We start from the raw sequence: 144179 nt of genomic DNA, 5'->3' as shown, positions 1-144179 counted from the left end.
CCAGGGGTCTAGCGCATTGTAACGGGGACAGACTCCCGCGTGTTACCGGCTGATACCGACAATAAGCCACTCCCGACCTACTTAGTGTCCAAAAATGTGTTTGAAAAAATCGGCCTGATGGTGGCGCTATTTTAGAGCATGTCAGAGGGACAACCCATAGAACCACAGTGTCAGGCGTGACAGACAGACATAGATATACACATACGGACAAGTTGTGACTGTTCACATACTAATTAATATTGATGTTTTCAGGGCCGGGTAGGGCGTAAAATGTATGCCAATTAGTAAGGCCAGACGGGGCCTCGGGCCGGCCCAGTTAGGGTCAGGCCTTAATTTCCGGGCCCGTTAAGAACGCTGAGCTGGTCGAGTCATCATTGTGATGTCAGAACAGGTCAGCTATATCCTTCTGCTGAGCTGGTCAAGTCATCATTGTGATGTCAGAACAGATCAGTGCAAATTAATTCTGTCTTGGCCATTCATTTGCAGGGTTAGCAGCATTGTGACGTCAGAAGAGCATGAGATGTGACACAGACTGACTGACTGACAGACATGAGCTGGAGGTTTTCATACTAAATAGCGACCTACGGTCGCAACAATCTGACATTGTGCATTTCCTTTTATTGACCATGGTGATCAAACCAGCACTCATCCAGTTACAGTACTAACCTATAGACTTGCGATTCTTGAAGAAAGTAAGTGTGCCATGCCAGGTGTCTAGATGTACTCCAATGATAGAGCCCTGGCCAAACCGTGAGGAAAAGTTGGTCTTGTCTCCTTTATGATGCAACAACCCTGGGGAGGAGGGCACAACTCCTCAGGATATGCAGTGTAAAAGATCAAATCATTAGCATTGGTGAACTTCTCTGAACCAAATCTTCAATGCTTTGCGAAAAACAAACGGTCATAGTTCTTACCAGTATAAGAAAGACCCCAGCTGTCCTCATCCTTTCCCAGCAGGCTGCAGAAAGTATGTCTGTACTTGTCTAGGTTGACGTCAGAAGTGCCAATGCCAACCATCTACATAAAAAAAAAAAAAAAAAAAAAACAGACCAGCCATTTCAAAACCTGGACTAAACATCTGAACAATGTTCGCCGACTATCTTTTTTTCACTGACGAAAACTAAATAAAAACCAAATAAAAACCAAGCTATTATGACTAAAACTAACCAAGCTATCATGACTAAAACTAAGACTAAATATGTTGACAGTTTCGTCAACAAATTAAAAATAGACTAAAACTTTAGGGAGGAACTAGTGGAGAAGAGAAGAGGAAAAAAGAAGACAATTAAGTCATTTTATGTTTGGTTTGCGCTCGTTTATGTTTGGTTGCACTCGGTTGTCTATTCGACTAAAACAAATAGAATAGAATAGAATAGAACAAGATTGCAGGTGACTAAAGTACAGTATGAGAAAAATGAAATTACATTGATTTTATTCAAAAGGCTATGACTTAAGCCTCGATCAGAGTCGGGTCCGCGGTGGAAGGCTATCCACCGCGGTGTAGTCTTTTTGAGCGTTAACGTTGTAGTTTTATGACTCAAAAAGACTACACCGCGGGACTCTGATCGAGGCTTAACACTAAATGAAAGTTTGCTGATGTCAAATGAACACTGATGTCAACGACCAGAAGGAGTTGGGGTATACATCCTCACCATGTCTGTCCCATACACCGGGGATGTCATCTTGATCTCCCAGAAGTGCTGTCCCTCGGCCAGCTCCTTGGAGCCACGGATGGCTGCTGTACCACAGCTGTAGTCGGTGTGAAAGTTGACTTTGCGATTCTCGCAGGTTAGAAGTGTTGCGGTGGATCGGCTGTTGACGTCCCAGACCCAGTCAAAGTCTACAACGTCAGAGGCAATGTGTGAGCACACACAATTCAGAAAAATTTACCCTAGCATCCATATTCGCGTTGAGACGCATTGCGAGCTTGTAGATCGGCTATTTTCAAATGGCCGAAATGTATATAGGGTAGGTGGTAAATGTATGTTTTGTAATAATAATCTAAATCTACAAAGTAACTAGAAACTAAAGTTTTCAAATAATTGTAGTGGAGTAAAAAAAAGTACAATATTTGCCATGTAGTGGAATATAAGTTTAAGTACTGAAAACTGGAAATACTGCAGTAAAGTAAAAATCCACTACCTTGATCATCCGCTTCTCCACAGTGGCAGTCTTTAAGCCGGTGGAAGCCACGCAGCCGGGGGTTGTAGGTGCTCTCAGCCTGGGAGTCACAGCTGCAGTAGGACTCCCCTGTAACAGGCACCGCACTGGGGACTGGAGGGACCACTACTGCTGGGTACTCTGCCTCCGAATCAGAGTCACTATACTTGAATAACAAATGAGATAAGCAAAGAATAAAATTAAATAAACAAACAGACAAACAACATTTAAAGACGTGGTGAAATGGCTTTTTCGGTCAGTTTATTTCAAAGTTTCAGTCTGATATGTCGTTTCAATATGCTCTCAACCAATCAAAAGGTCCCCTCCCTTCAGGCTATTTAACGCTGGAAATCTCACTCACTGGGCTCACGTTTGCAGCGGCCCAAAAGAAGTGACTATAGGCAAATGGTAAATGGTGCATTTATTAGGGGTGCAACAATACTTGTATCGATATCGAACCGTTCAATACGAGGGTGTACCGAACCGCATGACCCTGTACCGAACAATACAATACAATACCACTCCACATCCACATTCCCCTGGAACCCCCTCAAGGATCCCTAGGGGTCCGCAGAGCCCACTTAGAGAACCACTACCCTAGAGGTTGGTACCGTATTGTTCAAAGTTAAAACAAAAAAATACGTAGTTATAAAAATACATTTATAAATCAAGGACATTTCTGTTTATTTTTTGTATCGAATAAATATCGAACCGTGACAACAAAATATCGAACCAAATCGAACCGTGAATTTTGTGTATCGTTGCACCCCTAGCATTTATATAGCGCTTTTTTTTATAGGCGCTTTACATAGATTGTGCATTACATTCACCCATTCACACACACATTCATACACCGGTGGCAGAGGAAACCATGCAAGGCACCAACCTACTCACCGGGAGCAACTAGGGGTTCAGAGTCTTGCTCAAGGACTCTTCGACATTAACTTAGGGGGAGCCCGGATTCGAACTAGGAACCCTTCGGGGACCCTTCGTGCTCTAATAACGGTTTCTCTACCCCTGAACTATGCCGCCCCTAGGCGTGTGCGTGCACGCGCGCATAATGCTAATGTCATATCTGGCCCCTGTGCAATGTTTGTTTACAAAGCCTAAAGCCAAATAGAAAGTATTAGGTTTTATTTGTTCCAATGTAAATTTCGAATGTAATCATGAAAACTGTCACAAAATTCAAGGTAAAAAACTAAACAATCAGTAGCCCTAAGGTCTGATACCAGTGTTGCTATATGCGCTTATTATAAGCACATCGCTTGTTTTTCTGTAAGTTGCCAGTCACAAGTAAACCAGTCGTTCTCAAACATTTTCATGTCATCATGGACCCACAAATTAATATGTATTTGTCGCTAACCAGTAACTGCCAGGGATCCCAGCACCAGATTTGTGCACCTAAAATGTTAAATATTCCACATTTTCTTCACGATTCTTTTTGAAAATAGCAGATCTGCAAAAGCGTTGTGAGCTTGTAGAAGTACTGTATATAGCTTTAAAGTTCTCATGTTGCCTAATAATCGGCTAGTCGCTTCTTTTGGGCATGTTCTCATAGACCTTCGAAGGAGTGTAAATCCCGGTCCTTTAAAACCGCTCTGAAAGAACACTTAACAGGTGACTGCAACTCAAAACTGCAACAAAGCCTAGCCCCCCCCACCCCACCCTGTTTGTTGTACATACATTTTTCTGATTTATGACTGTTAAATGTTTGCATAGTATTGTATATGTGTCTGTCATTTAACGTCTCGATGAATTGAGTACAAAGGACTCCAATATAATCAAGCATAGTGTTTTCAAACTTCTAATAAATTCTTCAATCAATCAATCAATTCTTGGGTTTAAATCCTATTAGTAGACCTTGAATCTGAACTGCACTGACCTGTTCCTATGCAAACTGCTAATAAAGTATTCAATCAATCAACAAAACAAAAAAACTGGTTGCTTATTTCTCACGCAAAATCAACACTGGCCCTTACCTGTAAGCGCTCATAACCCCATTCTTCAGTTTGGGAGGCCAAGACCAGTGCCCGGGCATCAGCATCCCGTCTTATTCCACTCCACACATATCGCCACGCTCGGCTATTCCTGCTCCGCCTGGACATGGCATCAGCAGAACTTCACCTGTGGAAGAGCACTGATTGTCAGTCTGAGAACATACTCTCAACTGCCTCTATATGGTGAACACGTTGAGGCAAGGAGGGTCAACTACAGCAGTGGTTTAATATCACAACTCATGTCCCCTGGGGGTCCAAAACCCAGTTTGAGAACCTCTGAACTACAGGGTCTGCCCTAATAATTTGCAGTGATTTTCTGTGATTATTTACTTATTTTTAGGTTTCAAGTTTAAGTAGCAAGGTACTGGAATTTGCTGAGACTATCCTGGTAGCCTCACACAATATAGGCTACCCATTTATCCTGGCAATAAGACAATGTTCAAATTATTACATCTTAAAAATAATAAAAAGGCATCATGATCACTTATATATATATATTTTTTTTAATTATATTATAAACAAAGGCACACTTGTGGTTGGATGATGCATGCACTATTCACCATCTGTTTTTCTGTTCTTAGCATGCTCAAATATATCGACAGAGAAGCCATCACCAAGCTGAAGATAAACACGATCTGTCTTTTTAGGTTGTGTTAACTGGGTTACCTTTCGCTACATTTGAGCTAAAATAAAACTATAGCAGGATTTTAGCTTTGGTGCAGAGCTAGCTGCTAGCCGTTACCTCTAGCAAACTACTCCCAAAGCAAGGTCAGAAACCCCAGCCCGCTATGTAGTAACTGGTTACACCCCGCCATGGTTATGTTAGCCCTGAATAAAACGAGCAGCATGAACACTATTAGGTGACAACAGTGCTATCCCATGCAGTGCATACACAACCCCAGTAATGTTACTGAACATTAGCAGTCGAGTAGCTAGCCAGAACGATAGCTAACCGGAAGTGTTGTCACCACCGTCTTCTTAGGGCTAGTTAGCTGCACAAGCAAACTAACTAGTAGCGTTGCTAATATCTCGGGGTGCTATCGTTGCATTGGCATTATCTTTAGGTTTACGTGCCTGTTGTTCAACCAATCGATGTGGCGTTAGGAAGGTGTGCTCCTTTTCTACCCCGGACTCGGTGTCCAAACTGCTGCAAGTCGACTTGCTGCTGCTAGCTGGCAAGAAAAGTTAGTTAGCTACAGACACGCCAGATAATTCGTTGTACGACGGTGCCGCGCGCTGGAGGAAAAAAAACAAATAGCCGACTAACAAGCTCTCCGCGCAGATCCCGCGAGATGACACTTTGTTTTTCCTGGCTGACCCACATTTCGGGACATTTCAGTCAAACTGTGACGCGGTAAACTCATACTCATGGGTATGATGACTGAAGTGACATTTATTTAATAACAAACAAACCCCTACAACAACAATGAAATGATTATTATTATAAATTATAAAAAAAAAAAAAGGAAAAACAAGACACAGAGTCTGATAATGCCAATGATGTGTCTTCCCTGGCTGTGCATCAGTGATTAATTGGGTAGGCTAATGCACAAGCCCCCAGAAACCACGGTAGAACATTGAAGCAGCCTTCTCCTGGTGGTCAAACCTGGGAGTGCAGTTAAACGCTATTGCACGTGCGTATGCTAATGCTACTGCGTACCCTAGTGTGCCTGCTCGTGCTCAACGCGTGTATCAAAACATCGCCTGGGTTAAGAAAAGGAGCACTTGTTTTCGGTGGAGATGATGGATAGGCACAAAGTCTCAGGCGACTTTGAGCCATAGACACTGCCGAGCGAGCGGTTGCGAAGGTCGCATGAGCCGAGTCGACTCAGCGCCGTTAGAAGTTGTAAACCAGGGGGCCAGAATAGTAAATCTTCGTCCCACTGACTTTCGGCACCTCTGCGCAGTCCAAGTGAACACAGCAGAGCACTCTCTACTTCCGGTTCAGCCAATCACAAGCTTCCGCGGGCGGGTCTTATCTTAACCCAGACTGTGTTTTGATACACGCCCAACACTGGCGCAAAATTGGCCTAAAAATCTTAGGCTATAAATTCTACTACTTTTGGCAGTCTTCCAGGTGCTTCAAACGCCACTGAGCAACTTGCATAGAAATTAATAGCTGGGGCGGGCGGGGCAGTCCACTCTATTATCGCCAAAATAAAAGCCTGGGTTTCCGAGGCTACCTCTATGGTGATGCAACATGTAGCAGCATGGTGAAACACTAGAGGTGTTCAGTGTGGCTAAAGTCACTTTAATGCATTGTAGTAGCTACAACTACATGGTCATTGTACAACTTTGAATAATAGGATATAATAAGTGCATTTATCCACTTGAATTGAATGAGTACTATAACATTCATGATAAAAGGGGAATACATATTTTGGAGTAAGCCTATTAAAAAGGTCACAGATGTCACATTTGTGGGCCGGTCCCAAAAGCCCGGATCAGAGTCTACGGTGGATAGCCTAGCCTTCCACCGCGGACCTGACTATGATCCGGGCTAAAGATGTTGATGGTTTTGGCGGTGTCCTGACGTTGTTGCTTTCTATTTGTCCTCTTTGCTTCGTGATGTTGGGCCAAGGTGGTTTGGTTTCATACTTGAGCAGCCCGCTGCGGAGTACCTGTGCCACTGAAGGCGGTCCTGAGCTGCATCTTCCCAGGTGACGGGGCTGATGTTAAAAGTCTTGGGGCCCTATTATGATCCAGGTCTTATGCCTTATGCCTTAACTTCTTTGCCTTTTTTTTACTATTTTGAAAAACATTTTTAAATACTTCAAATGCTGATCTACATCTGCACGTTGTGAGCTTGCAGATCAGCTATTTGAAATATTTAAAAAAAATATGTATACATAGTAAAAAAAAGGCAAAGAAGTTAAGGCATAAGGCATAAGACCTGGATCATAATAGAGCCCCAGAGGTCTTGGCTTATGTAACGCCCAGGATTCTAACTCGGGTCTCCCGCATGAGAGTCCAACATCTTAACCACTAGACCAACAGGGTATCTCCAGTGGCGTTTTTTGCTATGTTTCACCAGTTTCAATTGAAACTGTTCAACATGCAGCTTGTTCAACATTCAACGTTCCTCTGTTGAACACGGCAAGCTGTTTTGTCACTCACGATCGCACTAATGAAACACTAAACAGGATTATTATTTAAAGTGGGTGGGACACGCCCAAAACAGCTAAATCAGGCTATCCAATTAGCTAATATTTTTGATGATGTCAAGTAAACCTACCTTTGATTACCCAATCAAATTAATGTACCGGTATTGCAGTTACTGTACTGAAAGTAGTACTTTCTGTACAGTAACTGCAAAAAAATAATTTGATTGGCTAATAGGGAGGGAGGGGGCGGAGTTGAGTGTGCATATCATTATATTTTGGCACCAATGTAACGCCAGGGATTCAAACCCAGGTCTCCCACAAGGACCAGCGGAGATACTAGACTTTTGTGGCCTGAGGCAGTGCAATGAGTCACTACTAAACTGCAGACTCATTATCCTTCTATCCTGGTTATAAATTATTCTCCCATTATTTAATTTCTGTATAAAGTCCTACTTGTTTACTTTCTTTTTAGTTTATAATATGTCAATGATAACGTTCTTTTAATATACTGTTAGTACTGTCTGTGGAACATATTACACCAGTATTTCACCGCACATACCTGTATGAGAATGCCCCAAATAAAACCGTTTTTCTTAAACAATTAAATGTTATGAAAGTAGGAACGTTGAAAATTCCAGGGAACAGTTGTTTTAAAAAAAACAATTACTTAACTTCAAAACATCCACCATAAAAAAAGATAAAACAATACATTTCTTTTCAAAGCCAATTTGTGAATTTCAGTTAGGCCACACCAGTTCAAAGTAAATGGCCTCAAAACAAGAAAAAATATGATTTATTGTGTCAGGTGAAAACAAAACTCTAGTGTAATATCATTTAATTTGGTGCTGCTTAGATAGCATGGCCTTGTCAACTTACCATATTTAATTGGTTGACCGAAGTGCAGTGAGAGCCAACAATGGAGACCACTGTTTCAGCACCATGGATAGCAGTCGCATCAGAGTCTGCTCAGAGAGTGCTGGAGCCTACAGGCAACATCAGCCTAGTAGGTACAGTATACTGTAGGCCAGGGGTCTTCAACGTTTTCAGGCCAAGGACCCCTTCGTTGAGAGAGAGATGAAGCAGGGACCCCCACAACCTTTTCATAAATTCAATATAGTTTCATTGTTTGACAGCACAATCATCAGTGTATTTTGGATTCATGTCAATTTGTGTTTTCAGATATTTAACTACTTGAACCGTCAACACTTAATAAACTTGATCTTTCACTCTGTACTTAGTCTGCTCTAAACCAAATCTCTTTGCCGAAAATAGCCGATCTACAAGCTCACAACGCGTTGCGAGCTTGTAGATCTGCTATTTTTGGCTAAAGTTCTCAGAATATGGACGTTAGGGTTCAAGTGGTTAATATAAAAAAGGAGAAAAATGTTTCTATCACACAAAATTTGAAGGATCCCCTGTAGTAACTCTGAGGACCCCCTAGGGGTCCCGCACCCCCTGTTGAAGACCCCTGCTGTAGGCCACTTGCGAGTCGTTATGAGAAAACAAGTTTTGTTGTGGTAACAAGTCAATGTATTCTTTCTTCACATTTAAGTATACTTCTAGGCATTATTGATGTCAGTAAAACAGCAACAGATTTGTAACCGTGAGAGTTATATTTCAAATCAATTAACCAGCAGGAAAAATCTGCAGGTGACAATACAGTACATCAGGGGTCTTCAACGTTTTCAGGCCAGGGACCCCTTAGCTGAGAGAGAGATGAGGCAGGGACCCCCACACTTTGTATAAAATTGTGTTGCAGATGTGTGTTGCATCGATTTCTACAGCCTAGGCTTGTTTGACAGCACTTTATCATCTGTGTAGGTTGGATTCATGTGTATTTTCGTAAATGTAACCACTTGAATTGTCAATACCTACTAGTCTGCTCTTCTTTTCCCCCTACACCAATCTTCTGTGCCAAAAAATAGCCAATCTACAAGCTGTGAGGCGTTGTGAGCTTGAAGATCGGGTATTTTTTGGCTAATGTTCCACTAAGAATCAGAATGCTAGGGTCTCAGTGATTAATGTAAAAAACGTGATCCTATCACACAAAAATTTGGCAGCCCCCCTGTAGTAACTCTAAGGACCCCCTAGGGGTCCCAGACCCACTGATGAAGACCTCTGCAGTACATTGACCTAGGGCTGTCACCATTATGACATTGTACTTGACAATTAATTGTCGTACAAATAATTGCGATTAACAATTTAATTGTGTGGCTTTTAGGCCAGATATGACAGAAAACTTAAATACACAAAGAAATGATTGAACATGACCGATAATCGAATTCAATAATGCGTAATAAAATCAATAATGCCTTGTATTATGGCCAAAATAATATTTTACAAGCTCACTCCGCATCGCCATGCAATGTATCATGAGCAAATCGGTTATAAAATAGTGGAAATAGACGTTCTACAAGCTCACACCCTCGACGAAGTTGTGAGGTTGTAGATCTGCCATTTCTTTTCTGAAAATGTTTAGGAATATACAAACATTGTTCGATATGGAAACAATTATGACGATCATGCAAAATGAATTGCGATCATGTCAAATAATTGCGATTATGTAATAATTGTGACAGACAAACATTGGCCTAATTGTAATTTTACCACAGAAAACATTGAAACCATATCCACACACATTGAAGCTAAAAGTCTGTGTGCTGCATCTGTCTAGGTGCAACACAATACACAAGCATCCGTTGCGTAAATCACACCAACTCACTGTCAGGAATAGTTTTGTTTTCCCCCATGTCAAATAAAAATAAATACTTAAGAACACTGAGATTCTGGAGGAGGTTGAGATTTATTTGGAAATCTGACAGGCATGGCTGAACAGTGAGCTCTCAACTTAAAACGAAATCAAGACGGCAGCACTACAGGTAAACGCTACTAGTGTTTTGGAGAATGTCATATTAAACATGTATTCACTTGCACAAATTGTACACTCTCACTCAGATCACACACACACACACACACACACACACACACACACACACACACATACACATACACACACACACACACACACACACACACACAATTAAACCCAATGTCAACGTCTGGATGTCAGCAACATCCCTCCTGTAAATACCACATGTGACATCCAGAGGAACTCCAAGCACTTTGAACAATAACCCACAGTGCAATTCATCTAACTATACACAGATCATTTATATTATATTTATATATATATATATTTATATTATGTATGTATATAGGGAATTCAGTAAAACCATATTCCATTTAAACAGTTTCAATAACAATTCAAAAAAACGTCATAAACAGTGGAAAAAAAAGAAACAAACAAAAACATTTTTTTATGCCTTAACAGTTCCTCACCATTATGATTTGAAAATGCCCCTCCCCCCACACACACACTTAATAAAATAAATAAATACAAATGTGCATTGTGTCAGTTTCTTACTGACATTGACGGTATTGACCAGAAATGACCAACAAAAACATAGGGATCGGAAAGAGGTGAACAGGAGGGGTTAAATGCTGATATTCACACTCACAGCACAGAGGGGTTACTACATATACAAGGGGAAGGAACTCTGGACCACTGTACAGGTTAAGATCACACAACAATCATGGAGACGGTTCCACACTTCATCCCAAAACAACCCATGTAACACATCTCCACACACCCGCTCCTCTGCATACACAACACCTGACACAAAGGGATGGCTTTAAACAATATGGAAGACCAACATCTGTTGAAAAATCAGGAGCTGACTTAACAACCCATACCCTTATGGCCATCCTATCCTGTCAGAAGTGCAGGTGTCATCGGAATTAGGTGAAAGTCTCCTGTTTTGTTCTTGCTGCTTTTTGAGGTGGAATGGATGAGATGGCGCTGAATCGCGGAGGCGCTTATTTCGTGGACAGGATGAGGGCCACGATGAGGCCGTACAGCCCCAAGACCTCGGCGAAGATGAGGATCAGGATCATACCCACGAACAACCGGGGCTGCTGGGCCGTGCCCCTCACGCCAGCGTCGCCCACGATGCCGATGGCGAATCCAGCTGCCAGGCCGCTGAGGCCCACGCTCAGACCAGCTCCCAGGTGGAGGAAACTCCTGTTGGAAAAAAAAGCAGCTTATTGGTCAACACATGGCAAAAATACTGTCCCACAGTCGGCTGCAGTGGCCCGTCCATCCAATGTTCTGTCTGGGGCTGTCACAACTGAAGTTCTGTCTAGGGCCTAGGCTGTCACCGTTACAAATCATTTTTGGTTTTTACTGGCTTCATGATCAAATTGCACAGGGAAATTAACGTAATATAGAAATAAATGACTGGTATATTTAATATTTTATATTTAATTTTATGCTGAATAAATGTATTTTTAATATGACGTGTTGTAAGCTTGTAAATCAGCTGCCTATTTCTGCTATTTCAACATTATTATTAATTGTGACAGGCCTAGTTCTGTCACCAAAAAGAAAAACTATTCCAACGACTTGTAGATATCGAATACTCAATTAGTAGTTAAAACAAAAAGAAATACAAGGTCTGCTAAGGATTTTTAAACCCAAGAAAGGATATGGCTTGTTTCCATTGGGGTCCTTTGTACTCAATTTATCGAAACATTGTTCCCATGTACATTTCGCTTTACCGAACAGGTTTATATAAATGAGGCTCTATACTGTAACACTCCCCTTCCCTCGATGACCACACATGAAGCTAGATTGCATTTTTAGGTTTTAGAAGTTTTTTTTACTGATTAGGTGCGTGGTCTACCTACCGGTATATATTTTTTTCTAGATTAATATTCCTATGCATTTGTTGTATTGTTGTTAATGTACTGACATATTATCTTGCTTATTAATATTGATGTATTACCTGCATATTGTATTTAGCTTTGGATTAAAAGTGTCTGCTAAATGCTTAAACTGTAACTGTAAACTGTACTGTACTGTACATAACATTGTTGTACTGCACCGGATTATTATTCTGACCTCTTTAGATCAATGAACTAGGGAGGGTTCTTTAATAGCGCATATAACTAACTCATACAAGACTCTCGTTCTCTCTTTCAAAGTAACCATTGGCAGTTCTCAGAATGGATTTAACACATTAACAATTGGTTCATTCATTATAATGTGGAACACACACTTTGAGGTGCCGATGTGCGCTGCTAGTAGTGACGGCTTAACTGTCTTTTCTCTTTTAGAGCAGAGCAGTATATGAACAAACCTGTTTGATTTATCCAAACGTATGTAACCAGTACCCATCACCCAATATCTAATGTTGCTGACCACCACACATTCTTTAAAATCAACATCAAAACAAATAGCATGTTAAGGGGAAATGAACAATCCAGTTCCATTTTTGTTTTTAAACAAAGGGCTTTGAATTTGATCTGAATCCATAGCTGATAAAGAGATGTCTAGAAAACATTTCCAGACAGACAGCATATTACAATTTACCATTTTCTTGGTATAGTTAGGGTCGATTCATACTCCACTTTTAGAGCCTAATTTATTTCGGTTCGGCTCTGTCTAAACTATGATATGGCATCATTCAGAGGATCGGGGGGGCGGGTAACATCATTAATTCGGCTCTGAATGACGCCATATCATAGTTTACACAGAGCCGAACCGAAATAAATGTAATTTAATTGCACTATAATATTCAAGAACGGTGTATGTCACTGCGTTTAAGCAATGGTTGGTCAGTCACTTTCAGTTTAGATGTCATTTTCATACTTTACATTTTAAATGTACTTTCTTTAATCAACAATCTACACACATGCACTCAGTCATCGAGCAAGTGATTTTCAGATCAATAAATAAATAACATGACCTGATTAAAAGGAAAATACCTCTTATAAAAAGCATGTCACATGAGGTGGCACGTGATGTCATCAACATGGACAGCCTACCCAGGTGCGCATCACGTCGCATCGTGACACGTTAAAGTTATACTATGTAACTTTTTTTATAAAACAAATCTTAAAATTGTCCTAACTGTTGAATTGCTAAAGTTTTAGAACCCCCACTCTGTTATTTTCAGCTTCTGAAGCCTTCTCTTTATATGTTTTCTATGAGTTGTGAGGGGGGGAGAATTTCCCGGCAAAATGATGTCATCTCCCACATGATACACTACCGGCCAATCACAGCGCCGATCATACACCACCGGCCAATCACAGCGAATCTTGCTGTCTCTTCAGAAAATAGCTTCCCTTAGCAACTGTGTTTACATTGGTGAAGGAATCTTGCATGCTACTCCCTCAATCCTGGTCTAAAAATGACGGGAGACGGCTCTATGGATTCGTATCGGCGAGGCGGAGGCGGTCGCGGGGGTCGTGGCGGCCGCGGTGGTCCGCGGACCCCTGTTCCGGTGGTCCGCGGCGAAAAACGGCCGAAAAAAGCAATATCGCTACTGACCACTAGTTGAGCAGCTTCCACAGTACAGCTTTAACATGTTAGATTGGCCATTATTGCCCAAGAGATACTAACAATTGAGATATAAGAGATAATCAGCAATTTGCAATTGCCGATTATTCAAGTGGCTATAACAAAGAATAAAGATGTTGACGAGTCTTTTGAAATAAAAACCTAACTTTGAGGCTTGTGTTTGTTGAGCAAAATAGACGTCTATAATCGTCTATATCAGTGGTGCTCAAACTTTGTGTCAAGGACTCCCAAAATTATATGTATTTAGCCGCTGACCCCGTCTCTAAATATTTTGTTCCAGGGACCCCCCAAAGCAAAGATTTGAGTTAAAAATGTTCGCCTTATGAAATATATTCAAAGAATTGCACCAATTTTCACAATAACAATAAATAGCAGATACACAAGCTCACCGCGCCATGAGCTTGTACTGTATATCTGCAGTATATCCAAAGTATAAAATAATGGTTAAAGTGGTTAACAATGACACAGATGCTTTCCCGGCTGCCTTCAAGAGCCTGTACAAGTAGACAAGAAACAAAGCAGTATATCGGAGGTCTTACTTGTACAGGGAGACTCTCTCTGAGATGTTGTTGGCTATGAGCACGGCCACCACCAGCCCATAGATGGCGATGATACCAGCCATGACCACGGGGATGATGGACTTCATGATGAGTTCTGGCCGCATCACAGACATGGCCGCAATACCCGTGCCACTCTTGGCCGTCCCATATGCTGCCCCTAATGCTGGAAACACAAGAATGTGTAGAGAACCTCATTTAAATACAACCAAGTCAAAGAGTTTCAACACTTTAAACATGTGGGCCAACACCTGTGTTGATTTATATCATCTATGGGAAGTTATTGCTTCAGTTATAATAGAGAGAGACGGTAGAGGCAGGAAAATTAGGGCGGAGAGAGGAGGAAGGACATCATGCACCACGTCTCCAGCCAGAATCAAACCAGGCATGTTGCATGTGCTCAACGCAGTGTCTGTGTCCGGTCATCTATCGCAGTGGTTCTAAATTTTCATGTCAAGGACCCCAAATTTATATCGATTTGGTCACAGACCCCCAATTGAAAATATTTTGTGACAATATTTTGTCCCCCTGGAATCCTCATAAGGATCCCTGGGGGTCCTCGGACCCCACTTTGAGAACCACTGTATTTTCCTTTGAGCGGTGCTAACCGCTCCTACGTCTGGCTTTGTTGTGTATGTACGTATGTATGTACAGTATGAGTGTCCGTATGAGCGCAAGAATGACGTACGCAGAGACCACCATCGCCACAGCTGATGTCACGGACAGAACGGCCCATACAAGTAAATGACTCCATCTCTCCTTTCCGACATGTCTCCATTCCGACACTAACCCTATCCCTTACCCTAACCTTAACCTCTATGGAAGTGTTGCCACTGCGACAATAAGAAGTCACTGTCGGAGTGGCGACATGTCCCCCCCCCCCCCCCCCCAAGTAAATATGCATATGTCGTGATTGATACTGCACCGGCTATTTTTTACTAATTAGCATTCTCTGCAATGTGTCCCAACCTGTCACTGACAACTCCTACTGTCTGGGGAGGATATACAGTAGCAAATTCATTTGTTTAAATGTTTCTATTCCACGTTTAGTGCTCAAGTGCCCCCTTGAAAACAAGAGGTTTATGCTCTACTTACATTATACTAGACCTGTGCCCGTTGGGCACCGTTATACTCGTTGGCATAGGCATAGCACCTGTTTTAACTGTCTGTCTGTCTGTCTGTCTGTCTGTCTGTCTGTCTGTCTGTCTGTCTGTCTGTGTCCCTTTTGTGCCCATATTGTTTTTGTCTTTGAATGCGAAAAATACCAAGAAATATTATTGAACTCAAGTCTCCATGACATGAGTAATCAATAGAAAAAAGAAAAGTCATTTTGGGGATGAACTACCTCTTTAAACTCGATTGATTCTCCATTATAACTGAATTTGCCCTTTCCTTTACCGTAACTTACTTTCTGTGTCAATGACTTTCACAGGGGTTGACACTAAGGTCTCAGAGGCACTTTCCAGTCGGGCAAGAACAGGTCATGTTCTACCTGCCCAAAGGTCATGCCCACTTGCCCAAAAAGTAAAACGTCTATTGAATAAGTGTTAAATGTAAGACTAGATTTTGTGCGATAAAGAAAATGTCATATCTCAATTTGTGTGTCAAATACCCTACACATAGCTGTGAATATGACTATGAGTTCACAGTTTACACTTATTTTTTTAAGTGTAGCAACAGTGAGAACGGCACATTATACTGTAGGTCAAGGTCAACAGTGCTCTTATTTTACATTCCACAGACCAGAAGACGGAGCACGCTGGCCACGTTCAGGTGTTTGGACAGATATCTTGTGTTGTGTTTGTAGATGGTAGCGTCCCCTCTCACCTCTCCCGAAAGCAAACTCCACCTGCCCGAAAGTTTCATTTACCTGCCAGGGGTCAGGTGGGCATTCTGGGCAACCCTTAGTGTCAACGCCTGTTTCATCAGCCAACAGTTTCCTTTTTAAGTCAATTTCCACAATAGACAATACTCAAGGTAATGCAGAGAAGAGAGAAAAGCCATTTGTGGTATGCGTTTGCATGTGCATGCATACGTATCACAAATTCCACATAGCATTTATTTGGGAAGAGAAGTGAGCAAGTTCAATGAATCACTAAAGGTCCTACATAAAGGTCCATATCACTGCAGGAGAACAAAGGGATGAAGTCACCATGCTGGTTCTCAAAGCGGGGTCCAGTCAGGGTCCCTAAGGGCTAAGAGGGTTTCCAGGGGGTCCCCAGCTAAATGATTGATAGTTAGGAACCAAAAGGACCCTACAGGTCTCAGTCAGAGAGTTATTTGTACACATGGGGTCCATGGTTTAATTCACACCAAACTGGGGGGGTCCTTGTCCTAAAACGGTTTGAGAACCACTTAAACATCATAAGAAACAGCACGCACTGCGAGCTTGTATATCTGCTATTTTTGAAAAATCGTGAAAATGTGTGCAAGAAACCTATGTCAAGGACCCCCAAGATGATATGTATTTGGCCACGGACCCCGATCTCAAAATATTTAGTTCCAGGGACCCCCAGAAGCAGAATTTGAGTTAGAAAAAAAAATACATAAAGATTTTCACACATTTTCACAACTTTTCAAAAATAGCAGATCTACAAGCTCGCAGCGTGGCACTCGGTGCCACGCTGTATCCACAAGTTTCCGCGGGAGTTTACTGGAGACTATCGGGACCAAACTTCCGGGTTTAACAGCAGACATACAAGCTCACGTCGCGTCGCAGATGCAACCCGTTGTGAGCTTGTAAATCGGCGCCGGAAGCTCGGTACAGACGTCTGCGCAATGCACTATGGGGCGTTGGAAACTCGTGGATATCTGCTATTTTTCAATAGATAAAGTTATTAGGGCCCCTACACCTTGGGCCCCAGTAACTCAGTCCCACTTTCCTACCCCTTGTGACGCCCCTACACACACACACACACACACACACACACACACACACACACACACACACACACACACACACACACACACACACACACACACACACACATCCCAGCTCCTCCCAGCCTGCTGTTACTTCAGGCTTTGCCTTAGTATTAGCAGACGTGTCTAGGGTGGTGTCGCTTGCCAACCAGCAGAGCTGAGACATAGCTTGTATCAGCTCTTTCTCACAAGCGACAGCCTCGTTTGATGGACGTGACGTCAATGGCAGCGTCATCATGCCCCCCCCCCCCCCCCCCCCCGCCTCGCCTCAACACATTTCTCTCTCATCTCCCCTACACATTTTGCCTACAAAATAAATGAAATATTCATTGTGCAATAAGTGCACAGCTTAAACTGGATTAAACTGAGAAAACAGAAATATGATTTTATTGTTATAACCATAATTTCAATTTTCAAGATCCCCCCCCTTCCTTCTGCTTTATCATACATAATAATCAGAAAATCAGCTGCATGGGCCGATCCGCCCAAAATTATTATTTGGCGACCCCTCGGTGGTGTCGCGACCCCCATGTTGGGAGCGACTGCTCTAGGCTCACTGACAGGTGTGTGAGCTGCTTACCTCACAGGCTCACACCATCATCATCACCACCCCCCACCCCCCAAAAAAAATCCTGCTCTCACGAATCACTATTCCTTCTTCAACATATTATTTCTGTCTTTCCTGATACGTACATAACCATACATGCGTATAATATAGATTTACAAATACACGTCATCCATGCAAGCGTGATGATGATCATGAAGGCCAGAAACAACGGGAGAGGAGGAATTAACGGTTTGATGGTAATTACCGCTGAACACCATGGCCGCGGAGGCTCCCATCACGGCGAAGAACGGAGAGTATTCGGGGCTCTCGGTTGAAGACATTCTCTTCTCTGCACGCACGGTTTAGTTTTTTTTTTGCTTTTCTTTACCCTTGAGTCGGCGGGGGAGAAAAGGAAGGGCTCTGGTCTGGTAGATGTTAGTGTTAGATGTGTGCAGGCAGCAGCAGAGCAGATCCACAGAGACAGAGCGGAGCAGAGCAGAGGACGGTCAGACAGACGGTGTAGCGCAACCTCCTCGACACCGCGTTGTTGCCAGATCTATCTGAGAGAAATAAGCATGATGTAACTCAGAGAGTGTACAGAATGGAACCAAATGGACCCGTTCATCTGTACACTCTCTGAGTTACAGACCCATAAGGGTCGATTTAGGTCCATTTGTACACTCTCAGGGTTAAATTAACATTGATTTTACAATATAAATTGGGTTCCATCTGTACACTCTCTCTGAGTTACAGACCCATAAGGGTCTATTTGGTTCCTATTCTAACTATCATTTAGCCTGGAGTGGGTAGCCTGATTTCAGACTCTACGCTGGAGCTTGGGTGGGCGGGTCTATTGGCTGGAGCCAGGCTATGGAGTGGGGGCCCCTGGTGCTGGAACTCCATCAAGGACCCCTGGGGGGGTCCCCGACTCCCCAGACCCCATGGGGAAAACAAGCCATAACACAGTGGTTGGTTCTCAAACCTTTTCATGTCAAGGACCCCCAAATTGACATTTATTAGCCCACGGACCCCCGTTTGAAAAGATATGCCAGGGACCCCCCATAAAAGTAGATTTTTGTTTAATTTTTTGATTTTGTGATTCTCAACCATTTTAATTTCAACGTTAAAGGGGAAGACCACCCATTTTCAATATTGAACTATTGTCATTAATATAACTGTGTGTGGAAATAGAAATAGAAAAAAAGCCCCCCCCCCCCCCCCTTCTGTGTTGCCTAGAACTGGAAGATTGATTTTGGGGTTTGTATTGTTGCGACCGTAGGTCGCATTTACTATCAAAAGCTCCACGGGCTGTCTGTCAGTCCGTCAGTCAGTCACACTTTTGCCCTGCTCATATCTCCACAACCGTTGCCCCGATCCATGCCAAAATTTCCACACAAACTCCTTGCCTGCCAAACTACAACCTCCAAGGACCCCCGGAGTTCCAGGGACCCCCAGGTCCCTGGGGGACCCCCAGGTGTAAAAACATTACCACATACACGTCACACTTTCCCCCTACTCATATCTCGGCCACCGTTGGCCCGATCCATGCCAAAATTTCCACACAAACTCCTTGCCTGCCAAACTACAACCTCCAAGGACCCCCGGAGTTCCAGGGACCCCCAGGTCCCTGGGGGACCCCCAGGTGTAAAAAAAAATACCAAATGTGCAAAAATGACCAAATGACCACCCCCACGGGGCTGCTCACGGGGAATTCCCGGGGACCACCCACTCCTGGTACTCCAGAACGGATGCAAAAGTGGTGGCGCCCCCAGTGGAGGACCCCCTCCACTGCAGCTCACATAAAATGCCCTAACTCGGCCTAGGAGCGTATGGGAGAGCCGGGGCCGGTACCTATTCGTCTGCCAAGGCAACGCGGAGACCCCACCCCTCATTTCTCACATGGCCCTCTCCTAGCGAGACCTACGGTCGCTTATCTCCCGATTAGGGAGTCTTACTGGTAAAATACAACGGTGTGATGTCATCAAGTTGTATTTTACAATACAAACCCCAAAATCAATCCTCCAGTTCTAGGCAACACAGAAGGGGGGGAACTTTTTTTCTATTTCCACACAACTCAAGGTATTTAATGACATAGTTCAATATTGAAAATGGGTGGTCTTCCCCTTTAACATCATATGCATATAGGATTAGGCATTTAATGGCATTTCTATCTCAAAGACCCCAATTTATATTGTAAAATCAATGTAGGCCTACCTGAGAGTGTTTTGGAAGTTGGAACCAAATCGACCCGTCAAGGTCATTTGGAATTTGTAGCACTTATTTGTACACTCTGAGTTACAGATCCCACAAGGGTCCATTTGGTTCCTACTCCTATCATTTAGCTGTGGAGTGTGGAACTCACTTGACCAATGCCCTAAAGAAGCAACGGCTATTTTTGAAATAATCTAAAATCTCGTAGATCTGTTATAAAAAAAAAAGAAAAAAAAATTGATTAATAATTGGAAGCAAGCCTAAATAAGCAACTACACTTTAGAAACAAAAACGCAACCTGCAACTGCCAATAATTACAAGCAACTTTACAGAAAAAGAAGCCCAAAGTCGCTTATAATAAGCAGACATGGCAACACTGCAACCTCCTCGACAAGAACGCCGGTGCAGCAGCAGAGGAAAATGGCGAGATGGAAAAAGTCACGTGACTAATGTCTTGGAAGGGTCCATTCTGTTTCTCCCATGTCCCTTTTTTTATTTATAGCATTCGAATTATCTTATTATCAGTTCTTGTCAGAGAGTAGCCTGAATCTCGCAACATCACATAAATCAGCAGCATTTTAAATAAAGAAGTGTGCACATAATGTGTTGTGCTTTTGGTATGTTCTACTGCAGGTACATCCACTGCCTGCAGTTTCAATGTTTCAGTGTTAATAAATACTTTGTCACAACTACAATATGTGTGTGTGACTGTGGACCTTTATTTTTAACTCTATGGTGTGGACTGAGGTGAGAAAAATATTAAATAAAAAAAGATACGTATAGCCTCTATATAGGCTATACTGTTCTTCTCACAACACCTCACAGCAAGAGGTTTGGTGTAGGGGAAAAATAACCCGGGCCCTATTTTCGCCAAGCAAAACCCTAAACCCCTAAACCCCTTTGCCTTTTTTTATTTTTACTATTTTGAGAAACATTTTTAAATAGTTCAAATAGCTGATCTACAAGCTTACTTACAGCATCGACACGTATTTTAGTATTTTAAAATGTTTATCAAAATAGTAAAAAAAAAAGGCAAAGAACCTTAAGGGTTTAGGGTTTAGCATGGATGAAAATAGGGCCCCCAACTGTAAATACTGGGCATTGATGGAAAGAGTTTCTAATTGTGGTGGAAACAAACATATTCAGCATCATGACTGAAAATGACATTATATTATTGGAGAAATAGCAGTCCAAGTAGGGAATGAAACTTTACCCCAGGTGAAGGAGTTGCAGCAGGAAAATCTTATTGCTGTCACTCAATCGCACTGTTGTGACCAAAAAAAGAGTTGAGCCAGAGGGCAAAGCTCTCTACCGAGCAATCTTTGTTCCTAATCTCACTTATGGTCATGAAGAGTAGGTCGTGTCCGAAACCTATAAGGTTGTGGCCGCGCGTACAAGCGTCTGAAATGAGTTTTCTCAGACAGGTGGCTGGCATCTCCCTTAGGGATAGGGTGAGAAGTTCAGTCACCCAAGAGAGACTTGGAGTAGAACTGCTGCTCCTACACTTGGAAAGGAGTCAGCTTAGGTGGTTCGTGCATCTTGTACGGATGCCTCCCGAGCGTCTCCCTAGGAAGATCCTCTATGCACTTCCCACTGGGAGGAGACCCTGTGGCAAACCAAAGACCATGGGGGAAGTACATCTCCACACTGGCCGAGGAGCGCCTCAGGATTCCCCCGGAGGAAGTGGATAATGTTGCTCAGGAGAGGGAACACTGATAATCTCTGTTGGAACTGTTACCCCCTTGACCTGATTCCGGATAAGCGGTTGAAGACGGATGGATGGATGGAAGGGGAAATAGGTCAAAAGTGAAGCTTATATATCTCTACGGAATTTCATTATGTACTTATTTTATTTGTAAACCAAACTACACATTTGATTTATAAATCAATTGTGGATGTGGTATTATCCTTAACATGTATACCTTATAAAAAGTCAAAGTCCATTTGCATTCACTCAACCTATAGTCCAAGGAGCCCCTCTTAAATTCAAGTATAAAAAATGACTTGAGTAAGTAAAAGTACAAGTGTTGGCATCAAACTATACTTAAAGTACTAAAAGTAAAAGTACTAGTTACGCAGAATGTCCCATTTCACATGTTTTCACAAGCTCACAACGCAGCATTGCAGCGCATTGTGACTCTGAGCTTCTAGAAAGGCTATTTTCAGATAACCGAGTTTATACAGTGCTGAAGTGGTTAATGTATGTTTTGTAATAAAGTAAAAGTAACTAGTAACTAAAGTTGTACAGAGATTGTTGTGGAGTAAAAGTACAATATTTGTCTCTGAGATGTAGTGGCGAAGGAGTAAAAGTCTTTAAAGTTGGAACTAGTACTGTAAAAACACCTCAAAAGTGTACTTACAGTGCATGTATACTTTGTTAGACTTTACACCACTGCGATCATTCATAGAGTGCAAGGCACTTCAGTGTTCAGTTCTATATGCATAGTACATATAAGAGATTTTTTCACATTCTTCGGTCATATGACAGTCATGCACCCCGACTAGCCCCTCACTCACATGCACCAACACACAACTCCCCACTAACCCAGTGGCAGTCCCATGTGTGTCAGAATCCCACAACTATTCGGTCTGAGCTCATTCACATGACTTGTTCCCAGCGGTGGAAAAAGTACTGACATTTTATTTGACTGAAGCAATACTCTGCTTAGGGCATGGTCATGCACACCACGCTTTTATTCTGCCAATGCATTTCAGGATATTCTGCCATTTGTGGATTTCTGCATCAAAAACCTGAGAGTATACTGTATGAACATGCTTTATTAAGCACCACAGCCCCAAATTGCTATGAGCCATGTAGTAGAGCTACTATTTTGAAATAGATTTGAAAATGTTGGCATATGGAGACTTTACTGGTGAGGCCCTTGTTTGGGGGAGGGAGGTTGGGCGGGGAGGGTGATATTGGTCATTGCGTGTACTCCTACCGCTTGGAGCGGCACCTGTCAGCGGGGAGTGTTGGGCTTGGAGGAGTAGAACGAAATGTCCACCCGGTGGGGGCTCCTCACTGCAGGTGAGTCAGTGGGATACAACAGCAGTGACAACACAAAAATGTGTGTGTGGGGAGGAATCAATTGGCATAACAACTAAATTGTGGAGAAAAGGGGGGTAAAAATAATTGGCTACTCTAAATTATGATTTATATCAAACTACTTATTTCATGGGAACATTAGATGCTTTCATTTAATATCTATCTCTTTGATCTATGACCAGGGCATGAATCCTATATATTTTTTTTATATTGGCCATAAAGGATAGGATTATTACAGGAACAATTAACATGGGTTCAACTACAAAATCAAAATGCCAAAGGTCTGCTGATTATTGTTCTATATATAACAAATGCCATTGATACATACTTGAAATACTCAAATCTTAAAGTGCATGGACAACTAACATGATGGAACAATGTTGCACTGGCCTCCACAGCACCATCTGCTGGCTAATTCTATCCTGCCCTCTTTCAAAGGACTCTCATTAATTAAAATACAATAATAGGTATCGAGTGATTAGTGGATAATGGTAACAAAAGGTCTTGCTCAACTGCTAAGCCTTTCACGAAGACAAAGGTTCACTTTAACTAATCAAGCTCGTGGAGAGTTTGTTTTCCTCGCTACAGCAGTGAAAATATGGAAAGTAAAATAGAAAAATAGATAAATAACTTTAAAAGTACAGGTAATATTATGTCATATATATATATATATATATATATATATATATATATATATATATGTGTGTGTGTGTGTGTGTGTGTGTGTATATATATATATATATATAGATATTATATAGATAGTTATAGATATATTTTCTTATATATCAAGAAGCTATTTTCACTATATTAAAATAAAAACAAATGTTCATTAACGTTATCAAGGCAAGTTTAAAATACCTGAGTTATCACCCACCTACACACACCACACAGTGAAATCATTTAACTCTTTAACTTTTACTATGTATTTGTGTTACACTCAGATTCATATAATCAAGAGATTAAATAATTCCAAAAAGACAGACATCTTTACCACATACTGTACTTTAATGAGAGAATTCAGGTTAATACACTTTAATGAAAGACAGACATAAAATTGCCATAAATATGCTACATCATTCATTTATTTATAATATTACATTTGAATCTAACATGATTGAGTACTAAGTGTGTCCACATGGGCTGCTCAATGTAAGGTTATATACATGTTATAAGACCTCAAAGCAATGAAGATAAAAGTGGATATCCCAATTATACAGTGGAAACACCAGATGTGATCCCCAGACACGTCTCTCAACACAGTCTAGCTGGCGACATCTATGCACACACACACTGCATACACACGCACACTCCCATTAAAATATACGCTAAAATGTATACCCACAGGCAGAATGACTCATACTCCATTTTTTTTTTTAAGTATTCTTGCTGAAGAGATTTGCAGTCTTTTACATTAAATCATGAATCACCCTGATTGCCTTTGGACAATAAAAGAAGGACCACTGTTACGGACAATTCCTACTGTGTCGCAAGGCTGTATCGTTCCACGATCAGAAAAAAAGCGTTGACGTAAATTGCAAAAACGAATGTAAATCCAAGCCTTAATCACACAATAAAAAAGTGAACTGTCAAATGTACAATAAAAACATCCCTCTTATTGCACCAAGTATTCCCCATTAACTTGTGTCAGTGACTCACACAAGCCTTAATATTTCACTCTGGGCCAATCAGTGATGCTCTTACATGGATGTACATGTGCATAAAACTCATAAAAGTACACCAAACTGTTTGCATCCGGTTTTGTAGTGAGGTCAGTTCTTTCGAAGTGAAACCACTAGGTGAACTCTCCCGCAAAGTGAAGATGGTTCTGCCGTTGCTGATGGTTTGCTACCACTCAAACAACACAAGTGCGTAGACGGCGTACAACCCCAACATGCAATACCTTCCCGTGTGTCTACTTCTCCTATTCGGTTGGCCCCACACACACACATGCAAACGCACACGCACGCACGCACGCACACACACACACACTCGCAAACCCCATACTCGCTCACTCCCATGCCCCAGCAAAAACTAAAGAATTGGGATATCTCGATGGAAGCAAATGTGCTCTCGTGGTTGTGGGGGGAAAAAACACATTATGGAGAGGATCAAAGGAGGAGGCGTCTCATGCTATTCTTGGCAAAGCTGTATGAAGTGGAAGGGTTGCATAGCTATGGCTCGTATGCGAGATGAGGAGGCTACGCGGGAACCCTCTGAGGCCAACGGGATGGACGTCTGAATAAAAGCTGACGGTTGGCTCTCTCAGTCCCATCCATTGTCCTTTATCATGTGAGACAGCTCAATGATGAACTTCCCTTCCTTGTACTTCTGACTCAGTTCAAAGGCTTGCTCCTTGAGAGAGGAAGAGAGAGAGAGAGAGAGAGAGAGAGAGAGAGAGAGAGAGAGATACTGTGTCAGATACAACCAGTGCTTCTCCAACGTCTTCGTGTCAAGGACCCCAAAACTGACTTAGCCTAGTCGCTTCTTTTGGGCTTGTTGTCATAGACCAGGCTGCTTGTTTATCTTGCAAAATCTGGAAACACTGCTGATTACCTGAATTACACTTGCTACACCTGTAGCCTACTATAGAGCGGAAGCCAAGACGAATATAGAAAGACATGCCATCTCCGGTTAATTTCCCGTATGTGTGTGAAGTGGGCGGAAACCTTTTTAGGAGACCAGAAGCAGGTTGGAGTCTATTATTTCCAATGCAAGAGTGTACATGAAGTGTACACAGCTTCTGAACCATTCTTTAGCTCCATGGTCACTGAACTAAATATTAGACCCGATCGTCACAAGCTGCACAATATTCCCAAGAATTCATACTAAAATGTTTTTTTTCAGAGAGACAAATCAAGAGAAAATCTACTTTCTCTGTCCCAGGAACATACTCTCGCGCGATCCAACACCAGTAAACATTGGACTTTCACAAGATCTGCCGTCAGATTAGGATTTGTGTACCATGTCGTCTCTAGTGGCTCCAATTGGTACGGTGTATCCTCCTAAATGAACAATCTTTGGCGGAAGTGAACCGATACTGAATGCAGCAGCATACTTCAGAGGAAAAACTCAATGGCGAGCACTGTTGTATAGTCTATCCATTTTATAGCAGATCTACAAGCTCAAAATGTATAACTTAAAAGAGAAATCACACTTAAAGTACATGGAGTTACAGTACTATTAAACATACTACAATGAGCAATAATCCTAGTACGTTGTTTACTAGTACAGTACGATGCATGAATTTGTTTCTGTATTTTAAAAGTGGGCTTTGCTGCCATGAAATATTACTAAAAAATGAATTAGCCAGAAGAAGGCCTTGATTTTGATCAAAATATGTTGCTCGTTTCCCCCGAGCAGTGAAAGAAAGACAATTTGTGTGTGTGTGTGTGTGTGTGTGTGTGTGCGTGCGTGCGTGTGCGCTTACATATTTCCAGCCCAGCGTAGTGTGACAGTTTTCGCAGTAGATGTCAGCCACAGCATGGAGTCCGGTGAGCAGCAGCCTCTCCTCTGCGGGACCACAGCCCACATTCACTCTGAAACCAACAAGACACAGCACAATAAGTATGTAACATTCACTCTGAGTCTGAAACCAACAACAACAAGTAAGTAGATCGGAAAGGCTTATTGTCGTTATCAGTCGAGAACGCGCAAGTTCCCCGTTACAATACACTAGACCAGTGGTTCCCAACTTCCCAAACACCAGGTCGGGTCCCTTCATTTTTTTGTTTCCTACATTTTGTTTTTAAATTATTATTTCAAAACATTCTCAAAAAACCTTTCCCAAAAAGCTACGGGTTCATGATTAAAAAAATAATAATAAACAATTAAATAATTTGATTAATAAGTAAAATAAAAAACGAAATTCCATAAATCAGAAAAAAATGAATGTTTAAGAAGAAGTGAAACTAGCCGATCTCACAACGGACGCGGTGCGAAGAGACGCGTTGTGTGCTTGTAGATCGGCTGTTTACACTAGTTTTGGGTCCCGGGGAAATGTCCAATCTCTCTTTTGGGTCTTGAGCTAAAAGGTTTGGGAACCACTGCACTAGACCCCTGGGAGATGGATTTCTGAGGTGGAGTGCCACACCTACCATCTGAAAAGGTTTTGTGCTGAGGGACCACCACAACGTGACGTGTTGTGAGCTTGTAGATCGGCTATTCTTGGCTAATGGCCACCCCGCCCTGAGAATTTGTGGGTTAAACCTTGAATCTCCATCTTTCATCTTTTTACGTTTATCAATTAAATGCTGTTGGTCATCATGTAACCACCAAATCTGATCGTTGCCCAAAAGTAGCACATTTCTGCCCGACAACAAGGATATGTCTCACTTCAAGTATAAATAGCACATTTTAGATTATGTTACATGATACATCACCAGACCATATAATACTGTAATAAATCCATTAATCGTTATACCCTCAAGGACCCTCACGGCACTTAATTTGGCCCTCCAAAACATATCAATGAACACACAGCACTTTTTAATGTGTGGAGCCCTGGATCTGTCCAGATGCCACTTAGCTCGCTGTGGCAAAAAAAAAAGAAGAAGAAAAAAATTAAAATAAAAAGTTTCTATATCTTTGTTCATCCTAAAATAAAATTCATATTAGCAAACATCACTCGCACAAGTGGTGGTAGTGCATTACCCCAAAGTGACCCAGTTAGCTTACAGCTAACAATACACAGCTTGTAATGAAGAATGCCAACATCGCACTTTCTGAGAACCAAGTACCGATATAGAAATGACTTTCCTGCAGTGTCTCAATTGCCTTTGAAGAACAGTCCACAGCACAAGACTAGTTTTTGCAGAGATTCCGCCAGAGCACTTCAGTCTAGGCACCACCACCATTGCAATCTGGGAACCCATCGTCAAAGAAGAAAGGGCGACACCTATCGGTCGGCCTCTCTTCAGTAGCGTAGCGTTCTCTGAGGCTGTTCTTGAGAGACTACCACCATTGAGACTGAAATAGCCAGCACCGCGACTAAACATCAGATTAAATGTTTACAATAAGAGCGGAATTTACCTGCAATGTGCTTTTTTATTTTTGGCTGTTGCTACATATACTGTACATACCGGTATGCAATACTGTAAGTGTGAACCCATAGGTTTATTGCCGTATTTCTCAAACCTTTACATTTCAAGGACGCCCCTTAAAGGAGTAGTTCACCCCCAAAATGTGATTATAGTAAATTTACCCCCATTCCATGATTCCGGATGGGGACCCATTTCGGGTCCCCATCCGGAATCAATGGGGGCAAACCCATTGTCATCAAATTATTGTCTTAGGAATGCGACAAAAAACAAAAAAATATTATTGAACTCAAGTCTCCATGGCGAGAGTAATCAATAGGAAAAAAAAGTCATTTTGGAGGTGAACTACTCCTTTAACTCTGACAGTAAACAAATGGAACCAAATGGACCTGTTACTGTTACAGACTTGTAATGATCAATTTGAACCCCCTCACGGAACCCTGAGAGTCCCTGGACCCCACTTTGAGTGCCGCTGGTTCGCGTGTCTCCTCCTTCCACCGCCTCCCCGGTTCGTCCTCTTTGCACAGCAGAGCCAGTCTGTTGCGCTGGCTTGCCTCTGGTTCAGCCAATCACGAGCCGCGGACGACATCTGATGTCCTATCGACACAAATTTGTTTCCGTAGCTGCTGCCTTTTCAGTCTATGGCGCAATGCTGTGATACTAAATGCAGAACTTCAGCCTGCCCGTCTTTACATATTAATGTCTTCAATGAGTTATGGCCTGCCTACTTTTTGACCGAAAAATCACATTCACCCAACCGTTTCAGGAGAAACTGCGTCACTATAAGGAAGTGGAGTGAGTGGAAAACTTGGTTTCATTTTGTCTTTAAAGAAAATAATTATATTACAGAAGAAAATGAACACAATTGCCACAATATTCTAATTTTATGAGATTGATCTGTATATGGGACATCCAGACAACGTGCTTAATTTGCAGGCTTAGTGGTGTGGGCTGATTTTGACTGAAATGATAATTTTTAAGACTAACTGGTGATGACAGAGGAGATACTATAGTCAACTAATGCTGATCAGACGAGCCATTCTTGTGTAGGGCTGACATGTATTGTTCAGGGATCCTAAGATGCATTCATTGGACTGGGATTCGACCCTATGTTCCAATTCTGAGCTTTCGGCTCAGCTATTAACCTATTAAGACCTGGGGACTCGATTCTACAAATTACTTGGAAGTTAGCTTGTATATCTGCTATTTTTGAATAGCCAAAGTATACAATAATTGTTAAAATGGTCCAAATCTATATCTCTTTGTTGTTAGGCCTTGCTCTGTATCGTTACTTCCAATCGATTGCTAAGGCTGTCACAATCATGACATTTTAGTCGACGATTAACAGTCACACAAATAACGATTGACGATTGAATTGTGTTTTTGACATTGAACATCAAAAGATATTTTTGTTTGTCCTTTAGGCTTTGTAAACAAAAGCTGCACAGGGCAGATATGACAAATAATTTAAATATACATAGACATGACATGACCGACAATGACCAACAATTAAAATAAATATGGCCAAAACATGACTGAGAAGAACGAGAATAAATAAACAATACATCAAGTATAACCATAACGTAACATGACTGCCGTTACTCACACAGAGTTGAAGAGGTAGGCCCGGCCCTGGCTGCCCTGGAAAGACTGCAGGACAAGAAGGAGAGTGGAAATCAATTCAAGTGATCAACACTCACCCAGCTGATAAGCAAGTAGAGCAGGGGTCTTCGAGGTTTCTCAGGCCAAGGACCCCTGCGTGGTACAAACTTTTTCACAGCTTTCATAGATGGCTTAGATGGCTGATCTGTTTGACAGCGCTGTCGTCAGCCTATGTTGGATTCATTATAAATGTGTATTTCTTTCAGACATTTAACCACTTAAACTATTATATATTAGAATACTCAGAGATTTTTCAAAGGTTGATGAAACTCTGAATCGTGGCAGTCAATGAGTAACTGTGCAACATTGTTTTCTCACTCAACAGTAAACAAACAAACATACAGTATAAGTGTACACTGGTTATCTGCATATTTCAAAAATGAAATGACAATTGTCAAACACTGGCCAAATTGTCAAATATTACCTAAGAAAGAGGCAGATTTTACAAGCTACAATCTACACTACAAGCTCGCATTGCGAGGCTTGTGAGCTTGTAGATCAGATTTTCACAATATTCATCTGTGGAACAGAGTCAAACTAAATGTAATGCTTCAACTCCTACAACTCCAAGTGCCTGTCAGGGTGGGGGTTCCCCAGTTCATTTTGAGGGCCGTACTGAACTTCTATGCAACTTCTAGTCAAGTTTCCACCAGCAATCTCTAAACTTTCGAAAAGATTTAATATTTTGTTGATTGACTTTACTAAATCACTTCACAGGCGCCTTTTCTTCCCTTTGCACACGCTGGGCTGTCATTATCGTGACATTTTACTTCGGAACTAAGGATTTAATTGTGTTTCCTTTTTTTTGGGCATTAGACATTGGAACATTAGGCTTTGTATACAAAAGCATTGCACAGGGGCCAGGGCAGATAAGACAAATAACTTGATTATAAAAATAAATGACTGGCAATGGCCCGGTACTATAATAAAGATAACTATAATGTACTATGGCCAAAATAGGCCAGCCGATCTACAAGCTCACACATCGCAACGCGTTGCGAGCTGGTAGATCTGCCATCCGCTATTTTTTTTTTAAACTAGAGGTTCGGCCCTCTAGTTGACAATTAATCGTCAACTTAAATGTGTAATGGTGACCAGAGTCGTGCAGAGAATGTTAGAGAGGCAGGGGCTGACATTTCTAAAAGGGCCTTTTGGTGAAAGTATTGAAAATAGTCGACATCCAAGCTTGGAGGTCGGCTATTTTCGGTGCTTGATACCACACTGAACTAAGCATAAGCAATTCAATACTGGAGATGTGGCGTTCAAGTTCAGGAGAGTTTGGACAAGGCAATTCTCTTGAATGCTGCCTTCAGGTATGGCATGGATAGAGGGGCATTTGCATTTCTTTCACCATGGTAAAATGGCATTCATGGTCTGGAGAGGGCACTTTTTACAGACAGATAAAAGGGCAGGGGCACATGCCTGATGGTGACAGCCCTACTGACCTTGGAGATGAGGTCATCGTGGTTGGCCAGGTGTGCACGGCAGTGGACACAGCTGTAACGGCGGTGACACGAGTCCAGGTAAGCCTGGAACGTTTTGGCCTTGGTCAGCTTCACCATGTCTGAGGAGGAAATATATTGATTGATTCTTTTATTAGACAAAAATGGAGAACAGTACAAGTATAGTCAATACAATTGAAATGTAGTACAGTACAAGTACAGTTAAACACCCTGCCTAAAAGGAACATCCCAAATAAGACCTTTTACGGTCTTTTTTTTTTTTACATTGGAAGCCCTCTGTATTTAATTCATGGACATAATAAATAGCAAGCAAAGAAAACATTAAATAATATCGCAGTTATAAAAACACTATTGTGTACAGGATAGGGGAAACAAGGGGGTGGGGCTAAGGTAAGGGGGGTGCTCACTTCTCGCCTGTCTATGGGAGAAGTGATAAGTACCTCCCTCTCTGGCCTCCTGTTTTCAGGGCAGGAAGTATGCCTTCAAAACTATATCCTTTCACACCAGTGGTTCTCAAACGTTTTCTGTTAAGGAGTGCCCCACATCGATATATATTTCGCCATGTTGCTTCCACAAGCTCACACTGTGGCGTAAAGTGTTTGCTATCTGCTATTTTTCACTAGTTGTTTTGGTCTCAGGCAAACGAATAATTTCTCTTTTGGGTCTTGAGCTTAAAACGTTTGGGAAACACTGGTTTAGAGTTACACCATTAGCTACACACCCTTTATCCCAGAATAGCATATTTTAATGTTATTTACTATATTCTTATTTGAATCTTTCAATGTTGTTACTGTGCGGCAAAAGATGCACAACAGACACTGACATTGCTCCAGCAGCTGCAGATCCAACTCAGACAGAGTCACAGCACAAATATGAGATATTATCACAGGCGGCTTTACTTCCTGCTTTGTGCAATGTGCACTGTACAAAGCTGCACACATTGGCTGTATTGTTACTCAATACTCTGTCTCTTTATTACATATATAATAATAACCACAACTTAAATTCAGGTTGTTTTACTATTTAGTGCTTTGGTAGGCACCTCCTTGGGGGTGTTCCCAGCTACATTATTTACAGTAAGTAGTAGTATTTAGTAATAATAGAATAATAATAATTACTATTATTATTAGGAACAAGTATCAAATGGGGGTCCGCGGCCTTAATTTAGTGCATATCAAATCGGTGGTCCTCGAAATAGGAAAAGGCAGAGAAATCACTGCTGTCACCACACACACACACACACACACACACACACACACACACAGTGTTGATGTTGTAACACTAGTCGCACAGGTCGGATCATGCCATGGTGCAGCATTGCAGGAGGAGGAGGACATGTTGTTGTTGGCCACTCACCGCCTGGCTGGGTGCTGCTGTGGTTCTTCAACACAGTGAGCAGCTTCATGCGACGGTTGGTTCTACAGCTCAGCAGCCTGCAGCAAGGAGCCAGCTAGCTTAGCCTGTTCCCCACAGCACAACACAGCACAACAGGACGGACGGAGGGAGCAGCCAGATGACCATGCAGGCAAACACGCACTCGCACACACATACGCACCACCAAACACACACACAGGATTCTGGCGCAGATCTCTGGTTCTCTTTTCCCCCAGTCAGGAACTGAACAACTCCTGCTTTTCGGTTCAATTTTGACGCAACTCGAGAGGAAGCGTAAATTCACAGCGTCGCCTTTTATTATTAATATTATTATTATTATATATGTGTGTGAGATATCGCAGGATAATATAATGGTCTCACGGACGGACGGACGGCGGCGGCGGCGGGAGAAAAGCTGCAGTTTTGTTTACCAAAACACTGGAGGAAGTGTGACTGTGGAACTGCGTCACCCAGTGCAAAACAAACCCCCGACAGCCAATGGGAGGGCAGGACGAGCCACCCTCCGCCAATAGGAACAGACCTGACAAACCTGCCTCCACCAATGGGAGCGGACCTCACAACGCGCACACCAATGGGAGCCGCCGCCGCCGTCCCACCCCTGTGTGTGTGTATGTGTGTGTGTGTGTGTGTGTGTGTGTGTGTGTGTGTGTGTGTGTGTGTGTGTGTGTGTGTGTGTGTGTGTGTGTGTGTGTGTGTGTGTGTGTGTGTGTGTGTGTGTGTGTGTGCGCGCGCGCGTGCGTGCGTTTCCACGCGCACGCGCAAACCACCTAATATAGGTCAACCAATTAGCTGCGGCTTCATAAGAGTGTCTTTTTATGGTCACACACTCACACAGGTACACAAACAGGAAAAAAGTAGGCCTACTCACATTTTTTTTTTACATAAGTAGGCCTATAGTGTTTTTATAACTGCGATATTATTGAAAGTTTTCTTTGCTTGAATTAAATACAGAGGACTTCCAAATAAAAAAGACCATAAAAGGTCTTATTTGGGATGTTCCTTTTAGGCAGGGTGTTTAACTGTACTTGTACTGTATTTCAATTGTATTTGCTATACTTGTACTGTTCTCCATTTTTGTCTAATTAAATAATCAATCAATCAAAGTAAAAGTGTCAATACTGCAATATAAAAAAAGTAGAAGTCCGGAATAAGTACAAAAGTATTGGTATAAAAATGTAGGCCTACTTAAAATTAATGTTGCTGTTTGGATCTCAATCAGTATAGTTGGATCAATTTAAATTGATGCAGTTACTGTATCGTTTTGTTACATACTACAAATGTATTTTTGTCATGTTGACAACATTTAGACAACTGGAAACCTGTTCATATTTTTTTAAGGGAATTGAGAGCAATCATTCAGCACTCCGAAGCTGGTGAATGTAACCACTTCAGTCCTTGATGTGTTGTTGTATATCAGTGCACCCCAGTTCAAATATAGTGTCACGGCCTGAAAAGGTTGAGAACCACTGTTGTGTATAACTGGAGAGCTATTGCATCCATTACATTCTGTTGAGGAAGAAAACACAGCTACACAACTACTTCCTCAAACTACTTTAGTTCTAAGTGGATTTGCAGTGTGGGGCAACGGTTGTACTTCTAGGCTGGTTACTAGCAGACACAGTTCTTGTTGTGGTAACCTGATATACTGTCATTTCTTAATGGAGGTCACAGACTTCCAAGAAGGCCACATGTGCATCACAAGAGCTAAATTTTTCTCTTGGTCAACAGAAGTGGTGGAAAGGAACTAATTACATTTACAGTACTGTGTATACTTGAGTTCAATTCTGAGGTACAACATTTTCAGTCTGCTGCAATTATTTGACAGTTTGGATACTAGTTAGCCTACTTTGCAAATTTAGATTATTACAAAACATACAACCACTATTTTATACTTTTGGCGATTCAGGATTCAGGAAAATAAATAAATAAATAAAAACAGCTACATGTTGAGAGCTTGTAGATTGGCTATTTTCACTCTATACTTATACTTCTTAATTATTATTTGTTATTGATCGGTGTCATTTTCAAAAATAGCAGATATAAAACTAGACTGCGAGCTTGTAAATCTGTTATTTATTTTTTTACTTTTGTAGTATTTTTTTATTATTTTCTTTTAAGTGTGAGAACCACTGATTTAGAAGGGATTTGTAGAATCGGCCTCATTTCTTAATGGGTCAAGTTCTCTGTCTGAATTGATCCACTTATTCCATTAAATTCTGCCAAACGGGTCAGAAAAATACAGCCTTTGTTCAACGGGCTGATCATTATCACAGTGTTGTGGCTGGACTTTGACCGTGGCCTGGGAAAACCAGGAAGTAGTTATACTGTACACACAGACAGGGGCGTCACAAGGGGTAGGAAAGTGGGACTGAGTTACTGGGGCCCAAGGTGGAGGGGCCCTAATAACTTTATCTATTGAAAAATAGCAGATCTACAAGCTCACAGCACGGCACCGAGTGCCGCGCTGCGAGCTTGTAGATCTGCTATTTTTGAAAAGTTGTGAAAATGTGTGAAAATCTTTGAATAGATGTATTTTTTAAGCGAACATTTCTAACTCAAATTTTGCTTCTGGGGGTCCCTGGAACTAAATATTTTGAGATCGGGGTCCGTGGCCAAATACATATCATCTTGGGGGTCCTTGACATAGGTTTCTTGCACACATTTTCACGATTTTTCAAAAATAGCAGAAATACAAGCTTGCAGCACGGCACTCGGTGCCGCGTTGTGAGCTTGTATATCTGCTATTTTTCAATAGTTAACATTCATGGGGGGCCCGCAGTGAATCCTTGTACCCAGGGCCCAGAATTTGGTGTGACGCCCCTGCACACAGACACTCTGCCTTTGAGTGTGGGTGTGGGTGTGTGTGTGTGTGTGTGTGTGCGTGAGTGTGTGTGGTAGATAGGTCACTAGATTAGTAGTGTGACTGTGCGCATTGACCAATGACCACATATCTGCGTAACATATTTTCAAACCATATTAAACACTGTTAAAGATTCTTTTGTGTGGATTTATTATACTATAAACTGCTTTATACTTTAACTGCTGGGGTCGGGGAGGGTTATGGATGGTGTAATGGTGTAAGGGCAGATAAACACATGGATCTTTTAACCACTTAAACCCTCTAGTCTTGGCTGAGAGCTACCTTAAATTGACTTGAGTTACAACTCAATCAATCAATCAAAGTTTATTTATACAGCACGTTTCATACATCAAGTGCTTTTCAATGTGCATCACAGAATAGGTTTAAAAATTATGGATTAAAAAACCTGGAGGATAACAACAGACAGTAGAGTAATGCAAAAACCTTGGTAAAAGCAATACTAAAAAGGTGTGTCTTACTGACTCAGTGACCCGCAGAGCCTCCGGCTTGTGCTAACCTCTGGAACATTTAGGAGACCAACTGTCTATAGTGGTTATACTGCTAGTAAATGTGGATCATTGCATACAACTCGAACAATCAAATCCTGTCCGAAAATAACAGCAGACAACGCAATCAAAACAGTGTCAGTCACGTTTACTTTCTTATCTAAAAACACAAACACAAAAACACGTGAGATGGTGTCATCTCACGCCCCACAATATGTCACCATTTAATGGTGACATATTGTGGGGCGTGAGATGATCACATAGTCCGACCTGGAACACATTATTACGCATTATTACTTTAAACATTAACTATAAAAAATGGCAGATATACAAGCTCACACAGTGAGTGCCACATGGCGAGCTTGTAGATGCTATTTTTTTTGCAAATCTCGCGGCCAAATACATGTAATTTTGGGGGCCCTTGACATGAAAAGGTTTGAGAACCACTGATTTACAAGAAGGATTTAGACGACATTTATGAAATCGTGTCAAAAATAATTAAATACTTGCATAAATAGCAGATCAACAAGCTCGCTGTGAGCTTGTATATCTGCTATTTTTTAATAGTTAAAGCATAAAATAATGGATAAAGTAATAATGCGTTCCATGTCTTAAAGGGATTTAATGACTATTCCAGGATCACTGAACTCACTAGTCAGCACTTTGTTATGCGCTTGTTTTTTCTTATTACGTTATGAGCTGATTATTACATTATGAGTTTTTATTACATTTTTCTTATTACATTATGAGCCCTTATTACATTATGAGCCGTTATGACATTATGAGTTGATACACACCTTAACCCCAGCATCCATCTTGTTGGGAAAACGATCAGTAACATATATTGATATCGGCTGATAGTTAATTAAAAAAGGAATATCGGTATCGAACCGATGTCAAAATAGTAAAATATATATATGCTTCACCAATATTTACATTATACATATATATGCCATTCATTTTTTCTTTTATCCGTAATAAATCAAATCAAATCTACCAAAGAAGTAATATCAATCTTAAAGGAATAGTTCACCCCCCAAAATACTCCATAGTCTTGGGAACAAAGGATCCACTTTGTGTCTCAGTTAGGGTTATTAAAAATAGAAAAGAAAAAGAAAGAAAGAAAATGATTAAAAAAAAAGAGAATCACCTATTTGATAACATGCCCAAAATATGGATGCCAGGATGAACATGGTCAACACTCAGAACAGCCATCATTGTGGTGGTCATTAATCCCATTGGGATAAACAAAACTATGTGAAAAGGACATTTATTGTGTGATTTAGTGGTCATTAAGCTGCCCGTTCAGTTCAGTGTCCTTGGCAGGAGTGTGGTTTTGGGAGCGCTTGGCTGTCACTCCTGACATGGATGCCTCCTCAGGTAGTCGGACAGAAGCGTGGGATAGTCGGTCATCACCCCCGTGGCTCCCACGTCAAAGGCTGCTTCGATGTCCTGGTCCTTGTTGCACACAAATAAATGCACCTGCAAATGACAGACCAGTATTAATTTTGACAGCCATTTTGATTTAGTTTTACTGAGTGTAATTTAGTTTTAGTCATGTTTTGGTCATCTGGAAAGGTTTAGTTTTAGTCGACAAAATGTCATCATATGACTAAATCTACAGTTGATTTTGTCGACAAAACAATATTTTGGCAAGCCCTAATGGCTCATTTTACACTTGGTTGCATGCTGAAAATAGATGATCTACAAGCGCTGCGACGCGCTGTGAGCTTGTAGATCTGCTATTTTCAGAGCGCAATCAGGCATAAAATAGCAATAGAAATTCACAATAGAGTCACAAATAGCAATTTTCATCATTTCATCATCATCATATTAGTTCATTTGATAGCCTGATTTCCCTTTTTTTTGCGTGTCATGCCCCGTTTTAAGTAACTCCCCAGACCAGTCCCAGGACTCCCAGCACCTCAGGATCGAAACCCACTCATCGCAATTTGTATTTATCGTCCCATTTGGTAGTCTCCAACGGTGTAACAGTTTTTTGCCTAACTAACTACTGCTGTAGTCTGTTCTTACCAAACGGGCAGATAAATAAAAACTGTGGTGAGTGGGATTCTATTCAGGTGCTGGGTTTTCTGGGCTAATATTTACCGTTGACACCACGGTGCCATGTGAAATATGAGGGGTCTGGAGTTTAGAGTTACTTACAGCGGTCTGCTCACGCCTCCCGCAATTTTCTGACAATACGCTCCAGGATTTGTTTTAATCACAGTAAAACATCCTGGTGTGAATGTGTTAGCAGGTCAAGTCATAGCAGGTTCAAGAGGTCCAGTTTGTTAAAACGGCAAGTGTTCTTCTATCTGTGATCTTTCAGTTTGTTGTCATTTTTCTGTTCAGTTGCCAGTCTGAAAAGATGAAGCTTCCATACCTGAATTCCTCGAGCCACAAGATGTTTAAAAAGGCTCTTCCTCATAGTTAATCTGCAATGATATCAACAGATACAGAGTTTGTAAAGAGATATTGTCCTCTAATATCTTATCATGGCATAGATCGTAAACTGTTACTTTTCAGGATTCAAATAAACAAACAGCAAAAGTAGCAGATCGACAAGCTCAAAACGTGTTGCTTCACGCCACGTTTAGAGCTTGCAGATCTGCTTATTTTGATGCTTTTGTGTGATACTGTAGTGTGATCTAGTAGGGGGCGTTAATTTGGGGGGAAAACAGAAAGTTATAATATGGAGATAATGTAAGAGGTTTCTGCCCCAACAGTGACGAATCGACGATATACAATGTATTTTTGGTTTGATATCACATTTACATATTTGTTCCTTACGATCCATCGACATGTTTTCTTTTTAAGATTCACAATTTAAACAAGATCATACGTGTCTGCATTTGCCACACATGGCTCCTCACTGAAATGAAACTCACTTCTCCAAGAGAAAGATGACGCATCTTTGCCTCAGGATCCACTGCTCCGGGATGTAGGTTCTTCATCACGACGAGGGAACAAGGGGGACAAAAGATACATCAACAAATGGGAAGCGCGCGCACACACATGGACACATGTGAGAGAGTGCACAAGTAAATGCAAACAGGTTAAAGTATAGCATAAGTCAGATAAGTGCTGTAAAGTGTAGGGGGAGACTGTGGTAAATGTGTTTATGTGGCCATAAACCCAGATAAATCTGTGGATATACAGTCAGTGGTATTTGCATACAACGACTCATGCTCTGAGTGTGTGTGTGTGTGTGTGTGTGTGTGTGTGTGTGTGTGTGTGTGTGTGTGTGTGTGTGCGTGCGTGCGTGCGTGCGTGCGTGCGTGCGTGCGTGCGTGCGTGCGTGCGTGCGTGCGTGCGTGCGTGCGTGCGTGCGTGCGTGCGTGCGTGCGTGCGTGCGTGCGTGCGTGCGTGCGTGCGTGCGTGCGTGCGTGCGTGCGTGCGTGCGTGCGTGCGTGCGTGCGTGCGTGCGTGCGTGCGTGCGTGCGTGCGTGCGTGCGTGCGTGCGTGCGTGCGTGCGTGCGAGCGAGCGAGCGAGCGAGCGAGCGAGTGAGAGAGAGAGAGAGAGATTTAAAAGATGTATTTATTATTTAAGATGTATTCCATAATGTGGGGGCTACGACAGAAAAGGCTTGGTCACCTCTGGTCTTCAGCTGGCCTGCAGACCGCAATGACCATGGTTCAGAAAGATACTGAGGTCCCAAACAATTCAGTGATTTAAAAACAAAAAATCACACCCGTGTGAACTGAGCGGTGGTTTACCCACCTCATAGATCATGTGTACCGATATTTGTGACATTTGAAGAAAATATGTAGGAAAAGGAGCAAAAAGTGTGTTTTGGAGAAAATTCAAGATGGCGGAAAATCTACCCTGGCGCAAATGGGCGTGGCCTATATGGGGAGATGCGTCTTGACCCAAGGAATCCAGGGAAAAAATAATTTTAATTTTCCGATCTACGGTTCAAGAGTTACGGGGCAAAACGTAAAGTGGGCCGTTATAGCGCCACCATGAGGCCGAGTGATGTAATTATTTTTCGATTCATTCTTAAAATCATTATGAATCTCCTCTCCGAGGTTTGAAACTGTAGCTCCTATGGTTTACGAGAGAAAAATACTTGAAAGTGATTTCTTGCATTGTCCCATTATAAGTCAATGGGGACAATTAAGCGTCGTTTTTTGCCGATTACGTCGGCATGGTAAGGCGGATCGGAACGAAAGTTCCGAGCCGCACATTTTGATGTATATATTGCGCGAGTGGCGTAAATGATGCGGCACTAGTTACGCGCCGAAGTTTAGGCTACATACAGACAGACACGGACGGACGGAGACCCACACACACGGCCACGTATAGGAGCGTTGTGACCACCGCTCAACAATAAAATCTTAAAATCAATTCTAAAGCAAACAGGGAGCCAGTGAAGTGAAGCCAGAATTGGTGGAATGTGGTCACGCCTGTGGCTTCCTGTTAGGAGACGTGCCGCAGCATTTTGGACAAAATGTAGACGTGCAATGGAGGCTTGGTTTAAGCCAACATAAAGTGCATTACAGTAGTCAAATCATGTGGAAATAAAAGCATGAATGACACGCTCAAAATCATTAAAAGAAAGCTCAGCCTCAGATGATAAAAGCTGGATCTGACCTCAGAATTTACCAGTTTATCGAGTTTGAGCACATTGTCCAATTTGACAGCAAGGTTCGAGACAACAACATTATTGTATAACTGTTAATAACTATAACTGTATTGTATAACATTATTGTCTAACTGTACCCACAGCAGCAAAACTTTGGAAGGTATAGCCAAGTTCTGGACAAAATATGTAGTAGCAGAGTAGTAATATTTTAAAGAAAATGGAAAATGGCAGAAATTATACCCGAGCATGTGGCCCATATTATGTAGAGTGAGAATCTCAGCAATCCAGTGGAAAATGATTGTTATTGTACAAGCTACGTACAGAGTTATTGGCCAAAACATTAAGTATGCTGTTGTAATGTTGGCATGAGGCAGGTGTGAAACATTAGAGATGGAGGTTCTTCCATGGCCTACTGTGAGTGTGGGCAAAGTTCTACAGCAATCGGGAGCTGCTTTCATGATTTGCGGCATTTTGTGCCAAACAAGCCACTCCTGCAAAGTTTGGAAAGGCAATCATAGTCAATTGGAATGGAATATGGAAAATCGGACAGATCCGTCTTGATCACATGACTATAATAGAGATAATTTTAAAGTTTTTGCGAACACTATAAAAGCCCGCTGGGAGGAAGATCTGGGGGAGGAAATAACTGAGGAGGTTTGGGATGCTATCTTACTACGAGTACATGGGTCCTCTATTTGTGCGAGACATGGTCTGATCCAATGTAAGCTAGTACATTGTATCTATTACACTAAGGCTCGGTTGGCTAGAATTTATGACAACGTATCTTCTGAATGTGATAGATGTAAACATTCTCCAGCGGACCTCATTCACACGTTCTGGCTTTGCCCCTCCCTACACAACTATTGGACTGAAATCTTCCACTCTATATCAGACATAGTGGGGCAAAGAGTGGAGCCTACTCCCTTGGGTGCTCTGTTTGGGGTCTTCCCCTCACTACCATCTCTTTCCAAATTGGAGAGGGATGTTTTGGCCTTCGTTACTCTGTTGGCCAGGAGACTAATTCTAATTAACTGGAAATCCCCTACCCCTCCCTCATACACTCACTGGTTGAAAGACACTTTGCACTGTCTCAAATTGGAGAAAATTAGACTCGCACTGAATGGCTCCACCGAGAAATTTGGGAAGGTATGGGGTCCTTTCCTTCATTTTGTTACGAACCTGAATCCATCTCTGGTTGAGGATATACTATAAGGATGCAGGAGGTCCATTGGAGTTTGGATATGATGGGTTTGCTGTGTCGGGTGTTGTCCTGCTATGCGGATTATATGGATTTCATAGACGTGGATGTGTTGTTTGACTGATGTTGATGTTTTTGTTTTATTTTTGTTTTTTGGTTGTTGTCTTGCTTTTTTGTGCTTGCTTGTCTGTAATAACATATTTTCTTTATCCTATATTATGTATATATTCTTTTTTAATTGTTGTTTTGGGTGAAAATTTCAATCCTCATACCATTGTTGTATATTTGATGTTTGTACAAAAGAAGCTGCTACTCTTATTATTGTAGACTACCACTTCATTGCCTTAAATGCTTCACTTGAAAATCAAATAAACAAAGTTAAAAAAAAAAAAAAAGTGTTTTGCCTCCTGGTGGCGCTGTAAACATGCCCATGTGAAAGATTTGGGGCAGAGGTTGTGCTCTGGCCTCCAGGGAGTGTACACAGTTTCCTGCCGATCTGTCCAAAAGGGTCGGGGATCAGCAACTCACAGGCAGAGACACACACACACACACACACACACACACACACACACACACACACACACACACACACACACACACACACACACACACACACACACACACACACACACACACACACACACACACACACACACACACACACACACCTGTTGAAGATGCGGGGAAGGTAGAACTGCAGGAAGGACTGTCCCAGTGGCACAAAGGGCAGCAGACCAGAATAGAAGAGGAGGAGCAGCAGCAGCCCTCGGTTCTGTGAGAAACTGTAAGGCATGCAGGGGTTCTGCAGGGACACAGACAGACAGAGACATTCATAAGAGAGATAGGTCTTCTCATGTATCAAGAGCAAACGCTTACGGGTCTGTAACTCTGATAGTGTGCAATTGGACACCATTTGGTTCCTTTTGCACACTTTCAGTGTTAAATTAACACTGAGGATGGGGGAAAGAATTATCAAATGGGGGTCTGTGGCCTTTAATGCATAATCAAACTGAGGGTCCTTGGAAATCAGAAAGGTTGAGAATCACTGCTAAGCCATGGTTCAAAATATCTCAAACCCTAGGAGTAGACTGATTTGTCTCCCCCTGGTGGTTTACATACCGCAGTGCAGCATTTCTTCATGATGCCAGAGTCCACAGAGGCCCAGACAGTGATGTCCTCTCTGTTGTAGCGTTTCACCAGGTCAGACACCTTCAGCACGATAGCATAGGACACCACAGGACAGCATAGGACACCACAGGACAGCATAGGACACCACAGGACAGCATAGGACACCACAGGACAGGAGACCAAATGATCAAAAATGAGAATACGTTTTAAAAACGCACATGAAGTGTGCACTGGTGGCACAGAATTCAATGCGTAGCTTTTGCACAGGATACCTTCTCTGTCTGTCGGGTGGAAACCTCAAGCTTGTAGATCTGCTATTTTTTATGCTTTTACGGGGGAAAAAACACACACAAACATTTAGAATATGGCGGAGATCTTGTGTAGCCTACAGCTATTTTTGCATGACACTGTTGTGCGATAAAGTATAGAATAGTGGTTAATTGATTCATCAATGTATAAAGATCATCCGATGTAAGGAAAAAGTATTCGATAGATGTTACTTTTTAGAGTTTTAACCAAAGCTATAATGTGTTTCGTCTGTCTTCACAGTACCATTTCAGAAATAAGCTCTCTAATTGTATTATTGCAATATCTATCTATCATTTTTGTCAAAGAGAAGCGAGAGAAGCACGTGACTAATTTACACTATGGGCTCTATTTTGATTGTCTTAAGTACCAGCTCTTATGCTTCAACTTAAAAGCCTGTCCATACTGTCTCAAACCACCGAACTTTTTGTCGGAAAGGTCCGGTTCAACTACAAAACGACGTCACTCGCATCTTCTGAAAAGCATTACCCGGATTAGAGTTCGGAAAGCTGCACGTTGGAAAGTCAGAACTCTCTGACGAAAATGTTGGTGGTCGGAGACAGTATGGACAGGCCTTTAAGTTAAGGCATAAGAGCTGGTACTTAAGACAATCAAAAAAATACAGCCATATGTGTCCAGTACAAGCTGGCGTGTGTGTGTAAGTGTGGTGCGTATTAAGCCTGATTTCAAACTATGCGGCACAACGGAGTCGCGAGCCTAAAATAGCCAACCTTACAAGCTTGAAGGTCTGCTATGTCGCACGAGAGGGCATACATTAGCCGAACTGAGAAATGGAGTCAGAGTGCACTCCTCATTGGTAAATGATTACATCATTCGCATAACCTAATTCCACTGGAATTTGAAAAGCTGTAATATAGGCTAGTTAAAGACTTACAGGTCAAACTCCACACCGGCTACAAGACCCTCAGTAGAGGTCTCTCTAAACCAGGAGTTCCCAAACATTTCTATACCAGAAATAGCAAGTAGGCATGGCCTCTGTGGAACTGGTCCATTCAGTAAATTAAACACTTAAAACACTGTATCTGTGCTGTATGGGGCTGTGATGAGTTTGTTCATGTTTCAAATGTTTGTAAAGCTTGGAGTAAAACAGACCTATAGTTTTATTGACGGTAAAGAAACGTCAACATGGCACATTTTCCATCAACAAATCTCTTTTAGAATGTATTTGAATAGCGCAATAGTGTAGTTTACTGTATATGGTCAAATCAATCCCAGATTGAGGCTTTTAAGCCAGGAACAACCTGTAAGGTGAATGACAGTAGGACTCAACCCATGCAGGACTTCTCAGCCCAACACAGACATTGAAAATGAAACATACATGTTTGTTGCTGGTCGGAAGAAACATCAAATCTCATTTGCTGTTGTTTTTTTTTACTTTTGTGAATGCCCTACTTTGTCATACTACACTGTCATACTAAAGTAGCAAAAATAGCCGATCTATAAGCTTACAACTCATCGAACTGAATCTGCTATTTTGCTATCAAAGAATCAATACATGTATGTTAAAGTGATTAAAGGAGTAGTTCACCCCCAAAATGACTTTTTTTCTATTGATTACTCATGCCATAGGGACTTGAGTTCAATAATATTTTTTTTATTTGTCGCATTCCTAAGACAAAAATGTGATTATAGTAAATGTACCCCCATTGATTCCGGATGGGGACCCAAATGCATGGCCCTGGATGGAGACCCAAATGCATGGCACTGGATGGGGAAACCATCAGGGTAAATTTACAATAATAAAATGTTTGGCTTAGGAATGGGACAAAAAACTCAAATCTCCATGGCGTGAGTAATCAATAGAATAAAAGTCATTTTGGGGGTGAACTACTCCTTTAAGTGTCTGTGGGTTTTATAAATAATGAACCAATGAAAAGTATTAAGAAGAGCTTGTGACTAAATAATAACTGCATTGGATCCATTAGGACACAGGATATTTTTCTGAAAGGTTTCCACCCGACAGCAGCGACTGGAATTGATATGTCCACCAACAATGGACAGAAAAGAGACCTGTTGGTTGTACCTTCTCTATCAGCTGGTCATTGCTCTCCTTGATTTCAATGTTGACAGGCATGTCCGGGAACTTCCTGAACAAGTCCTCTAGCTGGCAGAACGTCCTGTCTTTACCGCTGCTGTAGCGGCCTACAGGAACACGCACACACACGTACGTACACACACACACACACACACACACACACACACACACACACACACACACACACACACACACACACACACACACACACACACACACACACACACACACACACACACACACACACACACACACACACACACACGTTTGTATCACTGTACAGTTGAGGACGTCAACACTTTAGCATGGAAATTGTGTTGTTTTCTTTCTTTTTTCCCCCTTTTTTTGGCCATTTCCAACCCAAACCCTAAAGCCAAGACACGGCATGCAATCCTAACCCCAATTTGAATCTTTTCCTACTTTAAGGGCAGTTCAAACAAAGCAATATAACTATAATGATAACGATGTGTGGTGGACTTTACCATGCATTTGAGTTACTGTAGAACGATTTTTAAAACAATATCTTCATAGTTATAGTTATAGTGCTAGGTGTTTACGGCCCTTAACGGTTAACCAGGCGGTAAGAAGTGGATATAAAGCCAATTAGGAAGTGCTTGTCAGCACTGCAGTTCTTATTAATGGCCTATAGAGGGTGTGGCTCAGGGGTAGAGAGTGTCCGGTATAGTGGCCGGAAGGAGCACAGATATAAAAAGCTAGATACCTCCTCCGCAGCTGTAGTTCATTGGCGTGAAAGGTCAAACAGGACTGGCGGAAGTGTGGAACTATGGAACGTTGTGGATTCGTGGAAGGCACAAGCTTGCCAGTCCTCTTTGACCAAAGCCTCCTGTCGGAGGAGGCGTCTACCTTTATATGTCTATGGGAAGGAGAACCACTAGGTTCCTGGTTCAATCCCGGCCTCCCCAGAGTTAGTGTCGAAGTGTCCTTGAGCAAGACACTGAACCCCTAATTGCGTGTGTGTGTGTGTGAATGGGTGAATGTAATGCACAATTTATGTAAAGCGCTTTGGAATAAAGCGCTATATAAAATGCACCATTTACCATTTTTGCCTCAGAGGGGTTGATAAAGTACCACAATGTGTGGATGAAGCATGAATAGAGAGATAAAGTGATACCCACCTGCATAAAATGTCACCTCCAGCCTCTCCTTATACAGAGGTAGGTCCTAAAAAGAGATGAAAAACTGTTGGATGATGATCACTACGGCTTGCTCTACTGTGACACATCTAGTGATATACCGTACACTGTACAGTATGTCTTGCTGCTTATCGTCGCTGAAACCCATCTTCATATTCTTTTTTTTTGTGTGTTTTTTCGTAAATTAAAACCCCCAACTTGATCACACTGCAGTGTCACACAAAAGCATCAAGAGCAGAAGATCTGCAAGATCGAAGTGTGGTGCGAAGTGACCCGATACCCATACGAATGATCAAAATCACTGAAACAAGAGAATGAGAAGTATAACTGGGCTCCACTTTGTGTGCACAGAGCAGCTAGCTTATTTTCGTCATACATTATTTTTTTTCTTTTTTATTTTTTTTGCTCAAAGTTTCTTTATTGGTATATTTGGCTGCCATGGTCACACAGTGAATATTGTGTTTGTTCATGCATGCAGGGGTATTTGTAAACTATATCCATAAACAACCGAAGCCTTGACCTGATTATGAGCTATGTCAGTAGTTCTCTACCAGTGGTCTGGGGACCACCAGTGGTCCTTGAGGGGGTTCCAGGTGTCCCCAGCTAAATGATGGAGAGTTGGTAACGAAAAGGATAGATCTTTAACTTCCGAGAGTTAAAGCTCCATTTGGTTTAATATTTTACGCTCTCAAGAGTTAAATTATTGTTTAATATCTGCATTACTTAAAGGGTAACATGTCATTAGGTCTAACACCCTTTAGATCGACCACCAAACTCTAACCCAAACCCTAATCCTAACCTCAGTAAAACTATGCCTAACTTTAACCCTAACCCTAAACTTAACCTCAGTAACCGTGACGCGGGTGATTATCTAACCTGCCGACGCTCGCGGTTGATTATCTAACCTGCCGACGCTGTTCGACCCAACGGGAGTTAGACCTATGGGGCAGTCCCCTACTTAAAGGTAGGGTAAGTGATTTTCTTTGGTTAAAAAAAGTGTTACATAGCTCTATATTCTGATAGTATGCATTGCTATAGAGTGTTTGTTTAGTATCTGATAGTATGCATTGCTATAGTGTTTGTTCAGTAGCAGGAATCTTCATGTCTCTCCAGCTCTTTGTTAAACAGAAAATGCATAGGTGTTGGATCCTGAGCTGCGCACAAAACAATTTACTTATTTTTCTCTCTCTCTCTCTTTAAAAAAAAGAAGATAAAAACAAGCTATGAGCTTGTAGATCGACCATTTTTGAATAGCCATAGTATAAAATAATGGTTAAAGTGGTTAAAAATGATCGTAGTGCTGTATTGACAAATGTAGCTGGAGACCCCCTGGAACCTCCTCCGAGACCCCACTTTGAAAACCACTGCTCTTCATATGCACTCTCCTGCCTAAATAAAGCCTGAAAATAAATGAAAAGGAATTTGTAGCAATCCCTGAGAGGAAATGACTTCTGTACACTGACCCAGCAGCTGGCTTGCTCAGAGTGCTGGCTTAGTTGAAGGTCTCACTTCGTATATTATGAGAAAATCTGCGCAAATCTTTGAATAACATTTTTTCAAAGCGAAATTTTTTAACTCAAATCTTTGTTTCTTGGGGGTCACTGGAACGCAATATTTGCGATGGGTGGGTCCGCTGCCAAATACATCGTACATGAAAATGTTTTTAACTAGGGATGTCCGATATTATCGGCCGATATTAGCATAAAAATGTATATCGGAAAATATCGGTATCAGTAAAAACAGGAGTTTTTTTTTAAACAGGAGTTCTTACTGTATGGCAGTTAGGGGTGTGCCATACAGTGCCCAAAGTGGGTTTAGGTCCCCAGCTAATGTTAGATAGTTAGCAACCAAATGGACCCTTAGGGGTCTGTGACTCTGAGTGTACAAATTGAACCAAATGGACCCTTTAGGTCTGTAACTTTTAGTGTACAAATGGAACCAAATGGAGCCATTCCATTTGTACACTCTTGATATGATTTTATAATATAAATTGGGGTCCCAGCGGCAGCGATATATAAATGCTATTAAATGCGGGTCAGTAGCGTAATGCATTTCAACTGGGAGTCCTTGAAATTCAAATGGTTGAGAATCACTGCTAGATATTATATTAGCATATATCGGTATCGGTTAATATCGGTATCGGAAATTAAGAGTTGGATATTATCGGTTATCGGTGAAAAGTCAATATCGGACATCCCAATTTTTAACACTACTGGTATAGCAGCATACGTTTTTAAGGAAAACAGATTTAGAAGACATTTTGTAGAATGGAGTCCTCAGGTATTAATGGGCTAAGAGAAGGAGAAGAAGATAGGCTCAAGCTTGCTCTTGTACTTGTGATATTTTTGAACATTTTAGAAACATTGTGAAACATTTTTGCTTCTTTCCCCCCACATAAACCTTCTGAAATATTTTCAGATGGGGGACCGCGGCCAAATGTATATCAATTTAGGGGCCCTTCAAGAAAACGACTGCTCTGGTGACCACTGTGTACCTGCAGTTTGAGGGAGGAGACGGTGACATCGTGGCCAGTCTGCCTCAGCAGGTTCTCGTCATGTGACACCACCACGTGGCCGTCGCGGGTCAGGTGGCAGTCCAGCTCCAGCAGGCCAGTGCCCTGCTCCACCGCACTGGGGGGAGAGAGACTGTTACTAATGGGCACTGTCGGGCAGAAACCTTGTATCTTCAAGTTTCATTTCTTTTGTAAATTAAAACTCTACATCATCGTACTGTACACAAAAGTAGTGAAAATAGCCGATCTACAAGCACACAACGCCTCGCGATGTGTGCTTGTAGATCGGCTTGTGTTTGTTGTGTGCTTGTAGATCGGCTATTTGTGTTTAAAATAATAAAAAAAGGTCATGGACATACAAGGTTTCCACCCGACAACGACGTAAAAAAAAAAAAACAGTTATGTCAAAATATATTTTAAAAAATGACTTAGCGACTTGTAACTGAGCATTTACCACACGTTTGTTACATTCGTAACAGAACGTTAGATTATAACTGAAAATCCTAATAATCGTTCCTCGTTTTACACCATATCAAATATGTCAAGATATAAGTAAGGAAAGTAGCTTATATTTACTTGTTAGATTACTGGATATCTTTGGGGTATAGCTTGATAAGTTGAAGACTATCAAGATAGGTCATAATTATTATTACTACTTGTTTATTATATCATTTCTTGACACACCGTAGTGTTGGTTTCATCTTGTAGGGAAAGAGGCCAGGTGGGTTTTGGTAGTGGCAACTGAAGCAGCAACAGGGCAGTCTTCATGGTTATGGTCTATGGCAGTGGTTCTCAAAGTGGATTCCAGGGACTCTGTGGGTTCCTTTGTGGGGGTCTAAATTGACCCATACAAGTCTAACTCTTTTGAGAACCACTGGTCTATGGTTATGGATACTCACTTTGTGAAGGCCTCCATGGTGCTCTCTATCCTCTCTCCACATCCTGACAAGAGAACAAGAGGAGTGTAAGGGCAGTGCTTCTCACGTGTTTTCATTTCAAGGACCAGCCATCAGTCTGAGAGTGTACAAATGGTTCTATTTGCCATTCACACACACACACACACACACACACACACACACACACACACACACACACACACACACACACACACACACACACACACACACACACACACACACCTGCAGTGTTGCCAGATTTTGCGAGAGAAATAAGCAATATGAAAACAAGCCCCAAAGAAGCGACTACTGTAACACATGAGCACTTTAAACCTATATACAGTATAGATCAGCTATTTGCTGATCTACAACGCGTCACAATGTGACGCATTGTGAGCTTGTAGATCGGCTATTTGTTTTTTAAATCTTGGGGAAAAAGTAAAATTTTAATATTTTTGAAACATTTTACCAACACAAATCTGGTATGGGAGTCCCTGGCACAAAATTATTCCAGATGCACGGACAATTAATTTGGGTGTCCACCTTGACATGAAAATGTTTGAGAATGGGGGATCTTTGAAACAAATAAATAAAACGTTGGAGAACCACTGCGTCAACTGGCTGACCCGCATGGGCCGTTCGATTCCCCCTTCCCTTACCTCCTCGGTGGGAGATGTGTCTGCAATGGAAGGCGGTGCGTTTCTTCTGGTGGAGAAGGTGGGGGTTCTTCAGCAGGTACAGGGAGGTGAGGGCGTAGCCACCGAGAGCGGGGAGGACCAAGCACCTGAGAGACTTGCTCAGCATCATCACGCTCATCCTCACCTCAAAAACACAGGAACGGTGGTGGTGGTGGTGTTGGTGCCCGCACAAAGTGACCCGTCGTATACAGAGGTGGACTGGAGGTGCTATAGTCTAGATACTTCGTTGGCATTGGATTTGGATGCCAGCAGAAAACGGATCAAACTGCATGGGCTGCCTATACTTCAGTGAAGGACGACAGGGTTCGAAGGATGTCCTCTCTGGATCTCAGGGTTTTTAAGTCTACGCATTAACGGGAAGCTTTGTGTCACGTTGGAATGGGAAATGTATGGGCTATGTCATCATGTCTCATCAGCAGGACCTGGTGGTAAACCACTTACCACCAGCATCCGTATTCTAGGTGAAAACCTAGTCTAAAGCAGTGGTTCCCAAACTCAAGCTCAAGACCCAAAAGAGAAATTAATATGTTTGCCTGCTATTGAAAATAGCAGATCTACAAGCTAGCAACGCGTCGCTTTGCGCCGCGTGTAGGAAACAGAAACAAGGAGATATTTACTCGAGTTGCGACTATAATAAAAATAGTTGAGAAACAGTGGTATAGAGCCACGGGGGACTCCACTTAACAGTGTACAGGTTTCAAAGAAAGGGAACTACAACATATGAGGAGAACATATGATAAACCACAAATCATTTGACAAAAAATTTCTACAGTCAACAGTGAACTGGGGAACTGGGAAGGAAACTCCAAACCATACAGTAGGTTACCATAGAACTGGGTCAAGTGCTGTCATGTGTCATCATTTTGTCATAAATGTTTTTGGGCAAGATGGGCCCAAAAACCAGGATAGTATCCTGGTCACAGTATCCTGGACAGTATTTGACCCAGTATTTAGATTTATTTTTAATCAAAATACCTTTTATGTATTTTCGCCCATCTCTGGCAGCGGGGGAGCACGGGAGGTGAACTCCAAGACAACGAGCTCTACATTTTCAATCTGACTGTAACATACAGTACAACAATTCATCCTCTGACTCAGTGGTTCACAAACCTTTTAGCTCGAGACCCAAATAGAATTGTGATGGTTCCCCGGGACCCAAATTATAGTGAAAATAGCTGATCATAGCCACGTGTTGTGAGCGTGTAGATCTGCTATTTTCACTATGTCTTAAATCTATTTTTATGGAATTCTTTTGAAAAACGTTTGAATTTTGGGGATAAAAAAGAAAAACATCTTTTGAAATAATAATTAAAAACAAAGTCTAAGAAACGCATCTGTGGACAACCTTACCTCCTCGTGGGAGATGAGTCTGCAATGGAAGACAAGAAGGTTACGTTTCTTACCTCCTCGGTGGGAGATGTGTCTGCAAAAGAAGGCAGTGCGTTTCTTCTGGTGGAGAAGGTGGGGGTTCTTCAGCAGGTACAGGGATGCAAGGGTGTAGCCACCAAGGGCGGGGAGGAAGAAGTACAGGGACGTGCTCATCCTCGCCTCCAAGCGTAGGACCGGTAAGTGGCAACAAGGTCAGAGGTGGACCGGAAGGTGTCAGTCAGTCCCCCAAATATCGTTCCACACCGGACACAGTGGACATTGATCTAACCCAATGACCACGAGCAGCAGCCTACTTCAGCGCAGAGTACAGTTTGACCCTTTGAAAAGGTTCAAAACTGAGCCTTCTTCAATCACGTATGGCTCTATGAAATTCTGACAAAAGAGACGAGCGAACGAATCCCCAAGTCAATTAAATGAAACTGGACTCACAACACACAGCACTGGATTTCAGCACTGAACCGATCGCAATCCAACACGGCCGCTTCTCCCCCCTGGAATAAGTCCTCCTTGGACGGGGCTTGTTTTTACTCTCCAACAGTCCCTCTTCTTCTCCTCACACTCACCACACCAGATGTCACCTTGTCAGTTTGCAGAAGAATGTTGAAACACATTCTCACCTTTGTCGGGTAAGGGAGAAACTTGACAAACAGGTACGACTGAATGGATATCCAAGGCAAGATTTCATGCTACTTGAAATCATATTGTATTATTTATTCCCCAGCAGGCAGCTACTGTCCCGTATGCCTTCCTTGATATCTCTCTCTCTGGGCACCTGAGCCTTACATGGGGCTGTAAAAGTTAATAAAGCACCAGCTTGGCCGGTAGCTTACCCCCCCAACCCCACCCCCTCCTCTGGCCTCTCCCCACCCTGTGGCGATAGTATTGCAACAGTAATTTACCCTCTGGGTTTTCATGCTTTTGTTCAGCCAGTTGAATTTATATGTGCGCTTGTCAGACATGAGCCAAAATCTGCCAGTACATTTATTAAAGATTAGATAAATTCTGTAAAAGACACAGTCTGGACAATGAGCATCAGAAAGATTAGCCAAATTACAAAGACAAATAAGTGTCCAATCCACCACTCATTCATTCCTGTCATTTAGAATTGATCTGGCACTATCTGAATACATCTGATCCTGGCCCACCCATCTTGATATGATAAGCTTAAACAAACATGATTACCAGTGTTATCAACAATGTATGTGGCAGGCATCTGGATAATTCAAATGTGAATCTTCCTACAGTACGCAGTATAGATGAATCCACAGAGTGCCGCCTAATAGTTGCGGTGTTGCTTGGCTCAAATTGCCGCTCAGTGGATCTGTGTATACAGTATAGCTGTAGACTCATTGACATAGACACTATGAGGTTTTGGGTAGCTTTGCATGCAATTATTGACAGTAAATGATAAGACATACTGTATTTATTAAGGAGCCTGGTGAAAGAATCAGTTGCTAATATTTAGTTATGGGGAAGCAAGCATTGTTATCTAGGTTTCTAAGCTTGTGCCTATATTTGACAAAGGATGGGTGTGCAAAGAAACTTCAACTCAACGTGGATCGGCGAGCATGCATACACACATTCACATAAATACACATTGAAGCACAACTGCCTGCACTTTGTGTAAAAAGGTGCACACATGCACGCAGTGTCAGCAGCCGAACACTGTAGCATTGTATTGTTTACGGTTTCCATAGAAAAGCTGGAATGTAGCAAACAATGAGATGACACTCAGTGGTAGAAAGTAACTACGTACATTTACTTCCAAGTGCTGTACAATTTTGATTGGTATTTTTATGTATTTTGTTTTACGTTAATGGAGTATTTCCAATTATTTCTTTTACTTCTACTCCAATACGTCTCAGAGGCAAATATTATACTTTTACTCCACTACAATTATTTTAAAACTTTAGTTAATAGTTATTTTTATATTTGTATTATTATTACAAAACATACATTAACCTCTTGGGTCCTATATACATTTCAGACATTTGAAAATAACGTAAAAATACTTTTATGATATCAATACTTATGTACCTTTGCTCAAGTAGATTTGTATTAATTCCAGAACTTTACTTGTAACAGTGTTTCTAAATTGCAGTATTGATACTTTTACTTGAGTACTTTTCCCCCCCTGGCTGACTCTACGGGAAGAGAGAGAGACCTCTGTGTGCTACCAGTACCTAGAGCACATTCCTACGTCCAGTCACTGTGTGAAGTCTACCTCTACCTGTTTGGACAACATCCAGCCACCGTTTACCAAACTATGCTGATCTACAAAGGGCAGTAACTACCAGAGTGCAGTAACTACGTTTTTGGACGAAGGTCAAATTAGCCCTCATGATTTTGGGGGATTAACAATGACCTCAAGAACAGATATACAGTCAGCGTAATATCACTTATATCTCACCTATATCTCATTTGAAACACCTTTAAACCAATGTTTCAAATATCATGTGTTTGTAGTTACTGCACTCTGGCTTTGTAGGGCAGTATGGGCCAGGACCCATTTTTATGAATCACGAGTAAATATGCAAAATGTTCAACAAAAAATAAATAAAATAAGATTACAATAAGATAACAATATGTCGGCGTTCACATCAAATCAATTATGACGGCTTTATTGTTGTGGTGTGGACGCTACCATCCACTCAATTGAAAACAGTATTATTATCGTTATCTTTATCTATATCTCGCCCCGTGGGAAAGGGCCTTAAGACAGACAGACAGAGACAGACACACACACACACACACACAACAAAATACACACAGTCACAGTGACAGTATCATCTGAGAGAGAGCAGCATGAGACTGCTTTCACATGAATGTTATGGTTCATTGGTGGGTAGGTTTCTGAGTGAGGAAGCGGATCACACGGCAGTCACTCATTCTGATGCAGGCCATGGGCCATGCATTGACACACACCTAAACACACACATCCTCCTTTCGCTTTGAGTAGAGGCACAAGAACCACTACAGTATGACATTGTCCAATATAGCCTCATGGATCTCTGGATCTCCAGTCTTTCAATTTCAATTATGCCCCCTCCGAAAACAACAAAACACGGTTATATGTGATCTGCACGAATCACATATAACCCTTGCTGAGCCATGAGGCCCATAGGGCAGGAGCCTATCTCCTGTTTCTGTAGCATGAGGCAGCTTGATACATGCCCTGGATATGATGTACCAGTACACCCCCTGGACATGACGCTAGTATGTTGCAGGGACTTATTACCCCAATCCAAGGGAGGCCTGTGTCCCATTTCTCAGAGTCTTTGGCATGACCCGGGCGGGGATCGACACCCTTGAGCCACACCTACTGTAAGTGGAAACTTGTGTAGATCAAAGCAGACACACCAAAATGCTTGTCCAGGGCAATGTTTGTCCAAGAGTCAGCGAAAGAGACACAGCTTGATATTACTACATCAAACAAGTATTATTATTAGAGAGATTTGCACTCCACTGAGTGCATCTTTGTAGCTTTCATATCGTCACTGTCGGGGCAGAAACCTCTTATCTCCATATACATCACTTTTTTTTAAATATATTACTTAACGCCCCAACTTGATCACACTACAGTGTAAAAGCATTTATACTTTCGAATTTGAATCCGGCTGAGATGCCCATATACTGTATATTGATGAGGTGAAATGATATTATTATTTAGCAGTGAATACTTTGTGTTGCTAGATTGAGTTTGGTTAGGGAGCCCATCTAGGGAACCAGAGCCCCTGGTTGTAGGAGTGGGCAATATAATCGATATGGCAATACATCGCGATAGTTTATTTGCCAATACTGTATCGATACTTCAGGCCGTAGTATCGCGATACTTTGAGGAAAATAAAATATGTTCCCATGCATAGGAACCAATGGTAGAAGTCCAGTCCTGACACTCCGCTGCCTCTAGATGTCGCTTTACTATAGTAGCTACCGGTACTTCCTCTTCCCACAGTTCAGTGAGTGAGGTCTCTCCGACGAAAACAACAACATTAGAGCAGTATCTTCAGCTTTTAAAGCTGATATATCGCAATAGTATCACAATAGTATCGTATCGCAAAGATTCGCAATATATTGTGATACTATTGCATCGTGACCCAAGTATCGTGATACGCATTGCATCGCAAGATTCTTGACAATATCCACCCCTACCTGGTTGTCCTGGGTGCGATTCCAGGCCATGGTAGCAATGTCGATGTGTTGTGGGCAGCAAATGAGCTGAATTTCAATCGCGGGAGGAAATAGGTATCTATCTATTATCTATTGAATGCTGAGAACTTGGATGTAAACACCAGTTATAGATAAGGTCAGAAGGTAGGGAGTATAGGATGGAAGGTCACAGCAGGCAGCCAGTCAGAGGCCCATTTGTTTTTTGGGCATGAGAAGGAGATAAGTAGTTCTTGGATTAGCTCTCTAGAGAAGACTGTGTTATTGTTTTTGCTTTAGCCAATTATGAACTGAGAGTCAGGGTAGGGCAATGCAGTCTTGTCTTGTGTGTCTTTGGTGTAGGACATATGTACATGTGTGACTGTTACAGCGCTGTAAATGTTTTCTATTATCATAGTCAAGGTTTGCTGATCTTTTGAGAGTTTCATAAATACAGTCCATAATGAATTGTCTCACACACACACACTTCTGCTGTGAGCTTCTGTGTGAGGTGAAGCCAATAATCCAATTTGTGTGGACAATAACGTTGTTGTAATGAAATGGGCCGGTGTGGTTCCCAAAATGTTCAGCTCATAACCCAAAAGAGAGATTAGACGTTTGCCAAGAAACTACCCAAACTGCAAATAGCAGATCTACCTACAAGCTCACAGTCACAAGGCAGCTTGTGAGCTTGTAAATCAGCTATTTTCACTACTTCTTAAATTGTATTTTTTTAATAGACCTCCCTGAGGCTGAATCTAAAAACACCTTCCAAATTGGCTTCAACCCGTAGCTTCGACCCCAGCTGTGGCAGTGGCCCTGGGGCCAGCGAGCAGCAGCAGTACTACGGGGCCGGAGGTGCCAATGTGGACCCGGAGCCTGAGGAACTGTTCAGAAAGATCTTTGGAGAGTTCAATGGAGGCAGGGGGCTACGGAGACTTCAGCAGCAAGTTTGAACAAAGGCCTGACCTGCAGTCCTGAAGTTTCCTGAAAAACCTCAAACATTTATTTAAAAAATATATGGAATTCTTGAAATAGGAAGGAAACGAAAAATAGGTGATGTTTACTCGTGACCCATGAAAATTGAACCACGACCCAGGCATGGGCCCACTGTTTGGGAAACAGTGTCATCATACTGTAGCAAGTCACACACACACACACACACGTCTCCAGGGCAGAAAAGCAGGCTGATGTGGAGGTCATGCTGAGACACGCTGTGGTCTTAAAGTCTCAGTATATACATGGTTGTATAGATCAGTGGTTCTCACAACCTGTGCCACAGCACCTTTCTTATTTCTTTTTTATAATTACAATTTTTACAACGTTAATGCTGCTATTAACCCATTAAATGTACATTATTCATGTAATATAGGTCAAATATCCGAAATAAAAGTGAAATGAACTGCAAGTGGTCATTCCTTTTTTGACATAATATATGCACAATGCAAATGTATTAACCGGATATGACATTATGTGGTTATAGGAACTTTATATAGTGTATTATTTCTACATTAACACTTCCGATGCCAATTACGTCCAGGAACGTGATAAGAATTACGGCGGTGCATTATGTCTACATATAGGCCCTATGCAATAATATGAACTATGAGCTATATATGATGCATGTGTCATATTTATCTACAGATACGCACACGCTTGCATATCTGTTATATTTACGGCTTGCAACAAACACCAGAGTGCAACTTGCGTCTAAATCAGGATCAACAGGACTGGCAACTCTGCTTTCAGGGCAAGATAACGTACTACTAGTACTCATTATGTCACTTGTGTATCTGCTACATTTTTGAACATTTTTCAAAACTCAAGCATTGCCATAATAATGAATTCATTTTGATTATTGGGAGCTTAAACTTCAGTGCTATGCTATGCACATTGCAATCATTTCCCATTTCATATCATTTTCTATACTGGCTTTGTAAGAGCAAGATTCTACTGACTTTTTGGGACAACATTTGATGTTGACCTTCCAACATAATAGTAAAAGTGAAGATTGAAAATATACTATGTATATTGTTGGGCCTGATGGGTAACCTTCCATGCTGTGGCACCCCCTAGAGTCACACCACTGATACTGCAGGGAAGACACATCCAATCTAGCCTAGTAAACTAGACTCCTCCTGCCTTCTGATTACATCCAATCCTCCAACTATAGTATCGATCTTAACTTTGCACACACACACACACACACACACACGCACGCACACACACACAAGGAGGAAAAACCACACCAGACAACAAACAGCTGTAACAGTATCAGGAATTTTATTTAATATATGTATATAATTCTTTGTTTCTTTGTTAATTGTTTAATTCATAATACCCATAGAATATACAGACTATAACCCTCAATAACTCATATCTCTTGGACAAGCTACTCATATCTTCTTTTGAAATAATAGTTCCTCATGAGATCTTTCAAGAGGGAGAAAAGAAAGAATCAAGAGTTCCAGAAAGACTGAAAACACTGCCAATTATAATCACGCCCATAAGACAAAATGAAAATAAAATAAAACATACTAATCATTAAAAAAAGATACAACTTGAACTCCCTTTTATGTAAAAAAAGAAAAGAAAAAAAAAACACAACAACGCACCAATATAACAATAGCAATAATAATAACAGCCATTTAAAAACGACAATATCTGGAAATGGGCCTCAGATCCGGTAGGCCTTTCAGACTTGTGTGTGAGTGTGTGTGTGTGTGTGTGTGTGTGAGAGAGTGTGTGTGTGTCTGTGTCTGTGTGTGTGTGTGTGTGTGTGTGTGTGTGTGTGCACATTGGGAGGATTTCCTTCCCACCCAGTGAAACATTTGGTCTAAAAGCCTCAGCTGTACCTCAGCCGCGTTCCCGGTGTCGTGCTCAGTGAATAGCAGATCCACAAGCTCGCGAACACGACGCGTTAACGTTCGCTGTGAGCTTGTATATCTGCCGTTTACTGCATGCAACACCGGCATGCGACTATAAGTACACACAATAAAACAGGCTTTAAACGGTTCTCAAAGTGTGTGGCTTAAGAGATAAAACGTACGCAGCCGCACAGCCTCACAAAAACAGACAGCGGCTGGGAGAGCGCCTTGGCATTGTGGAAACAACAGTTTGTAAGCGAAACACACTAGGGGTGGGCGATATGGTGATAATTATCGTTGAGACGATACAATGTCTCCACGATATGCCTTTTCAGAGATATCAAATATATCGTGATACAACTGAGGGAGCCTTGTAAAAAAAATCCTGTTTAATTGTTAATACAGAGATTCATTGCCGAATTCAATTTAAACCTGCATTTTGGTCTAAATCAGTAGTTCTCAAACTTTAAAATGTCAAGGTCTCCACTTAACTCTGACAGTATACAAATGTTAGTTACATATTTGTAAAGTTGAATTTAGACCTCCCAAAAGGAACCCAGAGAGTCTTGTTTATGTCAAGTAAATTGAAAAATAACCATAAAAACCAACATGAAAAAGAATCGTGACAAAATCGTGTATCGTGATACAGCTCTGAAAAATATCGTGATATTGTATTTTTCCATATCGCCCACCACTAAAACACACACACACACACACACACACACACACACACACACACACACACACACACACACACGCGCACGAACACTGCGCGGTCTCGGTTATGTCCCCGACAAAAAGACACGCGTATGCAAAAGTAGACAAGCACATACATTACTGCAGACCAGCCACCACCAGACTTTGAAAGAATGCCTGCACGCACACTGGTAAGTACACTGTAGTTGACTTCTCTTGTCAACGGTTTTAAGCCAGCGGTTCTCAAACGTGGGGACCCCCAGGCGTCCTCGAGAGGGTTTCAGGGTGGTCCCCAGCTAAATGAACGATAGTTGATCAGACTCTTACCGGCCTGTAACTCTGAGAGTGTACGAATGGAACCAAATGGATATTTGTACACTCTCAAGAGGGGGAGGTGGGGGGGCATTTCAACGTTTGAGAGCCACTGTTTTAAGTGAGGCAAGCGGACAAGGGGTGGAGGTTTTAGGAATAGAGGTGACAGAGGTCATTGCAGGGACAAAGCGTTGCTGGAGACTTGAGAGGCAAAGTGCAGGTGTGCTGATTGAGTCGTGTCATGTGGAACTAACTGGGCAAGCGTTGACCGCCATATTGTCACTGGGAAGCTCCGTGTGTTGACGTCCAAGATTCAGACGTTAGTGGCAGGGGAGGGGGTGTCAATGGTTTTTGAAGCAGGAAGGAATGTGTGTGTGTGTGTGGGTGACAGCGACCAATCCCACAGGAGATAAGCAGATGATTTGGGGAGGGGGGAGACATGTGAGCAGAGATGGGGTCAGCCCTTTAAAGTTAACCACTTGAGCCCTATTTTAAAACTTTCTTATTTTTATTTTTGGAACTAAATTATTAGGCAACCTAAAAGCTCACAAAACGCGTCGAGACCGTAACACATTGTGAGCTCATAGATCGTCGAAAAAAGAAGAAAAAACTTGGGGTTGGGGATACCAGAGTAGTGGTTAAGTGTGGTGAGTGGGTGTATATGGGTGGGGGCATGTTTCACACAGCCCAATGAGAAAGGGGAATATGAGGTCGCAGAGGTCATCAGCTCCACAGTCTTCCGTGCCATTTTGGATTACTACAAATCTGGAATGATCCGCTGCCCTGATGGAATCTCCATACCGGAATTGCGGGAGGCATGTGACTATCTGTGCATCTCATTTGACTACGGGCACCATCAAGTGTAGAGACCTTAGTGCCCTCGGGGTCTGGGCCGGAGGGTCCTGCAGGGGGGGGTCCCCGGCTAAATTATTTGATAGTTGGGAGCCAATTGGACCCTTATGGGGACAGTGTCAAAAGTTAAGGGGCCTTATACGATATCAATACATTGGGGGTCCCTGAATTGAAAAGGTTTGATAGCGACCGGTTTAGCCCTGAGTCTAATGGAGTCAGTGAGTCATCATCTCAAAAAGGTCAGAATAATTGTCCACTGGTCCCGCAAGCCTAATTTATACGTGATCATATTTCAACTCACTCTGAATACAACAGATCTTCAAGTTATACAGTCATACAACAACAAAAGTATAACATTGACTTCATGGCCCAGGATTGATCAAGTGGACGCGGACTGAAGAGAAACAAGAGGAGGGAACAGCTTGGTTGAGAATGAGAAATAAGAAATGGGACGAAAATGCAGACTCAGAACCAGTTGACAGGAGGGTATGCTGATAAGAACAGAGAGAGACACACACACACCAGCAACATAAGCCACTGGATCTCAACGTTGGGTCTGGGGTACGGGTTAGGGTTAGAGTCCAAATAGACCCCGACAGGTCCATAACTCATATTGAGTACACCCTTGGGAATAACGGTCTGTAAGTCGGAGAGAGGGTTACAGACCCAGTAAAGGGCCCATTTGGACTGCTGGTGGTCCCCGGACCCCATGTTGAGAACCAGTGACACAAGCCACCATCTGAGAGACAAGGAAATGACCCCGCCGCATCTTCACCAACACACACAGCTAGCCAGACACCCACAGCCCTAGAATACAGTAATAAAACCCTACCGTGACGTCACCAACCCATTTTCTACCCATGACAGCAGCGAAGACAAGACACCCAATTAAGCTTATAAAAAAAGGGGGGGAAAAAAAGAAGGAGATCTAACAGAAGGTGGGAAGGCCAAAAGAAAAGCGGTGATGTCCAAACAGGTCATCTATGGAACCATAAAGTGATGACGTTAGGTCGGCATCAGGTTTTTTTATTTTTATTTTTTGCAATATTGATTTGAACACCAGTATTCACTGCAGGGTCTGAACGTGGCTTTGATGGAGTTATGTTAATATTCTATGACAAATCCCGGTCAATTTCAATTGTGTCAGTGGGTCTTGTCGTTGGAAACGGTACACTGTTGAATGCACTAGCTCAGTGTTTCTCAAAAGTTCAAATTTCAAGGTCTCCCCTTAACTCTGACAGTGATCAAATGGAACCAAATGAACCCAAATGGAACCAAATGAACCCTGGCGGGTTCATTTGGTTCCATTTGTACACTGTCAGAGTTACTGACTTGTATGGGTCAATTTAGACGCCCATGAATGGAATCCGCTTTGAGAACCACTGCACTAGCTCATACCAATTCTATTGTATTTGGAGGGATTTTTTTTACAAAAAGTACAATTTTTTTTTCTCAATACCAATAATAATTATCTTTTAAGGACTTTAAATTAAAGTGTTTGAGAACCACTGCGTTACAAAGTGGTTTCTGTGATGACCTGAATGACAGCAGTGCATAATGCTTCCCAGAGAAGCAGAAAGGTTTCATCAACCCATGCGTGTCGAGTGAGGAATGCTAAAGGAACTTTACAGCCAACGGAGAGGAGCGAAACATCGGCATTACGGAGACAATCATGAGACAAATTAATTTCCCTATCCTGGCCGCTGTGTCCGTTTGTGGATCTAGAAAACAATGCATTGGTTAATAAAAAAGAACTAACAAAAAAGAAAACAATGACATCATTACAATATTGAATGTAGAGGGGCTATTATATACATGAAAACCGCCCACCATGCTATTGTTTGCGATGTGAGCGAATCAGCAAAAATCTAATGTTGCGTGAACTGTATATTTTGGTAATGCTTTCTCTCTATGGCTCCAAGCGTTTACAATTACACAAGGTACGATGAATGACCTGAATTGCTTAAGGGTTTACCGTCAATAAATAAACACCCACGTTTGTTTGAAATCAAGAAGGAGAAAAAAAAAACAGATCCTTCAAAACCGAACATCGATTTCAAAGAGGGATATACAGTATAACATGACATTGGTTGCTTAAACCACTTGCACCCCAGCATCCCTAATCTGGGCGTCAACATTAACCAAAAGTAGCAGATCTAATAGGCTAATCTTTTACAAAGACGTTTGGTGTAGACGGAAAAAAGCAGTCCAAGTACAGTTGTTAACTCAGCAGGGTTCCCACACATTTTTACCAATTAATTTCCAAAACTTTTCCAAAACTTTTCCAGAATATTTAACCCAATTTCCAGGACTATATAACAATAATTCAGCTCAATGACAGGTCACTTACTCCTATGTGCAATGCCCAAAGACAGGTAATGTATGCCAGTGGTTCTCAACCTTTTCAGGCCATGACCCCCGAAATAATCATATTTTAACTGGGGACCCGGCACAATGACAAGCACTAAGAGTTGAGGAATTTTGTATAACACTGTTCTATTGTGAAAATAGCCGATCTACATGCTCACAACGCCTCGCGTTGTGACTGTGAGCATGTAGATCGGCTATTTTCACAATTTCTGCCTCTAATATTTGACAATTTGGCCCATGTTTAATTTGTAATTTCAGAGGTATTAGCAAAATCAATAACCAAAGACAATGCATAGCTATTTTTTCCATGACCTTCCAGGACCCTTGATAAATTCCAAAACTTTTCCAGTACTGGAAAAATATTTTTCTAATTTCAAAATATTTCCAGGAATTTCATGACCGTGGGAACCCTGACTCAGTTTTACTAGGACTAGAGCAGTGCTTCCCTATGGAGACACAAAGGTGTCTCCATAGGGAACCACTGCTCTGGTCATCAAACTTTTGCCTATGGAATGCGAAAAACATGAATCAAGTCTCCATGGGGTGAGTAATCGATAGGAAAAAAAAGTGAACTATCCCTTTAAGTGGTCTGGAGAAGTATGTCAGATGGCCATTATGCTGCAGGCAGGCATCAGTGTGGTAAGGGTATGGTCTGCATGAACACACACGTGTGTATAGTATGTACTGCATGTAAATCCTATATATTCGTAAATATATAATCGTAATAATAATTACAAATACTATTTTTTTTTTCTACCCGATTCGCTCCACCGTGGCGTCTCCTCCCAAGGTGAGGGAGGAGCTTAGTTTTGTCTGCCCTTGTTTTTTTACGAAGAAGATTACAATAAAGTTTTGTTTGTTTTTGAGCTTTTAAAAAGAACGCGACGGCCATTTCACGGTCGTTCGCCAGCCCCTCTCTCTCTGTCACTTTGGTAAATTTCAGGAATGCATGCATTCACGTGAACATTGTACATCTTTTTTTTCTTGCCAGTCGTTTAAGAATACGAAGAAAAGGAAACAAAAAGCAACGACAAATAAATCTATAAACTGCCGACATGCCTGTAAAAACATTTAATGTTCTTCTAAATCAAGTGTTCAAAAATTATTTGCACATATAACATGAACGGAGCTGAACACGCTCCAGATAAAAAGCCAGATCCATACGTAGTCACGCGCCGAAAAATAGCCGACCTACAAGCTCCCAACGCGGCTTCTTTCGCCACACTTTGTGAGATCGTCGGCCTGCCGTCTTCGGCCCGGCGTGACAATTAGGCTTAACCGTGTAACAAACTCGAAAGTCGCAAAACAACAACGCACTCAAGAAAATAATCAAAAACCTAAACAAACCCACTTATATATATATTGGTATGTACATACAAACATCCAATTTGCACTTCCTACTCCGTCCTATCTATACGCCTCCATCCCTCCCTGCTCTTAGTTCCATGGAGCGAGACAAAGAGCTATGGTGTTGGTTAATACAGTAGTAAATTTCTATATACTGTAATTAGTGACAGGGAGAGCCACTTGGAAAAGAGACTGAAGATTAAAGAGAAGAAGAAAAAAAAAGAGCAAGAGTAAGCAGGAATGGGAGCTGAACAAAGTTTGGTCAGGGTATTAAAAAAAATCATTTACACTTAAACGCAAATAACACAAAATGAAGTATTTTAGTTCAACCGAAAACTGTGTTATTGTGTCAGTTTTGTCGTGTGGCGAGATCGTTCGATGAAGTGTAAATGAGCTTTTAAGGGTTGGTTTGGGGTGGGGGGTTTCGGCAGCGGTTCTAATAGTGGGGACCCTCGCAGGTTTAACTCTGAGAGTGCACTCTAACGGAACCAAATGGACGTATGGGTCCATTTGGTTCCGTTAAAGTACACTGTCAGAGTTATGGGGGTCCCTTGAAATGCCAAAGTTGGAGAAGCTTCTGGTTTAGCGAGACAGAGGGGGATGTCCACGACAAGGGATGAGACTGAAGCAATATTTATATGACAGACAACACCCCCTCCCCCAACAACAACAATCATGGAAAGCAAAGTCAACCGTAGCTCTCTTGCGGTAGAAATGGAAAGATAAAGCAGTTAAATGTTCATATTTCAATGTGTGTGTGTTTTTTTTTCTTCCCTCTTTTGTTGGTTTTGCAGAATATGCGTTGCTTCTTTTCTTTTTTCTTTTTTGACGTTATCTTGTTGGTTGGAGTCTTCTTTTCCGAGCCCTCTTACGTGGCCTTGTAACTCGTTTAATTTTTTTTCCAAGAGCTGAGAATTAAAGAAAACAGATAAGTGTTAAATGTATTCTAGAAGTGCAATATTTAAATAGAATATACAGTATACGTATATACTAGTCCTGTGCCCGGGGGTGTGCAATGAGGGATTCATTTTAGTTCTCTCAGAAGTAATGTTGGAGAACCCAGAAGTGCCTGTTGGAGGGAGGGCGATCTCTTTTGTCGTCCCAGTCCCAGAGATGCATTCCAACGGTTGTCTGGAGAAATTGCGTCCCTGTCCCGCCCCCTCCCAACGGGACGAGAGGACGGAGCGCCGCCAGGTAGCACCTAAAACAAACCTTAACCCTAACCTCAGTAAAACTAACGCTGGTGAAATGCGAACCTGACGACACTCTGTCCCCCCGCGGGTGAAATGCTGACCTGCTGACGCTGGTGAAAGTTAACCTGGTGAAATGCTAACCTGCGTCTGCTATGGACGGGGACGGGGACGCGAATAGAGATCGCCCTTGCTGGCCAGTTGGGCAGAATAGTCACCATCGATGTCCAGTTGTGCAAGACCCGTTGTGGAGGTTTACAGATTTGGATTTAGTGTATTACTACTGGTTACTTGAAAATCTGACCAAAGTACAAGAGCATATTTGACCAGTTAAAGATTACTTTTTTTTTTTAAATGTATTTTTTAAATGTATTTTTAATTAATTAATGCATTTCTTTAATCGACTTTTAATATCGGCTATCGGGGCTCTTTGATCACTAATAATCGAAATCGTCCATGAGAAGCCATATCGGTCGACCCCTAATGAAAAGGTTTGAGAACCACTGTTGTAGGCTGGCCGAGATGCCAGCTAGCCTACCTGGCGTTAGATAATCTTAGTCTCGTCCTCATCTTCGTTCATAATAAAAGTGTGGTGTGATTCCGACTCGAGGCAGAGTGAGGCCCACTGCATTCCAGATGTCCTTCTGGTGGGGTTTAAAAGTGATCCAAACGATATCACAAAATGATAATCTATGAACCCATTAAGACCTGAGGCCGATACTACAAATGCCTTCTGAATCAGTTTCTCAATGGTTTCTTGCCAAGGCGTTTTTAACATCTGCCTCAGGTTAACAGGGCCCGATGCAACTGACCTCAAGGATCTGCCAGCATGTACTGTAGAAGGAAATGCACTTTCAGATATAATTCGATTAAAAAACAGGCTAGCAGTGAGCCATGAGATTTGCACCAGTGACCTTATTAACAAGCTGCAAGTGCATAAAGCTAGTTTGAGAAATGTCAGCATAATCCCATCATGTTGACTGAAAGTCGGCGCACAGATGAAATGAACAGATAAGAACGTCTCTGTCAGGTGGAAACCTTGTATGTCCAAAACTAACTTTACAGGATTCAAATTCAAAAACAGACAAGATTCAAAACACGTCAGCTTGCATTGCGCTTCGAGCTTGCAGATCTGCTACTTTTGCTTGACGCTGTGTAGTATGATCAAGTAGGACAACGAAAAAACACAAAATGTTAGAATATGGAAATAGAGGGTTCTGCCTGACGGTCGGGTGGAAACCTTATGTGCCCAAGGTCACTCCTTTTTAATTATTTAAAATAATAATAATCCTATAGTATAAACTAATTTTCTGCCAAAGACATAGATTGACATAAGACATTTCTTCCAAAGATGTAGATTGAGAGAGAGTCCATTGTTGGCCACTAGAGGGTGCTGTTCACCAGGCTATGTAGTCAGACTGAGTCCCTAGTCTATGACAGTGGTTCTCAACCTTTTCAGACCACGACCCTCAAAATAATCATATTTGAACTGGGGACCCCCACCCTGAATTGTAGGTATTGCATTTAATGTGACTCGGTTCCACAGATACATTTTTTGAAAATAGCCAAAGTACATGCTCACAACGCCTAGCACTGCGAGGCGTTGTGAGCATGTAGATCGGCTATTTTCACAATGTTTGCCTCTTGCTTACTTAATATTTGACAGTTTAGCCAGTTTGGTATTAACAATTTTGCTGCCATTTTAAACATAGCTGTAGTAAGCAGCTGCCAAATTGTCCTTACCTTTTAACGTGGGCACGCGCACGCATCGTGCACTACTGTATCTGTGCGCGACTCATCTAGTAGACGTGTAGACTCGATGACAGCTTTCGAATAAAAAAAAATCCATTGGAATAGACAAATACGTTGCCAGGCTGTTACCCCTGCTGTATCCGCTAGTGTTACATAAGAAAACATTGCAAACGGCCAGCTGTGCGCAATGGTAACACGTGGACACGTTCGCGCACATATCGTCTGCTATGTGCGCGGATCATATGCCAGGCGGGCACAAGAATCAAACAGCTACCAATTTAAAAAAAAACGTGTGTAAAAAGACGATGATATGACCGAGCAGCTCCTTCCTCTGTTTACAAGGAAAACTTATGGGAACGGAGCTATGATTTGACGTCAGACCGGATATGGAAACCTAGATCCGGTCTAAACAGGAAATACGACAGGATACAGTTAGGAGGCGGGGCCTGGCGGGCCTAAGACTCCGAAACGGCTATATACAGCGATCATACTTTTAATTGTTTCATAATGATTAAAGCTAATTAAATTTCCAGGAACGACGGGCATCGCAGCGTGGTACAGCGGGAAATCAACGGTTTCGACGGGGATCGCAGGAAATGAGTTAAAACGGTCTTGAAAGTCCTTAAATTGTTAAATGTGCAGATACCATGTATACACTTATACTGTGTTGGTTTGTTTACTGTTGAGTGAGATGAAATAAATTACATTAAGCTGACCATCTGGGGAACCCACAACATAATTTGAGGACCACTGCTCTGAGAATGCAGGTGTTGTCAATGACATGATCATTGTGTGTGTAACAAAGTTGCAATATGGACATGCAAGGTTTCTTCCTGACAGCAACTATAAGTGACATAATGTGGGCTGGGCGGCCAGGAAACAGGTCTGATCATCATCTGTTCTGTTCTGTGGCTGAACGCCTGCATGTCTGCAAGGTCCTGAGCCTGTCATCCATTAACCCATTTTAGAACTGAGGCCGATTCGACAAATGCCTTCTGAATCAGTAGTTTGCACACACAAAGATTTTTCAAAAATGTTCAAAAATAGCAGATGTACGAGCTTGGTCGGTCTTACAAAGTTTAGAGGGTCTAAGTGGTTAAACTGAAGTATTATTGATGAATTCCAAACATAATCAAAGTTTTCTGGGGCACCCCCTGGACTGGCGGCACAGCAACCGCTTGGAGAGGGTAGGGGTGAGGGGTGGGGGTACCCGGGTGTCTCATGTGCCCTGGTGGGTCTTTAAGAGGGTAGGGGTGAGGGGTGGGGGTACCTGGGGGTCTCATGTGCCCTGGTAGGTCTCCTGGAAGCGGGCCGTCTCCTCGTAGATCAGCTCCTTCAGCTTCTCCTTGGGCAGGTCGTCCAGCTCCATGGTGAAGGTGAAGGGTTCCTCCGCGGTGGGCTGCACACAACGTGCATTATGTGCATTACTTCCATGAACGTACAGTACATAGCCCTGGGAGGGGCCTGGGAGACTAATGCCTTCGAAAATCGTCATTTTCGGGAATTCAAAATGATTCAACATTTCAACAATTCAACACTTTCAAGAAAAGAAATATAAATGAATAAATAAAAGAAATGTTCAAAAAAAAGAGTGAGTGAGAGTGTGTGTGCACACCTCATGTGTGTGTGTGTGTGTGTGTGTGTGTGTGTGTGTGTGTGTGTGTGTGTGTGTGTGTGTGTGTGTGTGTGTGTGTGTACCTCATCTGTGGGGTCGTAGTACTGCTCCAGGTAAGGATGGGCCAGGGCCTCCTCCACACTGATGCGTTTGATGGGGTTAAAGGTCAACATGCGGCCCAGCAGGTCCAGAGCTGTGAGAGAAGGAACCAACGGTTAGACAAGACCCACACGCACACTCACACTCACACTCACACTCACACTCACACTCACACTCACACACACACACACACACACACACACACACACACACACAGTGTTCCTTTAAAAGGATCCCTGGCTAATACGCCAAATATGCCTTAGTTAGTACATCAGAATTGTCCTGTATAAAATACAACGTAAAATTAAAAACACCTTAAATATTTTATTAATTCTAGAAATAGCTAATCTTTCACTCAATAGATGTCATTTGTCCATGTGTGGTCGATCCCTATGGAATTTATGCAATGCATGTGAAAATAAAATGTAATATTTCTTATGGTTATTATGAGCATCAAATCAATATTTTAAATCCTTTTTTTTGCACATACATTCCATAGGGAGAGACCTGGACCAATGACATCATCGACTTGCGACGGGCATTGCCCCTATTGAAAGAAAGATTAACCATTTCTAGAATAAATACAATATTTAAGGTGTTTTCAATTTTACATTATAGTTATATAGGGGGCAATTATAATGCACAAAGTTATTATTGGCTTATTGTCCAGGAATCCTTTTAAACACACCTAACACCAGTGGTGTAGGAAGTACTCACATTTCCGACTTAAAGGAGTTATGTCACCGATGTTCTTGGACGCTACGCCCGAGATATTCGTTCTATTTCATTTAATCCAACATTACGCTAGTGTTTATCTGCTCAAAAAGTAGCGCATCTTGTTTTGACCCGGAAACAGTTCAAACCAGATACAAAAAACTGCACTGGCTCCCATGTTAAATTTTGCAGGAAAACACCCATTTCTGTTTGCTGATCCAGCCACGTGTCCTGCAGCATTTCCGTACTAGCTATTGAGCTTGTAGCAGTCGAACACTTGGTCGTGTCAACATGGATTTTCTTTTGATCGGATCTATATCGCCGCAAGCTTGTAGATCTGCTATTTCTTTTTAAATATTTGTATACATTTTATACATTTGTAAACTTGTGAAACGGGACATTCTGCATAATGACAACTTTCTATTTTGACACCAATTCGTTTGTACTTGTAACAGGGTATATCTACATGGCACCGTTGATACTTTCACTAAAGTAAAACTGCCAGTGCTTTCTCCAACACTGTGTGCGTCCATACCCTTGGAGTCAGCCTTGGGGAACAGCTTATCCCAGGGAATCTTGGGTTTCTCAGGCAGAGACTGCAGGTAGTTCCTGGCCTTCATGTTTATGATGCAGTTCAGGTCCTCTTGAGAGGGAGAGCCCAGGATACCTGCACACAACCCAATAATGCATTCATTACAACATCAACAGCATCACACACCTACTGTATATCTTTCACCAACACCAGCAATACAACGCAAAGCTGGTCTTTCCTCCACTGTGTTCAGAGTCAACACAGCAGCCATCCACCCAGGGATTTTAGAGCACTTTGTGGTTCCGTAAGTTGAAGAGTTTTATGGAGATGCTGATTTCCTTTAGCCAGAAGCACTTGGCACGTGCCTACAGAGCCAAAACTACTAGTAACTGGTGTATGGAACATGGTATTACTGGTCTTAACTGACCAGCCTGACCAGAACCCCAGAGAATCTGTGGTTCTATGTGTTCAGATGAGTTCATAAATTAACATTAACATTTCAGAAGTTTGTTTCTGTATTTCTGTAAATCCTTCATTTGAGTGGTTGCGTGTAATATTCTAATATTTTGAGATATAGATTTTTTATTTTCATGAGATGCCATAAAAAATAAAATAAAAGTTTCATTTTTTTTTTAAATTATATTACTGAAGAAAATGAACTTTTACACAATATTCTGTTTTTTTAGATGGATCTGTATATGACGATGTGGTTGAAAATGGGTAGTCCATTAATGGTTTATCTAATTTCTTTGCTCTGTCAGGTGTCCAAACTGTGACTTTTCAGGATTCAAATTCAAAAAGGCTTCTGCCCTGACTGCGACGGTATGGATGCTTGCAGCGGTGTGAAGGAGTGGAGAGTCAGTGTGTTCTCACCCAGTATGTGGTTGAGCTGGTCCAGGTAGTGTTTCCCAGGGAAGATGGGCCTGTTGGACAGCATCTCGGCCAGTATGCAGCCCACTGACCAGATATCAATGGACTTGGAGTAGCCCTGAGACATGCAACACGGAGAACAAGCGGTCAACCAGGCTCAAACACTCATGTAATAAAGTCAGTACATTTTGAAAACGTTAGTTTTGGTGTCGTCATTCAGTCTTTCTACAAACTTTCACTCCACACACACACACACACACACACACACACAGGGGTGTCGCACCAAATTCTGGGCCCTGGGTACAAGGATTCACTGCGTTATTTTGTGCTTTAACTATTGAAAAATAGCAGATATACAAGCTCACAGCGCGGCACCGCTGCAAGCTTGTAGATTTGCTATTTTTGATAAATCGTGAAAAAAAGTCTTTGAAGGTTTTTTGAAAAACCTATGTTTCTGTCAGTGGTGTTCATAATTTTTCATGTGAAGGACCCCCAAAATGATATGTATTTGGCCACGGAACCCCATCTGAAAAATGTAGTTCCAGGGACCCCCCAGAAGCAAAATGTGAGTTACAAATGTTCGCTTAAAAAATACATATATTCAAAGATTTGGACGCATTTTCACGACTTTAAAAAAATAGCAGATCTACAAGCTCGCAGCGCACACTGTGAGCTTGTACAGTATATCAGCAATTTTTCAATAGCTAAAATATAAAATAATGAAGGCCCCTCCACCTTGGGCCCTAGTAACTCAGTCCCAGTCCCCCCCCCCCCCCCCCCTTGTGACGCCCCTGGCACACACATACACCTACCTTTGAGTTGAGCATGATTTCCGGGGCCCGGTACCAACGCGTTGCAACGTACTCCGTCAGGAAGCCTGTGTGGTCGTGCTCGGGGTCGGCTATCCGTGCCAGGCCGAAATCACAGATCTGGTGATGACAGATAAAAATATGTTTTTTTTTATTATTATACTGTTATTAGTTTTTGTTTATAGTAGCCAATTATTTATTCTATAATTATCAAGGACCCCCATAACTCTGAGACTGCACAAAACATTTGTAACCCCCTCAAGGACCGCTGAGGGTCTGTGTGGAGTGGACCCCTAACCACATGCCCTGGAATGTGATTAAAACCAGTCTGTAGTTGGTGATCACTTTCCTACAATGTTTGTTTTCTCACAACTCTGGAGTTATACGGCTTCCCTGTTGGAAGGTGCGGTAGAGGCCTCCTTCGGCTCTGAGGCGTTGGTAAAAGAGGACTGGCAAGCTTCCGGAATTCTGAAGGGCGCTTCCTTGTGCGTCACACAGAATAGGATGCTCGGTAGGCCAATCTGATGCAGGACTCCCGCTTTCCCACTGCAGGGAGCAGTCGTCTAGTTCCACACTTCCGCCAGTCCTGTTTTACCAGTCGCGCCAATGAACTGCAGCGGCGGATGAGGTATCTAGCTTTTTATATCTGTGGTTCTCAACCTTTGGGACGGGACCCACATGGTTTTTGTTTTCATAAGTGAAGTGACAATTTCAACGCCTCAGACCTGCTATTTTCACAATAGTTGTCTGCGGAACAAGTTGAATGCCTCAACTCCTGAGAACCACTGGATTGTACAGCTGACAAATCATTTCGTCGACATAAAGAAAACGGTCCTGAAGGGAGCAGAATATCAACGAACAACCCAAATCGTGATTCGTGACCAGTCCTGGCTTTGAGCAGGTCAAGCTCACAGCGTGACACGGCCCTGGGCCTGGGGTAGGCCACCCAGCCTGTTGAAGACCTGTGCTCCAAGGAGTTCTTGTTTCTACTCATTTGTTGTTCGGGACACAAAAGCCGAAAGTAAAATGCAGTCTACCATTTGCTCCCGCAAGTCTAATTGGCAACGTGCTACATCTGACAACACGAGAGAGAAACATGGTTCCATCCTGTGATGTCTCCAGCTTACACAGGCTCAAGCTGCTCTATAAATGAGGCCAAACTGACCACAGACTCTTAGGTGAGTTTGTTGCTGTCGGGTAGAAACCTCTTATCTCCATATTTAACCCATTTAACTCATACCCTGCCAAAAAATATGTTTCTATGATAAAAACGTCTTTAAAACGTCTTTTTCACTATGGACCTCCCTGCCAGACGTCTTCTGAACGTCTTTTTAAAAAAAATAATAAAAAAAAAAAAAATTTTTTTTTGAAGAATTTTTTTTTGAAAAAAATGTTTTTGGACCTCCAACAGTGTACTAGGCATGATCGCGATCGCGAAATTGCATGTTTAACCCCCATACCAACCCCATCTTTCAAACATGGCAGCCATGTTTGTTTACATTTGAAGAAAACATAAGGGCTCCTTTCTCCTGAATGCCTGAACGGATTTCCAAGCGGATTTTTTTGTTTGAAAGCTGTGAAAAGCATGCACATGCATAGTGCATGATCTGTGCACGAATGTGTGCACCAGCGTGCACACTATTTTTTTAACCCTTTGTTGGCGAACCGGCAATATAAGAGGTCATCCCACTTTAAATATGGCACCGACTGAGTTAAGATGCGGAACATTTTAACCACTTGTCTTGAACCAATATTTTATGCTTTAACTATTTAAAAATGGCAGATATACAAGTTCACAGTTGCAAGCTTGTAGACATATTTTGAGATGGGGGTTCGCGGGACAAAAACGCCCCCACCAGATCACACTACAGCGATTTCATGCCGCGCTTGGAGCTTGTGGATCTGCTACTTTTGATGCTTTTGGATTGGAATACTGAAATGATTTTGGACATACAGTATGAGTTTTCCACCCGACAGAGACGACATCCACTTCAGTGTAAACTCAACACAGCTTCTCCAGGAAAGAAACGTCCCAAATATTTCCATCAGACCCATTTTCCAGGTTGTCATTCGATTCTTAGTGGTGCTTCCTCTATCTATTCTCTATCTAAATCTATCCTCAACATGTGGGTCGGCCCCCAAATTATTTTGGGGGTCCCCAGATTATTAAATTAATGTGCAATATTGTTTTCTCACTCAGCAGAAAAATCTCTTAAGTGAAGTGGGCCCCTGGTAGTAGGGCCGTTACGATTATGGCATTTTACATGACGATTAATTGTCACTGAAATAATTGCGATGAACGATTTAATTGTGTATTTGTCGTTGACAATTACATTTCTGTTTTTGGCTTTTAGACTTTGAAGTTGCACATGGCAGATATGACAAATATACAAAGAAATGACTGACATTATTTGACAACGTTAATTTATTTTAAAAGAAAACAGAAAGAAATACGTTAGAATATGGAGATAAGAGGTTTCTTATATAATACTGAGAAGCTGGTTCTTTAGGGCTCTGCCATGCACGGCGAGGCTTAGGTCAATCCTTTACCCATACACAACATTCCTGGGATTCTCTCGTCCAGGGATGAGATTATATCAGCTGTACTGAAGCTTCACGTAAAACAGAAATGGTGCTTTTGAAGCCCATTCTAAGTTTCATGCATCATATTAAATAACTATGTGCGACTGGATGTTATCAGCGATCATCAAAAGAAATGGATATGGATACACTACTCCTTTTTTGTGTGAATGGTATTGGTTTGCAAAGTGGGGTACTACCTCAAGAGCAGGACCTAAAAAAGCTTTCCAGAACGCTATGGAAACAAAACCAGAACCAAAAAAATAAGTTAAAGTTCTGGTTACACCTCGTAGTGGAGAAGGGGCTATTCTCAACACTAGTGGGTGGGAGTGGGTAGGGCCGTCACGATTATGACATTTTACATGACGATTAATTGTCTCTCAAATAATTAAGATTAACGATTTAATTGTGTTTTTGTCGTTGACAATTACATTTCTGTTTGGCTTGTGGGCTTTGAAGTTGCACATGGCAGATATGACACATAACCTAAATATACAAAGAAATTAAGGAGATATTTGACAACTTTACACTTTAACTCATTTAATGCCATCCCCGATGAAACCGAAGAAACGCTGCTGTACCTCTGCTGCGCCCGAGGAAACCGAAGATTTAATATGCTTTAATCGTTATGTAACAGTTAAAAGTATGATCGCTGTTTATCGCCGATCCGGACTGGATCAGCCCCTCGGAGAACTGTTTTCTGGCCGCATTTCCGGTTTCCGACTGGATCAGGTTTCCGTATCCGGTCGGGAGGGGGGACCATATCACCTTCCATTAGCTTTCATAGACACACTAGCAGATACTGCACGGCGACAAAAAGGTCTATTTTCAATCAAATTTTTTAATTTGGAAGCTGTGATCGGGTCTACACAAGCCTGGTACATGATCCGTGCACAGATAGAGCGCGCATTTCGTGCACGTGCCCACGTTAAAAGGTAAGGAAGACCTGGCAGTTCATGAGTTCAGCGATGTTTTAAATCGCAGTAAATGAGTTAAAAAGAACATAGTGGAAATAGCCAATCAATCCACTATTCTTTTATTGTTTGAACATATATAAACATTTTTCAACATGTAAACGATTATGACGATTATCCCAAAATAATTGCGATTATGTCAAATAATTGTGATTATGTCAAATAATTGCGGCCCTAGGAGTGGGAGGAGCTGACCTTGAGGTCGCAGGTGGTGTTGATGAGCAGGTTGGAGGGCTTGAGGTCGCGGTGCAGAACGTTGGCAGAGTGGATGTACTTGAGGCCTCGGAGGATCTGGTAGAGGAAGTAGCAGATGTGGTCGTTGCTCAGCTTCTGGGTCTTCAGCAGCTTGTACAGGTCCGTCTCCATCAGGGTCTGCACGATGTAGCTGCAGGAGCCCGTCAAGGAAGACAAAGAGGTATGTGTAGACTAGGGCAGGGGTTCCCAAACCTTTTTGTCTCAGGGCACCCCATAAATATATATTTTTTAATCCGAGGCACCCCTACATTATAATTTTCACTCCCAGCACCTTATATTTATAGCATATCGTCGTAGTCGGGTAGAAACCTTGTATGTCCAAAACCGTTCGTTTTGTATTTATCATCTATAAAATGTAAACTAGTGAAAGCAGCAGATCTACAAGCACAGGCGTTGTGTGCTTGTAGATCTGCTGTTTTCACTAGTTTTGTGACACAGAGGTTTCTGCCTGACAGTGACGATATTTTAGTGATTATGTTCGATTCCCGATCCGGATGTCCTTTGCCGCGTGTCACACCCCATCTCTCCCCCATTTCCTAAAAATGTGTCCGTGACCCAGTACTGTACTACTCTTATCAATATTCATAAGCAGGAGGTAGGCCTACAAGTTGTACTGTACTACTCTTATCAATATTCATAAGCAGCAGGTAGGCCTACAAGTTGTACTGTACTACTCTTATCAATATTCATAAGCAGGAGGTAGGCCTACAGGTTGTACTGTACTACTCTCATCAATATTCATAAGCAGCAGGTAGGCCTACAGGTTGTACTGTACTACTCTCGTCAATATTCATAAGCAGCAGGTAGGCCTACAGGTTGTACTGTACTACTCTCATCAATATTCATAAGCAGGAAGTAGGCCTACAGGTTGTACTGTACTACTCTCATCAATATTCATAAGCAGGAGGTAGGCCTACTGTCAGGTTGTCGTGGGATGTGAATGGTTCCTCTGTCAGTCATCAGCCCAAACAGGCTGCTCATACATATGCATCAAGCAGATAGGGAATATATGAATATTCATTGCGATTCCTGAATCCTAATTGTGCATCAAACAGGCTTGACATACACAGTTCTTTGTAAATAAATCATCTCTTCTTTTACCACGGTAACAGGAGGATGGATATCAATATAATACTTGACAGTTCCATAACCATATCACTTTTAAACACTTATGTCCTATACTTTGTCTTACATCGAATAGCTTTGTCTTACGACGAAAAGCCAAAAAGGGGGGGAAAACTGTTCTATAAGTTCACAAACCATTTGATGTTGAATTTTGTGAAATGTTTGAAAACGTTTTAAGATTTTCACCTGTGACGACATTCCCAAAATAGGGAAGACAGACACTGGGTTGGTGAGTATGATCAACCCAAGCACAAGTCGAATCTAAACTAAGAAAGATATATAGATTATCACCATATATTAGAGTATAGCAAGTAGCAACTGAGCTACAGTAGGCATTAATTGTGTTAGCACAATGCCTACATGTTACACATTAGATATGCCCTATGAAAACCTTGTGCAGTGAGGCTTATATTGTTGCTGGAGAAAATGCGTCACGTTTGTCGTGTGACATTGTCTAAAGGGGCATGCAGCGAGGTATAAATTAGCCTTAAAAATGGGGCTAATCGTACAAAGGCATCACACACTTCCTTTTCAGAACCCATTTGACTGGACAAAGCAGCTTTTCACAGGCCAAGAGGACCATTGCATCTGTGTCATTTTAGCTTATAGCGTCGGCTATTCAAATATAGCAGATATACAAGCTCACAGCTGCAATTCTTTTTTAAGCAGACATTTTTTACTCAAATCCTTGCCTCTGGGGGTCCCTGGAACAAAATACTTATAGATGGGGGGCCAGCTCCCAAAATACATATATTTTGTTTTTTTTTTTACATGAAAAGGTTTGAGCGCCACTGATATGGCAGCAGACATTGGCTTCAGATCTAAATGGGTTACCTATTTAGGCCTAGAATTATTGAATGCTTTAACCAGTGAAAAATAGCAGATATACAAGCTCACAGCATTTTGGGGGTCCTTCACATGAAAAGGTTTGAGAACCACTGACATAGTAGTCTCTCAAGAACAGACTAACTGAGCTCCAGTTAAGTGAAAAGAACCTATTCTTTGACGATGGCTGGCCAGATTGCTGACATAGAAACATAGGGTTTTTCAAAAGATCTTAGAAGGATTCAAAAGACACTTCAGGTCAAAATTCAAATTTTCACAATTTTTCAAAAATAGCAGATCTACAAGCTCGCAGCGCGGCACTCGGTGCCGCGCTGTGAGCTTGTATATCTGCCATTTTTCAATAGTTAAAGCATAAAATAATGATACACAATAATGTGTACCCATTCTAAATGGGTTAACAAAAAACTGCCTGGGCAGCTAAATCAAAGCCACCCACCAACAGGCTGAGCTAACAAACCACTGGCCCCTGTGCCAGTGCAAGTCACTGCTATCACCATGTCTGAACAACGTGGCCATGAGTCAACATGGCCCTGCGATAAGAGCAGAGAAAGAGTGGATCATAAACTGATCATCTGAACAGCTGTTTGATATGCACTGAGTGACTGTGAGCTGAGGCAGGGCTGGGCAATAAACCCAAAATATATTTAAACAAACACTTTAACTCTTTTACCGCTTCGGACGTTCCCGTTCGCCCCAATTTTGAACCCAGCTCGTTGCCAATACGAGCGCTCGTTCTTTTACCTTGTCTGATGACTGTAAGCTGATGAGGGGTCGCGCGGGTGTGTACAGTAAACAAAATCTCCCGTAATGCTGCTTTCAAATCTCCACCACACGTAAACATCAATGATGTCCAATTCGCTTCCTGGCTGTTATCTGTGGACCTGATCTAGATTATGCATTCCTATGCTCTGAACGACAGCAAGCGGAGCCGCCCAATTCACACCCATTCTTTGCATAAGGCTGCCCTCTGCCGCCAGCTTGGCTAAAGTACACATATAATAAATAAAATGTATAAAAAAATAATGAATAGATCTTTTTCTATAACATCGCAAAGGTAAGCTGCTTTTTGCTGGCACCAGCCCCAATAAATAAATAATAAATCTGGCAGTAGAACTGTTAAACGGCGAATGACAACGCAAAAAAAAAGTAAATCAGGCTATCTGATTAGCTAATGATTGATGATGTAATGTCGGGACTCGGGAATGGCGTTATAAGCCAATCAAATTCATTTAATGTATGGAAAGGGTCAGGACACACCTGTGGTTATCTATTGTTGTCCCCACCTTGTTTTCAGACCGTTTGTACGAAAACCATGTGACCTACTGTATCATAATGTACATTTTAGGGGTGTGACATCACAGCTTTAAATGATCCTAAATGGGTGAATTATCCTAAACGTCTAAGGTTTTTTTCCCTTTCTTCAGCTTGAAGATTTTTGCAGACTTTAGTGGTAAAGAAACCCATCAATCTCTCACTCAAAATAATACAGAGGGTTCTCTGGTCCAGTGGTTCCTAAACTTTTTAGCTCGAGACTCAAAAGAGACATTCAACGTTTGCCCAGGAACCAAACTAGTGAAAATGGGAGATCTACAAGTGTCGCGTTGCAAGCTTGTGGATCAGCTATTCTCACTGGGGACTGCCCCATGGTTATACCTCTCCATGGTTAGACTTGGGGGTTAGGGTTAGGTTTAGGCATAGTTTTACTGAGGTTAGGGTTAAGATTAGGTTTAGGCGGTCTAACCAAAGGGAGGTCTAACCAATGACATGTTACCATTTACACTACTTCTTAAACTATTTTAATTTTTCATTTATGAATTTACTTTTAGAAAATGTTGGAATTGTTTGTAATTGATGAAAGGTTTTTCCTTTTTTTTCTGTTGAAACTTTTTAAAATCTTTTATTCTTTTTTAGGATAAATAAAATAGGATATTTACTTGCGGCCCATAAAAAATGTTCCGCGACTTGATAATGGGTCCAGACCCACTATTTCGAAAACAGTACTCTAGTACACACACACACACACACACACACACACACACACACACACACACACACACACACACACACACACACACACACACACACACACACACACACACACACACACAAGTCACACCCTTTCAGTGAATGAATGAAGCAAAAAGGATACACATCCCTCATGCACTCGAGGCGTCTTGCCCGTAGGATGTCGTTGATTCCGATGATGTTCTCGTGGTGGAAGCGGAGCAGGATCTTGATCTCGCGCAGCGTGCGCTGGCAGTATGTCTGGTGCTCAAACGGGCTGATCTTCTTGATGGCCACGCGGCTGTTGTTCACGTTGTCCAGGGCAGAGCTGTGTGGGACGGGACGGGGAGGCAGAAAGAGGAGCTCAAGTTACACACAACTGCGCCAGGGATGATGCGCCAACAACACCCCAAGACACTGGGGTGGATTTGCTTTAACTATTAAAAGATTGCGGATATACAAGCTCACAGATCTGCTATTTTTGAAAAATTTGTGAAAGTGAAAATCTATAAATGTTTTATGAAAGCTTTTTGAAAAACTTCCATCATCAGTGGTTCTCAAACTTTTTAATGTCAAGGACCCCCAAAATTATAGATGTCTGGTCGTGGACCGCCATCTCAAAATATTTAGGTACGGTACAGTATGGTACAGCACAGTAAGGTACACTACAGTACAGTAAGCTACAGTACAGTAACGTACAGTACGGTACAGTACAGTAAGGAACAGTAAGGTACAGTTCAGTAAGGAAAAGTACAGTAAGGTACAATACAGTACAGTACAGTACGGTACAGTACATATTGCGAAGGGCACTATTGTGCAGACTAGACACACACACACACACACACACACACACACACACACACACACACACACACACACACACACACACACACACACACACACACACACACACACACACACACACACACACACACACAGGGTATAGCTGCTCAGATTCACGGCTCCACTTCGAACCGAGGTTTGATTTTTAATAGCTAAAGCATAAAATAATGGTTATAGCGGTTCAAGTCTAACGCGACACAGAGTTACAAGGTTCACTATCCTCCCCTCAATGGGACCTGTGTTACAGTACATACTTCCTGTATGTCAGCATCTCAAAGCGAGGTGCAGGGAGGGGACCCCCAGGGATACTAGCGGAGTTAAAGGAGTAGTTCACCCCCAAAATGACTTTTTTTCTATTGATTACTCATGCCATGGAGAGTAGAGTTCAATAATATTTTTTGGTTTTTGTCACATTCCTAAGACAAAAATTTGATTTGAGTAAATTTACCCCCATTGATTCCGGATGGTGACCCGTTTCGAAACGGGTCACTATCCGGAATGAATGGGGGTAAATTTATTGTTATCACATTTTTGTCTTAGGAATGCGACAAAAAACTAAAAATATTATTGAACTCTACTCTCCATGGCATGAGTAATCAATAGAAAAAAAGTCATTTTGGGGGTGAACTACTCCTTTAACAGTTTGGCTGCTCTTGGTAGCCAAACACGTTCACAGACGAGATAAGGTTTCCATGGTAACCCGCATCTCAGACGCTTGCTACGGGTGCTGGTGAAAGAAAAAACTGCATACGTCATGACGCAACGCAGCCAGAAGCAACCGAGAGCGGCCATTATCCATTGACTCCTATTCTATACTGAAACATAAAAACGGCTTTATCTCGAAATAAGGTGCAAATAACGCAGAGGAGGCCGAGATCAGCTTGTCTTCACGGCGACACTATGCCGTGATGGTCGGCCCCGGTTAGGATTTTAGTTTTCGCGACCGTTTGTAAACAAACAGATCTCCTTCCTGGATCGTCAGTGTACACCCACGTGCACACGCACGGAGCTTCCGGGGCTCTTCAAAATAAAGCGCAAGTGAATGGTGGCGTCCTGAGTGTTAAGGGTCTGTGCAACTCTTGAGAGTGTGCAAATGGAACCAAATGGACCCTTCTCTCAAGAGTTAAATTAACATTGAGTTTACAGTAGACTGGGGTACGAGAAATAAAATAAAAAATTATATATATATATATATATATACATACATACACACACACACACACACACACACACACACACATATACATTTGCAACTCCTTTGAACACTGTTTCAGAGACATTCGATGAGATCTATGAATTTGTATGTTGCAACTTTTGGCTACCAGATGCTGATCTGGGCTTTTTTATGGTGCGTTCAAACCTGGATAGTTCTAGCAGCGTGATTACATACAAAGTGAATACAAAGATGAGACAACACGCGAACGGGGCAATGCAAACGGTTACCTCGGTATCCACCCCCGACTCCACCCATCGCGTCCTGACAGCCAATCAGCGTTGATGTTATCCGGAGACACAGAATTGTTTTGGGTGTTTGGTTTTGGGAGTCCCTTTTTCCCCTGTGTTTCGCCTTGATTCTGACTGGACATTTTTTTTTCAAAAGTTCAAAGAGATTCTGTTCCCATGACATACAATACGTTGTATGCCCATACATGGAGATCCCTGTCTGAACCAGCCACACCACTGTGATGTCACCCGTTTATGCCCATATATGGAGATCCCTGCTCTTGAGTATCTGACTGTGATGTCACTGGTGATGTCACAGTAATGTGTCAGGGGAACCACAGTGTCAGGGGTTATCCCTGCTCTGAGCCTGTGATGTCACAGTGAAGTGTCAGGGGAACCACAGTGTCAGGCGTGACATACAGACAGACAGACAGACAGACAGACAGACATACGTGGACAAGATGTGCCGGTTTCCATAGTTAAATGTGAACTACGGTTGCAACCAAGATGGAAATAGCAAGACATGCCATCTCTGGTTTAATTCCTGTATCTGCGTTAAGCAGGTGGCCACCTTTTAATGAGACTGGAAGCAGGTTCAAGTCAATTATTTCCAATGGAAGAGTGAACGTGAACACAGCTTCTGAACCATTCTTTAGCATCATGGTCACTGAACTAAATATTGGACCCGATCGTCACAAGCTCAACAATATTAGAGATTTTCATACTAAAATGGCATTTTTTCAGAGAGACAAATCAGGAGAAATGGTACTTTAAAGATTTTTTTGGGGGGGCTTTTATGCCTTTATTGGATAGGACAGTAGACTGACACAGGGGGAGAGATGGGGAGCGACATGCAGCAAAAGTCGTCCGGATCGGGAATCAAACTGGCGACGCCGTCAGGCATCAATGCCTAGCCTGGGCCAGTAGGCGCCCCAGGAGAAATGGTACTTTATTATCGACCTCTCTCTCTAACCCAGCAAACACACTCTTGTGGGATGTAGCTCCAGTAAAGTTGGAGCCCACTTAGGAGACCATTTGTAGGATTTGTGTACCATTACGCCTCTAGTGGCTCCAATTGGGACAGTATATCTTCCTAGATTAACACTCTTTGGTATATATGAAGGAAGGAAACACCCACATTCCTCGGTGTGCTCTAACAAGCTGCTAAAAACAAGTCACGCATTTCTCCCATGTAGACTGTAGACTAAAGATTGGTATATCAATATCACTGGAGAAATTGCCATAGTTATTTTTGAGATGACGACAGAGATGACAACATGTGTCATGACTCATGAACAACATGCTTCACGGGTCAACAAACTGCACACCTGATCTACTTCTTAATACCTTTAGCCTGCATTTGAGGATTTACGTATCCTGATGGGAGATACTAGTGAAGTTAAGTGACTTTGTTTCACTAGTATCCCCCATCAGGATACATTGTTAACTTCAATGAAGTCCAATGAATTACTGCTACAGCCAAGGGATATTTGTCAATATTTACATTGACGAGGTGTTGCTCTAGTTTCATACACAAAAGTATGTTTTGTTACCCTGGCGATATGAAGTGTGTGTTCCACTATTCTCTACTATTGTAGTACTGTGTATTCCACTATAAACAATCCACTAACCAACCATCAAGCGTAGGATGGATTTAGATAGATCGGAAGGTATGTTTTTTTTTTTTTTATTATGGTTGATATGAGCTGAAGTGAGTTTTACATAAGACAATCTAACACACACACACACACACACACACACACACACACACACACACACACACACACACACACACACACACACACACACACACACACACACACACACACACACACACACACAGATCATAATTTATTTTGACATAAAAGGACAAGTACCTGTAGTATGTTCTTTTATGTTCTAAAACCAAGTGTTTGTGTTACGATGGCGTTGCACTCCTCCACCCCACCTTGTCTGGGAACTATGTTCAACAGACTACAGTGTAGAGCTCCTGTGTGGATGTGAGCATGTTGTGTTGTACTCGACTGTACCATTCGCTCACCAGTGGTGGAAAAAGTACTCACATTTTTCTACTTAAGTAAAAGTAGAAATACAGCAATGTAGAAGTGTAGCAATACTGCAATGGAGAAATACTCTGTTACAGTACAGTATTCCAAATGTACTTTTTGCAAAAATGAAATGTCCCATTTCAAGTTCTCAAAATGAATGAAAATATTTTGAAAATAGCAGATCTATAAGTTCACAATCACCATGTGTATAGCAAAGCAGCACGTTGTGAGCTTGAAATATACAGGGCTGAAAGTGGTTAATGTATGTTTTGTAATATTAATCTAAATCTACAAAGCAAATACCTGTAGTAGTAACTAAGTTTTCAAATAATAGAGCTGTAAAACAAATGACAATATCTCTGAAATCTTAAGTGCAGTAGGCTACTTGGGTAAATGTACTCAGTTACTAGTACTATCCAGTATCCACCACAGGCTCTCACACTATTTGCCTGGTTCCGCAGTGCTGCCATACCCTATCGGCTGCCTAGATGCCAATAGCTTGGCAGTGAAAATAAATGCAACAAGGTTGCCCAACATCCTCCTCCCAGCGATCTTTAATACATGTACTGCAAGAACGTGAGAGAAAGGGCCTTGTCACAACTGACAATTCCCCCCTGCATCCTGTACAAGCTACAATATAGCTTTTGCATGAGGATGTTGTGTGGTCATCAGATCGAAGTACATTCGTTTCCAAATCGTATCAAATAGGGACATCAATGACGAGGACATGAAACTGGCGTACAAGATCAACAACCCCTTCTATGCGACTTGCGGTCAAAAGATTATCCGCAGAAGATTTCCTCGCCAGATATGAAACTCTGCCCTGCGCAATCAGTTTCCTGTATGTTCTGACAGGCTCATAGCCACGCCTGTAGCTTAGTGGCAGCTAACATCTATTAGCCTGCTGCTTTCTTCTTCCACAAACATTGACTGGCTGAACTGAAGCCTTCAGAACATTGCTTAGATGTTGGCTCAAACTGTTCACTTGGGATGGTCATGTTCATTCTTGGGTGTCATGGGTGTCTCATTACTTGTCGACTGCACCCCCAGCACCAGATTGGAACCTAAAAACAAGATTTGCCAACAAACCCCCAAACCTCTTCGTGAGCCAGCTAATAGCCTGGTTTATTTATTAACTAGTAGTCCAAACAGAGAGAGAGAGAGAGAAGGGGAGGGGGGTGAATGAAAGTGAATAAACTTACCAAACCATTCCATAAGCCCCCTCCCCGATATAATTTAGGTTGGTGTAGCGGGGTCCGACGTCAAATATCTGCCCCTTCACAGACTCTTGGAGCCCCGTCTTGGAGCCCGGGGCACCGGTCGTCCCGTCCGGCGCGGCGGTGCCTCCAGCCCCCGCTGCGGCTCCGCTAGCCGAGCCTGTGGCTCCGACCACCGCACCACTGCTGCTCGAATCGGCCATGCTTCGCTTCTCTCCCAAAACGGCTGCTTATTCTTCAACCGGCCGACTGTCCCCCCTTTTTTTCTTCTTCTTCTTTTTTTCCTAATGTTTGAATGTTTAAGAGCTGGTCGGATGGAAGCTTTGTTGAAAGCTTTGGACAGAAAACAAGCCTGTTTGCTTGGTCAGGGCCCTGTGCTCTTGCTCTCTACTACTACAGCAGCAGAGCAGGGTAAATGGATTTGCTTGCTGAGAAGAATCACGACGACGACGCCAAGGATGCGTAAGTGACGTCACACCTAAGCGTCGCCTGGTGGAAGTAAAAACGCACACATAACACGTACACAACTGACACAAGGCCAATTATTTTCTAAAAAATCATTTCCCTGTTGAGGCCGGTTCTGCAAAAAAATGTTTCTTGATTTGAGGACAAAAGGAGTAAAGGACCCCAATGCAAATTAAGCCATTGCGCTTTCTTGTGGTCTTTTATCCTTTTACTAGACCTTATCTGAACTATTCATGGGTTGCATTGTAGTCCTACACCAGCCATTTTGAGGACCAACGCAGGTGTTTTGATTGATGTAGAACATTGGATCTATGCCAATCAGACAAATTGAACACCTGTGTTGGTCCTCAATATGGCCGGTTTAGGACTACAAATGCAACCCATGAATAGGCCTAGGCTACTATTCCTATGCAAACCTCTATTCAATCAATCAAAATCAGTCGTTCTCAAACGTTTTCGCACCAATTGGCCCCCAAATTGATATTTGCTATTAATAAAGTAGGTTCAATCAAAAACTATGCATATAGGCAGGGCCATACTGGGCCCCTGATTCAGCCCGAGAAAAGGAGTTGGAGAGGCCCTCATTGCGCGCACCGCGAGGCCCCAAATACTAACCGATGAACGGTTACTGTGATTTTAGGTCTCATTGTTTTTCTTGTATAAAGAGAGTCCAATGATGTTGTATGTAGACCATCCAGGAGTCAAGTTCACAAGTAGGTGACACTGTGATAGAAAGAAAAAACTACATCTGCTACCTGGGTTGCATCCTGGAGGCTAACCTATCCAGTGAAAAAATGACCACCAAGGTAATCAATAAAGTCAACCAACGAATTCGCTTCTTGCAAAGGGTTGCCCCGCTGATCAATATTAAATCCCGAAAGACACTAGGAGGTGCTCTTATTGGGCCCCTCATTATACGGAGTCCTTGTCTGGTATCGCGACGCCCCAGCTGCCTTAAAGTTAAAGCTCCAAACAGCCCAAAACAAACTAATTAGGGTTGTGCTTGGTCTCCCTCCTCAGACCCACCTTACCGATCATCACCACGAAAGCGTGGGATGGCTCAAAGTAGCTGACAGAGTACAGCATCTTGCAATGGGCCTGGTGTACAAGATACACTACACCTCCAAGATTCCCATGTACCTGACAAACTACTTCTTAAAGGTCAAGGATGTTCACAATCACAACACCAGAGGCAGCTCCACTAATCATCATCAACGTAGATTTAACACTAAACAAGGCTCTAACTCGTTCTCCTGCTACACCATCAACATGTGGAACGCCCTTCCACAAGCCCTAAAGGAGAGCAAATCCCTAGCCTCCTTCAAAATTGGTATGAAAAGTCACCTTCAGACAGCTGCTACCCGTGACTTGTAAATAGACTAAGCCCCCATGCTCCCCCCCCCCCCTTTCTCTTTTTTGTTTTTGATGTTATGCTTTTGAAACTGATATTATCCTAGATAAAGTACTATGTTCTATCCGTCTGTCTTTCAATGTTATATGAGATACTCAAAGTGTGGTTCCTGTGGAAATAAGCCTCGGCTTTCTAGGATCTCCTTTTAGTTGACCTTGTACCAGTGATTTGTACTGTCATGAAACTGTACTTTTTTCTATTGCAAACTTCTAATAAATTCTTCAATCAATCAATCAATCAATCAATCAAGGAAGCTAGGGAATAGTGGGCCAGAATTCAGATGATATACAAGCCAGTGGGGCCAATGTGAGTTTTCTGGTATTCCATGAGTTAGATTTACTTTGTGGGCCAGCCATTTTTTTTTAATGGTCAGGCCGGGAATGGACCGGCCTTTCGGGAGTTGTCTCGCTTTTCCCAATGGCCAGCCCGTCCCTGCATATAGGCGAATAGGCCTACGGACTGGTAGGCCTACCTCATGGACATGGTGAACTAGCTGACAACAATTAAGGCATTAAAACTAAGCTTCAGACCTCTCAGAACAAATGGTTAAGTTTGGCCTCAAACCTAGAACTCGCATAACCATGCTCTGGTGGACTGATCTCGTTCAGCACAAACATGGGGTTAAATCAAAGATGGGGGTTAAATTCATTTGACTGCTATGCCACCAATTTGTTTATGTGGAATGCACTAACAGACATATAAAAAGTGTGATTCCTTCTTATACTCGTTAAAAACTGTCATAAAAGAGCATTTGTAGACTAAGCTTAACACCAGAAAAATGAATTGAGTATGCTATAAGGACCCCAATGGAAACAAGGCATTGTGCTTTTTTTTAGTTTAAATCCTCTTAGCAGACCTTATTGAACTGTGCTTTTTTCTTCAATAAAGTATTCGATCAATCAATCAACCAACCAATCAATCAATCAATCAATCAATCAATCAATCAAACAAACAAACAAACAAACAAACTAACCAACAATAGCTAGCTGTGTATAGCTACAATAGTGTTGATGATGTCTTGTATAGACTATATTGTCTTTGGCTATTACAGGACCACAAGGGCTTTTTGTGTTATCCTTTTAGTGTGATCGTACCACTGTAGGCTACTATTTCTGCAAACTGTAAAGTATTCAATTAATCAATCAATCAAACAAACTAACAGGAAACATTTGATTGTTTGTGTCGTCACTGACTGAACCCATCCTTGAAATCTTATTCTAGGCGCGAGAGCGCGGATTTGGCCCATGATCTGGCCTCAGATGCGCGTGCCAAATTACGGTAATAGGAGTGCGCAGGGTTGCCATGTCCGTTTATTATAAGCAAGTTTGGGCTTGTTTTTCTGTAGAGTTACTAAATATTGGTTGTTGTGGGGGCTGCAGTTTATTGGACATGTTTCTTAAGTGTAGTTACTTATTTGGGCTTTATGTCATGTCACTTAAACCAGAGGTTCTCGTAATTGTTTCGCTTATCCCCATCTGAAAACATTTTGTGCTAGGGACCCCTATGTTATGCCTATGGAAAGCATATGCTTCCATACCCCCAGCCCAGCCTCATTATGGAAAAAAAAATCCAGACCGCTGCCATCCATGTAGCAGCGGTGTCGCTGTGCGAAACGGTGCCGCTCACCACAGCTATGGTTGCCGCTCTTACTTAGGTCTCTATAAGCCTGTGTGATATCTTACATTAAATTCGAGAAATCTCTGTGAGTATGTACCCCTCTCTGTGAGTATGTGCCCTGCATATCTCGAGAACCGTTCTTCCCACCAGCTTCAAATTCGGCACACGCGTTCCCCGCCGCAGCGCCAATGCCCGGCCTCGACCCGACCCGATATGCGGTCACCCGAAGGGCGGCCGAGCTTATAGTATTTTAGAATGATGAATTAAATATTTAAGGTGTTTTAAATGTTTAAAAAATAAAAAATAAAAACATTTTTTATATATTTTTAATTGCAGATCTATAATCTCAAGGCTCTTTTCATTGGGCTTTGTTTGTCGTAGACCAGGCTGCTTATTTCTCTCGAAAAATCTGGCAACACTGGGAGTGCGTCGTTGTGACTTCCAGGACGCTGTGTTTGGGCGGTGTCACAACAATCTGTCGCGGTGAAACTCAGAGCACCGCCCGTGCAGTCCCACCATTATACTAAAACATGCGCAAATGAGGACAAAAAACAAACAAACAAACATGCAGTGGCCGTGAGTGGGCGTGTCGAAATCTGTTGCATGCTACTAAAAAAGAGTTGGTTTGAATGTGATTCTTTTTGTGTTTATGTCTATTTGAATTATATTTGTGCTATTTCACGAAGGTGCTCTCTAGCCGAGCTGGTACACAGATTGATATCACATATATTTTGAGGCCAACGATTTCGTACCATGTTCTATCGATAACTGATTAAAAATGGCAATTATATAAAAATACCAATCAGTACCGACTGCGCACAGATTGAAGCGTGTGTGCGTGTGGAGAACACACCCTTCCGTGTTGACGTCACCGCAGCAACATGCGGCTGCGCACTTCCTGGTTACGTTGTGTGCTCTGTCTGCTGCATGTTGTGATCGATATAGCTAAGTGAAAGTGATCATCACTGATCACTGGGGTTGTGATCAGACCGGGGATGATAGGAACTTGGACCGCACCGATCCGTTTAGCACTGACTCTCCTAGGATTCCCTTACTGCATCTGCAAAGCAGGAGTCAGGTATGATACACGATTATTACAACTAGGATATGAATATACTGCATGTACACAGTGTACAGTAACGATACTGCGCTAAAATTAAATCACAGAACCCCCCCATCTCTCTCTCTCTCTCACACACACACACACACACACACACACAGTCTGCCTGTCTGTCTGTCTGTCTGTCTGTCTGTCTGTCTGTCTGTCTGTCTCTCTCTCTCTCTGTGTGTGTGTGTGTGTGTGTGTGTGTGTGTGTGTGTGCGTGCGTGTGTTGCTAAGCACACAAATCATCTGAGATGAACTCTCCCTGTATTTTAAAACCAGTATTTCCTAATAGCTATCTGTAACAGTTGTGTCAAATTACCATTCTTCTCTCTCTCTCTCCTCTCTCTCTCTCTCTCTCTCTCTCTCTCTCTCTCTCTCTCTCTCTCTCTCTCTCTCTCTCTCTCTCTCTCTCTCTCTCAATTCAATTCAATTTAATTCAATTCAATTCAATTCAAAGGGCTTTATTGGCATGAGAAAACATACGTTTACATTACCAAAGCAGACGTGTACACAGTACAATACAATCAATATAATACAATCAAAATGAAATATGTACAATTGTCAGTGGTGAAACAGTTTTCATGTATCGAGATTACTCGATGCAGACAGTGCAGAAAGTATACACCATGATGATGATCAGTCTTTAAGGTGGTTGTATTCCATTTGATATCCTTCTCCTATCACATCAGCTCACATATCTTGTTGCTGTGTTTGCACATTGTTATACTTCACCCAGCAGATGTCATATGGGATTTATTTTTATTTTTAATCACTGGTCATGTTTTCAAACTCTCCTTGGGTGGTTATGATCTGTGTGGGAAGTATATGTCTCTGATGTCTTGGTACAGTGGGCAGGTGGTTAGGAAGTGTAGCTCAGTTTCCAGTTCCACTTCATTCTTCTCTCTCTCTCTCTCTTTTCTCTCTCTCTCTCTCATTTTCTCAGGCCACTTATCCACTGCTCACCGGAATCCTCCTCCTTTGGGACCAGTCGACTGATCACAGCCTATAGTGCCTATAATCAGTTCTGCACCACCAGTGGCCAGGCAATGTCACCCTCTGCAGCGCTGCCTCACGTTAAGTCCAGATGCTCCCAGTATCCTGGATCGAAGATCAAGCGCTTCCCAGTGCCTGATGACAAGGTGGACTGGACCACAGACTGGCCCCAGTACACCCCGGTCAACTATACCTCCCCCTCAGTGACGGGGAGACCACCATGGGCTGACCCGGACATTGGGTGAGAAGAAATGGGATTGGCATTTACTAGGGGTGTAACGATACATTTTAACTCAACGATACGCATCACGATATCTGGTTGACGATACGATTTAAAATCGATATAGTAACTATTTAGCAAAGAAATTAAATCTGTGTAAAACGTGCAAAAATCTATTATTATGGAAGTAAACACTGTGATTATCTAACAAATACATGGACATTATATTTCAAGTTCAACACATATGGACAAACCCACCTTGATATGAACACAGAGATTACACACATTTATTGATAGACCAAGAGTAGCTGGAATGGAAAGGTAATTAGACCCCTCTTTTTCATTTTCCCTCTTTAAATTGCTAAATACAAGGCACAAATACTTAGTTTCCATACAATAAATTATTTGCATTGCAAAATGATTCGACTATATATCATTGCAAAAATAAGTTACTATATCGTTACACCCCTAGCATTTACCTGTTGTGTGGTGGAAAGTAACCAAGCACATTTACTCAAGTACTACTGTCCTCACTGGACTATTTCCAATTTTCGATACTTTAATGCGCCATTCCCACTGGGCAAGATAACTATAAAGATAACTACAACTATTTATTTCACCATTGTACTTTTTTTTAATATATAGTTGGTGTGAACACTGCCATGCACTTGACTTAGAAGGATTTTGAAACTATATTTTTATAGATATAGTTATAGCTCAGTGTGAATGGCCCTTTACTTTTGCTCCACAACATCTCAGTGGAAAATATAGTACTTTTCATGCCACTGCAATTATTTGAAAACTCAAGCGACCAGTTACTTTCTGGATTTTGATTAATGTTACAAAACGTACTCTGTATATCGACTACTTCAGCCCTGTACGTACTCCGGCTATTTTAAAATGGACGATCTACAAGCTCACAACGCAAAGCAGCGTGTTGTGAGCTTGTAGAAATGGGACATTCCGTCTGAATACCAGACCTTTACTTGTATCAGATATTTCTACATTACTACATGGTGGAATTGGTACTTTTACTTGAGTACAAAATGTGAGTACTTCTTCTTTCACTGAGAATAGATTGGTAGATATTTGAGAAGTCATCTCTGACTCAGCGGTCAGTGCTGTTCATATCAATCCATATCTTAAAGATCCACTCCGGTCAAAATCATGTTTTTTGAGTATTTATGTTTTTGGAGCTTATCTATGAACATCCTCGTGGTACTTGTCACCCAGCATTGCTATAAAGCGTCTAATTGAAATTTAGACCCAAAAATGGCCACCCCTATGAAAGCAGGTTTGACAGGTTTGACTCCATGTTGCACCAATCGTGTCTTCTTCAAAGGCTTGAACAGACCCACCCACATCATGACAGGAAACAGAGCTACTATGAAGCCTAGAAGTAAACATAGCTTTAGAAATACTTTTGAAAAATGTTAATTGTTTTTAATTGGTGAAAAGTAGTTTTTTTTTTCCTAAAAAAAAGAGAGGTTTTAAAGTCTTTTGAAATTAGAAAAAAAGGAGATATTTACCCACGACTCATACAAATTGTAACCTGACTTTCGCCAGATGGTGACAGCATTGCGTTGCATTGCTTACCATCTGGGCTCGCTCTGGCAGAACCGATGTAAGGGGCGGGCCATTTTTTCAAATTCTATAGCAGGTGATTGGATATGGCCGTCTCTCTGTCACAGTCTGGGAGTGCCAACTCCAACCACTCATATTGGCCTGTCTGCATGACGTTGCACCCAGAATCTGCCTCCTGGGTTTCCGTGGTCTGCAATCAGACTCTATTGGCTCAGAGCCGCTCAGAGCCCGCCCATAGCTGCCGCTGATTGGTCCGGCCCGGGACTTTACGAGTGTTATCAACTCTGCCGGACCGAGCCCAGATGGTAAAGCAATGCAACGCAATGCTGCTACCATCTGGCGAAAGTCAGGTTATACAAATTGATCTGCGACACAAAGATGTGTCCCAACCCACTGTTTGGGAAACAAGTAGATTTTCTCAGTGTTTGCACTAGAGATTTGGGTGTTGTGACAGAACTTTTTTTGCATTTTTACATTGTGAGAGATGATCATTCAATTCAGTATAGATAATACTTTGCATGTGTTATTAGTTGCGCTGAGAATGATTCACTTCTGCTTTTGACTAATTATATTCCTTTCCCACAGTTCCTTTTCCCCACGTTTCAACGCTCTGGATGGTGCTGTGGACAGGGGGAGCTTTGAGGGCAACTACATGGTGGAACAGGGCAAGCCACTGTAAGTCACCACAGACATGTGAGGGTGCATACTATTTAGCCACATTTAACCCCACCTCACCTAAACTGAAAGACGTATTTTATATTTCATTGATTGACACTGTTGTGTCACAATGTAAAAATTGGGCTTTAATCTTTTGTTTGCTCTGTCTGTCTGTAAACGGTGAAAACTTTGTTAGGAAAAAAGTGCTTCATGAATATGAACTTGACTGAGTTATTGATAACTTTGATATGTCATGCTCATTCCCACCTAGAAATCCTCGGGGACGCACAGGTTTGACCGAGAGAGGTTTGCTGGGACGCTGGGGGCCCAACCACGCTGCAGATCCAATTGTGACCAGGTTAACTTTTCTCCATTATCCCATTAAAATGATCCCTGGCTAATAAGCCATACATGTATACAATATGCCTTAATACTTTATAATATGCCCTTTCTAACGAAAACAAAAGAAAACACAAAGACTTTAAAAGTGACTGTCGCCACTCTGCAGTTATCGATTGGATTTAACATGAATTTGATTTACTTTTCGGGCAAGTGGGCATGACCTTTGGGCAAGTAAAACTTGACCTGTACTTGTCCAACGGGCAAGTACAGGCCTCAGAGATCATAGTGTCCTGACCAACTGTCCTGACTCCTAAGCACAGGAACTGTATGTCATTTCTATCTGCATGGGGTATCGCCCTGGGTATTGGCACACACCTAGTCCAGCTTTGTAAATTGATTTTCAATGGAGGATTATGACAGTGTGTTATCACAGATCAGGAGGCACGATAATCAATTATTCTTTTGCAATGTTAAAGTTGTTTTATTGTTTTGGGGGGTCTTTTTTCCCCAGTATAGTAAGTGAATGAGTAGGTGCAAGAAATCATTAAAAATGAACCCCATTGGACCACGGCAACAAGAAGAAATCATAACTAGACACCATAGGGGTCCTAAAAAAAACAGGTTTCGAAAAAATGTCGTTCAGTTGCTGGTGGAGCCTCTCTCCTGCCCTACTAGTGGGACATTGTTTGCTGTTGTACACAGGTCCTAGTTGTCTCAGATGATTGTGAGCCATCTGTCTCTGTACTTTTAGGTGGAAATTAGATGCCGAAGGAAAAAAGATTTCTCACCCAGTGTCCAAACGAGCTGTCCTGCAGTTTGTGGCCATCATGAGGAAAGATTGTGGAGAATGGGCTATTCCAGGGGTTGGTGCCAATTAATATTTAAACAATATTCAAGTCAGGGGCCACACCAGTGGCTCACCTGGTAAGAGCACATACATACTGGCCCAGGGTTCGATGCCGACCCTAGACGCATGTGCACCCGCTGTCTCTCCATCACTGTCATTGTTCAAGTCATATTTTCATAGTCTGTGGCTTTGCAGTCTTTTATTTTATTTACCATCATTGACATAATTTATCTGTATGTCTTTGAACCACAAATATATCTTAATAGTTCAAGACGGGTGCACATAGCTTAATAGAGCCATAGTCATTGTTGGGTACGTCGGGATGTTGCAGTCTTCTGTCGGTATCATTCAGCTGTGTCATTTCTAACTGTTTTTATATACAGGGTATGGTTGATCCAGGGGAGCTGGTGTCTCTCACACTGCAGCGGGAGTTCTCTGAGGAAGCATTGAACTCCTTGAAAGCCTCGGCATCAGAGAGGGCTGACATCCACATGCGCATCACCAAGCTTTTCGGCTCACCAGGGTTTCAGGTCAGTTACTGAGGATCAGGTGGAAAAACCTTACAAGCTAAAATGCCGGAATTCCATAACTTGAGTAAAAGTACAAAAGTATCCGTCAGTATCATAGATACGACCTGTAAAAACGGGAGGGCAGAAGTGCGGAAGGCACACTGCCACTCAAAGTGACCACTGGCCAATCATAGCGCGTCTTTTCCGGGACTTGCCAGAATGTAGACTGTTCGAATAAACAAACGACCAGAGGGTCACCATCCTTTAGAAAAATGTGATGTATTAACAGGGTGCCTTGATGGCTCAGCCAACTAACCGCTAACCACATTACTGAGACATCCCGGGTTTGATTCCCAGCTGGGTGTGTTTCCACTCTCATGGGAATAAATACATGTATAAAAGTGCACTCTTTCATGTCATTCAGGTGTATCAGGGCTACGTGGACGACCCGAGGAACACCGACAATGCTTGGATGGAAACGGTGGCCGTCAACTTCCATGATGAGACAGGTACTGTAGCTAGAATGGATACGTGTTTAATTCAGCTTTTTATGGAGACCTTTATGGACCTGATGAGCTGTGATGTCCCTGTGATTACCCAGGCAACAGTGTGAGTGGCCTGCCATTGGAAGCTGGCGATGATGCAGGGAAGGTGCGCTGGGTGGACGTGGACTCCTCCTTCCCACTGTACGCCAGCCATAGCCACTTCCTGGAGGCGGTGGCCAAGGAGAGGCAGGCCCACTGGTAACCGCGGGCAACCCACTCTTTAGCCCCTTCTCCACTACAGGGCCGAAACCAGAACTTTCCGGGACCAAGTTCTGCTTACGTTTCCATATAACCAGACCTAAACGGGAAGGTTCCAAAAAAAGAGCAGCAGCGCTGCTCGCCCTGCCCATAGGTTCCCAGAAGGTAGTACTACATCAAGAGCAGGACCTAAGAAAGGTTCCCAGAACCTTGTCTGATGCTGGGCTGTGCGCTATGGGGAAAAAAACGGAACCAAAAAATAGGTTAATGTTCTGGATTCTGGAATGTTCTGGTTCCACCTCGTAGTGGAAAATGGGCTATTGTCTAATGGAACGATGAATGAAGGATTAGAGCAGTGGTTCTCAAACCTTTATATTCCAAGGTCCCCTTAATTCTAGTATACAAATGGAACCAATTGGACCCGTTTGGGAACCTCCTAAAGGAACCCAGAGAGTCCCTGGAATTCAGTTTGAGAACCACTGGATTAGAGAGATTCTCAAGCATTTTTCATCAATCCCCAATATACCTCAGAGAGCGTGTGGAGCACGTGGATCCAGACTTGAGAGCACTGTAATTTAACATTTAAGTGAAATGCACTATACAAGCACTGGTAATTTATCTGGGTTGTTCCTTGATTGTTTAGCACCATGTTCATGTCTGTAAAAGACAGGGAAATGACTTAACTTATGCTTAATATAATCCTCAGCCGTACGATGGTGTCACATATAGCAGATCTTTGGACCTCACAAAGTTGTGTAATTAAAGAATCTGAAATTTGTCTGAGAATGGATGTGATTCTGTTTGTAGAGGCTTGACCAAAAGTGCAACCTTTGAGTTGATTTCAGGAGTGGTCGGCTGCATAATTGCCGATATAGATGTCATCAAATAAAGGCGAGAAATGGGTCTGTCTCTACTGTATATGCGTGTGCTGTATTTTTCTCTAGATCACCGTTTCCCAAACAGTGGGTCAGGACCCATTTGTGGGTTGTGGGTCGTAGTAAATATCCCCTTTATTAAAGAATATACCGTATTTGTTTTTAATTATTTAAAAAAGATTTTAAAAAAGTATTAACCATGACTTAAACACTAATTCAGAATGTTTAAAAAAAAAGAAATCATAAATAAATACCAAAAATCTAAAAATTCCATACATTCGAAATCATGTGTTTAAGAAGTATTGAAAATAGCTGATCTACAAGCTCTCCCGACCCACAGGTTGAGAACCACTGCTCTAGAATGACATTCAAGAGTAACATGAAATCCTTATGCACTAAGCAGCTCCTTTTGATGCCCATGACCCAAATCTTAAATAAAAACAATCTACTGGGTAGAAAATTTGATACATATTTCATTTGGGTCAGTAACAAGGTTTGACATAACAGTAGTGGGTGGTTATAGTAACAACCATTGTTCTCTACGGGAAGCTACTAGCTCTCCACCCACCTCATTATGTAAAGGGTCTCGACCCCAGCCACTAGATTGTACGGTTGATGCTATTAATATTCATAGACGCGCACACTTAGCATATACAATGACAAGCCTACATAGAATCATTTAGAACAGTGGTTCCCACCCAACCTGTGCGTGAGGATGATAATAATTGGCACACACACACTAACATTTATTGATAATATAACATTATTTATTATTCATTTAGACCTGAGGCCGATTCTACAAATGCCTTCTAAATCAGTAGTTCTCACACTTTATTAAATTACTAGTAGCAATATCAACTAATAGCAATAGCGATTTTTGTAAAGCCAACGCAAAACTCAACAGCTTAAACCGTTTTAATGGGTTAAAGAATGCACCACTGTATGTAAAAAGTATCCAAATAAAATTGTGGTGTTTATTTATTTATATACAGTATATGAAGGGGCCAGATGGGTTGGGAACAAAGGCTTTAGAGATCTTCATGTTACCCCTCTGATCCGGAAACAAAAAGGCTGGGAACCGCTGTTTTAGCACAGTGGATCTCAACCTTTTCAGGCTGCGACCCCCTTAATATTCATTCATTTTAACTGGGAGGACCCCCTCCGCCCCGACGAACACTAAGAGTTGAGGCATTACATTTCTTATAACACGGTTCTATTGTGAAAATAGCAGATCTAATTTCTGCCTCTAATATTTGACAATTCGTCCAATGTATAATTTGTCATTTTAGAGGTATTAAAAAGTCCTTAAATTGTCACTTTAGAAGTGTGCTATACCCTCTATACAACTTGATGTTGGTTTATTTAGTGGCGAGTGAGAAAACAATGTTGCACATTTAGTTAATCATCTGGGGGTCCTGACCCACTGGTTGAGAACCACTTTTTTAGAATAAAGTCAATACTCCTCAGTTCTGATGATTCTCCCAATAAATAGAATACCGCATCATGGTTGTAATATCCTCTGCCAACCAGAATTACTTCCACGTCTGTTTAACCACTTTAAGCCCCATTTTATCCCTGAAATACAGAAATAGCAAAAATAGCCAACACAAAAGATCTAGTAGCTAGTAGATCTAGTAGATCTGCAGTTTGGGAAAGATGTCACCTATGACGTGCCCAAAAGTGTATTTTACAGAGAAGGTGCTGAGAAGCTTCCCACCCAGGAGAATAGACTTTCAACCACACACAACTGCCTTTGTTTAGGTGAGTAGCAAAGTAGTTTAGTTTTTCGTTTACAAAGGTCTGAGCCCTCACAGGGTAGTGGAATTCCTTGTCCATGATCTGAGGCAAGTTCCTGGCAGATTGTTAGAGAACTCACTAATCTGAGTCCCCAGAAGTTCTAGAACTCGCTAACACTCTGGACCATGGCTAGACGTAATGGTGACAGATGAAGAATGTGCCATATTACCAACAAAATCTTCCACTTCATCATTTACAAACCTATTAAGTTGGTGATAATTAGCACATGAATTCTTCAGTTATGGCAGAGATGTTTTGTAAAGTCTCAGTGACCTTGACCACTTTACAACAAAACAAACAACTTTAATAAGAGACAACTAGTTAAAAACTAAGCAAAATAAATAAGGCAGAAGGGGAGAATTTAATTCTTGTTTTTTTTTGTTACATCCTCAGTCAAGTCCAAGGGAACGTTTCTGTCAAATGTCAATAAGTGCTTAAATTCCCCCCAGGCGTTCCTGAGATCACGTTCACAAGATGGAGACGGCTGACGGACAACGGCTAAATATAACTGGGTATCGTCTGGCACCGGCATAATAAAAGTGTTACATGGCTCTTTAATATCGTTGTGTCGGGCAGAAACCTCGTCTCCATATTCTAACTTCGTTTTTTTCATAAATTAACGCCCCTACTTGATCATACAGCATCACGCAAAAGTATCAAAAGTAGCAGATCTGCAAGCAAAAGCAATGCGTTTTGAGCTCCTAGATCTGCTAAGTTTTGACATATGAGGTTTGAAAGTTCTAAGGTCAACATTATAATCAAAATAAGTCTATCCAAAAAACACACCATGATGATTACAATTTGTTACTCGAGAGAAGTCATTCGAGCCTTTCAATATTGAACACTCTATTTATTTATTTATTTAGTTAGTACAATACAACTGTAACATTGTAGGAAAAAGGTACAAAAGGTTTGAGTTTGAGTCAAAAGGGATTTGCTTGATGGTTGATGCCATGTCAACAGCAAGCCGGCTGGCGCATAGATACACGATGGCATGAAGGTATGTGGAATTGTGCAAAATTGTAACTTATGTCCTCTTCAATACAAAGTTCAGTATAAAATGCTGGTCTTTAAGTCTTTAAAAAAAAGAAAGAAAAACGTTTACATGGTCATTCAAGTAAACCAGTGCTACAGCCACTTAACAAAACAATAAAATGTTTGATCAAGTGACGATATAAATAGTTTGCATTGCTTTAAACATGTTTAAGTGGTATAAGCCCAAATTCCTGCCAATGGCATACAAGAACAGCTATAAGCGCTATGTGAAAAAAATTAAACTATAACCGGCTCGTGTCACGAGAACAAATCAAGACCATCTTAATTTTCAAGGTTTAGTTCATTAATTTGTCATTTATGAAAAAAGGGAAGATGTTCATTAAAGTCTCTACATGATGTATTAGATGAGAGAAAGCCTCACACAGTATCAGCGATAATTACACATGACGTTCTATGGCACCGGTCCGGTTCTCAACATGGGGTCAAAAAATGTTCATTTAGTACCATTTTCACAGTTAAATTAACATAATTTGACAGTGTAGATTGGGGTCCCAAAGATTAAAGAAAAATTAAAAAGGCTCCAATTGTATGCTCTCAGGAGTTACAGACCTGTAATGGTCCATTTAGACCCAAGAGCAGACATTGAGAAACAGTGGAATAATGGTGCTGCTCCAATGTATTTGGTCCGGTGGTACACAGGGCACGCTGAGCATCCGTCTACAAGCCCATGTCGTGGTCACCAACACTCTGGCGGAGGTAGTCTTCATACAGCTTTTTCTACGGAGAGGGAGACATGCGTTAAATCAGTGTTTCCCAAACTTTTATTTACGGTCCCTTAATTTTTTTGTTTCCTTCATTTTGTTTTTAATCATTATTTCAAAACATTTCCCAAAAAAGCAAAATTGTCATGAATTCAAAACAAATTCAATGATTTATTTATGTAGTTTCATGAATAAATAAAAGAAAAATCTAAGAAATTCCAAATATCTATCTATAAATGCGAGAAGTCTCTGCGTGTCTGTCTGTCTGTGTGTCTGTAATCCGCGTATCTCGAGAACCGTTCGTCCCACCGGCTTCAGATTCGGCACACGCGTTCCCCGCCGCGGCACGGAGTGCAGTGCCGGGTCTCGACCCGACCCGACGCGCGGTTTTCCCGAACCGGCGCGAAACGTTCGGAATCTCCTTATGCGGGGTTGATTGTTGACATCAGGCTGTTCCGGAGGAAATCGGCGCAAGCGCTGACTCATTGTGACATCACTTCATAAAAGGCTCTGACATCACGTACGCCACATGAGTCAACAAAAAATGGACGCATATAGACGTGTTCTGATGTTCATATATGGGCTTAAATGGACACAGGCAAACATATGGCCTGTGTCCACTTATGACAACAGGTATAATGGGGTTTGCATTAACTCATTTGCTGCCATTTAACAATACCTTCGTACTCCAATCCTGCCAAACTGTCTCCATAGACTTCCATGTAATTCATAGTGCACGGATCATGCACACCCATGCCTAGATAATGCACCACGTGTGTCCACATTGCTCACAGCTTTCAAACAAAAGAATCCGAATGGAAATCCGTTCAGGCATTCATGAGATAGCAGCCACTATGTTTTACACTGTTGTGAGCTTGGAGGTCTGCTACCTGAGTTGTATGGGGGTTGTATGGGGGTTAAACAAGCAATTTCGCGATCGCTATCATGCCTACTAACGTTTTTGGGGTCCAAAAAAAAAAAAAAAAATGAAAAAAAAAAATTTTTTTTTTCAAAATGGCGGCCATTCTCGGGTTCCTCGGGCGTGGCAGGGAGGGACATCCCAAAATTCTCGGGTTCCTCGGGCTTGGCAGGGTATGAGTTAAAGGGGGAACCGGCACTGTGTCTGCAACATAGTCGGAGGCACAGACAGATACAGAGATCTCCATAATGGGGAATAAAGGGACACAGACAAACAGATATAGAGATATCCATATATGGGCATAAAATGGATGCAGACAGACAGATACAGAGATCTCCATATATGGGCATAAAATGGACGCTTAGAGACAGATAACTCCATATATGGGCATAAATGGACACAGGCAAACAGATGGTCAAAACGGGTCCGACAGAGATCTCCATATATGGGCATAACATGGACGTAAACAGACAGATATCTCCATATATGGGCATAAATGGACAGATAGATATCCCCATATATGGGCATAAATGGACACACGCAAACAGATGGTCAAAACAGATCCTATGACAACAGGTATAATGGGGTTTGCATTAAAGGGCGGGGCATTCATCCCCTATTTACATTGAACAGATGGTCAAAACGGGTCCTATGACAACAGGTATTATGGGGTTTGCATTAAAGGGGGAACCAGCACTGTGTCTGCAACACAGTCGGAGGCACAGACAGATACAGAGATCTCCATAATGGGCATAAAGGGACACAGGCAAACAGATACAGAGATCTCCATATATGGGCATGAAATGGATGCAGACAGACAGATACAGATATCTCCATATATGAGCATAAATGGACACAGGCAAACATATGGTCAATACAGGTCCTACAGAGATCTCCATATATGGACATAAAATGGACGTGGACAGATAGATATCCCCATATATGGGCATAAAAGGACACACGCAAACAGATGGTCAATACAGGTCCTACATAGATCTCCATATATGGAAATAAAATGGACGTGGACAGATAGATATCCCCATATATGGGCATAAATGGACACACGCAAACAGATGGTCAAAACAGATCCTATGACAATAGGTATAATGGGGTTTGCATTAAAGGGCGGGGCATTCATCCCCTATTTACATTGTTCCCGAGTTGGCCAGGGCGCCGACTAGACGCTCGGCCGCCCGAAGGGCGGCCGAGCTTCTAGTTAGATATAATAAAGAATATTTGGGTCTCAAGCTAAAGAAAGATTCCACATCCTACTCTCTAGTGCAAGGGTCTTCAACAGGGGGTCCGGGACCCCTAGGGGGTCCTCAGTTACTATAGGGGGTCCTCCAAATCTTTGTGTGGTAGAAACCTTTTTCTCCATTTCCTATATAAACCACTTGAACCCTAGTGTCCATATTCTGAGAACTTTAGCCAAAAATAGCAGATCTACAAGCTCACAACGCCCTGCGGTGCAAGGCGTTGTGAGCTTGTAGAAAGGCTATGTTTGGCAAAGCGGTTTGGTGTAGAGGGGAAAAAGAGCAGACCAAGTACAGAGTGAAAAGTCAACTTTATTAAGTATTGACAGTTAAAGTGGTCAAATATCTGAAAACACAAATGGTCATGAATCCAAAATACACTGATAATTATGCTGTCAAACAATTAAATGATATGGCATCTATTAACAGGTTGTGGGGGTCCCTGCTTCATCTCTCTCTCTCTCAACTAAGGGGTCCTTGGCCTGAACACGTTGAAGACCCCTGCACTAGTGACTACGCACCTGTGAATATGCACTTTGAATAAATGGACTTGCAACTGTATGTGGCCGACTGGTCGTGGACCACGGAAGGAGACCTGAAAGAAATCGACCGACTCACAAAACATATCTGGATGTTCTGCTGCCTTCGTATTGCTTCATTCTATGGTCTGCAGCTGCCCAAATGGAACGCCAAGAGTATATTTTTAGACTAAGATGGTTCATTTATGAAGATCCACCATCCCAATTGTAGCCAATAGAGGCAAATTGGTACACAAATTGTCTCCTAGGTGGGCGCCGGCATCTGTCTGATGGCAAATCTCGACAACGTCTTACGTTTACTGGTGCTAGATCCCGCGAGAGTGTGTTGCTGGGAATTTGTCCGAGCAACACAAAATGAAGTTGATTTTCTCCTAATTTCTTGCCATTTTAGTATGAAAATCTTGTGAATATTGTGTGGCTTGTGGCGATTGGGTCCAATATTTAATTCAGTGACCATGGGGCTAAAGAATGGTTCAGAAGCTGTGTTCTCCTATAAAGGCAGCCACCTACTCCACACAGATACAGGAAGTAAACTTGATGGCAAGTCTCTTTCTTTTTGTCTTGGGTTGCATTAACGCTGAGCAAAAAAGGGTTACAATACACCATTGCTCCTTTTCACCACTAGAGGGCTTTTATTTGATCCTCTTATTTTGTTCCTAGTAAATGTATAAAAGAGCAAAATGTTATGTAAACACACCTTTTTGGTCTTGACCACATCCTGCACATACTCCAGTTTCTGTTGCAGCTGTCTTTTCTGTTTGCCTGACAGAGTGGGTCGAGTCCTGCACAAAGTGGGAGAAGAGGCAGCTCAACATCTCTCAACAAAAATAATAAAATCTCACACGACATAAACAGTTGTATGTTCAAGTCTAAGGTGCGATTTGTGAACCAGTGTGAAAGGAGCCCCCCACACTAGCACTGTTTCCTAAACAATTAACTCATTATGTAAAATTATGATGTTTTAATAACATTGTTCCTGCTGTTCTATATACTGCCAACCCGGTGAATAAATCACAGACTGAGGCTTTAACATTTGCTTTTATATGAAACATCCCACTCTGCAAGTCCCCCTGGATACCAGTGTCTCCTCAAGCAGCGGTGTCGCATCAAATTCTGGGCCCTGGGTACTCACTGCGGGCCCCCCATTAATGTTCTTCATAGGGGGAGGGGGTTTAACCCATTTAATTCAAATAGCAGATCTACAAGCTCGCAGAGCGCTGTGAGCATGTATATCTGCTATTTTTCAATAGCTAAAGTATAAAATAATTAAGGCCCCTTCCAGCCTCCACCTTGGGCCCTAGTAACTCAGTCCCACTTTTCCCCCCCTTGGGACGCCCCTGCCCCCAAGTGCAGAAATATTGGGACATTTTAAGAAATGTGCTCCTACCTGAAGGAGCAGCGTGCGAGGAGGAGCAGGAGGAAGGAGAGAAGAACCAGCCCACCACATCCGTACAGCTGCTGCTCCACAGACAGGGAGTCGAACAGACGCACCACTGGAGCCTGCACAGAGGAACATGGTATAAACATCAACTACTGCACTGAGGAACATAGTCTAAACATCAACTACTGCACAGACTGAAAGGAACATGGTCCAAACATCAATGCGATTTACGATATTATCGCAATAATCAAAAATAATCCCCAACATCTATTATCCTGTGGCAGAACATTTGTCGATCTGCAAGCTCACAACGCGAACATAATGCGTAAAAAAGAGACCCTATCAAGTACATTATTTACCAATTGTAGAGGGTTTAAGTGGTACCAGATATGCAGCTCGGCAAATGAAAGCTGATTGATCCCAGTGCATGATGGAGGACAATTTCACGAGAAATTTAAATAACGATTATTGTACGATTACAGTAAAGAAACCAACATAACATTTAAGATTATAGAGGGTATCTACATTTCTAAAGTGACAATTTAAGGACTTTTTAATACCTCTAAAATGACAAATTATTAAACATTGGCCAAATTGTCAAATAATAGAGACAGAAAGGCGTTGTGAGCATGTAGCTCGGCTATTTTCACAATAGAACCGTGTTATACAAAATGTAATGCCTCAACTCGTGGCCTGAAAAGGTTGAGAACCACTGAACTACAACACAGAGGCACATGGTCCATGATCCGTCGACGGCCCTACCAGCACACTCACCAGGTAGAGTGACAGTGCGTCCGTGCCGTGGTCTCCCAGAGCCATCTCCAGCAGCTCTCTGGACAGGTTCCCTAGGATCAGCAGGAGCATGAGAGCCAGTGGCACGGTGAAGCCCAGCAGGCCCAGGAAGCAGCCCTTGCAGCGCGACCGGCGGTTCTCCACGCTGGTCTGCCTGGCGGGGGGAGGGAGGGGGAGGGACATGGTCAAGGTCGAGGTCATGGACTGAGGGAGGCCGTTAGAGGCATTAGCGTCCCGTTGGCGTTCATGACGATTTAGTGACATTACACTCTGTGCTCACACCAGAGGGCCAAGATGGTTTTTTGATTATACAAAGTCAGTACAATGACGACAATAGATGCCAGTTTGCGTCGGGCAGCGCAAATGCGGTAGTTTTCTTATTTTTTTAAATAATATTTGTATTTCACAAATAGGTTTTGTTTACACAGCGTCAAGAGAAAGACTTTTATGGAAATTGTGAATCGATTCCGAGCTGTTGATAATAAATAAATAAAACATTTAAATGTAATCTTTAAATGAATGGATTTTCTTCCAAAAGCCCTATAGTTACCTGTCCTCGTAGAGGGTGTTTGTGATGGCGTCGTTGATGAGCTCACAGTCCTTCTCCAGGGAGTTGAGTGTGTTCTGGACAGTCTGGTTGATGGTCTTCTCCACAGTGCGACACACCTCCTCTATCTGGTTCACACAGCGACTGGGCTGTGGGCAGCAACACAACAAACAACATGCTGGGGATGACTGGCCCAAACACTTCTCACTAGAGCTTCATAACACCATGCTGGGTTCAAACACTTCTCACAAGAGCTGTGCTGCACTTAGTGTATGACACAGCAATGCATCTCAAATCTTCTCATGTCAAGGACCCCCAAATTGATACGTAATTGGTCACGGACCACCCCCTTCTGAAAATGTTTCCTGCCAGGGGCCCCCTGGCAGGAGACCTTTCAGGCTTCCCCCTACCTTTCAGGATTCAAATTCAAAAATAGCAAAAGTAGCAGCGGATCCGCTTCTTTTGTGTGACGCTGTAGTACAGGGCATTCATTTACAAAAAACAAAAACACACACAGAAAATCTTAAATATGATAAGACGTTTCTGCCCGACAGACAAAGCGTTTAAATGTTGTGTAAGTGTTCATTTAACTCATAGTATAAAAATGTACAACTGGTCTATTTATGTTTTACACTGTGGGAGTTAAGGTTAACATTAGTGTGTAGGCTCTACTGCAGGGGTGGGCAACTTTGATGATGGAGAGGGCCACTATATTTCCACACTCACTCCAGAGGGCCACATTGCATATTGCTATTTGTCATTCTACTATATTTCATACAAAAGAAACAAAAATAGCACATCTACAAACTCAAAATGCATCGCGCTGCGATGCGTTTTGAGCTTGTAGATCGGCTATTTTGTGCTTCTTTTGAATTGGAATCCTGAATAATTTTGTTGTTATTTTTTAATTGGAATCCTGAAATGTACCATTTTGATTCAATTTCAAACACATTTAATTACAGTATATACTCATGTTAACTTTATGAACCTAAATACAAATACATTCGACATAAAAAAGACATTTTAATACTACTATACTAGGCAATAAGCTACTAATATAGACTGACAGAATTAAAGCAGGCCATGTTTGGAATTACAACAGCTGAAATCAATAATATATCAGTATTCCGATATGAACCTGTGGGCCGCATTACGTGGAGGTGGGGGCCGCCAGTTGCCCATGTATGACCTACCTTATTAGGATTAGGAATGTAGATAGTGGGCATGTCAAAGCCACACTTGTTGAGTCCCGGCCGCTTACACAGCTCCTGAACAATCTGCATCATCACTCTCTTGGAGAGCCAATCACAAACCAGGAAAAAAAAGAAGAAGAAGAAAAAAAGAAAGTTTTAAAGGCCCAATCCATGATAGGATCACTGCGTGGTCATTGATTTAGTGAAGCAGAAAGAAATGATTGGTGAAAGATACATGAAAGACCCGTGGTTCTCCTGTGGGTCGGGACCCCCAGGGGGGTCCCCAAATTATTTTGAGGGGTCCCCAGATGATTAACTTAATGTGCACCATTGTTTTATCTCTGAACAGTAAACAAACCAGCATAAGGTTTGAGTGTATACAGGGTATCTGCACATTTCTAAAGTCACAGTTTAAGGACCTTTTGTTTTCTTTTAATACCTATAAAATGGCAAATTAAACGCTGGCAAAATAGTCAAATATTAGAGGCAACGATTTTGAAAATAGCCGATCTACATGCTCTGCCTCAACTCTTAGTGCTCGTCAGGGTGGGGGGTCCCCAGTTAAAATATGATTATTTTGGGGACGGCCTGAAAAGGTTAAGAACCACTGTAATAGACAGTAATGTTCCACACTGTGGCAAATACCTGGTGGTGAAATCTAAAGGGGAAATGGCATCATTTTGTAATGTGTTGCCTTTCAGATGCGAGGGGTTATGGCTAGGCCACATACAGTACACACACAGTACAATCCTGTGTTCATTTTAAGACCAGAGGCAGATTCTACAAATGCCTTCTAAATCAGCAGTACTCACACTTTCAAGATTTTCCAAAAATATTAAAGGAAATAGCAGATGTACAAGCTCGCAGCTCGGCACAAAGTGCCGCGCAGTGAGCTTGAACATCTGCAATTTTTGAATAGCAAATCTAAAATGAAAATGACGCTTTCCCAGTTTTGGAACCAAATGAAATGGTCCATTTGGTTCCAGCTGTACGTTCTCACAGAGTAAACTTCAAGCGCAATCTAATCTGCCAAGAGACAGCCTGCTTGTCCAGAGGATATTGTGCATATACAGTACCACGTGTCAGCCAGTAGGTGTCATACATGACACCAAGTTCTACATTTCTCAATGTATGTGTAGGGAGACCACACCTCTAACCAGTGCTACTTATATTGTATGAACATTACCATATACCTTACCTACAACACAGATGGGTTTAAAAAATAATAATAATAATAAGTTCCAGATGTAACACTGAGGATTTGACTGTGTATACCTCACAGGTCAAGTCAGTGAGGGAGGGCATTATTAATTAAAAGTGAGTCTCTTTTTCCAGTCAATACGACACTTCTAAATGATTCAGTAAAGCATGGCAGTGAGCTCCAGCCAGAAAGCTGTTACATTTTTTTCAAGTCATTGAAAAGCCATCATCTACTTTAGAAATGAATTAATTGAATAGACCAGGTTTCAACGTTTTTCATCCAAGGACCCCTAAGTTGACAGAGAGATGAAGCAGGGACCACATATACTTTATAAAATAGGTTGCTGGTTAAACTTTTATATAGATTTCATAGATAGTTTTATAGACTTGTTTGACAGCACTATCAATTTAACCACTTAAATCGTCAATACTTGGCCTTTCAATCTTTACAAAGTCTGCTCTTTTTTCCCCCCTACATCAAACCTCTTTGCCGAAAATAGACGATCTACAAGCTCACAGTGTTGAGAGCTTGTAGTTCTTCTATTTTTGGCTAAAGTTCTCCTCCTAATAGGGATGCAAAAAAAGAAAGCAAAAAGATTTGTAGTAATTCTGAGCATCCCCCTGTTGAGACCCTTGGAATAGACGATTTACAAGCTCACAAAAGCGCTGCAACGTGTTGGGAGCTTGTAGATAGGCTATTTTCACCACATTTTAACTGTTTTGACATTGCAGCTATAATGACATGTTTGTTTGTTGTTAATCGATTATTATTTCTTAATTGATCCGACTGACTAACCGTTGTGCCACCGTGGTTGTGTGTTTGTGCGTGCGTGCGTACCTGTCTGTCGGACTCCCCCCCGGCCTCGTCGGCCTTGCTGAGGTAGAAGCGGAGGCGGTCCCCATGCTTCTCGTTGAGGGCCTCCACGATGTTGAGCGTGCGCTTGCACAGCGCCTGGCCCATGGGGTCGAAGAACACCAGGATCAATTCACACAGCTCGCCTAAAGAGAGCAACGGAGACAGGGGTTAACCCGTTAACATCAGTGGTGCTCAAACCTTTTCCATGTCAAGGAAGGACCCCCAGAATTATATGTATTTGACCACGAACCGGCATCTCAAAATATTTTGCTCCAGGGACCCCGAGAAAGATAGATTGAGTTATAAAGGTTTGCTTAAAAAATATATTATTCAAAGATTTGCACACATTTTAATGATTTTTCAAAAATAGCAGATATACAAGCTCATAGCACGGCAACAAGTGCCGCGCTATGAGCTTGTATATCTGCTATTTTTTTAAAAGATAAAGTATAAAACAATGGTTAAAGTGGTTCAATTCTAGAGTGACACAGATGCTTTCCAGGTCTAAATGGGTTAGAGCAAAATAAAACCTCACAACTGAAAAGAAGAACGTGTCGGGCCAAGTCCTAATTCTGCCATTTGACCACTTCACTTACGCTTTAATTTTAAAGTAACCAAATATGTGTGTGACATGCTGACTTCTAGAGTCAAATTGAACTGAAATCAGCATAGATAATTTGCATGTGCCTGCATGTTACGAACATCATGAGTGCTTTTCAAAACCAGGTCACATTCACATCACTGACTCACCCCAGTTGGCAAAGAAAAAGCCTGGCAACTACAAAACCATACGTGACAACGTCCAATGTCCATGTCTAACTAAAACAAACTTTTCAGTATTACCCCGGGATTGCCACCAAGGTTATAGGACTTCCCTCGCCAACTCTTTCTGATATGAACAATAAAGGCCATCACGTTTAGCAGTAGCACTCACAATAGCAAATGACATGGTCACTTCAAACTCAAGCTACCTGGACAAAGATACAGAACTTTAAAATGGGGGAAAAGTTTGTTTTGGTAGGAGTTTTGTCCCTTCAGTCAGCATGAAATACACTTTTTGTATACTGGGAACTTCATGGAATGCCTTGGTTGGGTGCTCTGTGTTATAGTATATGGTTATGTGTTCTTCATTTTAACAGACTGTGTGAAGATGAATCTCCCTGAGGGGACAATAAAAAGATTCTTATTACCCACAACCAGTGGTGTAAAGTAACTAAGTACATGTACTCAAGTACTGTACTTAAGTAAAATGATGAGGTATTTTATTTTCTTCAGTATTTACAATTTAATACTTTTACGCCACTAAATCCCGGAGGAAATATTTACTTTAACTCCACTACGATTTTGATTATTGTTACAAAACACCACATCAGCCCTACAGTACATACATTTCGGCCATTTGAAAATAGCAGATCTACAAGCTCACAATGTGTCGCATGGAGCTCTGCCATTTACAAACATTTGAAATCTTATCTTTAACTTTTGGTACTTTAAGTACATTTTTGAACATGTGACTTTTACTTGTAAGACTCGGAGTGTTTCAACATTGCAGTATTGATACTTTTTTCTTGAGTAAAACATGCGAGTAGTTCTTCCACCACGGCCCACCTAGCCACATGACGGCCTGGTCCACATCAAAGGGATACTTCATGTCTCCGTCCACCAGGCCTGGCGTGTCCACAAACGTCACCAGGCTGAAGCGCTTCTGCCGCGACGTGCAGATCTCTGTGCTCAGGTACTCTGACACGCCTACATGGAATAAAGCAAAAATAAACTAAACATTTTGCGTTTTAAACGTTAAACGTTTAGGCACTTTCATTCTAAACCTATGTCGCTGCGGTTCTTACATGCAGCCAACCAGTTGAAGAAATGACAAATTGAGGCTTTAAACCATTCACGTTTTATGGAAGATGGTCCCAATGCTAGTGTGCGACATGCTGGCTTGTATGGAATTCACATGACTGAAATCAGAGAGACTGCCTGAGAACTTTAATCTATGTGCCTAGAGATGCAATAGATCAGTGGTAACCAACCTTTTTAAGCCCACAAGCACTTTTTCTTCTAATGTGTAAGCCGAGAAAAACACAATAGTAAGACTTAGATTTACGTTTGCAATTTCTGACAAACTCAATCTATTTGCATAAATCCACACAAAGGCTAGTAGTAATATGAATAAACAATTGTGGACATTTTCTGAATTTTGTATGAAAGAAATTGCTGTTACAGAGCATGGACTTTCAATCAATTAATATTCACATTTAGATATTCTGTTAAATTGATTGATTTGTTTTTTTCAATAATTTGAGGGGACTTATCCACAGTATACGAGGAACCCCTCTGTCTATGTAATCCACAATTATTATTTTTTTGAGATCTCATTGGCTCACAGTTTTCAGGAAGGGAAATTTCATTGAAATGAAGGCACGGGGTGCATCTATCACCTCCTCTCCCAATACCCACTGTCTGTGATCTACTGTGATGCAGTAGATCGTAATCTACTGGTTGGTTACCACTGCAATAGATGATTAGAACAGTGATTCCCAAACGTTTTAGCTCAAGAGAAATTAGATGTGCCCGGGAACCCAAACTAGTGAAAATAGCTCATCATATTTTGGGTGGTTCTCACTCACCAGTTCAAATATGATTATTCAGAGTCCCCAGTTCAATGATTATTTTTGGGGGGTGAAAAGGTTGAGAACCACTGGATTAGAACAGTAATACTCCAAATTCACTGTTACCACAGCAGAAGTCAAGACTAAATGTACTGTAAAAACACAATGTGGGAAGTTCATTACAGTGACTGGAGTGCAGACTCTCTCACCTTTGAATTCTTGCAGAGGCTTGAAGTGTGGATATAGATGAAGGGTGGCATTTCCCTAAAAGACAAACACAGCCAGGTAAGTCACACAGTACAGGACAACTCTCCTAGCCGGTTCAATACCGTCTGGAGATGACATGCTCTCTATGAGTAAAAAAGTTTTTTTGTATACTGGGTGCAGATTCTAATGAGTATCAGGAAAAAGGGGAATATCCGCACTCTCTGGAGAAAACTCAGTTTTGAGACACTGAGGAAGGCCACAGCCGAAACCGGTCCATCTACTGGTGAGACTGCTGTTGTGCTATAATATTGAATACAACTACAAGAAACTACTCTAGAGAGTGCAGATATTCCCCTTTTTCAAGTCACACTACGCCATGCAAGGGCAAAATAACAGAAAACTATACATGTTAGTAAAAGTGTAATATCAGCAATGCTGTACTCACTGTGAGAGATTCTCTCTTGCGGCCACTAGTAACAAAGCTGAAACCTTGGGTCTCTATAGCAACGCCAGTGCGTTGGATGTGCTCTTCTACATACCTGGCAGAAAAGAACGCACAAGACACCTTAAACTGGAGTTGTACTTTCTTGAGCGCCAAACATAATCTGTTTTGAGCTTGTAGATAATTAATTCTTGGCACACAACACAAGTTCATAAGTGCCATTATTATTGCGACCTATGGTCGCAAGTTTACTATGAAAACCGGCACATCTTGTCCGCATATCTCTGTCTGTAGGTCACGCCTGACACTGTGGTTCCCCTGACACATCACTGTGATATCTCACAGGTGATATCACAGGTGACATCACCTATGTAAAAGTACATATATGGGTATTCCCCAGAATCCCTTTTATGCCCATATATGAATATCCCTGATGTCATCGATATACATCACTGGCCAGATGGCCGAGACATGGAGGGATCTCAATGTATGGGCATAAAAGGGATGTCCAGTATACAGTACATGGATCTCCATATATGGGTACCAGGGGTCATATGGGTAACTGGTCAGATATACATCACTGGCCAGATGGCCAAGAATTGGTGCGACCTCACCCTTTAGGGCGAGGTCGCATGTCTCCCTGAGGCGTCTTACTAGTTATTATTTATTTATTCATTCAAAAACAACATTTAGGAGGTCCGCTATACTGTCAGTAAAGAGCACCTCAGCCTTAAAATCAGACCGGACTGTCAGGTATGTGATTCTGCGTCATTTATGATATTGGGTTACATTCGGTATTAGTACTTTTCCACTCCCAGTTAACGCCTCATATCCAAACACAATCGCCAAGGTGATTTGCTTTTTTTGGAACACTGTTCTTACTTCTTATGTTACATGATCTAAGATTTTATAGGGAAAACTGTCCCCAGACTTCTGTGCTCCATTGAAAATACTGTCACTGGTAACACTGCCTAGAAAAGGGTGGTTGTCTCTTTATTAAAATTCCACAATTTTACGTATTGACACTTAACTTATTTAGAACTGAGGCTGATTCTAAAAACAAATTAATTTAGTTGCTATATACTGTACACAGCAAGTAACAACAACCCCAAAATAGGTTCCAGCTCCCGACCAGTCCTATTAAATGTACTTCAAAGCACAAACAATGAATAATAGGAATTGGTTTGAAAAATGTAATGAAAACAATACCGTTTCAACCTGGCGTCCCTACATTGTGCATGTCATTACTGTATGTATATGTGAAGATTTTCAAAGATTGTGAAAATAGCAGATCTACAACCTCAATGAGTCAGAACGCAACATATTCTGAGCTTGTACATCGGCTATTTTTGCTTGAGACCATTATATGACAAAAAATATGGCTACAGTGGTTAACAACCCTGTTAACACTTTGAAAGCCATTATAGTTTTGCCAGTTTTAACGTTTGTGAACGTATTAGGCACTCCATGTGTTAAGCCATTCAGAATTTCTTCCCTGGCCCATTCTGGTGTAAGGTAGGCTGCATTGCCCTAGATACCCTGACGCTATTCTTTGCCCATTGTATTTTAGTTATTTATCATCACCATTGTTTGCATTTGTTTCCTTGTTTTGTTTCTGTACTGTTTTCCCTCCTGTAGTTTATGTTCTTGTTGTTTCGTTTTTGTTTCTTTCGTGGTCATGTCCAGTCCTGCATGTGTTGTGCCTTGTCTTGTCTTGGAAAATTGAAAAGGATTCATGGTGATATGTCATGTACAGCAACATAATCAACTTTATTGTACCACCTATGTCTCAACAATTTAAAAAAAAAAAAAAAAAAAGAAAAAGAAAGGTAGGGTGCATTTCCAGTTGAGCTAGCTACAGATTGGCTTTGCTGGTTTGTGTTTTGTAGGTTTGTGTTTTCTAGGTCTGTTTGTAATTCTTTTTAATTGCCTTTTAATGTGCAGCACAATGAGCACGTCAGCACATTGATTTTACTTTTCATGATGCAACATCATGGCTGATGTTAACATATCAGAATTCAAATACAAATGCATCAAAAGTAGCAGATCTACAAGGTCAAAACGTGTTGTGAAAGTTTCCAACTTTCAGATCAGCTACTTTGAATGCTTTTGTGAAGACATTGTGGTGTGATCAAGTAGTAGGGCATTCATTTATGAAAAAAGAAGAAAAGAAAAAGTTCAAACATGGAGATAAGGGGTTTTCTGCCCTGGCAGCAACGCGACCGCAGTTTTCCCGGTGAACCTGAGCGCAAAGGTGGGGGCGCGGGAGGGTGGGATACACACACCACTGACTATTGCCGATGATGGAGAGGTTATATAGCTTTATGTATTGAGAATGAGAGGCACTCTTGCTGACTCGTCTCCAATTGCAAGATATTTAACAGGTATTTGGGGCCATGATGATAACCTTTTCTTCCCACTACTAGACTAAGGATTTATTGTCTGTGTTATTGTTTACAACCACAATTATTCATGTGTTGCAAGATCGCGGTTCCACGAGTTTTACTAGTAGGCTAGTGTAGGCTTAGAAGCCCTTTCAGAAGTTAATTTAACGTTTTCCATTATCGTCATCCTGCACTAATGCACGCAACTGTTTTCGCCAGGTTTTAAGGTCTTATTTAAGTGGTTTCTCATAAGCTCGCGACCCTCCTTGCCCATCGGCATCGGCCCCCACCGTTGCACTCAGGTTCACCGGGAAAACTGCAGCAGCAACTGCATGTCATTTGCTTGTCATGATGTCTCTGTGGTGCTGTGTTTGAACACTGCTGACAGAACAGAGGTTAAGGAGATGATGGCTGAATGATGTTACCAGTTGATGAAGGAGCTCTTGCCAGCCGAGTGGTTGCCCATCAACATGACCGTGATCTTTTTCCTGGGTGGCAGCAACGTCACGCCAACAGACTGGGCCACTGTGATCAGCCCTGGAGGAACAAAAAAACTATGTCACTTACAAAACAACACCAAACATGGCAAATGACTTGGCTGTGTCCAGCAAACCTATCCACTCTATACCAGGCAGCTACCTCCATCATTCATTCAAGCATTAATTGTAGAGTGCATCATATTTTACAAGAATTTCAGAATTTACCCTACCGGCCATGGTGGCTGGAAGGGGAGTGTGTGGGGCTGGAAGATGGGAGAATCTTGTTCATGTGTTATTCACCCAAGGAGGATTGGGCCTCAAAAACGTAAGCCCCATACTTGTTGCACAACCAACAGCGAAAATAGCCAGTCTACTCTCGAGTCACAGACTCACACACTCAGTCGTGGATGCATCATGGTGCATTCTAGCTAGATCTGGTATTTGGGGAAATAAAGTACAATAAATTGAGCATTGAGGAAAATGTGCCTGAAATAGGCATGCCGGGGTTAATGTATACGTTTTAATATTATTTTAGAAAGTTGGGGCAGTAAAGATAGTGTATTCCACACTTCCACTGGCTAATTTGAGTAGCCTCAGAACAGAAGCTCTCAGATTAGAAACATTTAGATTTTTGCCAAGTATAGGGACTTTCTTGTCATGATGGATGGGGTCATTCAAAAATCAGGGCTTCTGTGTCCCAGCATGCATATACATTACAATCAAGTCATTTAAGTGCTAGAAAGAACCCAACATGTGAAGTCAGCCAAAGCCCCAAATAGCAAATATCACCCTGGAGCATCACTCGTCATCATCAGCAAGCTAAACCAGTTTAGTTCAAATCGGGTTGCAGACTCGCAGGGGCTTGGCTTTATTCTAGTTCTATTCTAGTGCCTGTCAGTCTGTCAGAATAAAAAGTGACGTTCTTTCATTTGCTCAAAAGTATGTTAACTTGTACCGTTATCTGTTATCCAACCTATGTTATCAGTACAACTACCACCCCCCATACCAACTTCATCATGATACCGCACAAAACAGGACGGATTAGCATTGCTAATAGCTAGCATAGCGTTTTGGCTAATCCAAACATTCTTGAGTGACCATGGGATTATACCCTACCCGACCTGAACCCCTAGACACACACACACACACACACACATCTTCCTAGAGACGTGCCACACACACACCGACAGCCCTGCCCTGTGTGTGCAGTCATCAAGATAACGGCCAGTTCAATGGCAACATTATATCAGTGCTTCCCGACCCCTTTTAGCTCGAGACACCAGGAGAGAAATCGGATGTCTTTTCTTTTGGATGACCCAAACTAGTGAAAATAGCCGATCGACAAGCACACAGTGCTGTGCACTTGTAGATCGGCTATTTTCATTACTTTATAATAAAACAATGCATTATTAGATAATGTGACGCACGTAACAGACACACACACACACACACAGTGTCAGAGACAGACTCACCGCTGTCTGCATCGGTGTACAGCTGGTGACAGTCCCGTAAGATGCGCTCGTCGCAGGACACGCTGGCGCTCACCGCCTCGGCGTTCGCAGCGCTCCGGCTCTTGATTTTCCCGGACATCGTTCGTTGGTTGATATTTTATATAATAAATTATAATTAAAGCCTGTCGAGTTCACTGCGATATCATTAAAACATAAATAAAGGAGACGCGAAGCTGGCGACGAAGAGAGCGGTGATCTGAGCGACGGCAGCGGGTCGCTGTGTGTCTGACTGTGCGTAGTTTGAATCGCCCCGGTCCGTTTAGTAGAGAGACGTCAACGAACGAACGGGCCACGTCTTCAACTATTTGTGCGAAGGCCACTGGGTAATGTAGTTTCTGGGTAACTTTAGAACGTCAATCTTTTTTACAGTCTATGCTTCAATGTTTTCAGGCCAAGCCAAGGAGGACCCCTTAGTTAGCTTCATCTCTCTCTCTCACAAGTTGTGAGAGAGAGAGAGATGAAGCAGGGAGGGACCCCCACAACCTTTTCATAGATTCCATTCCATTTCATTGTTTGACAACACAATTGTAATGCACTTAATACACTTGACTTTCTCTCTACTCTTTTCCCCTCTACATGTCACCAAAGCTCTTTGCCAAAAAATAGCCGATCTACAAGCTCACAACGCTTTGCGGGGCGAGGCGTTACTTGTGAGCTTGTAGATCTGCTATTTTTGGCAAAGAGCTCAGAATATGGACACACTAATAAGGGTTCAAGTTGTTAATATAAAAGAGGAGAAAAAACTTTCTATCACTCAAAGATTTGGAGGACCCCATGTAGTAACCCAGACCCTTGCTTTATTGGATCCCCCCAGAAAAAATAGTTTATAGTCTTAATACACTATGACAATCATTTTAACCACTATATGTATATTTGTCTATTCAAAAATAGCAGATCTGAGCTCACAGCAGGCCACATATTACTTCTACTCCACTACATCTCAGAAATAGCCTATTATAGGCCAACTTTGTAGATTGTTATTATTGCTAAACATTTTTTTTGTTACTTTGCTTTATTGGGGATTCTTTTGAAAAAAGTTTTGAAATAATAGTAATTAAAAACTAAATGTAGGGGGAAAAAAATTAAGGACACATAAAAATGTGTCTGCGACCCACAAATGGGTCGCGATCCACTGTTTGGGAAACGGTGAGTTGAGGGGAGAGGAGAGGAGAGGAGAGGAGAGGCATCTCATCTGTGAATAGGAAGGACGTCCACGTAATTTCCGTAGGGCTCAGACCAGGGGGAAAGTTGTTTCCTGAAGTTGACAAGGAGAAGGAGCTGATCATTTGGACAGAAAAGCCCCCCGATACGACCACTGTACTATATCTAAAAAGAAAGACAGCTTTCTGTTGTTTGTCAGACGCCCTCGATGAATTGTATTTCTAATGGAGTTGTCTGAGGAAAGGACAACAACCTCTAAGAATGAAGACACAGGTAATAACACTGTCCTCGATTTGTATTAATAATGTTGTATAAAAGCTTGAGTTGTTGAGTCGTTACATTCATATTGTCTTGTGCTCACTTATTGAATTAGGTGCCTGTTCGCATCGTTAACATTCCTCATTCAATCGTATAACTATTGTTAGCGATAAGCTACATTGCCTGCTATCGCATTCGCAACAAGTGTGTGTGTAGCCTACTCGTACACTCTGTGTCTGACTGTCGAGTCACCATAAACCTGAAGGACAGTCACATACCAGCAGTCCCTTCTTCCCTTGGGATCATTGTTAAAAGCCTAATAATCAGTGATACATTACAAACCTACTGTAAACACATGTGTATCCACCAAAAATAGCAGTGGACACCTGCTTACAGTGGTGCTGCAATAAACTATTACTTGAGTTACAAGTTACTTGAGTTGAGTGTCAGTGTACCAACAGTAAAAGTACTCAGTATACAGAATGTCCCATTCCGAAACTTCCAAATGTATAAAATCCTTTGAAAATAGTTTGAGCTTGTTTATAGTTTATTTATTTATTATATCAAATGGCCAAAGTATAGGCTATAGTGGTTAGTGTATGTTTTGTAATAACAATCTAAATCTTCAAAGTAATTTATAGTAGCTTAATTAACATTTTCAAATAGCCTAATTGCAGTGGAGTAGATTAGAAGTAGGCCTACACTATTTGCCTCTGTTGTAAAGTAGAAGTAAAAGTATTGAAATTTAGAAAATAAAAATAGCACTTAAGTACTTAGTACTTGAGTAAATTATTTCCACCACTGACTTTTTATTATGCAGGGGCAACTAAGCTCTTGATATATTGACTTACAAAAAACACTAGACAAACACTGCAGAAATAAAGTCCACATTATTAGGGCCCGAGCCACACACAGTGTGTGAGGACCCTATTGTATTTGCAAAGATTATTATTATTATTATTTTCCCGAAAGTAAATCGCGTTTTTGAGGCGCAAAACGTACTCAAAAAGTTGCGCAACTTTGCACACACATCACAAGTGGCGAAAATGTACGTATTTAAAAAAAAATAAAAGGGGGCGTGGCCTAATGGCGCAACAGCGCCCCCTACAAAACTTCGTGCCTCAAGCCCCACCATACGGTTTCACCTACACGTACGAAAATCGGTACACATCTGTATCGTGTCCGGACTCACAAAAAAGTCTCTCGGCGCCACGTCCGAAACCAAACAGGAAGTCAGCCATTTTGACTAATTAGTGGCGTTTTGGTGTATTTTTGGCCGCTTTCACGTGTCGCACTTTAACGAACTCCTCCTAGGGGGTTAATCGGATCAACTTCAAGTTCGCTCGGCATACTCAAGACACCTTAACGATGAAAAGTTGTGCGAATCGTGAGTTTTCGTAAAACGGCGTGCCCGTGGCGAAGGGTCAAGCTTCCTTCACCAAACAGGAAGTGCCCCCTCTTCTGATTGGTCCATACTTGATTGTTCCTTTTTTTGGCTGTTACTCATCAACCGTTTATCGTACAGAGTTGTGGCTGGTATCATATGACTTGATTAAGAGTCCTTAACCTTAATTGACGCTTCCTTCGCCAAACAGGAAGTGCCCTTCACCAAACAGGAAGTGCCTCTATAACTCATGAACCGTTTGTCGTACAGACTCGCGGCTGGTGTCATAACATTTTTTTTTCTCAAAATTTTTTTTTTCTCAATTTTTTTTTTCTCAAATTTTTTTTTTCTCAAATTTTTTTTTTCTCAAATTTTTTTTTCTCAAATTTTTTTTTCTCAAATTTTTTTTTTCTCCATTTTTTTTTTCTCAATTTTTTTTTTCTCAATTTTTTTTTTCTCAAATTTTTTTTCTCAAATTTTTTTTTCTCAAATTTTTTTTTTCTCAAATTTTTTTTTTCTCAAATTGTTTTTTTTCTCAAAATTTTTTTTTTCCTCAAAATTTTTTTTTTCTCAAATTTTTTTTTCTCAAATTTTTTTTTCCTCAAATTTTTTTTTCTCAAATTTTTTTTTTCTCAATTTTTTTTTCTCAAACATTTTTTTTTTACCCCTTGTGATGTGGGTAGATCTCCGAGGGCCCGGTCATTGCTGCTTGCAGCTTTAATTTGTGATTGTATTTTGGGAAAGGTTGAGTTGACATTTATATAGCCTCGGAAACCCAGGCATTTTATTAACATTTATATGATTGGTAGCCTTGAGCAAAACAGATGGCCCATTCCCACTGGGCCAGATAACAGATATAAAAAAAATCTCTTTCTCCAGATAAAAAAATCTCTTTCTTCATTCAAGTGGAAGGTAAGATACTGTAAGATATCTGTGACAGATAATGTTTTTATCTGTTATCTGGCCCAGTGGGAATGGGCCTTTAAATGATGAGGTAAGACATGTTCTAGCATATGTTTCCAAATATAAATAAATGTATGTCATCATCTCTGTGGATACAATAATGCATATTCAAAACGGATTGGGCCTTTAAAGATACAATCGGGAAATTGTTGTAATGCATCAAAGTTTATGTTAAACAATGTGTATTACTACTACTGTATAACTAGCATAGGTTGGAGGTTGGAGGTGACCTCCCTGCTTTTTAGACCCTGGTGTCGGGTAAGTCATTGGTTCTCAATGTAGGATCCTGGAACTTCCAGGGACCTTTGGGGGGTTCCATGGAGTCCCCAGCAAAAGTAGTTATGTAGCTGTACAAGCTCTTGTACATGTGCTATTTATTTGAAGATTGTTTGAAAAATATAAAAAAATGTTTGGAAACCTTTTGAATAATTTTGAATTTGAATGTTTTTGAACATAAATCTTTTTCTAGGGGGGGTCCCTGGCACAAACACATATCAATTTGGGGGTCCTTTTGACACTAAAACGTTTGACAACCACTGGCATACCGTATGAACCCACCACAAATAGACTCCATTATGCCCAGTGTCCTGGTGTAATGCTGTGTTATGTCACTTGGCCCCCATGCTGCCCAGCCTATTACTATACTATTACAATAAGCAACATAAGATCCTGTTGAAATCACTGTGGCCTTGTTTTGTTTTGTCATTTGTCAGCCTCGTTAGAGAGCCTGCAGGCACTCCTGGCCGATTACCGAGCACAGGTGGAACACTGGCAGGGTGTGGCGACGATCTGCGAGCTCAGCAAACAGGAGGAGCTAGCAGAACTACAGAAGAAATGTGATCAAGAGATGCAGTCAATTCAGGAGGCTCTCAGAGGTGTGTGTGTGTGTGTGTGTGTGTGTGTGTGTGTGTGTGTGTGTGTGTGTGTGTGTGTGTGTGTGTGTGTGTGTGTGTGTGTGTGTGTGTGTGTGTGTGTGTGTGTGTGTGTGTGTGTGTGTGTGTGTGGTTGTGCGTGTGCAACTGTGCATGCGCGCGCGCGTGTGTGTGTGTGTTGTGTAATCCACTGGTATAATGTTAACCACAACCTGAATATTTTCACAATTCTAAAAGCCCAACTCCTTTGTGGCCCAGTCACACACACACGCACGCACGCACACACGCACGCACGCACACACACACACACACACACACACACACACACACACACACACACACACACACACACACACACACACACACACACACACACACAAATAATGTACTAAGAAAACCTGGAACTGCTGTTTGAGTATATGGTCTCTGTTGGGGGGGGGAACCTCATTATGTCCAAAAACTGTCACTCTTCAGGATTCAAATTCAAAAGCATCAAAAGTAGCAGACCTACAAGCTCGAAACACATGCTTTGTGTCGCATTTCGAGCTTGTGGATCTGGTGCTTTTGATGCTGTATTACGATCAAGTAGGGCGTTAATTTACGAAAGGGGGAAAAAAAAGTTAAAATATGGAGATAAATAGGCTAAGAGGTTTCTGCCACCAACAGCAACGATATTGACATTCCAACATGCTGTGCGATGCATTGTGTTTGCCAGGGAGGTGGACCCCATAATTATGTTTTATTATATGTGTCCCAACCCGTGCTCCCAGAGACCGCAGAACAGTATGAGGCCCAGATATGTGCTCTGCAGTCTGAGGCCGCTGGCTGGAGGAGAGGCAGTGGACAGGCCCAGGTGAGCTACAGCACTGCTTCCCAAACAGTGGGTCGGGGTCGGGGGTCATCGCCATGTTGGCTTGTGGTGGACATTTTGGTCAAATTCCATTATTTGCCACAGACAAATGAGCAGAAACATATTACCTGAAACACATTAAGTGATCTGAGTGACCATTACACTACAGGTATGTAACTGAGAGTGTACAAATGGAGACTTAACATAACCTCATAAAAACTATACCTAAACCTAACCTCAACCCTAACCTTAAAGGAGTATTAGTTCACCCCCAAAATTACCTTTTTTCTATTGATTACTCACGACATGGAAACTTGAGTTCAATAGGGGGGGGGGGAACTACTCCTTTAACCTCACAGAAACTATGCCAAAATCTAAACCTCAAAACACAGGCCACCAGGAAAAGACTTAAGAGAGAGTATGGTATGAAATGTCAGCCAGTGCCAAGCTGTTCTGTTTCCTGTGTTTCTGTTCTCTCCCTCATCCTGCTTCCATGGTTCACTCACCTGCTGCCGCTTCCTGCCTTCTCCACACTCCCTATCCGCTTCCCCTCTCTGTGTGAAGCACTGTTCATTTCCACCTCCACTAAAACTATGACGGAAAAATGTTCGTCGGCTAACCTTTTTCACTGACAAACAATAAATAAAAACTAAGCTATGATGACTAAAACTAAGACTAAAATATATTGAGAATTTAGTCAACAACAAAAAAATAACTAGACTAAAATGTTAGGCTGGGATGATTGGAGAAGAGATCCTGAACTTTAGAACTAAAAGACAAGTAATTCTCTGCAAGCTCACGACGTGTTGTGAGCTTGTAGATCGGCTATATTCAGCATGCAACCAAGTGTAAAATCAGCCATTACGACTGCATCAAGAACCGGCAAAAATACATCTGTGTTGACAAAATCAAATGTAGATTTAGTTGACAAAGATCTTGTGATATTTAGTCGACTAATACGAGGGACTAAAACATTTGCATTTGAAGTGGTCAAACTAGCAAACAGTTCAGAAGTATCTTCCATAAAATATGAACAATCTATTCTAGGATATATAAGGTTCAAAGGTTAAAGCCTCGATCTGTGATTTCTTCATTTGGTTGGCATTATGTCGAACAGTAGTTACATATATCGAACATAGTTTTACATATTGTGTTAATTGTTTAGGAATCAGTGCTAGTGTGGGGGTCTCCTTTCACACTGATTCACAAATCGCACGTTAGGACTTGGTCATATTAATTTAGAAACTTTTTCTTTCATGCATGAATAAGGCAAAGCTTGGAAATAACCATGATATTGACTTGAAGTCATATCGCCACAAGCCCCTAAGGGCTTTTAGACACGTAATATTATGCCTTTTCCCTCTTTCAATTAAGTGTGTGTGTGTGTGTGTGTGCGTGTGTGTGTGTGCGTGTGTGTGTGTGTGTGTGTGTGTGTGTGTGTGCGTGTGCGTGTGTCGCGACGACCTCTTGCAGGTCAGTGGAAGGAAAGGCAAGAAGGAAGCAGCGGGAGCTGCCGCTGGCAGCGGCCGAGAAGAAGAATCTCCCGGACCGCCAGGCGCCGCCGCCAGCCCGCCGTCACGTCTGGAGGCGAGGGCGCTGGCGGACCAGCCTCCTGGCCAGCTCGCCGAGGCCGAGGGGGCCGGGCCGGGGGAGGGCTACTTCTCCCAGAACTGTGACACGGCCTCACTTTCCTCCTTCTCCTGCCTGGACACGCCCTCACTGTCCCGCAGGCCGCCGCCCCAGGAGGACACGGCCTCCCTGGTCTCCACAGGGACCCTGGTGCCCGAGGCCATCTACCTGCCGCCCGCCGGCCACCGCCTGGTCACCCACGGCGACTGGGACGCGCTCAACGCTCAGGTGTGTGCAGGAACGCCGCCGCTGTGCCACCACAGTCAGCTTGTGTGTCTGCTACTTTTCATGCTTTTTGTGTGATCAAGTAGGTGTTAAATTACGGGGGACGACGACACTAAGTTAGAATATACAGCCAATCCAATCCACTTTATTTATAGAGAACATTTAAAACACAGTAAAAAGCAGTATTGGTCAAAAGCGATGTACACACACACAGTAACAAAAATATACATTTTACCAATAATACACACAATAATAGAGGGAGAGAAAAAACACCTAGAGGGTGCAACATATACACATTGCCTTGTGGAAACAGCAACTCTCAGTCTGAACGTCAAGGAATACTAGAGAGTTTTCAAATGTTTAAACACCGGCAAATGATTCCCCGGGGGTCCTCAGCCTTATGCGGGTAGGGTTTTTGCACTCTCGGGTGCCTCTTTATTTCTCCTTGACACATATCCTCATTCTCAGTCTTAGCTCCATCTCAGCCGGAGATAAAGCCTGGAAAAGAACTTAACCACAAAATTGTCTTAACCGAACAAACAGGAGGTAAAGCCAAACAGGTCCTACCTACTGGAACATTTCTGTAGCCCTGTACTTCCTGTTGTATCAGTGGTTCTCAAAGTGAGGTCCAGGGACCCTCAGGGTTCTTTGAGGGGCACCCATACAGGTCTGTAACTATGGAGGGAGTTATGGGGGTCCTTGAAATAAAAAATGTTGAATAAGGTTATACACTTTTGGAAGTTGTTCTTGTTACTCAGACCGTGAATTTATCCACCAGAGGATACCAAAAAACGTAACAAACATGGGCTGAAGGCCGAAACTATGTTTCCGCCTCCGTCAGTCCATCCTTCCGTCTGTGGACAGCTAATCTCTGGCACCGCTGGCACGATGGCAACGAAACTCTGCACGCAAATTCCCTGGGTGCCAGAGCAGAACCGTTGCCCCAAATGTTTCACATGGGTACGTTATATTATCTTTTCAATGCTGTCGCTTCGTGCCCCGTTTCGAGCTTGCAGATCTGCCACTGTTGATGCTTCAGTGTGATGTTTGTATGATCAAGCAGGGCATTAATTTACTGTGTGTGTGTGTGTGTGTGTGTGTGTGTGTGTGTGTGTGTGTGTGTGTGTGTGTGTGTGTGTGTGTGTGTGTGTGTGTGTGTGTGTGTGTGTGTGTGTGTGTGTGTGTGTGTGTGTGTGTGTGTGTGTGTGTGTGTGCGCGCAGGTGTCAGAGCTGCAGGGTGAGATCAGTCGATTGGAGGCTGAGAGAGAGGATCTGGAGAAAGAGCTGGACACACAGACCAACCACACACACAAGCAGGTGGGATGTAGCAGCTCTTGTCAAAATTGTCAAAAATAGCAGATAATATACAAGCTTACAGTGTGGTCTGCAATTTGTGAAGAGCCAAAAATGCCAATAATGTAACGCCAATCTTCTGTGTGTGTGTGTGTGTGTGTGTGTGTGTGTGTGTGTGTGTGTGTGGTGTGTGTGGTGTGTGTGTGTGTGTGTGTGTGTGTGTGTGTGTGTGTGTGTGTGTGTGTGTGTGTGTGTGTGTGTGTGTGTGTGTGTGTGTGTGTGTGTGTCTGTGTGTGTGTGTCTGTGTGCGTGTGGGTGTTTTCAGGTAGCATTGCTCCAGAGTCAAGTTCAGTCTTCAGAGGCCCTTCTTCAGGAGGTGCAGAAGTCTTTCAGCCAATCACAGAATACCGTCCAGAGCCGGCTGGTGAGAGGCATGCCGTCATTGGCTAGTTTGTGTGGGTTCGTTGATAACCAAAGACCACTAGTGCAATGATGTTGGGGGGTTGGCAGATTATTAGCTTACTTTTTTCTCACTGATAAAAAAACAAACGATACCATTATAACAGATGGTCAGACGACCAAGAATATTACTTAAGAAATAAAATAGCAAAATAAATATAATGAACAAACTAGTTGAACCACAGAACTGCTGATAAACCAGAGGTCTAATTAATCATTAACAAATACACCATCCACAGGTGTGTGTGTGTGGTTCTGTCTGTGTAGTGTACATATCAGCAGAACCTGTATTCAGCAGGAACAGATATGAACATGTGCACATGTCTGACTCCCACCGTGTGTGTGTGTGTGTGCGCACGTGTGCAAATTCATTATTATCGTGATAAAGAATACAGTATTTCCGGTGCCAACATGCTGACACAAAAATGATAATCAAAATAATTAAATACCACATACCGTATACACGACTCTGATCAAAACTACAGTGTCAGTTTTAGTCTAATTTTCAGACTAGAGAGTGGAGAGCGAGAGAGAGAAGAGAATAAAGAGAAAATATCCACAACCTTCCAACGTTCCATCGTGCATTGCGCAGAAGGTGTGTGGCAGCTTCCAGCGCGCAGCCGAGTGTGATCTACAAGCTCACAACGGTTGCATCTGCGACACGACGTGAGCTTGTATGTCAGCTGTTCTCCGGAAGTGTCCCACAGATAATGCTACGGTACATTCTCGCAGAAACAGGTGGATACAGAAGACAGACTTGAATGTTAACTGTGTGTATGTGCGTACGCGTGCGTGTGTGTGTGTGCGCAGGCAGAGCTGTCTCTGTCTCAGAGGAAGGTGTGCAGTGAGCTGTCCAAGCTGAAAGGAGAGGAGGTGGAGGACGAGGCCTTGGACAATGGCGGCACCACATTCCCAGCCACACTACAGGTATAGCAGGGGTCAGCAACCTTTTTGAAAATGCTGACATATTTTTATTGCCAGGACATTGTTATGACGATCATTAGACTATTTCCCTGACTCGCTCCCAAGTCAAAGTTCAGAGTTTTAATGAATGTAGAATTATGTCCAGGATCTAATTTGCTGCAAATTAGTTGACTTGATTTAATTGACCACATTTAAAACACAACATTTGATATTAAAATAAAAATCCTCTCTCACACTTCTGCCAGTGTGCCAGTGATCTAGCCTAGTAAACCGACTCCTCCCAAGGCAGGAAGAGACTGGTTTACGAGGCTACCAGTGATCACCCTCCCCTGTGCCAATGTTGTCCATTCATTTTACAGTCTATGTGATGAACCCATTATTAAGACCTGAGGCCCAGGTCTACAAATGCCTTCCAAATCAGTCGTTCTGAAACATTGTGCTTCCAAATTCATATGTATTTGGCAGTGATTGTGTTAACTGTGGCCTACAGGGGGCGCACTGTGAGGAGCGCCTTCGCATTGAGATCGTCAACCTGAAGGATCAGCTGGACAGCCGCACAGAGGAGAACGGTCCGTGCAGCGCTACTTTTCTACTGCGTGCTGAACGCAAATCTGTGTCACTTTAGATTTGAACCACTTTAACCATTATTTTAGGCCTTAACTAAATAGCAGATATACAAGCTTGTCGCGAGCTTGTAGATCTGCTATTTTTGATAAAATCGTGAACTTTTGTTTGTGTGTGTGTGCATTTGAAATGTTTTTGACCCGATTCTAAAGGTGGTTGCACACTGCTGCGTTTTTCGGGCCGAATATCGGAGTGAATTTCGGAGCACCACTCTGTCCCTTGCTCTCTCTATCTCTCTCTCTCTCCTTGCCCTGAAAAACGCATTTCGCAACGAAAAACACAGCAGTGTGCAACCAGCTTAAGTGTCTAAATCCTTCTATTTTTTTTTTTTTTTCTTTTTTAAACCAAGTTTTCCATGTCAGTGGTTCTCAGACTTTTTCAGGTCAAGGACCCCCAAAATATGTATTTGGCCACGGGCCCCCATCTGAAAATATTTTGTTCCAGGGACCCCCCAGAAGCAAAATCTGGGTTACAAATGTTTGCTTTAAATGACATATATTCATGATTTTTTAATAGTTGAAGCATTAAATAATTCTAGGCCTAAATGGGTTGAGAAATACTAATTCTCTTACATTTTTATTAACAATGTTTTTAATCAATTTGAAAGGAATTAAATGTTTTAATTCATGTTATTTGATTTGCTAGATATGTTTGCATGTCATTTTTACTTTCTACTAAAAGTGTCCTCAGGGTAATACTCCACTACATTTCAGAGGCAATTATTGTACTTTTTACTCCACTATAATTATCTGAAAACTTTAGTTACTAGTTACTTTGTAGATTTTGAGTATTATTACAAAACATACATTAACTGCTTCAGTCCTATTTGCTGGTTTACGAGGCTATTTAAGACCTGAGGTCGATTCTACAAATTCTGTCTAAAACAGTAGTATTTTAATAGCCAATGCAAAAATATAACATGCTTTAACGGTTTTAATGGAGTAATTGTAATAATGAATCATCTCAATTAAATCTCTCTCTCTCTCTCTCTCTTTCTCTCAACAAACAGAAGTTCTAGAAGGTGAGTACATGAATCACACCAGTAATGTTTTTAATTTGATCAACTGTTCAGACAGATTGTCATGTCAGTGTGAAATCAAGGCATTGTTTGAACCCACACAAACTTGCACTATGTAAATGTCCTTGTCTATCCTGGATGTGTGTGCGTGCAGTGCAGCTGTCCAGTCTGAAGACGGAGACGGAGCGTGTCCAGAGCCACAGGGACCAGCTGGAGGCAGAGCTGCTGTCCTGTCGCACTGAGCTGCAGGCCCTGCGGGTGGCGCTGTCACACCTGCAGAGTGAAAACAAAGCGCTCAGCAATGATAAGGTGCCATGTCTAACACATAGCACATGTAAAACACAGTACATGTATAATATAGCACATCTATAATGTGTATTATGTGCTCTTTTTGAATAGCCAACGCTAAAATCTAAATGACACAGATGCTTTCGCTGTTTAATGGTTTAAGAAACAATCTGTGTTCCAATGGATCAAATGTAGTTACTATTTTGTCCCAAGCTCTTAAATAAATATTTCTAAAACCCACAGACTTAATGACGTTTACATTTTAGAAAGTAGCAAAAATAGCAGATCTAAAAGCTTTTAAATTGGGTATTTTCGCCACTTCGGCATTCATTTATGAAAAAAAAAGAAGATATATATATATATATATATGGAGATATGAGGTTTGTGCCCAAACAGCGAAGACAATATTTTGTGTGCAGCTGCAGTGTGATCAAGTAGGGCGTTAACCACACAAAAGGTTTATGGAGTTCAGAGGTTTCTGCCCTGACTCGCAACAATGCAGTGTGGTCTTTCCAGACATTGTGGACTGAACATGACTGTCACGGTTGTGTTTGTGATGGTGTCAGGTGGGCCTGCAGCGGCAGTGTCTGGAGCTGCGGAGCCAGGGGATCAGCCTGCGCTCACAGGTGGAAACCAGCCACGCCGTACAGAGGGACTTTGTCCAGCTCTCCCAGTCACTACAGGTAGGTTTAATCATCCTGAAGGGGGTTATTTATAAACCGCGACCGGCGCCGGGTTACATTATGCCACATTATACGGCTATTTAATAAATAAGTTAATACATTGATTGACCCAAAAGTAACAACTTGCTTACGATAGAAAGTGGAAAGTTTCTCCTTGTTTACAGTAGTGAAAGTATTCCATGCACTGGCCGTCCACCGAGTGCAACATGGTCGCCTCGTTGTTGATCAAATAGAAATCATTTTCGGTCACTGCACCGTCGATTTCTCGCTTCAAATGTTTTCAAAAACATTCTTGAGAGCAACGTTTAGCTGTAAATCACATTGTGTGTTGGATACAGCAGAGAATCCGAGCAGGGCAGCCAAGTGCTTTGAGCCTTTGATTAAACAGAGGTCTGTTATTGAGCGAAGCGGTCATAACACCCCGCTGAATTCAGCGATTGACCAATCAGAATCAAGCATATTCAACCAAGCTGCGTAATAAAGAGTAGTAGTATATAGGGTTTGTGTGGTTGAAGTCGAAAGGACATCTCGTCCTCACTCTCTTCCATTTCCTTCCTCCGTGCCCTGCATGCCTCCTTGTCTCCTTCCCCTCTCCGCTTGCCTCCCTTCAGGTGAAATTGGAACAGATCCGACAGGCCGAGAGTCTCCATCACGTCAAGCAGCTCCTGGGGGAGGGGACGAGTGAAGACGGCTCCCCACCCAGCGACGCCACATGAGCCAATCGGAACGAACGCTAAAAGCAACGCAACAAGACAGAAGCCTTCCAAGAATGACCAATAGGAGGCCAGTCTGATATACCCACAGAAACAGGGCATAACAGGCAGTCTGGTAGAACAGTGGTCTTCACCAAGGGGTCCTTGTGGGGTTCACAGGGGGTTCATAGTTAAGAAGGACTGACTGGACCTTTATCGCTCTGTAACCCTGAGAGTGTACAAATGAAAACCAAACAGGTCCATTTGGTTCCAGTTGTACGCTCTCTGGGTTACAGAGTTATCCAAATGTACAGAGGTCCTTTTGAGAACCACTGTAAAAGAATGACTGCCAGGGTTATCAGTGACGTCAGTCCTACCAGCAGTGTTTCTATTGTGACTTGGGAATAGTTCTACTTGTTGGCAAGCAGGGTTATATCATTGCCGTAGGGCAGAAACCTCTTATCTCCATATTCTAACTACTTATTAATGCCCTACTTGATCACACTACAGTGTCACACAAAAGCATCAAAAGTAGCAGATCCCTATAGTTACTTTTGCTATTTTATGTGAACCCTGAAAAGTAACAGTTTTGGACATATGAGGTTTCCACCCGACATAGACGATATACTGTACTGTATTGCTGTTTGATATTATGACCAAACGGTTGCTTTAGGCCCAAATCGATCTTAAAGTGAGAGAATGTTGTGGAACTTGAATAATATGTCTATGACACTGTATATGAGATGATGAGAATGCCCCACATTCACTCCTTTTGTCTTATATGAAATAATATGCATTTACATGTCTATTTTTTGAGCGGTGCCTACCACTCCCAACATTTGACCAAGTGTGTATGTCTGTCTAAATGTATGAGTTGGGCCTCAACAGCTGCAATACCGCTGGGTGACCTACCTTGCTGTTGAGCAGCCCAAGGATTTTCTTCTTTTTTTTGGGGGGGGGTATAACAATAACATGTTTATATGAAACATCATACCAGCAACATCATACTGAAAAACACAATGCACAATATCAGTTACTAATATGCTACTACACCAACAACATTATTTCTCCCCTGTGCAATAATATGCTGCGTGGGTTTTGTGACCAAACATGAGGCACTTTGTAAGAGATAAACGTTGAACAGCACTCAGAAAAGAGTTAACCACCTTTTTTACACCATATATTAACAAAAGAAAAGTTCTGAACCACTATGGAGAATGGAGTGAGATGGACAATATTCATGGAGTACAAGATTGTAATATAGATAGGCTATTTTTGGTTATTAAAAAAACCCTCCCAGTGTGAAGTGAGCGGTGCTATTTATCAGGTAATTCCATTAAGTGTCCTGCAAAGCTTGGCCAATGTGACCCTGGGGGTGCAAACGGACAAAGCCAGATGTAGGAGGAGTGGTTAGCTCCTTACAGGAGCACCACCACTCAAAAAATGATTAGAGCATTTGAAGTGGACAAACTAGCAAGATGTTTGGAAGCATCGTCCATAAAAGGGTCTCAGATATTTCATTAAAGCAAAGACGTCACTCGTCACTTGTTTAGGAAACTGTGCTAGTGTGGGTGGGGGCTCCGTTCACACTGATGCACAAGTCAAACATTAGGACTTGACAGTATAAAATGTTATCAGTCGTGTGAGATTCTATCTTTAATCCTTGATTATGAAGACTCAAATGCACATTTGAGAGTTCAGGGGTGAGATGGGGTCTGTGGCCAAATCCATATACCGGTACATTTGAGGGTCCTTGACATGAAATAGTTTGAGAACCACTGTTAAGACTTGTACCAACATTTTTCAGAAAACACGATAAAAGAAGTTTAGAATCAGGTTTAGAACCCTGATCTTAATGGGTTAAAACATAATGACCAACGTGTTACACAGTGCGCTCCACAAACATTGTCAAAAAACAGAGAGGGTATGATTTGTTAAAACAGTAATATGTATCCTGTCCCTCCACTATATTCCACAGACTGGGACTGCTGGAATAGCGGTATAGGCACCTGGGCTCTAAAGTAGCCTGACAGCACGTTGCAGGTTCGAGTCCTGATCACGGCAGCCTTTGCTGCATGTCACTATTGTCAAGGTGCACTGAAGCTGTTCTAGTGGCTTTTAATGGCCACTATGGTTTAATGGGTCACCCATTTGCACTGACTGTATTTCTAGAAGTACAGTGGGACCAAACTTGGATCATAGATAGTAATGTTAATAATCAGTCAGTCTTTATCACATTTATAATCTAAATACCATATGCAAAATATTTTTAAAAATATATTTCAACTCAGAAGCATTTAAAGGTGTTCCTGTTTTTAACAACAACTGAGGTGTTTTAACCTTTAGACAAAGTACTTTATGATGGTGGATTGGAAGCAAGACGTAACTAGAAATATGAAGGAATGTGAATAAGAACTGAAAAAATACACTTTGTAGGTTTTCTTCATATGTTGTGTACAAGCAAGCACAATAAACACCTGGAGGTGCAAAACCTGCCCATAACATCTCCTGTTCTCTGGTGTCTGTTCCCGGGTAGGCTTGGGCAGGGGCGTCACAAGGGGAGGGGGGGGGGGGGGGGGGGGGGGCAAAGCGGGACTGAGTTACTAGAGCCCAAGGTGGAGGGGTCTTAATTATTTTATACTTTAACTATTGAAAAATAGCAGATATACGGTGCTGCTGCTTCTGGGGGGTCCCTACATGAAAAGGTTTGAGCACCACTGACATAGAAACAGGTAAAAAAAAAAACACTTGGAAGGATTTGAAATATATATACACTTGGATTAGGGTTAAAAAAATATTTTTCAAAAATAGATCTAGAGCTTTTATATCTGCTATTTTTCAATAAAGCACAAAATAATGCATAATAATGCGTTCCAACTTCCCAGTCTAAATAGGTTAAACCCCCTCCCCTATGAAGAACATTCATGGGGGCAGTGAATCCTTGTATACCCAGGGCCCAGAATTTCGTGCGACACCCCTGGGCTTGGGATCCGGAACCAAAGGAACCAGGAATCTGTTCCATCACATTTGGAACAGTTTCCAGAACCGGTTTGATCACTGTCAGAGCGGGTACTGTACAGTTTGTGGACCTCACGTCTGCTAGCCGTAGTTCTACATTTTTAAATGGGTGCCATAACTCAGTGTACAAATGACAGGTCCATTTGGTTCCATCTGTACACTTCATGTAGATTCTGATCTGTACATCACCAGGTCAGGTAGTGTTTGTAGTGTACAAACACTTTTCAATTCATGTTTTGCATAATATTTTTGCTACCTCTATAGCCATTCCTAATCTATATACTTTTCACTGATATTACACTAGCGAAATGATTAGGCAAACAGTTTAGGATTTTATATGAGATATTACCATGACCACTTACAACAATTAATAGCTTTGTTTTCCACACTGCATCATGTCCATATGCATAAAGTATGAATGTGACAATTTGAAACTTTTACATGTTTTATTGATTTTCAAGCAAAATGTTCAATACCCATTTCTACAATGACGTTTCACCAAATGATGCTTCTAGTCATCTTCATCACAGCTGTCCTCATCTTCCATATCATCAAACACATCCCTGAGAACGCTCAGTATTGCACGTGCCTCTTTAACATGGCTAACCTGCACATTACAAAAGATGTCGTTCAATGTGAAAAGTACACTGCTTTTTTCAATGACAGCGTTGATCAGGTTCCTGGTGTAAGGCTGTGTAAAAGGGGATCCAACGGACACGTATCCGTAAAGGCCTTCGTGCACCAGATCCTCGATCGTGTCGTCCAACTTTTCCTCAAGGAGGATTCTCTGTTCAGGACTAACGGGTCTCTCTTTACTAGCAGGCTTCGCCCCAGCATGTCTCTCTAACACGCTCATCTGGCCATCACATGCCTCCGTGCAGTCACAGGAAGCCGCACAGTTGCTGCAGCATTCATGGAGGACAGGCAAAGGATCACACTCCCCTCCATCAAAAAGATCCAACAGCTTAACTCTCCTGCATGTCGTTACGTCAGCGAGATACCGCCACATTTGGTCCGACACGCCGACCAACTGTCTCCCGTGATACAGAGTTAGAGAGTGTGCCGCTGAACCGTCTCTCCCTGCCCAACCATATGCTTGCATATAGGACTCTATGTCCCTGGGTGGCCCGTAGTGCACGACATGGTTAACCCCTCTGACATCTACACCCGCTCCCAGAGCTTGTGTGGTGATCAGAACTCTAAGAACAGACGAGGGGTCTTGCAAAGCGTTTATAATGTCCCGTTTTACATCCTCTGATGTGATTGAATGGTACATGTCTACCAGTCTATTTCCGGACACATCTTTGGCTCCAACTGGATAGTATCTTTTCTTCCCTAGGTTCAGTTTAAAAACATCTACATACAACTCAGAACAATCAGAGATACTGTTACAGAAGATAATATATTTCTCAGTGTTTTTTCCCTGTGACTCTAGTTCCCGAAGGAGCCATGCAAACGTTTCCGTTGGATCAGCAGCGGCGATCTTCTTTACAGCCAGCCTGATGTTGTTCGCCTGGTCAGGGATTTTGACAATCTCCACGCATGCTTCCATCCCCAGGTTCTTTACCACCTTCCGTCTAATGTATTTGGATGTGGTTGCTGTAAGGGCCAGCAGTGGTACAGCCTTGGGTAGCAACGATCTCAGTTCACGGACCACGCCACACCACTCTCTGAAGGGCGGATCTGATGCATCCATCTCGCCCCTGTGAGAAAGATAAACATAAAAACACAATGGATAATTGTCACACAGAATTCTGACATGTTTTCAGTACTCACATACCATTTCCAGGGCAAATTTATATTAAATCCTAGAAGCAAGTAGGCCTATACCGGTAGATGTCCATAACATTGTAAATATCCAAACAGATCTCAGTGAATATCAGAGGTTATCAAACAATTACTATGTCTGCAATATATTAGTCCATATTTTAGATAAAATGTAAAAAAAAAAAAAAAAAAAAAAGGCAGCTAAATGTACCAAAAGTAAAAGTATACATCATGCAAAATGTCCCATTTAAAAATTTCCAAATGTATGAAAATCTTTGTAAAATAGATCTACAAGCTCACAGTGAGCTTGTTGATCAGCCAAATGGCCAAAATGTATAATAGGCCTATGGTTGAATCAGTTAAATCAAATGTATATTTTTACAACGTAAGTAGCCTAAAGTAACTAAAGTTTTCATATTCTGTAATTGTAGTGGAGTACAAGTACAATATTTGGAACCTGGAAGTAAAAGTATTGGAAATTGAAAATACTCAAGTAAAAATTAAATAATACCTCAAAATCGAACACAAGTTTGATTGACTGAAGACTTTATTAGAAGTTTGCATAGGAAAAGGTACAAGGTCTACTAAAAGGAGATCCTAGAAAAGACTAAGCTTATTTCCATAGGAAACCATTGAAGTATCTCATATAACACTGAGTAGACTACAGTATTTAAGTAAATGCATTAGTTACTTTACACTACGGATCAGTGATCACAATCACATTAACTTACCATTGGAACGCTGTTTGTATTTCGTCGACAGCGAATCCTATCAATCTCTCGCGAAACAAAGGTGCTTGCAGGGCTAGCCTCCAAAACTTCTCCTCCACAAAGGTTTCGGGGGAACCGTAAACAAAAGAGAATTCGCCATTACATATTCTCTCGTCTGTGTGTTTGTCTTTGCCAGCGTACGCAGCCGAAAGTCCCTTCTCGTTCAAAATCTTCACGTGCTCCTCCATCACTGATCGCAGCGGGCAAACAATCAAAAGCAGCGCTTCTTTCGGCCATTTGTCCGGGTATTTGGTCGACAGCAGACCGCAAACCGTGGGCCACGCTTGAAAAATCAAACTTTTGCCATAGCCTGTGGGGAAACAGCCGAGCACATCTCGGTCTTTTAACAGCATGTCCAAACACAGTTGCTGCACGCCCTTCAAGGATTCCACGCCGTGTATTTTGCATGCCTCTGATAAGGCAGAAGTGAAGTCGTCTTTGAAAGTGTCCATTTTTAACAGCGTTTAACGCGGTTAATTCGTGTTAAACCTGTGTAGCTTCTTGTGTTGCGCTACTCTGCTTGCTTGGTTTGTTCCCACTTTCCAAAGTTTCCAGTCGCCACAAAACACTGCTGGCTGGCTGCTGCTGAGGGTGTGAGTGACGCGTGATTATGGATCCCACTGGGAAAGATGGATAACCACGCCCCGGACTCATTTTTGAAGCTTGTGATTGGCTGAACCGGACGTAGGGAGCGCTCCGTTGTAGTCTCTTGGACCGCGCGAGGTGCGCCAAACCCCAATTATCATTGCTTTTATCGTGCGCTTAGAACGATTGCATTCACCACGGCTTCGTAACTCGCGCGGCGCTCCACCGGCCGCGCGGCCCTGGCCCGCTCTTCGCGGCCACTCGCGCCTACGGCGCTCGGGGGCGAAGAGCAGGACCAAGGTCCGCTGGCCTTGAGACATGTCTGGCTGCAGACCACAGATTAGGGGGGCGGATTGTGTGAGGGATGCTATTGGATAGTATGAGAATGACTCAATCCGCCCCCTGGAATCTCAATCCACCCCCTATGACGTTGCACGGACGGGGCGGAAGTCTGGTGAGGGAAATGTTTCAGAGTCCTGCTGGACTTAGAAGAAAAACTGATAAGCCGTTTTTCTTCTGAGTCCTGCTGGACTTAGAAGAAAAACGGCTTGTGAGGGAAATGTTTCAGAGTCCTGCTGGACTTAGAAGAAAAACGGCTGGTGGGCCCGGGGGGTCCCTGGAGGGGGTCCCCGGGCGGCGGTGCTCGGAGGCCCGCCAGGGACCACCGGGGACCGCCGCTGGTGGTCCCCGGTGGTCCCTGGAGGTCGCCAGGCCCGGTTTTCGGGGCCTGGCGCCGGCCCTGGGGGTCCGCGGGGGTCCGCGATGGCACCATCGTGTGCGGGGCGGCGAGCCGGTTCCGACGGTACCAGGCTCGAGCGCGAGGCCCAAAGGGCGGTTGAATAGGAGCCTAAAGCGTTTGGCGAGCTTGGGTATCTGCTATAGATGCGAGATTTTTTCTAAGTCCAGAATATCCACAGGTCCCCATGGAGCTTGCTGGTATAGAGGCCGGCGCTGGGTGGAGTGTGGCCGAGGAGGGAGCCCCTAGTCGGCCTAGAGGGTGTGGAGGGTCGGCCCTGGTGCTCTGGAGCTCCGAGCTCCAGGCTCCCTGGCTCAGTGCCCACTTTAAGCACTGACTAACACTAAAAGGCAGGGGCAGGGGAGACAAGCTCAGGGGGTCCCCGGGACCTCCAGAGAACCAGGGACCACCTTTTGCATCCCAAACCCGAGTAGAGACACCCATCTGGGCCACTTTCCGCCCAGCACCAGCATACTCGACCACCTCCGGAGCTCCAGGGCCGGGGGGGCAGCGCCGTCGCCGGCCTGCCCCACCGAGAGTGCCCCCCAGGTCGGCCTCGAGCGGCGAGGGGCCGGCCCCTGGGCCCTGGAGCTCCGAGCTCCAGGCTCCCTGGCTCTCTCCCCCCCTCCCTCCTTTGAAAAACTCTCCAGAGCAAAGTGGGAACTTCCTCCATCAGGAGGGTGCCCCGTCCGTGCAACGTCATAGGGGGCGGATTGAGTCATTCTCATACTATCCAATAGCATCCCTCACACAATCCGCCCCCTAACATACTATCCAATAGCATCCCTCACACAATCCGCCCCTAATCTGCTGTGGTCTGCAGCCAAACCCACTTGCTGGCCTTCGCGCCGCTCTGTGAAAACGAGCGCTCTATGCCGTTTCCATCCATCTTGATTGGCAGCGGCGTCAGTTCAGAAAAAGCTATGGTATGGCAACATGACTGGTGTCTTCACGCACGCACCTTAGCAACAGGCACAATTGAAAGTACATTTTATTATTTCCCCCCAGTAGCCAAGGTACGGCAGCTACCATAGCTTGCCATACCCAATTGACGCCTCTGCAGATCGGTGAACCAATAGGAGCCAACGGATGTTTTGTACTGTAAATTTGAATCCGCCCCCGTCCCCTACCCCAGTTTAATACCTCTAAAATGACAAATTAAACATTGGCCAAATTGACAAAAATGACTATCAGATTCAGAGATATTTGTGTACCACATCATCATGTATAATATTATACATGATGATGTGGTACACAAATATCAAAAGTAACAAAAATGCTGGTTTAAGTCATAAACAAACGGGAAACATATGTTTCCCGTTTGTTTATGACTTAAACCAGCATTTTTGTTACTTATACGGGGAACTCGGGAGTAGTGTACTGTGTTTCAACCCGGACAAGATAGAGGGAAGGACGGGGGCCCTTTCCGCCCCTCTCTCTGGTCCGGGTTGAAACACAGTACACACCGTAAACAAAGCAGAAAGCACAGCAGAGAGATACACTAAATCGAGGTTTTCACTCACAAACCTTTGTGTAATTTTTGTGTCGGAGAGTGTCGTTGCACCACAGTCTGTGTAAAGAGTGACTTCACACAGGCTGCTCCTTGTGAAAACGGGAGGAATGTATTTATTATAATATATTTTAGTATAATTGATTTTCCACACGAAGTTCAAAGAAGCTTTAAAGCAGCGAAGACTAGAATCCTTACTTTAGAGATGTTAAAGTGTGTTTTCTACCAGGATACATTGTTGGAGAAGGTAATACAGTATGTTTCTTCTTCTTCTTGAAAATGGCATTTCACTATTATGGTAGTGATTAGTGAACCTGATCAGTGTTTACTTGGAATAAATAAATAATGGTATTCGCAGGCCTATTTCAATTCAATAATAGGCCTATTTCAATTCAATAATTTAGTTATTTTTCTAAAAAGAAAATACTATATAAGAATTCTACTTACCTTTAAGAGGGATCATTTTCTATCAGAGATAATAACATTCGGCCTACGGTTTTAATTATATTTTCCACATAATGTTAAAGACAAAATGTGTAGTGGAAAAGGACCTTAACGTTTATGAATTATAATTGCATTTCAGGATTTACTCTTTGAAAAAAGTAACTTGTCCAACTAAGTGATTATGCAAAAAAGAAAAATAATAATAATAATACTGGTCTGTCTGCACTAGCCCAAAGGTCTGCATAGCTACTTGCAACTATTTTAATATGTTGAATCTGCAGCAGTTGCAACCTCAACCATTGACATCCAAAGCCCATACATCCAAACATTAAGTCCTATCTGATTGTATTAAACAACATTAGCTCACTGGCTGTACGGAAGACTTGAATTATCTGCAGAGGGTTGCCCCGCTGATCAATAGTAAAACACAAAAGACTCTAGGAGGTGCACTTATTGGGCCCCCGATCATTGATTACGGAATCCTCGTATGGTATTGCAATGCCCCAATTGACGGAATCGCAGAAGATACGCTGGAAAGAAACTCGCCTGGGCTTATGGTTTATGCCTTTTGATTGATTGATTTAGGTATTTATTAGGAAAAAGTACAGTTTCATGACAGTACTGTTAACTGATACAAAATCAACTAAAAGGAAACTCGGGTAAGGCAAGGCTTATTTCTTATTTTCCATTGAGATCCTTAATATCCTTATACCTCTGTAAAATATGCCTAAACGGTTAAACCTAACCTTATCCTCAGTAAAATGGTGCCAAAACCTAACCCTGTTCCTAATCTTAACTTCAGAAAGATATGCGTAATCCTAAAGTTATTTCTAACCTTATTCTCAATAAAACAAATACCAGAATAAAAATCTCAGCAAGTTTCTTTCCAGCGACTCTACCGGTTACCACTCATAGTAGCTCACAGAGTACAGCATCTTGCAATGGGCCTGGTGTACAAGATACACTACACCTCCAAGATACCCATGTACTTGACAAACTACTTCCTAAAGGTCAAGGATATCCACAATCACAACACCAGAGGCAGCTCCACTAATCATGTTCAACACAGATTTTACACTAAAAAGGGCTCTTATGTCAAATTCGTTCTGCAGCTATACCACCAACGCCGGTATTAGAATGTGGCAACGCCCCCCCACTGTTCACTCTTGGAGCAATCTATTTGTTTACTCTTGATGAACTACATTATTCCACTCTGATAGTGAGATCTGATAATTTCTAAACATACAGTTAGCATCCTAAAAGAAACGTTGTCAAGCAAAACTTCATCTTGATGTGATTTAGATGTCAAAATCGAGGCTAAATCTAAACTATACTGTTACTGTATATTGATGAATGGCTATTAAATTATTTTAGTCCAATATTTGGAGATCAGTTATGCAACTTGCATTTTTTTTAATCAATATTATTTATTGAACTAGACATACTGTTCCTACTTCCTACAAAACAGTGTGGGCTCGCATGTAACACCATGTCTGGGCATAATGATCTACCCAACGGGCACTCCAACAGGGCAGTTCTTTTAGGAGAATAACCTTAGTATATAAAGATTTGGGAGAACATACTGGCCTGGGAGAAAATAAGCTTTCCAGTGTAATTTCTGGTGGAGTTTCAGAAACATTGAAAGCAGATTGGTTACTTACACCTTATTTCACTTTATTCACTTTAGAAAAGCATTATTTGCATATTCTTCCCCAACTAGTTTTGAGGTTATTAACATCCTTGTTGAATTGCTTCATTTCAGTGTGTGGAGTCCAGACTGCAGGTGAAGATGAACTCTCCAGACTCAGCCAGGGCCATTTCTATTAAACAGGAGGGACCTGAAGATGAAGACCCACACTTCAGTAAGTTTAACCACTTGAACCCTAGCTTAGCTATACATTGGGAACATTTGCTGAAAGTAGTCGATCTACAAGCTCAAAACTTGTCAGGTATTATGTTTTAATATTGTTAAATCATTTCATGATTGAAATGAACCCATTTAGGCCCGAGGCCAATTCTAAAAGCAGCTTCTAAAAGCTAACCTAAGGTTTCTGAAAACCTTTAAATATGTGTCAAATGAATTATGCTCCCACAGTATATGTATAGCAAATACTAATGAGACACAGGTAGCACCAGGGTTCACAGGTATAACGTGTACTGTATAGGTGGCAACAGGTCTAAATGGGTTAAAGAGGTGGTGCCATATTTTTTTTTAATTTGTCTATGGAGTTAACATTACTGTTGTTCATGTTGTTTTTCTGCTCCTAGACATCCTGTGTAAAGAGGAGGTTTCTCCTGAACAGGAGGGGAGCTCCAGTCTGCTCCAGGAGGAACCAGAGCCTCCACACACTGAGGAACAGGAGGAGCCACTTCAAAGATCAGAGGAGCCTGATGGGTCAATGTCGACATTACCAGCTGTAAAAAGTGAAGATGATGAAAAAATCTCTCCGCACTGTTCTGAAGTTCAAGTCGAGCTTGAATCTGACTCTGAAGTCACTGAAGACAGTGACGATTGGGAGGAGACCAGTGGAGGTCAGTCAGTGTTAATCATAGGCACAGGACTTACATGTGTGGGGGAAAGAAACTGGGAGTTGTATGAAAAAAATAATTATAATCAGAAATATTAACAGGGAAGCCGTAATTATTATACAGAGCGCACAAGTACTGCGATTGGCTGGGTATGTATGTCGTTGTCCTTCTTTGTTTAAGCCCATAGCCCAATCAGGGACCAGCATTACTGGTGACGGCAGTGGTGATGCCAGTAGCGAGCGCACCTCATGCCGCGCTCTGCTGCCGCACAAGTAGTGCACAATGAGCAAGTTAGCACATCGACATAGTGCAGTTCTAGTTGCTCCTCATTTTATACTCACCAGTTTTAACCTGCCTTTCCCCTCTGTCCCTACTCCACCCCACCCCTCTTTCTCTATCTCAGGAGACACTGGAGAAAAAACCTTTGAGTGTAAACATTGTGACAAGAGTTTCAATAAGTCATCTAACCTGAAGAGCCACCAGCGTGTTCACATTGGAGAAAAACCTTTCCAATGTGAACATTGTGACAAGAGTTTCAGTAAGTCATCGAGCTTGAAGAGACACCAGCGTACTCACACTGGAGAAAAACCTTTTCACTGTAAACATTGTGACAAGAGTTTCAGGGATTCATCTCACCTGAAGTCACACCTGCGTGTCCACACTGGAGAAAAACCTTTCCACTGTGAACATTGTGACAAGCGTTTCAGTGAGTCATCTCACCTAAAGGCACATTGGCGTGTTCACACTGGAGAAAAACCTTTCCAATGTGAACATTGTGGCAAGAGTTTCCATCATTCATCTGACCTGCTGAGCCACCGGCGTGTCCATACTGGGGAAAAACCTTTTCACTGTAAACTTTGTGACAAGAGTTTTAATAGGTCATCAAGCCTGAAGAGACACCAGCGTACTCACACTGGAGAAAAACCTTTTCACTGTAAACATTGTGACAAGAATTTCAGTGACCTTAAGAAACACCAGCGTGTTCACACTGGAGAAAAACCTTTCGAATGTGAACATTGTGGCAAGAGGTTCAGTGAGTCATCTATGCTGAAGAAACACCAACTTATTCACACGGGAGAAAAACCTTTCCACTGTAAACATTGTGACAAGAGTTTCACAACATCAAGTAGTCTGAAGTCACACCAGCGTATCCACACTGGAGAAAAACCTTTTCACTGTAAATATTGTGACAAGAGTTTCAAGTGTTCATCTAGCCTGAAGAGACACCAGCGCGTCCACAGTGGAGGAAAACCTCTTCCCTGTAAGTGTAAACTTTGTGACAAGACTTTCAGTGAGTCATATAGCCTGAGGAAACACCAGCGTGTCCACAGTAGAGAAAAACCTTTTCAGTGTAAACATTGTGACAAGAGTTTCAGGGAGTCATCTCACCTGAAGGCACACCAGCGTACCCACACTGGAGAAAAACCTTTCCAATGTGAACATTGTGGCAAGAGTTTCACAGTGTCAGGGTCCCTGAAAACACACCAGCGTACCCACACTGGAGAAAAACCTTTTCAATGTAAACATTGTGACAAGAGTTTCAAGTGTTCATCTAGCCTGAAGAGACACCAGCGCGTCCACAGTGGAGGAAAACCTCTTCCCTGTAAGTGTAAACTTTGTGACAAGACTTTCAGTGAGTCATCTAGCCTGAGGAAACACCAGCGTGTCCACAGTAGAGAAAACTCTTTTCAGTGTAAACATTGTGACAAGCGTTTCAGGGAGTCATCTCACCTGAAGGCACACCAGCGTATCCACACTGGAGAAAAACCTTTCCACTGTGAATATTGTGGCAAGAGATTTAGTGTGTTATCAAGCCTGAAGTCACACCGGCGTGTCCATACTGGAGAAAAACCTTTCCACTGTGAACATTGTGACAAGAGTTTCAGTCATTCATGTAACCTGAAGAAACACCAGTGTGCCCACCATCACCATAGACTGTAAAAAGAATATGGACGGTGGAAAGCCATTGGTTTCTATGCTGCGCAAATGAAGCTTTTTTGGCCGTTGTAAGGGTGCCGCCATCATTGTTTGAAGAAGCTTACCCTGCTATAACATCAAATATAACATCAATTGGGCCATATTTTCACAAAACGCACATCATGGTGATTGAAACGAGGCTTTAAACTAGCGACAGGAACCATAAAGTATTCATGACAATGTTTATTAAGGTAAGAAAATCTAATGTAAAAGTTTGGGGGAAATGAATGGAATCCTATGGAGAAGAACATGTTGCTTCTGGTGCCTGAACAGCGCAACTAAGCGGCCAATCATAGGAACTTTCAGTTCTGTGTTTGATTCATTTTAAATTGGAACAACTACACCCCTGGTGTCCACACTGGAGAAAACCCTGATTGATGTCAACACCATAACAAGTGCTTCAGTGTGTCAAGTAGTCTGAAGGCACACCAGTGTATCCTTCCACATTGTGGAGAAAAACCTTTCCAGTATACACATTGTGACACAAAAGTTGTTGCAGTAATTTAAAAAGACACCAGCTCACTGGAGAAAAGCAGAACTATTATGGATATCCATACTGCTCCTGTCAACGGAAGAGGTCGCGCTATCTGTTTTGGCCATATGGATTCTGTTAGTGTGGTTCCCCTAACAGGGCATCAGCTGGGAATGATGACGCGAAACCTTTGTTGAGGAGGACTTTTGGAGGCTAGCCCTGCAAGCACCTTTGTTTCGTGAAAGATTGATCGGATTTGCTGTTGACGAAGTACACACAGTGTTCCAATGGTTATGATCAGTGGTGTAAAATGACTAATTAAGTACATTTACTTTAAGTACTGTACTTATGTACAATTTTGAGGTATTTGTGCTTTACTTGAGTATTCTCTTATACCTTTACTTCTACTCCACTACATCTCGGAATCGGATCAAAATATTGTGCTTTTACTCCACTACAATTATATGAAAACGTTTACTTTGTAGATTGATT

The 144179-nt window shown here is 42.2% G+C and overlaps 8 protein-coding genes across 12 annotated transcripts in view; 2 read left to right on the top strand and 6 right to left on the bottom strand.

Annotated features, from left to right (window-relative positions):
* spsb3a (splA/ryanodine receptor domain and SOCS box containing 3a) overlaps positions 1 to 5363 on the bottom strand; it is an 8131-nt gene extending 2768 nt beyond the window's left edge. The window contains exons 1-6 of one of the 2 annotated variants that reach the window (XM_080723921.1): positions 5232 to 5363; positions 4140 to 4284; positions 2143 to 2326; positions 1653 to 1840; positions 915 to 1017; positions 667 to 792 (exon numbers count right to left, since the gene is read on the bottom strand). In XM_080723921.1, coding sequence (XP_080580047.1) covers positions 667 to 792; positions 915 to 1017; positions 1653 to 1840; positions 2143 to 2326; positions 4140 to 4265 — 727 coding nt within the window. In that variant the 5' untranslated portion in view covers positions 4266 to 4284; positions 5232 to 5363. The remainder of the gene's footprint in view (positions 1 to 666; positions 793 to 914; positions 1018 to 1652; positions 1841 to 2142; positions 2327 to 4139; positions 4285 to 5231) is intronic. The other variant, XM_080723922.1, reaches the window with a different exon arrangement.
* Positions 5364 to 11137: 5774 nt separating this feature from the next.
* On the bottom strand, positions 11138 to 18049 carry atp6v0ca (ATPase H+ transporting V0 subunit ca; the record flags this gene model as incomplete). The annotated part of the gene is made up of 3 exons (XM_080723973.1): positions 11138 to 11342; positions 14222 to 14405; positions 17974 to 18049. 3 exons carry the CDS (start codon positions 18047 to 18049, stop codon positions 11138 to 11140), a joined length of 465 nt encoding a protein of 154 aa, XP_080580099.1.
* A 5902-nt stretch (positions 18050 to 23951) lies between these two features.
* Positions 23952 to 32920, bottom strand: LOC308283261 (protein yippee-like 3). The gene is made up of 5 exons (XM_080723651.1): positions 32483 to 32920; positions 31109 to 31227; positions 29608 to 29651; positions 26393 to 26501; positions 23952 to 25317 (listed from the first exon to the last, which is right to left on the bottom strand). The coding sequence occupies exons 1-5, from the start codon at positions 32529 to 32531 to the stop codon at positions 25228 to 25230; spliced, it is 411 nt and encodes a 136-aa protein (XP_080579777.1). The 5' UTR covers positions 32532 to 32920; the 3' UTR covers positions 23952 to 25227.
* A 4320-nt stretch (positions 32921 to 37240) lies between these two features.
* Positions 37241 to 51966, bottom strand: gdpd3a (glycerophosphodiester phosphodiesterase domain containing 3a; the record flags this gene model as incomplete). Its single annotated transcript, XM_080724290.1, has 10 exons — positions 37241 to 37369; positions 38274 to 38325; positions 38779 to 38838; positions 42343 to 42476; positions 42794 to 42883; positions 45153 to 45271; positions 46301 to 46346; positions 48813 to 48948; positions 49730 to 49772; positions 51828 to 51966. The coding sequence occupies 10 exons, from the start codon at positions 51964 to 51966 to the stop codon at positions 37241 to 37243; spliced, it is 948 nt and encodes a 315-aa protein (XP_080580416.1).
* Positions 51967 to 58220: 6254 nt separating this feature from the next.
* Positions 58221 to 85522, bottom strand: mapk3 (mitogen-activated protein kinase 3; the record flags this gene model as incomplete). The annotated part of the gene is made up of 9 exons (XM_080724889.1): positions 58221 to 65311; positions 68616 to 68744; positions 69044 to 69153; positions 70309 to 70440; positions 71179 to 71293; positions 71988 to 72104; positions 75734 to 75923; positions 79914 to 80096; positions 85305 to 85522. 8 exons carry the CDS (start codon positions 85520 to 85522, stop codon positions 68625 to 68627), a joined length of 1185 nt encoding a protein of 394 aa, XP_080581015.1. The 3' UTR covers positions 58221 to 65311; positions 68616 to 68624.
* A 138-nt stretch (positions 85523 to 85660) lies between these two features.
* Positions 85661 to 103054, top strand: LOC308284313 (ADP-ribose pyrophosphatase, mitochondrial-like). Of its 4 annotated transcripts, none has more exons than XM_080724891.1 (9): positions 85661 to 85781; positions 90861 to 91151; positions 93300 to 93389; positions 93643 to 93729; positions 94465 to 94576; positions 94944 to 95090; positions 95494 to 95578; positions 95671 to 95812; positions 102885 to 103054. In XM_080724891.1, the coding sequence occupies exons 1-9, from the start codon at positions 85735 to 85737 to the stop codon at positions 102955 to 102957; spliced, it is 1074 nt and encodes a 357-aa protein (XP_080581017.1). In that variant the 5' UTR covers positions 85661 to 85734; the 3' UTR covers positions 102958 to 103054. The 4 variants fall into 4 exon arrangements, with proteins under 4 accessions (XP_080581017.1, XP_080581016.1, XP_080581018.1 ...); XM_080724890.1 differs by lacking the exon at positions 85661 to 85781 and adding an exon at positions 89727 to 89890 and having other exon boundaries at positions 102885 to 103049; XM_080724893.1 differs by lacking the exon at positions 85661 to 85781 and adding an exon at positions 90548 to 90565 and having other exon boundaries at positions 102885 to 103050.
* LOC308284310 (uncharacterized protein) lies at positions 99397 to 116801 on the bottom strand. The gene is made up of 12 exons (XM_080724887.1): positions 116518 to 116801; positions 114992 to 115103; positions 112186 to 112279; positions 111743 to 111797; positions 110530 to 110670; positions 108904 to 109064; positions 106866 to 106964; positions 105676 to 105821; positions 105108 to 105279; positions 104340 to 104452; positions 103650 to 103734; positions 99397 to 100257 (listed from the first exon to the last, which is right to left on the bottom strand). Exons 1-12 carry the CDS (start codon positions 116633 to 116635, stop codon positions 100198 to 100200), a joined length of 1356 nt encoding a protein of 451 aa, XP_080581013.1. The 5' UTR covers positions 116636 to 116801; the 3' UTR covers positions 99397 to 100197.
* Positions 116802 to 117828: 1027 nt separating this feature from the next.
* Positions 117829 to 131020, top strand: rabep2 (rabaptin, RAB GTPase binding effector protein 2). The gene is made up of 11 exons (XM_080724401.1): positions 117829 to 117990; positions 121036 to 121197; positions 121965 to 122047; positions 123518 to 123901; positions 125120 to 125215; positions 125517 to 125615; positions 126461 to 126577; positions 127065 to 127170; positions 128371 to 128525; positions 129071 to 129187; positions 129799 to 131020. The coding sequence occupies exons 1-11, from the start codon at positions 117942 to 117944 to the stop codon at positions 129901 to 129903; spliced, it is 1473 nt and encodes a 490-aa protein (XP_080580527.1). The 5' UTR covers positions 117829 to 117941; the 3' UTR covers positions 129904 to 131020.
* The last annotated feature ends 13159 nt before the right edge of the window (positions 131021 to 144179 follow it).

The sequence above is a fragment of the Nannobrachium achirus genome (assembly GCF_963921795.1).
Source record: "Nannobrachium achirus genome assembly, chromosome: 4".
NCBI lineage: Eukaryota > Metazoa > Chordata > Actinopteri > Myctophiformes > Myctophidae > Nannobrachium > Nannobrachium achirus.
The sequence above is the reverse complement of the archived record's forward strand: the minus strand, read 5'-3'. Positions and strand labels throughout refer to the sequence as shown.

Bases quoted from the DNA above. Each gene is read 5' to 3' on its own strand.
- LOC308283261 (XM_080723651.1), bottom strand. From the start codon at position 32,531: ATGAAGCTGCTCACTGTGTTGAAGAACCACAGCAGCACCCAGCCAGGC. The intron at 31,228-32,482 runs GTGAGTGGCCAA...TTTCCTCCTCAG, and splicing joins CAGCAGCACCCAGCCAGGCG to ACATGGTGAAGCTGACCAAG. The intron at 25,318-26,392 runs GTAAGCGCACAC...TCCTCTCTCAAG, and splicing joins CTACGCTGGGCTGGAAATAT to GAGCAAGCCTTTGAACTGAG.
- LOC308284313 (XM_080724890.1), top strand. From the start codon at position 89,808: ATGATAGGAACTTGGACCGCACCGATCCGTTTAGCACTGACTCTCCTA. The intron at 89,891-90,860 runs GTATGATACACG...TCATTTTCTCAG, and splicing joins ATCTGCAAAGCAGGAGTCAG to GCCACTTATCCACTGCTCAC. The intron at 93,730-94,464 runs GTTAACTTTTCT...CTGTACTTTTAG, and splicing joins GCAGATCCAATTGTGACCAG to GTGGAAATTAGATGCCGAAG.
- LOC308284310 (XM_080724887.1), bottom strand. From the start codon at position 116,635: ATGTCCGGGAAAATCAAGAGCCGGAGCGCTGCGAACGCCGAGGCGGTG. The intron at 109,065-110,529 runs GTGGGCCGTGGT...TGCTCTCTTTAG, and splicing joins CCAGGCCGTCATGTGGCTAG to GCGAGCTGTGTGAATTGATC. The intron at 104,453-105,107 runs GTGAGTGTGCTG...TCCTCTGTGCAG, and splicing joins ACGCACTGTCACTCTACCTG to GCTCCAGTGGTGCGTCTGTT.
- rabep2 (XM_080724401.1), top strand. From the start codon at position 117,942: ATGGAGTTGTCTGAGGAAAGGACAACAACCTCTAAGAATGAAGACACA. The intron at 121,198-121,964 runs GTGTGTGTGTGT...CCGTGCTCCCAG, and splicing joins AATTCAGGAGGCTCTCAGAG to AGACCGCAGAACAGTATGAG. The intron at 123,902-125,119 runs GTGTGTGCAGGA...GTGTGCGCGCAG, and splicing joins GGGACGCGCTCAACGCTCAG to GTGTCAGAGCTGCAGGGTGA.